Genomic DNA, 133,133 nt, shown 5'->3' with positions numbered 1-133,133 from the left:
CGTAGAACAGCTAAGACTTGACAACAATTATACCCTTGCAGTCTGCATAGCAGCCATGCTCTGGCACTACCAGAGCTGGCCAACAAGTAGGGGTTTCTACGTGAGTTCCAGCTGGATTTCTCTATGTCATGTGATCATAACATGTAGTATCTTCAGCAAGAGTCTTACCACTTAGCTCTCGAGGGCAACCAACAGCCATAGCAAAATCCTTCTCATTAGAAGGGGTGTGATTTGAATGAGAATGGGTCCCGTAGGCTCATATATTTCAATACTTGACACCCATCTGGAGGAACTGCATAGGAAGGATTAGGAAGTGGGGCCTCATTGGAGGAGGTGTATAATCACAAATAGGCTCTGAGGTTTCTAATGGCCATTTGCAGTCCGCTCATGCTTTTGGATCAAGATGTAAGCTCTCAGCTAATATGTCAGCACCATGCCTCTCTGCTGCCATGCTCCCTCCCATGATGGGCCACAGACTCTAACCCTCTGGAACTGTAATCCCCAAATTAAATGCTTTCTTTTATAAATTGCCTTGGTCATGGCATCTTATCACAACAATATAAATCCTAACTAAATAGCTTCCCTCTAACCAATTACTTGTAGGAAGGTAGCCTACCCTATTCCCTACAAATCCATTAGGGTTTTCACTTAACAGCCCATAATCTCTATAATTCTTAATGGCTAGTGCTAAAATTTTTGTTTTTATGGATGTCCTATAATTTATTGATTCTTCTGGTTTAATTTTTGTTGAACTTTTTTTGTTGTTGCCATTGTTTTGTTTTGAAACAAGATCTTACTATGGCCAGGTACTCACTGTGTAGTCAAGGCTCATCTCAAATTGGATATCTTATTGAACCATCCTCCCAAATGCAAAAATTTCAAAAGTATGCTACTGTACCAGCCGATGAATCTTTTGTTGATTAACATTTAAGTAATTTTCAATTTTTACAATAACTATTATGTGCATAGTGAATATAAAATTTACAATGTATTTTTTACATTTAGTGCATTATTATTTCCATGATAAACTGAATTTTTACAGGGCGTGCTAGAAGATGTGTATAATCTCAGTCATGGGCTAGGATGGTACACATTTGTAATCCTAGAACTCAGAAGACAGAGGCAGGAAGATTTGGAATTCTAGGCTGTCCTGGACTATACACCAAAACTCTGTTCTATAATACCAAAATAAAAATAAAAGGAAAGAAAAAAAGAGGATAAATAGGGGGAAGAGTGGGGTAAATAGAAATAGAAATGTTACTTCTGTATTAAATTAAAATATGTATTATTTCCAAACTATTATTAAAAATATCACAGGGCCAGTGAAATGATTCATCAGGTTAAGTTAAAGGCTCCTGTCACCAAGCCTTGAGCCTTGAGTTGGTTGAAGAAGAGAACCAATTCCCACTGGTTTTTGTCTGATCACCACGTAAGTGACTTGACACACATACAGCCATTGCACCCACTCATCAGCACACACTTCTGAAGTAAATAAATGTAATATAAAATTTAAAGACCATAGTCATTTTACTCTCAACCATTTCCTATGTAGTTAGTAACTGTATTTTAAAATTCTTTTACACTAAGTGAAAGATGATGTTTCAGTACTTTTAATTTCTAAAGGTTGATTACTAATAAAGCTTACCATATTTTTAAAATTAATTAATTAACTTTACATCCCAATCAGAGCTTCCCTTCCTCCTCACCTTCCAGCCCCTCCCCTCCCCTGTCCTCCTCCTATACCCACCTCCCTTTCTCCTCAGAGAAGGAGCGCCCTTCCCTGGATATCAATCCACCTTGGCATATCAATTAGTGGTAGGACTGGGCTCATCTTTTTCTATTGAGCTAGACATAGCGGCTCACAGAGACTGAACCACCAACTAGAGAGCATGCACGGGACAGGCCTAGGCCCCCTACACATATGTAACAGATGCACAGCTTGTTCCTCATGTGGAACCTCTAACAGCAAGAACAGGGGCCGTCTCTGACTCTGTTGCCTGCCTTTGGATCCCTTTCCCCCATGTCTTCATATTAAGATCCACCATGACTTTCTACCCTCAGGAATTAGCTATTTTCTTGTACGCTTCTGCTTTAGAGTGTATATTTTATTAGACTATAAGTGCTCCTTTTTAAAAAAATCCTATATTTTAGTCTAAGTATATTATGCTTTCACATTTTCATCAGATCTTTAAGTCTATGTAGATTTCTCCCTTAGCGTGTAAGTTAGAGCTTCGAGCGCACTCCCCCCTCTCCCCGACTTTGTAGTTATTATTGCCATGCCACTTAACACCCCACATTTTTTTCTACTATTAGACTTTATTATGCTCTTGCCTTTTTTTTCTTTTCTTTTTTTTAATCTCCTGCCTCATATCTTTTTTAGCCATGTGATTCTGGTGCTTTGTTTAAGTCTCATTACAATAATATTGCAAAACAAAACCTCCCTAGATTGAATCAGTTTCCAGCAGCAAACATTTATTCCTGTGTTTCCGGGTTCTGAGTCAGCTGAAAGACTACAGTTCTGGTGAAAAACTGAACTTCCCTTTCAGGTCAGTCTTAAGACTACTGCACCTCTTTCTCAGGCTGACCACCACTCCCAGCATGCTCTGAAGGATGTCAGAAAGGTGGAAGGAGAGCCCTATTAATCTCTGTACTTCCTTCCCCTCCCCTGTCTCTTCCCTCCCCTTCCTCTCCCCTCCCCTCCCTCCCTTTCCCCATTTCCGCTCCTTTCTCCCTCTTCTTTTGTTTTTGAGATATGGTCTCAGGTTGCAGCCCATGATAGTCAAGAACTCATGGCAATCTTCCTACTGCCCAAAGGCACCATACCCCAAGTACAAAGTATTTTCATCATACCCACCCCTCCCTTCCTCGCCATCCTCCAACTTGGTACACTTCTTAATCCTCAACTGAGACATACTCCTTGCTTTCCACATAATATTGGTCTGAGAAAACCATGTGAATGAGAATGGAAAATGCACACACAAACACACACACACAACATGTCAAGGAATTTGAACAGAGAACTAACCAAATAACCCTGTCTACCACACAGAGATTGTTATGTTTTCCAAACTTCACCATCTCTGTGTCAAAATGAGATGACTGTGGAATTTCAGCAATATAGACAGCAAATGTCAAACACATTGCACTGCAGTAATTCAAATTTTTCTTTTTTTCTAACAAAGCCGTATTACTATAGTTTTGCAAGATATTGCTACATGAAAAAGCAGATTCACTCTTGCCCAATTTCTGTGTAAAGAACTTTTCTAACTATTCTTTTCCATTTCCCTCCAGATGACTTTTCAATATGTAATATATCCAGTTTTGATTATATAACATGTATACACATCTTTATTAACTGATGAAAATATCTAGACGTATGTTTAAACTGACAGTTATCTTGGAGGAGGCTGAGCCGTGTCTCTAAGAAACCATAATAAATAGTCAATGTGTACTCTGTGAATTCACAACAGTTAAAGGCTACACTCTCAATTTTCAAATTGTGTAAACTTAGTAGGAGTGGTTAATGTCCTGGAAATAAACTAATATTCATATCAGGGTAACAATAACATGAAATGATGCTGGCCAGAGTAGAAGGTACATGAGAAGTTACCCAGTGAACAGTTCAGAGAGGCTTTACCTGCATTTTTGAGTTTACACGTTCAGTAGAAACTACCTTGAATTTTGAATTTTAATACTTTTTTTCTGACTATCAATATGAAGCATAATTGCTTCTTACAGTGTTGAGTGGTAGCCATGAGGTGCAGCTCCTGCTAGTCATGGGATCATGAAGAAAGAGGCCTGATATTCCACAGTGTGCTGTGTTGGTAAGCTGTGTCTAGTAGGCTAGATGCACTGATGTGTGTTCAGCTTACTATACTACCATCTCACAGTGGGTAAATGAAACATAACCTGTTGTGAGCTGAGGACCATCTGGGTGGGAATGCACAAGAATGTGGAGGCAAAAAGAACAAGCCAATGGCTTGAGGGATCATCAAAAATGACTTGAGACCTTGCCTGCCTTTCATCTCAGCACCCAGGAGGCAGAGGTGGACAGATCTCTGTGAGCTCAAGGCCAGCCAGGTATACAGAGCGAGTTCCAGGAGAGCCATGGCTACACAGAGAAACCCTGTGTTAAGAAAGAAGAAATAAGCCAGGTGATGGTGGTGCACGCCTTTAACCATGCACTCAGGAGGAGGCAGAGTTAGGAGGATCTCTGTTGTGAGTTCCAGGCCAGCCTGGTCTACAAAGTGAGTACAGCATAGCCAAAGCTACCCACAGAAACCCTGTCTCAAAAAGGAGGAGGAGAAAAGGAAGGAAAGAAACGAACGAAAGAAAGAAAGAAAGAAATAGGGCTGAAGAAATGGCTTAGTTAGCAGTTAAGGGTAATTCCCAGCAACTCCATGGTGGCTCACAACCATCTTACAATGTGATCTGATGCCCCCTTCTGGTGTGCAAGTGTACATGCAGATAGAGCACTCATACATAAAATAAATCTAAAACAAAACAAAACAAAACAAAAAACAACAAAAATGGCTTGAGGCCAATAGGCAGAGTGGCATGAGGCTGCATTCTCAATGCTAGAGATGACTGGAGAGGGATACAAACTCAAGTCCAGAAAAGCAGCGGGCAGGGGCACCTGTGGGTCTATCAAACAACCATCCATATTGTTTTTTTGTTGGTTGGTTGGTTTGGTTTGGTTTCTCTGTGTAGCCTTGGCTGTCCTGGAATTCCCTCTGTAGACCAAGCTGGCCTCAAACTCAGAAATCTGCCTGCATCTGCCTCCTGAGTACTGGAATTAAAGGAGTACACCACCACTCCCCAGCTCAGTATTCAGTCAATAGTATTCTTAAATAATTTTTATTATTGTATGAATAACCTTAAACAGGCAAGGGTAGTTTCTTATTTTTCATGTATTACATGTTCATTTGAAAATTATTTCTTGTTTATATTTTAAAGGATGGAAATTTTGGTGATAGTGCAAAGAAAAGAAAATTAACTAAAATATCTAACTTAGACCCCTGAAGCAAGTTAATCAAATTTGACATTCAATTTTAAAAGCTAAGGCATGTGGGGAGTGGGGGTTTAAGACATAATGTCTATTTTCAAAATATAACAACCTGTCAATGAAACTAACCAACTTGTACTGTTTGAATAGGAAAAAATGTTGTAATATGTTTTGTTTTTGTTAATTCAATCATCTGCCTCTGGTTCAGTGATATGTATGTATATGTGTGGCCGTTTCACCAAATTAACCTTTTCCACCTCTGTATAAGAAAGCAGAGCATGTGAAGGTTAGAAAGAGACCAAGTGATCCTGTCAAGAGTTTTAAGTGACTTTCCTAAGCCACACATCCTATTTGCCAGCCGCAACTTTCTCTCCTTTACTCATCTCTGCCTGAGTAAATGCCTTCGTGGCTTTAAAGACTTCCAGTAGATTCCACATTTGAATTTTTGGTGTTTTATTCTAACTACTAGCAATTCCATTATTACAAGGATATTATAGTTATTAAGCTTTCAGAAGTAAGAAGACTATTTCTGCTAAAAAAGACAAGCTAGAATACCCTTTTAATCCCAGTGATCAGGAGACTGAGGCGGGTGGATCTGAATTCAAGGCCAGGCTGGTCTACATAGCAAGTGCCAGGACAATGGCTACACAGAGAAACCCTATCTCAAAAACAAAAAACAAAAAACCTCAGATGCTTATGAACTAACAGATCCGCCCCCCCCTCTCTTGGGTTTTTCAAGATAGGGTTTCTCTGTGTAGCCTTGGCTGTCCTGACCTCCCTTTGTAGACCAGGCTCGCCACACACCTGACTCTCCCTCCCAAGCGCTGGGATTAAAGGTGTGTGCCACCATGCCCAGCTTAATATATCCATCTCCTAGTAGCATTTTGCCTTTTTGTCTAATTGCTTTATGTTGAAAATATAATTGAGTTAATATTTTTCATTATGGACATAAAAAGCCTAAGGAGATATTAATAAATGTATGTTCTGACTCCTCCGTGGCCCTTCCTCCACTTCCTCCCTTAGTGTCGGGGATCATACCAAGGGCCTCACGCATGCTCGGTGAGCACTCGGTCATTAAACTAGACAGTCAGTCTTTTTTTTTTTTTTCCAGACAGGGTTTCTCTGTGTAGCCTTGGCCATCCTGGACTCACTTTGTAGACCAGGCTGGCTTTGAACTCACAGAGATCCGCCTGCCTCTGCCTCCCGAGTGCTGGGATTAAAGGCGTGCGCCACCACGCCCGGCTGACAGTCTTATAACGCCCCATCATCATTTGTTCTTGAGTCAGAGTCTCACCATGTAGAGCCAATTGACCTGGAGTTCTCTATAGAAACCAGATGGCCTCAAACTTACAGAGACCCACCTGCCTCTGTCTGCTGATTGCTGGGATCAAAGGTGTGTGCCACCGCACCAGGCTGCATTGCTGAGATCAAAGGTGTGTGCCACCGCACCAGGCTGCATTGCTGAGATCAAAGGTGTGCGCCACCGCACCAGGCTGTATTGCTGAGATCAAAGGTGTGTGCCACCGCACCAGGCTGTATTGCTGAGATCATCAAAGGTGTGCGCCACCGCACCAGGCTGTATTGCTGAGATCATCAAAGGTGTGTGCCACCGCAGCAGGCTGCATTGCTGGGATCAAAGGTGTGCGCCACCGCACCAGGCTGCATTTCTTGTTTGTTATTTGCCTACTTCACAAAAGATATTTACTGCTGAGACTAAATATCATTCTTACGTTTAATTCAAGTATGAGAACTACAAATGGCATTGTTTACCTCTTTCCATGCTCTGCTTTCATATAAACTTGTTTACAAAACGCAACTTTAGTTATACCGTTTCTTGTCTGTATTTTATGTGAGAAATACCTTAAATTATGAAGAAGAAGAAATAATAATGTGTTAAGAGAAAATCACCTTCCAAACAAAGAAAGCTTTTACAGTGTTGCACAGGCTTAAACTACTTGTTCCTTGCAAACCTAGGTTTTCTCTGCACTGCAAACACTCTGAAGCACTAAGACAAGTCCACAGTGGTATCTCTGAAGCCCACTCTTAACAGGGGTCTTCCTTGAAGAGAGGTAGACTCCCTTCTTGTTAAGTATTGTATATGACCAAGTGAGGGGCTTCATTTAAGGCTGTTTCAGAACATATGAAAAAGGGGAGACCACCTGGTAGCTGGGGACTAGAGTCAGCTGTGGGAGGTTAAGTATGATTGAAGTATCTTTTAAATCTGCCTTTTAAGGATAGCAAAACAGCTCAGAGGGTGAGTGTGTACTGCCGAACTGAGGACCTGTGGAAGCCACATGGGGCAGAAGAGAACTGACCTCCACAGCGAATCCCCCGATAACCATACTTGTGCTCTGACTTGCATGCATGGGCATGTGTTTGTGCCCACCCCACATTAGATATTTAGTATCTATTTTAAAGACTATTTTAAGATGACTTCTAATTTTGTTCTGTTTTTGTTTGTTTGTTTGTGAGGTCACACTGGCTTCACTCCTCCACTGAGCTAAGTCTCCAACTCCCTTAAGCTGACTTCTAATGAAGACTGCAAAGAAAAGCCAGGGATCACTTATACCACAGAGCTGCTGCTACCCAGTCCTATGAGCTCAACAGAAGTACAATGAATCAGTTCATAAAGCCAATTGCTACGTTCTAAATGAAAAGTGTGATAGTAATACGGAATAAAACCTAATGGCAGCTCTAACTGTTCAAAATCAGAAATAGCCATTCATTTCCCCCACAGAGAAGTTTTGTGGGGATGGAGAAATGGTTCGGTGGTTATACGTCCTTCCTGACTGTCTGGGATCCTAACTCAGGTCCCACCACCCACATCAGGTGGCTCATAAATGACTCTAACTCATGATACTCTTTTCTGGTGTTCTCTGGCATCTGCTTTCCTCTCCCACCCTCCCCTTCCTAGCCTCTCTTCTACTCTCATCTCAGAGAGTTTCTCTGTGTAGCACTGGCTGTCCTAAAACTTGCTATGTAGACTAGGCTGGCCTCAAACTCGGAGATATGGCTGCTTCTGCCTCCTGAGTACTGGGACTAAAGGTGTGCGCTACCACACCAAACACTCTTTTTGAAACGTTGTTTTAAAATTCTCTCTCCCCCCCCCTCAACGTTGTTTTAAAATTCTCTCTCCCCCCCTTTCTCTTCCCCCCTCCTCTCTCCCCCTTCTGCTCTCTTTCACAAGCTGCACTTGTGACTGCAGCTAGGTACTGGAAAGGAACACAGATCCTCTGCAAGAGCAGTCAGGGTTCTTAACCACTGAGCTCTCCTCCAGACCAGTGGGTCTCAACCTTCCTAATGCTGCAACACTTTACTACAGTTCCTCATGTTCTGGTGACTCATAACAGTAGAATTCTTTTCTTTGCTATTTTATAACTAATTTTACTACTGTTATGAGTCACAAGGTAAATGTTTGTGATTTTCTGATAGTCTTAGGGAACCCAAGGGGTCACGCCCCACAGATGTTGGAGACCAGCAGCTTATGTCTCCTGGTAAAGAAAGACCTAAGCCCCAGGACAGCCTGTCGCCCATAAAAATAAAGATAAAATCTTTAACTTTTTTCAAAGCTTAGGCCTTAGCTGGATAGACTGTCAACTGGCTCATGTAGGTTAACTGGTCCAGCTTGCCTCATCCAACCACATGGCCAGCTATCCTCCTGGGCCCACAATCATGTCTGTCTCCCTCCGTGTCTCATGGCAAAAAGACCTTCCTCCTTCTCCTTCCCCCAATCTCCCTCTTCTCTCAGGAAGTCCCACCTTCCACTTCCCGTGCTAGCTCTGTCTTTTCTCCCTCCGTGTCATGGGTGCCCCCCAGCAAATTGACCAATCAGAGTTTTATTGACAGCTGCTACACCCATACAAAACACAAGACATCCTACTACACACAGGTTAAGAACCACTGCTCCAAACTAAACCATCTTTTAATTGAAAAAAAAAAAAAAAAAAAAAAAGAAAGAAAGGACATTTTGGAGTCTTAGAGAGATAGCTCAGTGGTTAAGAGCCCTGGCTGCTCTTACAGAGGACTGCGGTTTTGACAACCATCTGTCAACTCCAGTCCCAGGGAATCTACTGCCCTCTTCTGGTCTGTGTGAGCACAGACACACACGCAGGCAACACACACACGCAGGCAACACACACATGCACGCACGCACACACACACACACGCACACACACACACACACTACATATTTTAAAAAGATATTTTGTAATAAAACAGCTAGAACATAAACCAGATTTCACATATTTATGTATAAAAGGATTCCAAAGAAAATATTAGACAGATGAAACCTCAAAGAAGAAAAATACTGGAATCATGTGAGGAGCTCTTAAATATTTTAAAATTTATTTTTATGAATTTGATTGTTAAGGTGTGTGCATTCATGCATGTGTATGTGTTCATTCCTGGTGCTGGTAGAGGTCAGAAGACTCCAGATCCAATGGAACTGCAGATAGCGATGGTTGTGAGGTACCATACGGGAAAAGAACTGGGGTCCTCGGCAAGAGATCTTAACTCCTGAGTCATCTCTCTAGACCCAGGTTGGTTTGTATTTACTCACTCATCTTATTTTCTTTATTCTTTAAACTTAATTCCCTTTTTATTCTAAAAAAGAGTTATGCTTCTGTAGTCAGTAGAAAATAGAGGCATTGTTGCAGGCCAAGTAGTTAAACGTGTCAATATAAAAGAGTTTGAAAATTCTGACTTTGGTCTTTTTTTTTTTTTTTTTTTTTTTTTTTTTTTTTTTGGTTTTTCGTGACAGGGTTTCTCTGTGTAGCCATGAATGTCCTAGACTCACTCTGTAGACCAGGCTGTCCTCAAACTCACATCCACCCTGCATACCTCTGCCCCCAGAGTGCTGGGATTAAAGGCGTGGGCTACCATGCCAGGCTTTGACTTTGGTCTTACTAATCCTTTGGTACATAGCCCTCTTATTTTTTCATCTCTCACAACCTCCATGTTGCCAGGCTGCTATCATTATCAAGCACAACAAGGGAAGTGATGCTGTGCGAACTACAACTTTCAATGAAATGTAATTCAGTTTTCAACATTTGCTGCTTTAATCTGAGAGACAAGAGAAAACCTTGAAACAACTTCCCTTAAAATAAACTAATGTGGATTACTTAGCTCCCTTGGTAGTTATGTATAGGTTTTCCTCACTGTACAGATGGATGTGTACCTATCACACCATTGCCTAAGAACTAGTAGACATGACAGGGAGGAATTTGTCAGCTGTCCATTATAACTTGTTATGTAGACATGGAGAATTGTAACACAGTAAAAGGCCACTTGGACTTTTTAGAACACTTGAACTTCCAGAAATCATAGTGTTGTCCCAATAGGCATGGGTTGTCTCCATGAGATAAATACAGAATAAGTGTACCCTCATTTCTCACTCTCCCATTTGCCTTTCTAAAGTTGATGATTTGGAAAATAGTATACCTTTTTAAAAACTAAAAGAATAAAAGAATTCTATTTATTTTCATTTATCTGGATGGAGAACTGAGACTATGCAATCATTATCAATACTTGGTAGCAGTCCTTTGCTTCTGTAGGAGTTGCTCTCCCAGAAATCTGATGCCAGTGATTCAATTCTTGTGTTTGGTGAATGGGTTGTGGCACCATTTCTGGGCCTTGCTTCCACTAAAGATGCTTCCATAGAGCTTCAAAATTCAAGTTACATACCTCGAAGGCTGCATCTAGCACACCTGGTTATGGATGTACTAGCTTCCTGTAGTTAAACCATCACTTTCTTAAGCAGCAAAAGAGGAGACATATTTTGTGTTCTATCTGAGCCTTAGCCTACTTTTCTTTCTCTGGAGTATGATGGTCAAGTTTCTTGGTTTAGTGGACTTTCAGTAATACAATGAAAATGAGTTTCCCTCAAGATGAGATGTTCTTTAAAGACCATGGATTATTTTATGCATCACTTTTTACTGTGACCAACTCATGCCTACGTTCCAAGCTAGTATTGTAGATGTCTTTCATGATCTAATTTTAAGGTGGTGAGGACAGGTGTTTCTCCACCACAGGCCTTCTAATTATTTAAGGTGGGTCTTCATCTCTTTAAAATAGCTGTTATTCAAGTTTGAAAAGCAGCTACTGTGTAGGCAGCCTGACTTAAACTGACAAAAGCAAGGAATTTCTGGATCCATAATTCACCTTCCACCCCTTGACCTCACAAACCGCCATATTAGCGTGATCACACCAAAATACCAGCTTGTGTTTACAGTTGCAATCCTCCTGATGGCGGACGGGCGCGTGTACACGAGCACTCGCTCTGTGTGCACTCAATAGGATCACGATCCGGAGAGCTGAAAATGTAAACACAAGCTGGTATTATGGTGTGACTGGCGGTTTGTGGTTCTTTGTTTGAATACTTAAAAAATGGGCACCCTGGCAAGAACAAAAGAGGCAGAAAGCAGAACTGCTCTTAAATGGCTTCTCTCATCTTTGTCCCTTCTCAGGTAGACCCAAAACAACATAGTCATTTCACGGGGTCCTGGGAACCATGTGTTGTTGCCTAGTTGGCTACACTTCAACGCAACAGTTTTGTTTTCAAATGCAGGCCGTTAGTACTGTGCGTTTGGTGGCTTTAAGTGACGTTCTGAGTACTCTCCAGCACTGCACCTCTCTGATTATTATTTACATCAAAATCGTCCATGTTGTAAATTCATCCCGATGTCTGATGTTTAATCAAGAACTCAAACACCTTTGTTTTTTGTTTAACTACTTGCTAGTTAACAATGATTCTTTTGCCCCAAAACAGTGTTGATGCCAACATAACCACATATCTAGCCATTATAGTTCTTGCTTACTCTATGTCATGTAGAATCAGAAGTGCAGAAGTTGACCACAACAGAAATGCAAAGGATTAAAGACTAAATCATAAGTTTCATTTTACCGCAGTATCTAGCTGCACAGCTGGCCCATCTGTTTCCCATGTACTTTTTGTAATTTCTCCATCATAACACTAAGTAGGTTTCATCATTGGCCTCACCATGGTGAACTTTGATTCTGAAATTGATTTATGTTGACATGATAACTGAATCATTTCAGGGAAAAATTAAAACAAAGAAAGAAATTTGAAAAATTTATTTTCTGAAAAATGTCAACACAACATAATAGGTTTGACTTGCTGGTAAAAGACATTGTCATGCTTTTTTAAGAACAACAAAAAAAAATTCCCTTTGGAATTAAGTATACCATTGATTCCAAAAGTCAGTAACTAAAAGAACAGTGGGTAGTTTGGCAGATCTCTTTTCTTAAATAAGTTACAAATTGATTTTACACCTATTGAAACAACCATTCGCCACTGTAAACCTATTTCTGACAACTGTTTCTCTTAGAATTGAATAAGTAATTGAAAAAGAAAAGTGATTTTCTCAATACAGTTGAAAAGTAGTTAATGTAGAGACATAAATACAATCAAGTTGTGGTCATGGTCATAGACAGTTTTTATGTAGATTTAATAAAAGAATAAGAGAGATCTTAGCTGGAATATTTTAATGAAATGCCACTCAACCTGAAACAAGTGATTCAGAAGTGTTGTCAGTCACTTTAGACTGAAAAGAAATAGCTTTTAAGATACAAATAATTCTCACTAAAATGCTACACCACAGCACCTGACCTTTGAATAGGCTGACAATTTCCTTTGTTTATTTATGTGGTTTGCTTGATCACTTCACAAACCTGCACAAACTGACTGGCCTTGGCCATCTTGTATCTTGCTTCTCTCTTCGCATGTGAGATCTCTTGCCAAGACAGCTCACGAGCACTTCTCAAATTATAATAAAGGAACCACCTACATGCACATCAATACTGACAGATCAGATCTTCTCATTTTCACCTGAGATATGCTTGGGCACAGTTGAAAAGTAAATTAAAGAATGAATTGATCTTCTGAAAGAGTGAGTTTGGTCTTATTTTGCACGTATGTAATGAGAACAGACATATAAAAACTGTTTTAGAAACTCAATATCTATAGTAATACTGGCTAATCAAATAATGAATGTACAAAGAATTGACATTTTCCCCCATTTCTGCCTCGGTATCATCTGCACTCATCTTCCATGTTCTATTTCATGCTTTAGGAACAGCCTTGAGCTTGCAGGATTCATAGCTGTAGGCTCTGGCTTTTAGTTTTAGAAGGTGCTTTGGAATACCCATAGTCTACAGACTTCCTGCTCATGCTGAGGATTTTCCTCGGCTTACCTATTTTCATCACTTTTCTTAGCTAATTCTTCCTATGTTGTTGGCCGCAAATAAATATAAAGTTGGCCTTTTAAAACTCGAAAGCTTTTGTCATTTTTTCCTTGGAAAGCACCTAAGAAAAGTACATGGGAAGTATTATTTTTTATTGTATGTTATTTATTTTCTGAGACATGGTCATACTATGCTGTTTTAGCTGACCTGGGACTTGCTATATAGACCAGGATGACCTTGAACTCACCTGAGATCAGCCTCCCTCTGCCTCCTGAGTACTGGGACTGGAGAAGTGTGGAAGTGTCAAAGCTACAGCAATGGCCCAGTACTACAGCATGTACAGCCAACAGGAGAACCAAGTGTTCTTCCCAACTCACTGCAGCAAATGCTTAGGCATTACTTGCCTCTGGAATTCATTTGAGCACCAATTAATTATCAAAGGAAGTCACAAAAGACAACATTAAAGTTAGATGTGATCAGTTAGCTGTACTTCCCCACACCTACCCCCAGTTTGCATTTCTCTTCTTTCTCTAGTCAAGCACGTTTTTCTCCAGGTTGCAATTTTGTAAGTCCATACACACGAGCATGTCATTTATCTGGATGACTATTGGTAAAACTGGAAATGAAAAAGAAGTGAAAATGACACTGCCTTAAACACTAATGAGTTTTAAGTAGTTGAATTTTTAAAAGAAAACTCTAAGTCATACTTTGGGGCCTACTTTCCCACTTTTTAATAGCTTTCTAAAAAAACTCCAACCTTGAAATGCATGCAATTAGAAACATGCAACAGTGAGGCTAGGCTTAGTCACAGGCCTATTTCAATGCAAGCTGCTTCTATTTTTGGTGTCCTACAGAGAAATAGAATCAGAATGTTCTAACCCCTGCTCATTCTGTAGGTGAGAATATTAAGCTGACTGGAAAAACTGGGAAAGTCAGTTCTTTATCGTGTTTCAGTGACCAGGTGATTATCCTACTCTGATGTAGACATTGTCGAACAGTAGGATGTACAGCTAATTTTACACTCGTAATTGAACTCACATCTTCCTGCACAGAGTGCCATGGATGTGGCCCACCTGGAGCACCAGGGCATGGCTTGCTCACATTGCCATCTCAGCTTACTGTGGCCTATCTTCACCGAGTCGTAAGGCTCTCTATTATCTATTACAGCACTGTTAGGTAAAGTCAGGAAAGCTCAGAGCTTGAAGAGTTTTGAGTTTGCTGCTTCAAGCACCCACCTGATGCCTGAATTCCTTTAAGAACAAAAGTGTCACCAATCATTGTGATCGCTGCCAGGTCATATATAGTAAGGAATAAGAAAACTAATAAGCCAGGAATAACTTATGACTTTTTTTCTTATCTGTGAAAGACCTAAAAAGCTGGACATTAAATGAATTAGCCTATATGAACATGCCTAGCAGGGTACTAGACATATAAAGCGCACTCCTATTTGTTATATTTAAATCCATTTGCATCACACTCTTGTCGAAATATCTAGTCCTATTTTATGTCATATGAGCATTTTTGGTTCTCTATTGTCATTATGTTAAAGTTGGGGCTGCTGAAGTGTCATTGGGCTAATAGCATACAGAACGAGTTCACAATTTTTTAAATGAAGGGAAAATGGTGATACTTCTGTCACATGCTAGATTCCTATGGAGACAGGGCTCTGGCTATGCCAAAATGAACTTGCATAAGTATTTACCTGTTCACTTAATTACAGCTTATTCTGTCACGTAAAGCTCAGTCCTAGACTACAAACATAATGAGAGATTCTATAATCTTACCGTAGTTTCCACAAGTCACCTTTGCAAACCCAGGCTTCTCCTTCATTCATGCCTTTTGGCTGACTAGACACTGAGGAGTAGGAAAAACTACACATTGATATCTAAATTTTCTTACATGTCTATTTCACAATTTCATATAGAGGTAGGTAGGTAAACCTCCACTTTTCTCTGGTAAAGTTACATTCTACTAGATACTACAGTCGTTGGGGCTATGTTTTCAATAGTTCTTAAAGATTTCTAATTCCATGGTTATGATTATCATTGAAACAATCTGGCTATAAACCATTTTGTTGAAGACAAATTAATTCAGTTTATGAATATGTGACCTAAAAATTTTAAAAGTAATTAGCAGCTCTGGTTTACCTGAAAGATATAGTTATCAGGAGCGGGTAGCTTAATATTAGTACATTCCTAATATCAATGTTATTTAAAGCCATATATTAAGAGTCATAAGCATCTGTAGTGACAGAAGAGGCATGCAGCAAAGTACTGAAAACTGGAATAGAATTAATTGGTTTTGGTCTACCCACTTCAAATTAGAAATAGCAACAGAAAAAAAAATTAAACACTAAATGTATTCGTTAGGCAGGATCAGCAATCGTGCTGCCCACACATGATCTGCAAGTAATTTGTAAATAAGAAAATTCATCACCTGGAGAATAATAAACTCTAGTTTTATGGCCCCAAAGACTAGACAAGTAAAAACCACTAATGAATGCACTGCATAAACACTGGGGCAACAGTGTATGTTGCTGAGCAAGCGAAGATAGCAAAGAGGCTCTTTTTTGTTATTATTGAAGTAGACCAAAAGATGCACAGCACGCATCTGGAGAGTTTCCTGAAGTGTTAACACTGCTCAAAACAGGGTCACTTAAAAGGCATGAGAGAGTGTTACTACAAGAGGGCAAAAGTATAGAGGGTAAAAGTCAATGCTTTGAAAGAGTTAGCATTTTACCAAAGAGGATCAGTGGAAAAAGCTACCTACCTTGATTTTAATTAATTGTTCTAATTGCATATTAGAAGCCCTTACTAATAAGTTATAATCTGAAGCAGTTTTAGCTTATCATCCTCAGATAAGACTTGGTATATGAAGCTATTGCCCAACACATTATTTATGGAAAAAAATAAATATTAAATGGTATTTTAAGTATTGTTCTGCCTCGGAAGAATCTTTGATGTGGAACACTACATTTTCTCTAGTAAACTGGTTATGTAACACATGTTAATCCTAAATGCAAGCTAATGGGCTCTACTCTATTCAACTGAGGTTCTTTTTTAGTTCAAGCTAGGCATTCATGGGTAAAAGGTTAAATTTCATTACGCCGTGTATTTAAGATGCAGAGGTTCATCTGTCTGGTTTAAGAAAGGGAGATATATAGCCCATTAAGCTTTTATATTTGGTTGTGTGTATGGGGAAGGAGGCGAGTGTGCACTTGTGAGTGTAGGTGTCTGAGGAGTCCAGAAGGAAGCACTGGCTCTTCTGGAGCTAGGGCTACATGTAGTGACCTGCCAGGGTTCTGGAAACTAACTCCAGTCCTCTGAGAAACAGCATGCACTCTCAACCATTGGGCCATCTCACCAACCTTAATTCTTACTTTTAAGAGAAACTCTGACTGGGTGTGGTGGGGCATGCCTGTGACCTCAGCACTCAGGAAGGCAGAGGCAGGAGGATCTCTGTGAGTTTGTGGCCAGCCTGGTCTAAAGAGTGAGACCAGGACAGCCAAAGCTACACAAACAAATCCAGAGAGAGAGAGAGAGAGAGAGAGAGAGAGAGAGAGACAGAGAGCCGAGGAGAGAGAGAGAGAGAGAGGAGAGAGAGAGAGAGAGAGAGACAGAGAGACAGAGAGAGAGAGAGAGACAGAGAGAGAGAGGGAGAGAGAGAGAGAAGGGGGGAGGGGGGGAGGGAGGAGAGAGAAACTCCAGTTAGGTTTACCTTAAAGGAAGACAAGGATTTTCCCATATAGTTTAACTCAAGAATGGACTTGTTACTTAAACACAGGAATCATACACTGATATAAAACAACAGTTCCGGTACTTGTTTTGTCATCTAGACTAGGATGATAAGGAACTGGGTGAAATTCAAAGGTGCTGCTGGAAGCTTCAACTGCCCACAGACTAAACTGAAAAGAATAGGGAACAAGGAAGGTGACAGAGTAAGAAGTTGAAGGTGACAAAGGTACTGTCAACATAGTGATGATGGAAAATGAAAATTTCCAGTCCTGTTTTAAAAAAAAAAAAAACCCTAACTGGATGACTGTTACAAATATATTGTTTGTTATGTATAGATGTTTTTATGGGGACTGGTTTTCCCAGATTTTATTAATTTTCTTTGCATTTTATTAATATGAGTGAAATTCTCTGATGGGGTGAGTACATGAGGTGTGTGTGTGCGCGTGCGCGCGCGAACCAAGGCCTCATATATGCTAGGCAAGCACTCTACCACTGAGTGAGATTTCCAGCCTTTTTTTTTTTTTTCAGATAAAGTCTTTCACTGCAGCTTAGACTGACCTGAAGCTCAACAGATAACCCACACTGGCCTCAAAATTGTTAAGTGACCATGGCCTTGACCTTAAATTTCTGACCTGCTTCCATATTCCAAGTGTTAGTATTATCCTAGCTCATGAGACACTATATATCCAAAACTTAGTCCTTCATGAGGCAAAAATGATTTTTATGACTAGTTACAGTTAATCGAAAATATTTGTTAAGTATATGTTCCAGGAAATTAATGAGATTGAAAGAAAAAAAATCATCTTTATTTATGTTCTAAGAGATTTGTTAATACTTTATAAACAAATAACATTTAGTTATCAAGTAAGAAAGGTAAAGTTTATAGGAAAAATAATTAAAAAGTGGCCCTACTTAATGCTTAATCAAAACTCAAGAAAGGGTGTCCTTGCCTTTTATGGTGTTTTGTAACAGCTTACAAGAAAACAAACACCTTTAACACCCATAGAATACTCATCTATTTCTACATTGGCACATATTGATATAACTTTGAACACTGCTGACTCAAACATAAATATGTATTTTCTCAGAAGTTAAATGGGAATTCTTCTTGCATTAGCCATCATTGTGGATGAAGAGGCACTACACAAGTCTGGGGAGTAAGCAGATGGAGGTTGGAGGCAGGTGGGCAATTGGGCTGAAGCCTAGTTTTGACAACTTTTAGTTTTAAGAGTATATCTGCAACCTGGGGGCCTCAGCCTTGTGTACTATAAGGAACACATGATGCCAACTGTGTGAAACTGTACACAGTCTGCATGGCTGTGCTAGGTATTTGCTTATCTTTAGTTCCTTCATCTTTTTGCCCTTTTACCAGCTCAAATAAAAACAGGCTAGTCGGTAGTGAAGAAAAGGAAAAAAAAAAAAGAATCACCACTGAAAGCAAGTATGTTAGATGGGATATGATGAGACAACAGAGGATTTAAGATGTTCTGAGTAAGATCTAAAGGGGGAATGACAGATATAAAATGACAAAGAGAAAGCAAGGAGGCATCCCAGCTAGGAGCACAAGACTGAAATTAACATGCAATATTGATGTAGAAGCCAAGGTAGAGCGTAAGAAAAAAGTAACATGAGAATGACATTAAGGTTATATAAGAAATCATCTCTAAAATATGTATTTTATATGATAGTCAATGAAGAACCACAGAACTTTCTCAGACGAAACGTGAATACCCAAGAAAGCTGGTTTCCCACCTCATTTTGTCATTAAACTGATTCTGTAAATGCAGTGACATGAATCTTTCCAAGAAGAAAATAAAAGTTGAAGGCTTACATTTTTTGTGTCTGTGTATAACCAGAGGGCATGAGGGAAAATCTAAAGATTTCTTTTTTCTTCTTTCTAGACACACGGTTCAATATATGTTCATATTGTTCTCCTTTACTCCACTCATTCCTTCTAATTAAAAATTATATAAAAATGATGCACATCTTCAAATTCATTAGTCATTCTACATGAGCATGGCCCTAGACACAGAAAATGAGCAAAACAGAAGAGAAAAGCTTATTTTTGTATAAAGTTTTTGTGGGGGTAGTTCCTATCTTGTTTCATTCCTCACTGCCCACATCTCTTAACAAAGTCCCCATTAAATTGCCTTCTAACGGCATCCTCTGAATACAGTGTTTCCTGCTGGGATTTTAACGGATAAAAGTAAGGCATCTAGTCAGAGTTGTATGAAGGATTTTTATGAAAAAGGAAGCTATTCTAAACAAAAGATAATAGGTAGATTACTTATAGAAAATTGTATATGTTACATATTTTACTTTTCACAGCTCTGAAGTATCTGAAGCCCCTGTATTTAAAATGAAAATATTGGTTCTCATGGAGGACCTCTCCTTCTCTAGGGAGAAGGAGTAGGGAGAAAAGAGAAAAGAGAGAAGGGTTGTGGAGGTGGGGACTGGCATGAAAAGAGAGGGGAGGGGGCTGCTATGAGGATGTAATGTGAATAAACAAATAATTTTTTTAATGAAAATAAATTTATTTAGTTTTTTTTTCTTTGAGACAAGATTTCACTGTGTTGATTAAGATGGCCTCAAACTTCTGTAGTAAAATGATCATCTTGTATGAACTCCCTCAGAGCTGGCACTCTAGGCATGTCTATAACTATTTTTATTATAGTTTATTATAAAACTGTTATTCTGGTGATATGGTATTAAAATGAATAAAACTCTTCTTTTTGCCTCTACGTATAATGTAAAAATCATAAAAGTTTCTATTAAAGATATTGTTTATTGAATACAAAGCTGTGCTCGAAGAGGAACATGTGGACAATCTAGATATGCTAGAAGAAAAGAGGGATGACGCAGCCACAGCAGCGAGTCTGTAAGGTCAAAGCAGGGCTCCTCCAGAAGAGCTCTGGGCCCTAACCCCAGGAATCTGAATAAATTGCCTCTTAGTGCAAACACTGCTTTCCACATATGACTGAGTTTGGGTTCTTGAGGTAGTAATATTTTGGATTACATAAGAGGAAGGAGGCTGGCAAGACTACAACGTGACACAGAAGCACATGAGAGTAAAATAGCCACAGCTCAAAATGACTGGCCACCCCAGAGGCTAAAGGAATTAAGGAATGAATTGTTTCTTGGAGCATCCAGAGGGAATTAATCCTTCCAATACCTTGATTTAAGCCCAAAGAATTCATTTGGATATTAGCACTCTTAAAGAGAATACATGCTTGGGGCTTTTAGTCACTCTTTGTGGCAATTTATTAAAGCAGCAGTAAGAAACTAGTACAGGTGCCAAGGCAATAAAAGACAAGAACATAAACCAAGTAGGACAGGAAATAGAGTTCTAATTTGCTTATGGAAATAGAGACCTAAATCAAACTCCTCCAAAGACAGCAACAAGAACTGAAGCCATGACTTAAAACAAGGACTCTGAATTGCTACCCCTCCTGAACCATGCATAGTCATGCAGTATGAATTTACACAGGTAGAATGGAGTAGACACCAGGAAGAAAAGGAGCTAGCAGAAACGTAAGATCAGCTGGGCAGTAGTGGCATACACCTTTAATACCAGCAGAGATAGGCGGATCTGTATGAGTTTGAGGCCAGCCTGGTTTACAAAATGAGCTCCAGGACACAGAGAAACCCTGTCTCAAAGGGGAAAAAAAGGATGAAGGAAGAGAGAGAGAGAGAGAGAGAGAGAGAGAGAGAGAGAGAGAGAGAGAGAGAGAGAGAGAGGAAGAAGAGAGAATTATTAGGGGGCTGGAGAGATGACTCAATGGTTAAGAGCATGGCTGCTCCTCCAGGGGACCTGAATTTAGCTCCCATCATCTGCATGACAGTTTACAACTATTTGTAAGCACTCGGGAGGCAGAGGCAGGTGGATCTCTGTGAGTTCAAAGCCAACCCAGTCTACAAAGAGAGTCCAGGACAGCCAAGGCTACACAGAGAAACCCTGTTTCAAAAAACAAAAACAAACAAACATACAAAAAAACAAAAGTTAAAGGTTTTGGAGTTTGGCTAGAGCATCGTTTTGGGGCACTTGACACATTGTTATTTAACCCTCATGCTAGTAAGTAGATCAGGGCTGTCTTACAAAAGTTCTGAAGACTTTACTCTTCAGATAGGAACTAAATTTGTTTGAGGATTTTTGTGAAATTAAGAAAAGGACTTTTCTCTGGTGAAGGTGATAGCGCTCTCGCAAACAAACACACACACACACGCACACGCACATGCACACACACCAGTTTCTAATTGTGGAATGCCCTCTGTCTTTGATCCTAGAGCTTTCTGTTTACTGTAGGCAAGTAATTGTGATGTGGCACAGTCCCAGCACATAACTTTAATCCAAGAGCTTTCTGCAAACAGGATTAAATAAAGTCATTGGTGGCGGGGGGGGGGGGTGGGGGTGGCAAGCAACCAGATTGACAGGGTGATCATGGGAACAAGACATAGTGAGGGGCTGGAGAGATGGCTTAGTGGTTAAAAGCACTGGCTGCTCTCCTAGAGGACCCATGTTCAATTCCCAGCACCCAATAGCAGCTCACAACTGTCTGTAACTCAAGTTTCAATGGATCTGGCCCTCTCACACAGAAATTCATGTATACCAAATGTCAAATGTACATAAAAATAAAAAAATAAAAAATATTTTTAAAAAAGACATAGAGTGAGAGGAAGTTTGAAGGAGGGATAGAGAGATACACAGGAACTAGAAAGGGGGTACACTGAGTTGGAGGGTATTTAAGGCAGCATGGAGAAGGAGAAAGAGCTTTTTCCTTCCAGGACATGAGCTAAGTAGGAAGGTCTTTTTCCTTGCTGTGCTGGAAAGACTTTTTTCTTCTGGGACACTGGCTGAGTAGGAAGGTCAGCTAAGTGCTTTCTCTGTCTCTCTGAGCTAGTAGGTTTTCACCCCAGCATCTGGCTAGAGAGTGTTCATTGGTACGATCAAACATTTGGGATTTTGTATTTTAAAACAACATTTCCAAGATTAGATAGGATTGTTTTATTGCTTAAATTGTATTTTAGTAAAGAAAATGCAACTAAATTTTTCTCTAATTCTGTTTTTCTCATTTCTTTTCAAAAGAAAAGAAAAAAGAACATTTCTATTGCGAAAGGTAAGATTTATGTACGTAATTTTTTTTCATATTGAGACATAAAAGAAGGGAGACAAAAAAGGGAAATGGGGCTGAATAATAGCAAAGCATGCTATGCATGTGTATAAAAAGATCAAAACAAAACTTGTTACTTCATACCCTGTGGAAATTTTTTAAAATGAGAAGAGAAAAAAAATGGCAATATCATACTGTTTTGAATCCTGGAATTAAAACCAAGTCACAGGTATCGAGATAACTCAGTGGGTCTAATCTTCTGAATACACAGGTGGAGGGAAAGGGCCAGCTTTCAAAAGTTGTCCTCTGACTTCCACATTGATGCCATGGCATACACACACACACACACACACACACACACACACACACACACACACACCATGCAATAAATATTTAGTGTCTTGAATTTGGGGTTGCTAGGAGGAAATTTATGTTTTCTCACTATGTAGTCATGGTTGAGCTCACAGAGATCTACCTGTCTCTGCCACTAGAGTGTTGGGATTAAGGCGTGCACAGCTATATGCAGCATTTAACTTTTAAGTTTTTAATCACTTCTACCCATCACAGAATACATCATCTATCCACACTTTTTAAGCCAAATATGCTTACTTCTAACACCACTCTACCGAAAATGTTACAAACTGCTTTATTAATCTTCTATTAATGAATATGTATAATGTTCTACAGCTTAAGATAAAAGGCAAAGTGTCTGGGAACCTGAGTGCTCTGTACTAAGAAGCTGTGACTGGGATTTACTAAACTCATTTCCATCACTTGAAAAACCTTTGACTTTCAGATAATATTGAAGTTACTTTGCTATGTGGGCAACTTGTCTCCAGTTCACTCTGGACCTTGGTTTCCCTCTGAGGCCCAAGAATTCAGTAACTGGGGCTGGGGAAATGGCACAGCTGTGAAGAACCACTGGTCTTCACTCAGAGGACCTGAATTACATTCTAGGCATCTGCATGGGGCAGCTCACAACCACTTGTAAATCCATTTCTAGAAGATCTAATGCTTTCTTCTAGCCTCTGTGGGCACTGCACACACTCATTGACAGAAAGTATTTTTAAATTGTTAAAAATGTAATCATGATCAAAATGATACATTCCCTGACTTTCTGATCCTGTATTTAGTGAATGACAAAAGTTGGCATTTATTTACAGACATCAGCGTCATGCTAAATACTTCCTAAATGACTTTATTTAGTTACATATACCTATGTTGTTAATTTTTTCATTTCAATTTCAAACCTAAGGAAACACTTTCCCCTTCTGTGCTGGTTGAATGAGAATGACCTCCATAGGCTCATACGTTTGAATTCTTGATCTCCAGTTGGTGGAGCTTTTTAGGAAAGACCAAGTGGTGTGCTGCTGTGAGTGGGCCTTGAGGCTTCAAAAGTCCCACTCCTCTCCACCCCACCCCATCCCACCCCACCCACCCCACCCCACCCCTGTCATTTCCAGCATGCTCTCTGCCTTGTGCTTGTGAATCAGGATGTAAGTTCTCAGCTAGTCCTGCCGCTGTGCTTCTGCTTGGCCATCATGTTTTCTCCCATAATTAAACGTTTTCTTCTTTTTGGGGGGTGGGTGAGTTTGAGAAAGGGTTTTCTCTGTGTTAGCCTTGGCTGTTCTGGACTTGCTTTGTAGACCAGGCTGGCACTGAACTCACAGAGATCAACCTGCCTCTGTCTCCCAAATGAGGGGATTAAAGGCGTGTGCCACTGTGCCCCGCTAAATGTTTTCTTCTATAACTTACTTTGGTTATGGAATTTTGTCCCAGCAATAAAAAAATAACTAAAGCATGCCCTAAAAAGTAAGAGATAGAGTGGGAACTGATTCAGGAACTGTCCAGTACCCATAGTCTTGATAGTTTGAAGTCAGGTAATATAAATGTAGATTTTTGGTTGATTTAGATCTTTGTATTTCCATTTGACTCAGTTAGCAGGGAACTGATATCTTTGTACTGAGTCTAGTTCAAGTACTTGGAAACTAATCCACACAAGTCTTTCTTCTGAGTTTATTAAACAGGAATAGACTTGTGTTTAATCTAGTGCTAATTATTCCTTGCTCTTGAAGCCTATATCCTCCTTGGTGTTCTACCCACAGGAGTCTTCCCCACAGCTTACCCCCTGCAAACCTTTCTCAGGCTTCTTTCCCTTAGCCACTCCCATGCACTGTTGCTCATTTTTCTGGATATTTGAGGGATCTTGCTGCTCATCCTACATCCTTCTGCAAAGCTCTCTCTTTCCTCTAAAGTGCAGACAGAAATGATGTGTGCAAGTTCTAGATCATGCATTAATACCTCATCTTTCTCCTCTTTCCACATACTAAAGTGTTAGAAGATGAAAGAGTGATATTACCATGATCCTCACCGCCTTGAACTTTAGCCTTACGTATGTGGAAGATAGAAATGTTAGAATTTGTTTAATCCATTACCGTTTTGGTCTTTGCTAAAACAAAGGTCAGGTCGATAAAGCAACTTGTTGGCATAACATTCTTGTGGACTGTGTACAGTTACCCTTGTCCATTCAAATGCTGATCCTTCTACCCCACTGTCTGGTTTCAATCTGGAGATTGCATTGTGATGTTTTTTCTAAGTATCTCCTGTCCCCATTTTTTGTAAACATGTGACCATTTGTTCTCTGTCTTGCTAATAAAAGCCAACTATTTGATGCTGAACAACAGCAGAGAATACGGTGGAGCATCCTGCTCTGGTGAGCAGAGGAGAAAGGGAAGGAAGGCAGGATAGAGCCAAAAGGAGAAGACAGGGAGACATCAGGAGAAATTAACAAGGCCTAGGAGATGATGTAATGTGGGAAATCTGAATGGGAAGAAACTATACTAGCATAGAGGTTTAGGATGGAGTAATTATTGCACAGCATTATGCTATAGGCTAATTAAATAGATCTAGTTCCTCTCTGGTTATTTGGGTAGCTGGTTAAGGAATGACCACTGATTTCACTAAAATAATAATTCAATATTAAATACTAATAATCATTCAACAACAACTAATGTACAAACCAGTTCAGCCAAGCAAGTAACTTAGTCAAAGTCACATGAATTGGCAGTGATGAAGTAAACTTATGAAATCCAATCTGCCTGTACTCTAAGCCATTGTTCAGTATTTCCCCAAATTTTTTGGTTATGTATGTGTCATTACCATATTTTTAAACATTCACATACTGCTTATGTCATTGCTTACTTTAAAATTAGAAGCTTTTAAAATTATTTAAGCACCACCTTTGATAATGACCATGAAATCATAGGTCTGATATGTTATTTATATCATATATATATAATTTATATATTATATTAGAAACATATATACCCACCAGTATAAATTTGATACATCTATTAAAACATTATTTTTTATATTATATATTATTATTATAGTATAATACTACATATTTTAATCTATCAGTTTTATTAGTAGGTATATTCATGAGATCTTCTGGTCAGATATAACCAGATATAACTTAAAATGTTCACAGAAGTTTATAGTAGCAAGTGATAGAAAATTCCCAAATATTTATCAACTGAAAAATAGATAGTAATCCAGCCATAAAACAATAAAAATTCCTGGAGAATCTGTATACACAGACAAGAGAAAGTTTCATGTACATCGTAATTAAGACTCTGTTCCCCAAAGAAACTTTCCATTCTGGATTCCGTGGTGCACACCTGTAATCCCAGGGGGTGAGGAGGGTCAGAAGCAGTTGGATGTCTGAGTTCGAGGCCAGCCTGGTCTACTGAGCAAGTCCAGGACAGCCAAGCCTACACACACAGGAACCCTGTCTCAAAAACAAAACAAATCAACCAAACAAACAAACAGAAGGGAAGAAAGAAAAAACGGAAAGAATAGAAAAATAGAAAGGAAACTTTCCATAGAGCCCTATAGCATGAGAAGAGACAGGAAGCAATGACGACAGAGTAAAAAGGCCCACTAATGTCCTTTTTGGAAAAAACCAAAGGAAATAAAGGCCCAAAGAATGTTTGCTTTGATAATTACCTGGTGCCAGTTATCTAATATATTGTTTCATGTAGGGTAAGTGCTATTTATGTTCTATCCATAAGGTTTGTTTCATTAAAACCCTGTAAAATTGTTTTGTAATATAATCACCACTTTAAAAAAATAATCTTTGGACTGTCCCAGGTTCCTCCATGCACATATGAGTCAGTCGAGTTCCTCTATACTCTCTGCTTGCTCTTCTAGAGCACAAGAGATAGCGTTCCAGAGGCCCAGGCATTGCTCTTCTGGAGCACAAGGGATAGCGTTCCAGAGGCCCAGGCATTGCTCCTCTAGAGCACAAGGGATAGCGTTCCAGAGGCCCAGGCATTGCTCCTCTAGAGCACAAGGGATAGCGTTCCAGAGGCCCAGGCATTGCTCCTCTAGAGCACAAGGGATAGCGTTCCAGAGGCCCAGGCATTGCTCCTCTAGAGCACAAGAGATAGCGTTCCAGAGGCCCAGGCATTGCTCCTCTAGAGCACAAGGGATAGCGTTCCAGAGGCCCAGGTATGCAGAGACATTCCCACCCACCAGTAATGTGGATATATACTGTAGATTCAGAATTGCCCTCTTTTTTTCCTAGTATATATTAAGGCTAATTCTTCATTGAATTATTTGCTCAAACATTTGAGGAGAACTAAAAAGAAAATTACTTGGAAAGATTAAATTTAATTGACATCAAGAATACTTATACCACATCATCAAAAAAAAAAAATCACGGCAATATCAGTAAGTGCCTTTTAAATTAAATGACAAATTGGAAGTGTTTAACAACATATGGTCGCTTTTCCTTGACATATATGATTAAGAATATATCTTTTTATCAAAATGTAAAATACCATCTGGCAAAAGTAACAATTATTCTATTGGTTTTATACATTAAATTAATTCACTGTAGTTTAAAATGTAAATATTTTCCTATTTTTTCTTTTCCTTGTGCTGGATCTATATTTATTTATAATATAAACTGCATAGCTCAAAAACTATAATTAGGTATAACAATCAAAACCATTTTTGAATTTTGAACAGAAAGTATCCCTTAAATTAATACCAAACATTTCTCAACAATGTAAATGGCAACAGCTCTTTTTTAAACATTATAATGATAAAACTTGATTAATGAAAAACTTGCTGTTATAACTTATTGGGCACACCATCAGATCTGTATTTGAGAGTAGTTGTCTGCTGAGCATTTTAGAAATAGGAAGAGGTTTTTATTACAAAGGCAGTATGTTGGTGCATCTTAAGGCTTTAAACATAAATGCAGTAACGGTAATAACCCAGCCATGCACTCATTCAATGACACATGAAGTTCAGAGACTACCAAATGAACAGAAAATTCCGCTCTGACAAAACACAGAGTACACTACACATTTAGTGATGTGAACTTTTGGCAATGTAAGTTTTAGGAAGCATATTAAACGCAATTCATTGTGTTACATTGTTCTTAAAACCACATTGGGCCTAACCTAAAAGGTAAATGCGTTATCATTAGTGTGTAATGTTCCTATCCGATATGTAGCAATGCAAGTTTTATTGTTTGCTTTTAAAGAATTTACTATTTAAAAAGGAATTTTATCTTGGTTTTAAATATTTTCAATCTTTTAAAGTATTCTTTGTAGGTATGATAGAGTTGTTTGATAAATATACCTAGTATTTGATACTAAATTTTAGTATCTACTATGGCCAGGGTATCTTTTCTGCTTTTAATACTTAAAGTTTTGATGAAAGGCAGGTAAGTAAATGAAGGCTTATAAATGGGGCTATAGGATAAGATTATACAAATTGGTATTGACTGCTTACTCCCCAACCCAAAATGTAGGATCAGTGTGGGGGTAGAAATGAGAGGAAGAACAAGAGATGAAAGGAGCTATAGGTTTAAAAATCCTAAAGGCATTAAAAAAAAAACCTGATTTAAATAAACAACCCATTTTCAGTTTGCTGAACCCAAAGAGTCATGAATCTTGACAAGCTTCTACCACAATAAATATATAGAACACTGACAACAATTCAGAAAGTTCTGTTATGCGCCTATATAGAGAATTCTACACTGTGAAGCACCAACGCAACTGATCTTCTGTCCATAGAACACACAAGTACATGTATGTGTGCACACGTGGTTTGTTTTAGAGTTTAATGTAGTGTTTTATAGTATGTACTCATCACGCTGCTGTTTTAGAAATTTACCCATCTTGTTGCATATAATTTTCTTTTCATTGGCCTTGAACTCATAGTGTTCTGGCCTCTGCCTCCTGAGCACTGGGATTATAGGTATGCTTGCCACCCTGGGAAAATAATTTTTTTCTTTTTTACTAGATTTCTTTTTTATGTGAACATTTACATTATTATATTATATTATTACACATAAATAAGTTAACTACATATAGCAAGAAGAACCATGAAACAATCAGGAATTATATAAATGTTACATTGAGAGTGATTTGGCTATTTGTATTTGGCAAACTTGAAGAAAACATCTTTCCTATCTTGGTGATCTAAAATTCTGAATGACAATCAATATCTATCATATCTCATTTCTATCAGCTTTAATTTTTTAAGTTAATTTTTTTAATGCTAACACAAGGCAAATATGGTAGCATGCACCTATAATCTCAGTGCTCAGGAGCTGAATCAGGAAGATCGTAAGCTTGAAACCAGTCTGGACTACATCGGAAGTTCAAGGTCAGCCTAGACTACATGCTAAGACTCTTTTTATAGAAGAAAAAAAAAAGTCTAAAAGAATTGTTGTGTCTTTTAAATTGCTGTTTGCCTAACATAGTCTCTACCCTTTCTGTTCTTCAATATAAAATGTATTTCTTATGGATGGAATATATTTGGAACTTGTTTAAACATCCATTTTGACAATTCCTGCTTTATGACTGAGTCTTTCTTCCACCCACGTTTAATGGAGTTACTGATAAGGCACGATTTACCTTTGTTATTTGCTATCTCCCCTCCCTCCCTTCATCCTTTTCTTCTTTCCCATTTTTTAGCACTTATATTTTGCCAACAAGACACTTTAAAGAGAAAGATTTTTAAATTTTTAAAAAAATATTTAAGTTTTTATGTGTATAAGTGTTTTGCCTGCATATATACCTGGGCACTACATGTGTGCCTAGTGCCCAAGGAGGCTAGAAGAGGGCATCAGACTCCCTGGATCTGGGCTTACAGATGACTGTGAGCCATCATACCAGGTCCTCTGGAAGAGCAGCCGGTGTTCTTATTCACTGAGCATTAGAGAGAACGCTCTTTAAATATCTCCTTATGATTATGCCAGAAATCCAGTGAATGTTGGATTTTGAATCTATTGCAAAGGTCTCCCAGGTCAGGTGCTACTAAGAAGATGACCGTGAGCCAGGCAAATACGATCGGTCCTCATGAAGCATCCCCGTGCAAAGAAGGTAAGTGCCACGACAGCAGCAGCCCTGAGTGTGGGGCTTGGAAAGAGCACGGTAAGGAGAGGCCTCCTGCTGGGGTTTTCAGAGATTAGCTAAGGGAAAAGTTAGTGGGAAAAAGGAGGAAGCAGCAGAGTGCCATAGTCAAAGGAAGATGGTAAAGCTCTAAAACCACCACGGGAGTAGAATTAACAAAAAGAGCGGCTCAGAGAAAGGAATGACAAGCAGGGAGAGGAACTTGGGAGCTCCTGAACAGCACACATTCCATCCCCAGCATCTCAAGGGCAGCTACTTGGTTCCTGTTAGACCTCTGTTTCTGCATTTCTTCACTCCTGCCAGCTTTAGTGTTATCTCCCCCACCTCTGCTTCTCCTTGTCTGGTGTTGAAGAAATGTCTTATACTGTAGAAGTGGCTGATCTAGAACGTGCTATGTAGACTGGGTTGACGGCAGTCCTCCTGCCTCTGCCTCCACAGTGCTGGGATTTCAGGTATGTGCCACAGTGATGTTGTGAACTTGGCTATATTTAGAATCACCATAGAAACACACCTCTGGAAATATCTGTATCTATCTTATCTCATCTTTATCAACTTAAAACAGCTATCTAGACCTAAAACTTCTTAACCCCTAAATAACTAAGCTCAATTGTAAAACTAAACTGTTCTTCAATTCCATTCAAGACTTGAGAAGGAATAAAATTAATTACCGAGTAAACAGGAAGTGCAGGTTAGCAGCTTCCAAAGTGAAAAAAAAAAAAAATTACAAGAGACAGTTTGCTGCCTGCACAGTCACCCAAAACTCTCTATAACGTTGGAGCATCATCTTCAGCCTTCTGGTCCAGTATATCTGACAGACATATTTATGAGGAAGGAACTATTGAGGATTTGCTTACCCTTTCTTGGCAGAGTTTGGCCACTGACTCTGCCTGCATTCAAGCTTGTCCATTTTTAGGCGTAATTCTGTCAGTGACTGAAACGAGGACATTTTGCCCGGTGACTTTTTTGCCACATTTGAAGCCATCTCCATAAGGATGATCTTTGATACTCATCATCTTATTTGAGGTAGGCTGGGTGTTGCCAGGAGTTAACCTGTCTTATTGTCAATGTACTTTTAAAATAATAAAAACATCTTTAAATGCCATATTCTATAGGTCTCTGAAGTTTTTGAAGACCTTACCTATCTATAGAATCATATCTATCTGCTAAACCTAATATGTATATTCTTGTAATATAAATAGACTATTGTTCTGGAAAATATAATTTAATTTATGTAGTTTAGATAAATCTACTTAAGTTCAATACTTTATGAAAGTCTTGTGCTGTAATCTTTCCTCTTCTTTTGGTTGTCATCATACAAATTATATCTTTATATAAAATATTCCTATAAATTATGACATAATTGTTTTACTTAGTCCTTTAGATCAAGTAAGAAAATGAGTTACAAACATATATATGCATATATCTTGTCTTCTACATTTACTTATGTAATTAGCTTTACAAATATTCATTCTTTCATGTGGTTTTGAGTATCTGGTGCCTTTTTATTTGACACTGAAGGACTCTCTTTAGTATATCTTGTTGAGAAGATTTCCTATTGGCAAATCCTCCTTCTTTTCTTTAGTACATACCTTTCGGGCATGTGTTAATATCACCTTTGGTTTTGAAGTATAATTATCCTGTATGTAGAATTCTTTTAGTCTTTTTCATTTTTAATGTTTCATTGTGTTCCGCAGGTCTTTGAATATGTTCATATTATTCATTTTTTCTATATGTTTTTCAGATTGGATAATCTCAATGACCCATACTAAAATTGCTGATTTTTTTCCTCCACTGCTTAAACCTGCTCTTAACACTCACTATGTAAAAATTTCACCTTAATGTATTTTTAAATTCTAGAATTTATGTCTTTAAAATAATTGTTATTTTTAAAGGGTTTTTTTTTTGTTTGTTTTGTTTTTTGAGAAAGAGTATTACTATGTAGCCCTGGAGCTCACTGTTAACCAGGCTGGCTGGAACTAGCAGAAATCTGCCTCCTTCTTCTTTCCAAGGGCTTGGGTTAAAGGTGTGCACCATCATGCAAGTTATTTCTTATTAATTTTTGGTGTACATCTTTCTCTAACTTTCTTCTAGTTCTTCAGACATGGCTTACATTACCTTTTTGAACACATTAAATCTATTTTCTTAAAGACTAGAAAGGTGGCTCAGTGGTTAAGAGTATTTGCTGCTCTTCTAGAAGATGAGTTCTGTTCCTGACACCCCATGTCAGAAGGCTCACGACTGTCTGCAACTCTAGCCCCATGGGATTTATTCTCTTTTTCAGCCTCACAGAAGTGGCAATTATTTACACAGACATACTTACATACACATAAACAAAAATAATAAAAATATTTAAAAATTGTATCCTAGTACTATAGAAACTTGATAAAACATACAATATATATATATATATATATATATATATATATATATATATGTTTAATGAAGTTACCCTACAATGAGGGATAGTACCTCAACTAGATTCCACATTCTAATGAATAAAAACCTTAGTACCAGAAATGCGTTACCTCTTTTTGAGCTATTGGCCAGTGGAATCATATAGACCAACCCCCAAGTACTACAGGCTTTTGTCAATCCTTTGGTTATGCCTCAGAACTTGATGGTCTGATGCTAATTGCTGAAGACTCTACATACTGGAATCAAAGAACATCAAGAAACTAAGCTCATACTCACCTGGAAGCTCCATCCCTACTGGCTAACTTTCATGATGCTGGAAGATCCTACCAAGGAGAAAGATATAATTAATTATCAGTCTCACTCAGGCCTGAACTTTACAAACTATAAAAACAATTGACCTGACAAGATATGTTCACTGATGTAATACTGGCACAAATGTTATAAGGGTAACTGTAATGGAAGTTTTGGTTTCTTTGTAAACTTAGTTACATTATGTACATAGCGTTTTGTTTTAATCCCAAGTGTGGGATTTTAGTTTGGGCTTTAGTTTGTCCACAGAGGGTAATAGTCTTTTGTGGGCTGCGGTCTTTGCCAGCTGCTAATAGCTGGCCTCGTGTGGCAGGGAGAGGGGCATGGTCTAGGACTCTGAGAGAGATAAATATGAGAGCCTGGAGAGAGAGAAAGTATGGTGGTGGCATGTGATATGTAGCAGTTTGGAAAGACCAGAGGTTGACGGTGGGGCAGAAGGAGGGAAATGTTTCAACGTAGTGGCTCAGAGGAGATTGCTTGCTGTGTTTGCTGTTGATGGAGATTGGTATTGCCCCAAAAGAACCCAATTGACCCTAAACAGCTGGGAGAAGTAAAGGGGTCTGCACTCTCTCTCCCTGCTAAACTTCTTTTTCATACCCAGGGTCAAGGGGTTGGTGGAAGAGAGGTAGAGGCTTCAATACCCCAAATAATACAGAGTTTAAAAACAAGCATCAACAAGTAACACTTTTTGATCACATCTAATGTCTGCTCCATGAGATGGAACCGATACCTGGCACTGTTATTGGGGCCAAGAACTGTGGCTAGATAGGCCATTGAAGCCAATACTGTTATTCTGATAAGTGGACACAGCATTTAAATGACTCCTAATGACACTTCTATACCCATAGATCAGAGCATATCTAAACCTTCATCAGAGAAGCTTCTTTGTAGTAGATGCCAATTAAACACAAGGCATCTTAGTAGGTCAATGTGTAGAGAATTGGAGACTGTGGAGTGCTCAGCCCTAAACCATACATTCATATCTCATCCCTTCCTCCAAGGGTCAGGGATCTTTTCAGAAGAGTGGATGGAGAGATTGCAAGAACCAGAGGTGGTGGGTAACATCAAGGAAACAGTGTTTTTTGGCACAATAGGGCAGTTGCACATATGAACTCAGTGATGTGACAGCATGCACAAGGAGCTAAGCAAGCTCAAGCCAGACGAAAATCCCAGCATAGAGGTGGGAAGGTAGGTACTAAATCCCACCAGTAGCCAATGAGCTATTGACAGCTGTAGGGAGAGGAAACGTCAGTTTTCTTTAATCATAACCTACCCCCGTAGTAGGTCAATCACATTCCTAAGACTAGTTGGCCAACACAAACTGGACTAGATGGCTAGATGGGGAGCCATGATTCCAAGCTGTTTGGGGAGAGAGGGAAGGTTTGAGAAGGGGGGCTTATAGAACGAGTTGTGGCAGTGAATATGTTTAAAATGTTTATGTGGTTCTCAAAGAATTAATAAAAATAGTTTACAAATGTGTGTGTGTGTGTGTGTGTGTGTGTGCTCTTGGGAGAACAGAAAAGGTCACTGGGTCCTCTGGAGGTGGACTTACAAGCAATTGCATGTGAGCAGCCTATTGCAGATACTGGTACATGAACTAGGGTCCTCTGGAAAAGAAGCAAAAGCAAAAGCACTCAGCGGCTTAGCCACCTCTCCAAGCTGAGTCTTTTTTTTTTTTTTTTTTTTTTTTTTTTTTTTTATGGGTAGGACAGGCTCTAGCAAGCCCCTCTCTCTCTTTTATTCTTTTTTTTCAATTTTTTAAATTAATTTATTCATATTACATTTCGATTGTTATCCCTTCCCCTGTTTCCTCCCATTCTTCCCTCCCTCCCATTTCTCCCCTTCTCCCCTCCCCTATGTCTGTGACTGAGGGAGACCTCCTCCCCCTATATATGCTCTCAGAATATCAAGTCTCTTCTTGGTAACTAGCTATCCTTCCTCTGAAAGTGGGTCAGAGGAGAGGATATCCGATTGAGACTTTAGGCAAGAGTAGCATGGAAGAAAGAGGAAATAGTAGAACCCACAGGGTCCTGGAAACGTACAAGAAGAACTTTATGACAGGCAGATCTGGATCCTGGGGTCCTCCTCAAACTAAGGCACCAGCCAAGGAGAATATAGGCAGTAAGCTTCGAACCCCTACCAAGACCTAGCCTACGGACATGATATTCTCCACCGTTGAGTGGAGAGTGAGATCTGACTCTCACACGAACTCTGGTGCCCCTTTTCTGACCATGTCCCCCGGATGGGGAGACCTGGTGGCACTCCAGGCTGAGTCTTAACCATATTCCTGGCCTTTCTTTCTTGTGAGATTTTGCCTGAAGAGGCATTATTCTGTAATCTAGTCTCTTCCTCCTTTCACTAGCTCCATCGTGATTTTTGATTTAGGAATACCTTGTCTTTTTTTTTTTTTTTTTTTAGAAACGCTTTAAAGATGCATTTTAGCATAGATGAGAAACATGGCAAGGGAGCTAAAAGAAGTTTGTTACCTAGTCCCGTGGTGTGACAGAACTTGTTAATATTAATTTCTTGGGTAACTTTAATTTTTTGAAAATCTTAAGGTAAAAGGTCATTTATTAATAGTTATGTAAATACTGTTTCCATACTTACTGAAACAGCTGAAAATAAGAGGCAGGACTGGGAAAACGTCAACTTTCCTTGAGATCTATAGCCCTTTTTCGGCAGTGAAGGCAAGAAGGGGTGAATCTCTAATCATTCCCCGTACCTTTACATTTTTGCTTCTCGAATGACCAGAACAAGCTTAATTTAAGGTTTCACTTTTTAAGGAGGGCCACCTTCAAACTTTCCAAACCAGGTAGACATGCATGAAGTAGCCTCCGCGCCGTGAGAAAAACAGAAGGGCGGAGTCGCCTGTCTGACTTCCGCCTCCCGGGGCCCGGGGGCGGGCTGCGGCAGCGTCTTGCGCATGCGCCCTGCGGACTTCCCCCCCTACTCCCGCCCCCAGCGGACGCCAATTGGCCGTGGGGAGTAAAGGAAGCCGAAGGAGCGCTGGGAACCCGGAAGTACTTCTCCGCAGAGGCCTGGGCGACTCTTTTGAATGGAATCGGGCTGATTCATCGCGGGTTCTCGGAGCCAGGTCCTTGTTGAGTGTGAGGCGCTGCCCTCGCCGCCGCGTTGCCGTAAGGCCAGGTATGGAACCGACCGCGACTTCCGTCCCGGCGGCCTCTGCCGAGCCCCGAGGCGGACCTGGGGAGGTCCGGGAGCGAGCCTCGTTAGGCCGCCGTAAGCCCTGTACTTTCCTGAGTCACGTTGCCCAGCCAGGTTGCCGGTAGAGTCCCGGGCCTGATGGGGAGCGCTGGCCCCATGGTCCTCTCTTCCCTCACCTTCGGGTCTCTGGCAGGGTCAGGTCTGGTTGTCATCTCCCTGCAAATGTTTCAGTTTCTCCCCAGCTTGGGAACCTTTAACTAACTGGCAGAACCCTGTTTATGGCCTATTTGTGGTCGTCTTTAGTTCCTCCTGTGTTGAAGAACTTCCAGTCTTGGGAAGCAAAAGAGAAGGGATGGACAGAGTTTCAGGAGAGCGCGTGTTCTCTTAATCGTTTGTCTGTCCCATAACCTTTGAAACCCTCAGAGAGGCAATTGCTTTTAATCATGAATATTTTCAGAATAAAGTGGTTATCCCTGCTATGCCATTACTTGCTATATGGCTCCGTTTGAGTACTGGTCTGTGGATTTGGTTACATTTCCTTTTTTGAGTAAGGGAGAGAAATCAACTATCACTGCTGTGGGTTATTGGAATTAAGTTTTCTTGTGAATTGAGCTCAGTGTCAAAAGAATAATGACAGCATTTCAAAAGAGCCTTAAGAAAATTTCACTTATTAATATGGAGACTGTTTCACTCCGTATCTCTGGTTGGTCTAGGACCAATTATGTGCGCCAGGCTGGCTTTAAACTTCCAGTCCTGCCTCAATTTCCCAAGTGTCTCAATTACAGGCTTGTAATCCCACCTCAGCACAGACTGAAAAAAAAAAAAAAAACACCAAAATGAAATTCCACCTTGTGACTGTGGTAGTTTGAATGTAATTGGCCCCCATTGGCCCATAGGGAGTGGCACTATTAGGTATGGCCTTGTTGGAATGGGTGTGTCCTTGCCGGAGCAAGTGTGTCATTTTGGGGTGGGCTTTGAGGTCTCATAATGCTCAAGCTTTGCCAGTATGGCACACAGTCTCCTGCTGCCTGTGGATCAAGATTTAGGACCCCCCAGATCCTTTCCAGCACCGTGGCTGCCGGTATACTACCATGTCCCACCATGATGATGGTGGACTAAACCTCTGAAATTGTATGCTAGCCACAATTACATTTTTTGTGTTTTTTGTTTTTTTAAATAAGAGTTGCTGTGGTCATGATGTTTCTTCACAGCAATAGAAACCCTTAAGACAGTGACGAACCCTTTTAATCCCAGAACTCAGGAGGCAGAGGCAGGCTGATGTCATTGAGTTCCAGGCCAGACAGGACTACACGGTGAGACCCTGTCTCACAACAAAACCCAAAAAACCCAAACATTAATAAAGATTTAATGTAAAAGGCCTTAAAAATTAGCGAAGAAATATAGTTCTCATTCGACATCCCCAGCATAGGTGAGGAAAAAGTGGGGGTGGGGGGTGGGGGGTGAAATCTCTCTACAAGCTTGAAGCCAGCCTGGTCTGTGTAACTGATTAAACGCCAGGCAAGGACAAGTGGAAAGACCTTGTTCTCTAACTTTGAATAAAAATAGCTGTGGAATTTTTTTTGGGGGGGGGCAGTGGTTCTGCTTTTTCTATGTGTTTGTTTTTGAGATAGTGTCTCCCTGCAGAACGCAGGCTGCCCTCTAACTGACCGTCCTACCTTAACCTCCCGAGTGCTGGCATTGTAGGTATGTGCCTCAACACAGAGCCCCGAGGCTGGTTGTACTGCTGCAAACATAATGTAAGTAAAGCAGTGAGGCAAGTGCTTATGTTGAAATTGGAAACTGGACCGAGTGTCAGTAAGATAATTAATATAGTGGCAGCCTTCTTGCTATGTTAGCTCAATAAGTGCTTCATTTTTAATGTTTAAACTGTATAATTTAGGACCTAGGGAGAAAGCTCAGTGGTTAAGAGTATGTACTTTTCTTGCAGAGGACCCCTGTTCCCAGCACCCATATTCAGTGACTCCTAATGAATTGAGATTGTAATACTAGTTCCAGAAGTGTCTTCAGGCATAGACTCACTAATGTGCTAATATCTACGCCTCCCTTGTTAGAAATAATACAAATAAATCATGACTTAAGTTGTATAGGTTACATATGAATAGATATTAAGATACACATCGGCTGACCTAACTGTAGTTAAGGTATGCTTGGTGAAAAACTGAAAGTTGTCTTGAATTTGTCTAAAACAAAGTTAAATCTTGTCAAAAGAAGAAAAATTTGAAGTCATGCTCTTTTATTTTAGTCTCACCTCTTAGATAAAAAGCTGGATTTTAATAACCTCAATGACTGGATTCATCTTTTTACACTTGCCATATAAACCTTATACCTAGTATTTAGATTCAGAATCATTTGCTTGAAAACCACTAACAAGAAGCAATTGTGCCTTTTTTGGATTTCAGTGTTACCAGCAGTGTTTGCTTAATGATTCAGGGTCTGCCTCTGAGAGCCTTACCTGGGTACCACAGCATGTCTGCTTGTGATGAACTTAATCATGGTCATGCTGCACTTACTGGGAATTCATACTTTGCTTTTTGGTAGTTTAGTACTCTCAGCTGTCATGGAAGCATTAGGTTGAGTGATGTTTATCAGTTTGAGGAGAGCTGTAACAATAGTGGCAGTGGCAGTATTTATTGAGTGCCAAGGATGGTCCTTCCAGGCTCTGTTTTAGACATTTTGGATGTATTGGGATAACAGACTTGGCAAGCTTATGTATTTTGCAGATGAAGTTTAGCATCTACCTCTAGAAGAAAATAGCTTGTTCTACATAATACAGTGAATGGTTGGTGAAGTCTAGATTCAATCTAAGTTGATTAGTTCTAGAGTTCTAGAGAAAGTAGTACTGTCTTTCTGTATTGGATACTTAAAATTTGAGTGCACAAGGTAGTACTTAGCAAATATTTTGCTTAGATATTATAATTAGTGACAATGCAGTAGATAGACATATTTCTTCTAAGACTAAATTTTTAGTCAAAATGGGGTTGGCGTAGAATCTTTTTTTTTTCCTAATTTTTAAAATATTGGGTCAGTGACTGTGTGTGTGTGTGTGTGTGTGTGTGTGTGTGTGTGTGTGTGTGTGTAAGAGAGACAGACAGACAGACAGGGTTGGGGGAGGGAAGAAGAGTCTGGACAGTCTGCAAGAGTTATTTTACCAATTCCACCATGTGGATTCTAGGACTGAAAATAAGACATGAGGCTAAGCAGCAGGCCCTTTACCTGCTGAGCTGCCTTGCTGGTGACTTCCAACCTTGCTTTTAAAGATGTGTAATTCTAGTGCTCAAGAAGCACAGAGGTGGTTGGATTGCTGCCGATGTGAGGCCTGTATAGTCACAAGGTCCTGCCCAGCCAGGGATATGTAGTGAGACCCTATCTCACAAAGCCAAAAGGTAGAAAAAAATCTGATTTAAAGAATTACATTTAATATTAACTTTAGTTTTGATCATACTGGAAAAAGTTGAGGAAGAAATTCCTACCTTCCACAAATCAGAGAATAGAGGAATTGAAGATGTAGAAATGTAGTGAGACCACAAATATGGAGTAGTTTGAAAGGATTTGCAAGTAGTTTGAGAATATTAATATCTACATCGAGGAAGGGGGAGTAAGCCAGTAAAGTAGGAGACACAGTGATAAGCCTGAATGACTACTTCATGATTTTATATGACGTTTATGCACTTTTTGATATGTTAGTATTGCAGAGAAAGTTTGAAAGGTTGAAAAATCCAGACTAATACAATTTTGAAGGATCTGCCTTTTAGGTAGCCAGTGTTCCATTGTAGTGCCTGTAAATATTTGAGAACTGATTTAAAGCTTACATGAACACGATCTAAAAATTTTGTTGTTGTTGTTTTTGTTTTGTTGTGACAGGGTCTTCTTTGTAACAGTCCTGGCTGTCCTAGAACTTACTTATGTAGACCAGGCTGACCTTCAACTCCCTGATGTGCTCCTGCTTCTTCCTCCCAAGTGTTGGGATTAAAGGTGGCGCCACCACAGTTAGATACTGCCCTGAAAGATTAAGTGGCATGTCATCAACCTTCAAGTAGATGCTTATTTTATACATTTTGCTAATAATGGTTCTGAATATTTCTGCATATGTAATGCTATACTGGGTATGTAAAACACTTCATATTGTGGTAATAAATGGGTTAAATGAAGTTATCATATCAGGAGTAGAGAGAGAGGGCCTGAGTGCTTAACAGCACTTGTTCTTAGAGAGGTCTCAGCTTCAGCTCCCAGCACCCACATGGCAGCTCACAACCATTTGTAGATCCTGTTCCAGAGGATCTGACACGCTCGTGTGGACCTTAAGGGGCACCAGGCATTCATGTGGTGCACATACATGCATGCAGGCAAGGCATTCATACACATGAAAATAAATAAAATTTCAAAGTGAATCTGTTATGAGTGGGCTCATAAGTCCTCAGTTCTTTGATAGGTATAAATGTAGTTTAGATTTACATGTCTTTTACTTATTATTATGTATACAAGTGCTCTACTGATTGCACACCGGCATGCCAGAAGAGGGCATCAGACCGTATTATAGATGGTTGTAAAGGCACCATGTGGTCGCTGGGAATCGAACTCGGGACCTCTGTAAGAGCAGCAACCTCTCTTAACCGCTGAGCCATCTCTCTAGCCCCTACATGTCTTTTACGTTGCTTCTAATTTCTGAGAATTGAAGGCCAGGTGGTTGTGGCGCATGCCTTTGGGAGGCAGAAGTGGGCAGATCTTTCTGAGGTTGAGGCTTAGACTGGCCTACAGAGTTCCAGGACAGCCAAGGCTACACAGAGAAACCATGTTTGAAAAAAAAATTTTTTTTATGCTACTGTGCACAGTTTAACTTGTGAACCTCTTTGCTAAATTCTGAAAAAATGTATATCTCTGTCTCCATTATGATGAATTTATTTCTGTGACTATACTTGGTGTTCTGAGGCCCTAGTGGCTTCAAAGTGAGAGAAATGGGTAGCTGTTCTAGGATGGTGCGAGCTGATGACAGAGGTAGCATTCATTGCTTGCTTGTTTGTGTTTACGATTGTTGTGTTAAATGTTTTTCTATACACATTGACTTCTTTATTCTTCTAAACAGTGACATGAAACAGATGGTCTCTTTATTCTCATTTGTGGATGAGAACATTGAGGCGGGGAGGTAACTGTCTGAAGAATACACTACTGATGGTATTAGAACCAGTGCTGTCTTCCTGACTCTGTGGCTGCTGGGTGACAGACAGCACTTATCCCATATGCTAAGAAAAGTAGTCGTCACCACTATCCCAGTGGGCTGTTCTTATATCTTATTCTTTTAGATCATCTTAAGTTTAAAGATAAGAAAATGAAGAGATTGTGAGATTATATTTGAGATGTTAATAAGTGTATAACAAATATAAGTGTTTATTTTGGACTTTTCTGACTTTGAGAGTGTAGGTAACTCAGATGGGCAGCACACTGAGTGTGATTAACTGCTCACTATTTTCTGTGATGAACCTGGAATATATGTATGTCTCTTGTGAAGATGAGTTCTCTATAGCAACTGGAGGTATAGTTCAGTAATAGAATTCTTGCCCAGCATGGAAGAAATTCTAGGTTCAATTTTCTCAAGGCTGCCAAAAATTTCTGAAAGTGAGGAAATATAGGTTCATTTTTAGTAGTGTGTGTGTGTGTGTGTGTGTGTGTGTGCGTGTGCGCGTGTGCGTGTGCGTGTGTGTGTGTGCGTGTGCGCGCGTGTGCGCATGTGCGTGTGCGTGTGTGTGTGTGCGCGCGTGTGCGCATGTGCGTGTGCGTGTGTGTGTGTGTGTGTGCGCGCGTGTGTGCGCATGTGCGTGCGTGTGCGTGTGTGTGTGCGCATGTGCGTGTGTGCGTGCGTGTGTGTGTTGGTGTGTAGTTCTGTACTGTTTAGTATATTTGCTTGGTTGAATCGTCGTATTATTACTAACCATTTCCAGAGATTTTTATCTTCCCACTTGTAATACTTTTTTAAAAACATTGACAGCTCATGATTTTGTTGAATGAAGGAGAGCCTTCATATTTGCTTCAATTGTAAAACATTTGTTTTTAGATTTATAAGTACCAATTAGGATTGACAAATGGGATTACATGAAATAAAAAAGCTTCTGAATAGTAAAAATCTTATCAACAGAGTGAACAGCCTGCAGGATGGGAGAAACAGCTTTGCCAGCTATACTTCAGACAGGGTTCATGTCTACAATATATAAAGAACCACAAAAAGTAAATTCCAAAAAACCAAAACAACACAACACACACACACACACACACAGTGTACACACACAGATAAAAAAAAAAAATAAATGTTTGTTAATAAAAAAGCTGCCAGTCAACAAATGGGCTCATGAGTTGAATTGAGTGTTTCTCAAAAGAAGAAACACAAATGGTCAATAGACATTTTTAAAAGTTTTCAGCACTTTAGCCACCAGAGAAACAACAAAGTAATCTTTAAAGTTCCGTATCACCCAGGCTGAATGACTAATAATGACTACAAACACTCATGAGAATGTTGGGGGAGAGAAACTTACTCACTATTTGTGAAGTGAAAACTGGTCCAACTATTAGGGAAATCTATGTGTTTGTTTGCTTTGTTGTGTTATTTTGTTCTAGAAAAATAAAAACAAAATTACCACAAGACCCATCTCTACCACTCGTGCGTGTACAGCCAAAGGATCCTGGGTCCTACCACAGGAACACTTCATATTTGTATTTATTGCTGCTCTGCTGACAACAGCAAGGAAATGGAACTAGTTTCACTGTCCACCAGCAAATGAATAAATGGACAGTGGAAATGTGCACCATATAGTGGAATTTTACTAAATTTTAAAGAAAAGTACAATTGTGAAATTTGCAAGAAAATGGATGGAACTGGAAAATAGTACATTAAATGAGGTCACCCAGGCTCATAAAGACAGTTATTACATGTTCTCATATACAGATCTTAGCTTCTAATTTTTATAAATGTGTATTTATGTGAGAGTGAATGTAGATAGAGATCAGGAAAGTAGAAAAGCCTATTAGATGGGGGCAATGGAGTGTTAAGAAAGGAGGAGTAGAGCCAGGCGTGGTGGCGCATGCCTTTAATCCCAGCACTCGGGAGGCAGAGGCAGGCGGATTGCTGTGAGTTCGAGGCCAGCCTGGCGTACAAAGTGAGTCCAGGATAGCCAAGGCTACACAGAGAAACCCTGTCTTGAAAAACCAAAAAAAAAAAAAAAAAAAAAAAAAAAAAAAAAAAAAGAAGGAGTGGGGAGGTTAGTAGAACAAGTATAACATGAAAATGGAAAGGGAACCCTGGGAGTAGTTGGAGAGGAGACGTGGAGATGGGGGAAAGGAATGATGGGACAGGGTTGGGGAGCCTACCAGAGTCAAATATGTGTGGAAATGCTGTGCGGTTCAGTTGTCTACATTCCATCTGATAGACTTATTGTGTACTTCATTTAAATAGAATCACATGTCTCTGTTGCTGTGATGAAGACACACCGACAAAATTGACTTAGGGGAAAAATTAATTATTTTTATCTTAGAAATCCACACTACACTCATCATCATTTTGGAGAAGTTGGGGTAGGAATTTGAAGCAGGTAATCCCTTCATATCAACAGGTAGTAACAGAAGGGAATGAGTGTATGCCTAGCCTTTTCTATTCTTACACAGTCTGTGGCCCCAAACCAGCTTCTGGTTGTTACCCTTCTATATAAATTAAGGCAATCAAGACAGTCAAGACTTCCTGCACAGGCCAACCTGATCTACACAATCTCTTATTAAGACCCTTTTCAACTTAAGTGGTTCTAGGTAATGTCAACTTGGAAGGTAAAACCATTACATGTGACCTGTCACCTCTTAGGCCTGGCTCACTACTCCCTCCCTCCCTTCCTTCTTTTTCTTTCTTCTTTTTTTTTTAATTAATTTATTCATATTACATCTCGATTGTTAGCCCTTCCCCTGTTTCCTCCCATTCTTCCCTCCCTCCCATTTCTCCCCTTCTCGCCTCCCCTATGTCCGTGACCGAGGGAGACCTCCTCCCCCTATATATGCTCTCAGAATATCAAGTCTCTTCTTGGTAACTAGCTATCTTTCCTCTTTCTTCTTGTGCTAGGGATTGAACTCAGAGCCTTTTACATACAAAGGCAAGCAAGCACTCTGGCTGGGCTACATTTTTAGCCTTTACATAATGTTTTCAGGTTCAGCCACATTGTAACTTGTATCATAACTTTGGTCTTTTTTTTTTTTTTTTTTTTACTTTGGTCCTTTTTATAGCCATATAATATACATGTATTCTATTGTATGTGTATATGATAAAATTTGTTTATTCATCATGTGATTTGTTTAATCATCCTGTGGATGATTCCACATTTTTATTATTATGAATCATAATGCAATACACATGCATGTACATGTCTTATTTTAAAGACCTATTTTAAATTTTTTCTTTGTTTTTGTTTTTTGATTTTTGTTTCTTTGAGAGAGGGTTTCTCTGTGTAGCCTTGGCTATCCTGGAACTCACTCTTAGATCAAGCTGGCCTCTGCTTCCCTGAGTGCCGAGATGAAAGTTGTGCACCACTACACCTGGCCTGTTTTAAATTATTTGTAGCATATTGCAAGCAATAGAATTGGTGGGCTTCATGGTAATTCTGTGTTTAAATTTTTGAACAACTGCCAAATTGTTTCCAGAACATCTTGGTTCTTAAGTATGAAAAAGTTTACTTAGGCTAGTGTCATCTCAAGATTCATAGTCTCAGATTTTGTTTATGGAAATGCTTCTCAATTCAGAGTGATTTTGCCGTTACAAGGGACATTTATCAATGTTTGGAGACATTTTTTTACTGTCGCAAGTTAGTTATTTCTGCTAACATATAGTGTATAGTGGTCAAAGATACTGCTAAACACTATGTAATACATGGGACAGCCCCACAGCAAAACCAGGGTTCTAAATGGCAGTAGTACCAAACTTAATATTCTGATCTGTGGCCTGACTGTCACTATCATTACCAGGGATGAGAGTGCCTGCTACTCTGCATTCACTTGTGATCTGTAGAAAGAATGAAACTTTTTCCCTCAGTGTTTATTTCTTTGCAATTACAGGTGGGAAAATGTAAACTTCTAAGTTCTAAAATGTATTCAGAGAGGGAAGGAGAGAAGTATAGAGAAACATAATAGTATTTCTAGCCCATTGTTTTGTTGTGATTTTTGACAGAGCCTTATTGTGTAGTTTAGAGTGACTTTAAACTGAGGATCTGCTGCATCTTTTTTGAAAGATAATCCAATGCTTTGGGCAATGCAGTATGAATTAAAGGATGATAGTCTCGCTATAATTTATTCCCTCCTTGCATTTTATATAGTTCTTAGCACTTTACATTTTCTTACTATTTTCATCATAGTTGTGAATAATTAAATGATGAACTAATTGCAGAGACCTATGGTGGCCAAATTATCAAGATAAAAGAAAAATAACACTGGTAGTGTCCTGGATGGACAAGTATAGAAATTTGTATCTAACCTATATTGATAATACAATAAAGTGAATCTTTTAAAAAATATAAGTAAATATTATTATTTGAGAGACCTCAAGGATTATTGAAAGCTACAAAAGGCCAGTCCTCAAAGTCAATGGAAAAAGTGCAGTACAAAACTACAATGTAACAGAGTAATCTCTATGCTCAGTGTCTGCCTGGGTGGTAAGTAAGTCCATGTTTTGAAGAGGTTAAGTACTAAAACTAGGCTTTAGAGCTGGTGATGTGAGGGTGTCTGTCTAGCATGGGTGATGCCTTGGGGCCAGTCTCCAGCACTGAGGGAAGGTTGACCTGCTTCATTTGCAGAATTTTGCTTCTTTGTTCTGGGGGTGGGAGGGAGCAGGTGTGAAATGTTCTCAATTTTCAAAATAATTAAGTTCCTTTCTTTTTTAGGAGAGAGAGAGAGAAAACAAAAACAAAAACAAACAAACAAGCAAGCAAACAAACAAACAAACAAAAACTACTTCTGAAAACTTATCCCTGCCAGAATTAACAAGAATTGAAGTTACTAAGAAATTTGTGAGATTCAACAAATTGAAGCTTAACACCTTAAGAATTTTATTTACTGAACAGGTAAGGTTTATGAATGTATTTCAGGATATAATAGATGCTATGTAAATGTATTATTTTTTAACAGGCATCAGATTATGAATATGTGTGATAACCAGATTTTAGGAGTTGTGTGATTTAGAATATTTATCAATATATTTCATTTCCAAATGTTAGTATTTTTATAAAATGTGTTCATCTTAAGTGTTTTAATTTGTTAAATATCTTTTCCTGTTTGCTGAGACATCTAATTTTGTGAAAAACACAAATTTGACCTGCCAGATTTTCTTTCCCTCTGCTCCCCACATCGCTCATGTATATTCACAGCATCTGGAGTCTGTGTAATGTCATCAGAAACAGCACAGGGAAAGTAGATAAACTAACACAGCTGGGAGTCGACTTTGGCCTAGAGTGAATATATGTATATGTATTCCGAAGTGTATGTTGCCACCTCCATTGATTCTGTAGTTTTGTGAACTTGAAATGGTCCAAAAGAATTTTTCTTCTTTAGAAATACATTTTAGAGAAAATATCTTTGATATTTTAAAATACACAGGACTATTTAAAAGAAATTGTTCTAAATGACTATTTCAGTTGAGGAACTTGATGAGATGTTATTTGTAATTGTAATTAGGCAGCTAAGTATGGTAGTGAAGATTAGATTTGTCTGAAATACCAAATTTTTTTTGCCTTATCATTTGTACAGATGAAGTCATCTGTTGTGAATCTTACAAACATGTTGTGTGAAAGACAGTTGGACCAAAAAAAAAAAAAAAATCTATGATTTTTTTGTTGAAAGCAACAGAGCTATTCTGTACTGTTAGAAGCCAGAATCTTACCTGTCTGGAGTGGTAGAGACTGGAAGAGGCATTTCATGTGGCTTCTTGCTAGAGGCGATGGTTATATCAACCAGTGTGCTCACTTTGTGAAGTGTCCATGGCTTACCATTTGTGTGCCTTTCTGCATGCAGACTTAAATAAAGTTTGTGATTTATGATTGTCGTTGTTACCAGTTGATTCAGGAAACATAATAGGGCAGAATTGTAATGATTTAAGTACATTATTGATGTTCAGTTTGTAGCAGTTTTAATCAGTAAAGCATGGACAAAATTTCCTAATCTCTTAGCGTTTAGTTTAGAGTATAATTTGTGATGATCTAAAGGATACACTGAAGAAGAAGACAAATTTTAAGGCACAGAAGAAGTTTTAAAATTAAACAAAATAAAACAAAAAACTTTGTTTTCATTTTTATGTGCTTAGTTATGCTGCTATTCATTTGAATAATTTGATTCCTTGTTCAGTATCTGAGGCCATGTAAGTACAACTGCCATTTCTTCCTTTATCTCTTTTGTGAGCTTCTCATGAGTATCTTCTTTAGTTATCCAGACACTGAAGATAAACTGACATCTCAAAGTTGGAACAATTAACTTTGAAATTGTGGTTGAGAATAGCAGCTGTGAAGGGATGTGCAGCACTACAAAATCTGAAATAAGTGTATCTATATAGGCTCTAGGACACTATCTTAATGCATTTTATCTTTTTAGTATTTTCTTTTAATATAATGAGTTCATCTTTAAAAAGCCTTTAATGCTAATTCAGAGATTCGTAATCTACTTACAATGTCTTTCACATGTAGTTTTGATGATAACTGACAAGCTGTAAGTTAATTAGCACAGCACTTACTAATGAGGATGTTAAAATTTAATTTAAAAGTGTAGATTTTTATTTGTACACTCTAAACAAATTGAAGGAAATTCAATCATACATATGATAAACATTCTAGGCACTTTCCCCCCCATCCAGGTGCTTTATTAGATAACAATAAGAAAATATAATTAACTTACGGATAGCAAAGTTTTGAAAGTATGCTAAGATTGCTTGTCTTTAAAACTGGGGATAACCCAAAACCAAAGCAGTAAAATAAGGTCTGTTAATTAGCATGGAAGACAGCTTCTTGAATTAATATGTGGTGTTAATTAACAGGAAGTCTGATGTTGTGTTGTAATTACCACCAATATTTTTGACATACTGAGTGACTGAAGGTGAATTATATAGATAGCAATTGAGTAGACACTTTTGTGCTCAGGAATGTTTTCCTTTGTTTCTGTTTTCTAGAAATATGGACAGACTTCTTAGACTTGGAGGAGGTATGCCTGGACTGGGCCAGGTTAGTATGCACAAGGTTTCTTAGTGTGTAAGCAACAAGCTTTTATGTAATTATCTAAAGAGAAGGAACCAACAGATCACTTCATGGTAAGGGGCATACTGTATTGGTGGTTGCTGAATCACAACATGAAGTAACATTGGAAACAGTGTTATCCTTTTCTCCCAGAAGTAAGAATTTTTTGATGTTTGGTTTAAAACTTTGAGAAATGTGAGCTTATAAAGTTGCCTTTTCAAAAACAAGAGAGAAAAGGGGGGGGCGCAGAACTTAAGGCATGATATTGTTGAGTTTATATTACACATGTAAAGTATAACTCAACACACTTTAATAGATCCAGAAAGCCAGTTCATTGACTCTTTATACAGTCTTAACTCTGTGCATTTCTGCTAGTAATTGTGGTACTTAGATGAATTAATTGATAATAGCTATTTTTCCTTTAAGTTTGATGTTTTATGGTTTCTTTTATACTGTTAATTGCAATTAAGTGATCTCTCAATTGTTTTGCTATTATTATTTATTTTGGTCACTACTACTAGGTAGTTGATTTCTAGGTAGATCAGTCAGAAAGTCAGCTGTTTGTCTTCAGCTAAGGACTTTCTCTTGTTTTGAACCAAAGCTAGGCCTTACACTTGCTAAGCAAGGGCTCTAGCACTGTTCACTAGGCCCAGTGCTTTGCCTTTTTAAGTTTTGACTATATTTCTTGTAATCTGTTTCCTTAATTAATGATTGAGGTTATTAGGCATCATTTTCTTCTGCAAATTTAATCTCTTGGTTACCAGTTTTCCCTCATTCCTATATTAGTATAAAGATTTTTGTCATCTTTCATTCAAATTAAGCTGTATTTAGAGGGAAAACATTACGTTTTGAGACTCAAAAAGTGTCTTTTTGTGTGTTTTAAAAGCATACCTGTAAGAATCTTGATTGGGCCTGTCATGGTTTTCACTGATAATACCTTTTAGCAAGGTGTCATGTTTTTGTGATTTTTCTGTTGTCTCCTGCAAAAGCCTTATTTTTTATTTTGTTAGTTTTGTACCTTTTTCATGCTTCTTTATTGTTAGCCAATTTCATCATAATACTTCATTTTCTTTGTGTACATAATTCATTCCCTGTCATGGAGATACTACAAATTTATGTGCGAATTATTAAGGCATATCCTTAGCAGAATTCTTAACTGAAATTGAATCATATCTGAATACCAAAGTAACTTTCCTTAGGTATTAGGTATGTTATTTATTCACCTTGCAAATCTGCTCTGAAAAATTACTGTACATGAAATAGTGGCTGCAGTTTGAGATATATTGTTTCACAGTCATCTCTGCACATCTTTGTAGAATGTGGAAAACTCAATGTTTGCCCAGTAATCTTTGTTTCTGATTTTATTAGCTAGCCTCAAGGTCCTCAGTTTATGTATTCGTTAGAACTTTAATATGTGTTACTTAAGAATCTACTATTTTGTATATTTCCTTTCTCTAGTTAGATGGCAAGCTCTCAGAGGAGTGATTTGTAGAGTTCTTATCTTTATGATATCTCTTTTTTCAAATACTAGGTGATGAATTCTTTTACTTTTGCAAGTCACTGTGTTCACCAGCTAGGAAGCTCCACGGGCTTCAGTGGGCCCTAAGTATCAAGGGTATTTGTTGAAATCTCATTACCTAGGCTGGTTGGTAATGCCATTGATCAAAACTTAGCCCAGTCTTCAGCCTCTTTCTCTTCCTCAGAATGGTTCAACCTCAAAATTCCCATATTTAAGTCATATAGTTGATCTTGTTTGGTCTTTGAGTGACTAACTGATGCCATCTAAGAGTCATTAAATAATAATTTACTATTATAGCAAACACTGTCTTTAGGAAAGTCCAAAGATTTTTGAGGCTTTGTGCTTAGAAGTCAGAAGAGCACATTATATAACCAGGATTTGTTTTCAGTCTTAGCCTGGTTACTTGTATGGAAATAATTCAGGTTTTCATTTGAATGTTTCTTGTGCTCTTATTTAGTGCTAGTATTTTGTTTTATTGTGGTGTTGGGGATTGAACATAGGGCCTCTGTCATGACAGACATGCTACCACTAAGTTACACCCCCAGTTGTGATACTGATGGTTTTCTTATTTGCTGCCAAGAAAAATGATCCAGTATTAGGCCTATGGACAGAGGACATATGGTCTTTGCTCTGTGTTTATAGTTGTCTATATTTTTCTGTTTTAAATGGAAGAGTTAACAGAAATAATACAGGAATTTCAGTCACAATAGTGATATTTCATTGTATTTTAAATTACTTGGCCTTGATTGTTTGAGTTTGACATGGATATGTAAGTTTTCGTGCATTCTAGTTGCTTGACTTTGTATGGATACTATTACTTTTGTATAGATACTTGACTTGTATGATTACTTTTTCTTTTTCAAGGCTAATCTTTACATCTTCTCAGCAGATCCTACCTCTTGAAAGCTTACTTATCTCCACTGACCCATTTCTCTGCCTATAAAGTTGTATATGTGTATATTGCACTTTTGTAATGTGTGTACTATATGCATGTGTGTGGACGCACACTCTTGAGGTCAATAATGAGTATTTTTGTTGCTCTATGTTACTTACATGTATGTCTGTGTGAGGGTATTAGGTCTTGGAATTACGGACAGTTGTGAGCTGTCATGTGGGTTCTAGATTCTGTGAATTGAACCCAGGTCCCCTGGAAGAGCATTCAGTATTCTTACCCACTGAGCCATCCCTCCAGCCCTACAACTCTTAAATTCTCTGTATCCTGTCTTCTACCATGTTTTCTGATCCTTAGGTGGGCTGGTATAGATATCCTGCCATGATATCACTTACAGTTCATTGCAAAAGAAGCTTATCTCGGGTAGCCTTGTTTGGATCCTGTGGTGTAGATTGGGAGCCTGGTAGAAAGAGTTGGGGCCCAACCTTGTTTTGTTTTGTTTTAAAGATGCATTTCTATTTGTGTTGTGTCTGTGTGGATTGGTTTGCCTGCAGGAATGTCTATGGCTCATGTTGTGTAGTGCTTTTGGAGGCCGCAAGAGGTCAAATGCTGTTTAGGTGCTGGGAATCAAACCAACTTCTGCAGTGCTGAGTCATCTCTAGCTCCCACTCCCCATCAGTATTTGAGGTCTCTCACTGAGCCTGTTAGCTAATCGATTGGCTCTTAGATCAACTGGCTTGCAAGCCCTGGATCCTCTTGCTTCTCTACCCAGTTCTGCGGTTAGCAGCATGTGCTTCCATCTCTGGCAATTTTTGTATGTGTTGGAGAACTGAACTCAAAGTACTTACTGTTAGTACACCAAGCACTTTACCTATCAAGCCATTTTCTCAGTCTCAGGTACTGTATTTTAAAAACAAACCCCAGGCATCTTGCCATTACATTTCCCTTATTTGTTTCTAGATTTTCTAAAATAATAACTCAGGCTCCTACATTCTATTTCATTAACTCCATTCAGTCTCATGATACTGTATTCTGATTACTGAGCTGAATTGTTCAGGCTGCTGAGTCTGTTGGCCTACCCATAGTGCCCTTCCCCAAGTGAACCAAGACAAGTATTCTACCCCGCTTTTTTAATTTGATTTTTTTGTGTACATTATATTTTGATTGTATTTTCTCTCCCAGTTCCTCCCAGATTCTCTCCACCTCCTTATCTACCTAACTTTATGCTCTTTTTCTCTCTTTAAAGAATAAAAAACAGAAATCACATAACTGAAAACCCACAAAACCAAAAATTAAAACAAATGCAAAAAAGACAAAACAGCAAAATGAAACACTAAGTTTATGATAATACCACTGGGTTGTTTGGTTTGGTTTTTAGATACTACTCCTGCATGTGGGGCATACCCTTGAGTGTGGTTGATATACCCAGTGAGACTCCATTGGAGAAAGCAGATTTCCTTTTTGCTAGTGGGTATCAACTGCAGATAACTTCTTGGGACCCAGTGTCCACTTGCCCTTCTTAGTGCCTGGACCTTGTTTGGCTGGATCCCGTGTAGGTATTATGGGTGCTGGCATAGTCTCTGAGCTCATGTGTGCATCAGTCCTGTTGTGTCTGGAAGACACTGTGTTCTTTTGGGTCTGGATTATCTCTCTCAGGATGATTGCTTCTAGCTCTATCTATTCACCTGCAACTTTCATAATTTCATTTTTCTTAAGAGCTAAATTATATTCCATTGTATACATTTATAATATTTTCATTATCCATTTACCAGTTGCTAAGCATCTAGGCTGTTTCCAATTTTGGCTATTATGAACAGAGCAGCAGTGAACATGGATGAGCAAGTGTTTCTGTAATAGGATGTACAGCCCTTTGGGTCTATGACCAAGAATGTTCTAGCTCAGGAACCACCACACTGATTTCTGTAGTAGCTATACAAATTTTTACTTTCACCAGCAATGAATAAGTGTTCCCTTTTTTTTTTTATTCATCATGTGCTGTCATTTATTTTATTGATCTTGACCATTCTGACTTGGGTTAGATGAAATTTCAAAGTAGTTTTATTTGGATTTCCCTGATGGCTAAGAATGCTGAACATCTAAAAAGGGTTTCTCAGCCATTTATGTTTTATTGTTTGAGAGTTAGTTCTGTACCCCATTTTTAATTGAGTTATTTGTTTTCTTGATGTTTATTTTTCTTAATATATTCCAGATCCTTCTTTCAGAAATACAGTTAATAAGTATCTTTTCCCATTCTATAGGCTGCTGCTTTACCTGAATTACAGTGTTTGTTTGCTGTAAAGAAGCTTTTCAGCTTCATGAGGTCCTGTTTATTAACTGTTGCTCTTAGTGTCTGTGCTGGTGGTTTCCTTTTTTCTCATTATGCTATTGGCAGTGAGTTCAAGACTGTTCCCTACTTTCTTTTCTTTACAAAACAAAATCCGTTTCAGGGCAACTAAATGTTGCAGTCCTTCCTTTGATCCATTTGGAGTTCAGTTTTGTGCAGGGTGATATGGGTCTATTTTCATTCAATTGCCTTCACCCATCCAGTTTGACCAGCACCATTTGCTGAAGGTGCTGTCCAGAGTTAGACTATGTATATTTGGGAACTTGGTTTATAATGTAGGTGGCATTACTGGTGAAGTAGAAATAAAGCCAGTAAATGCCATTGAATTAAGGGGCTTTCAGTATGGGAAAATGGAAATTAGATTCCTTTCTTAAGTATGTACAAAGTATGTACCAGGTGGGTTGAACTGTCTACATAGGAAATCAAACTTTATAGTTTTGGACAATATTGGATGGCTATTATCAGTTCAAACTAAAGTAGACATTGTTAGGAATGGGGAATTGGAGCGTTTGTACTTTGTCAGAGATCACAAAATGGTGTAGCTGTTATGGAAAACAGTATGGTTGGTCCTCAAAAGATTAAAGATAGAATTTCTATACGGTTCTGCAGTCCTGCTTCTTGGTATAGGACCAAAGAATTGACAGCAAGACTGCATCATATTTGAAATTATTATTTAAAAGCAATAGTTATATAACAGCCAAAAGATGAAAACAGTCTGAATGTCCTCTGGCAGTTGAGTGGGTAAATGGGATGTAACGTATATTTGTACCATGGAATGTTGAATAATTCAGCCTGAAAGGAATGAACTTCCAGGATATGCTATAGAACTGGCCTGAACTTGCGGTGTAGACCAGGTGGACCTCAGGGTTACATAAACCCACCTGTGTGTGTTGCCATGACCGCTAAACACATAACTTAAATGAAACAAGGCCAGATCTAAAAACCCCTTTGTTTTTTGTTTTGTTTTGGTTTTTTGAGACAAGATTTCTCTGTGTAGTCTTGACTGTCCTGGACTGGCTTTTGTAGACCAGGCTGGCCTCAAACTCACAGCGATCTGCCTGCCTCTGCCCTTTTGTTTTTAAAAGAAACTTTTTATGTCCTTACACCCTTAGGATAGGGCAGCACAACCTACAAATTACAAGTTGTCTAGCTCAGGATAGTATCATTAATTTTTTTTTTAAAGATACCCTCTCTCAATGTAGCCCTGGCTGCCCTAGAACTCTCTATGTAAACCATGCTGACCTCAAACTCACAGGGATTCACCTGCCTCTGCTTCCTGTGTGCTGTGATTAAAAGTGTGTGCCACTATGCCTGGCTAGCTGTATTACTAATTTTTTCCCAAAAGACAGAATTAAAGACTAGCAATAGAGGAAAAAGAAAAAATTACTGCACATTTCAGCAGAACTGCAAATCATTAAGATGAGAGAGAGAGAGAGAGAGAGAGAGAGAGAGAGAGAGAGAGAGGCAGAGACAGAGACAGAGACAGAGACAGAGAGAGACAGAGACAGAGAGAGAGAGAAAAGAGCACATTGAGTATTTGTAGTTTAAGAATGGCCAACATGAATATGAAAAGATACTTAGCATCACTAAGTCAGAGAAATGACAACCACCATTAGTTTTGTGGTTTTCTTAAGTGAAACAGGTGCCTCAGATTGGAACTCACTATCTTCCTGCTTCTGTGTTTTTTGTCCTAAGACTTCAGTCGTGTGTCATCATCTGTGGCAGTTTGAATGGGGATGGCTCCCACAGGCTCACGTCTGAATGCTTGGTCTCTATTTAGTGGAACTGTTTGGGGAAGGTTAGGAGGTGTGGCCTTGCTGGAGGAGATTTGTTTCTGAGGGTGGGCTTTGAGGTTTCAAAAGCCCATGTCACTCTCTCTCTCTCTGTGCCTCCTAGTGATTGTCTTACCATCTAAGCTCTCAGTTACTGCTCCAGTGCCATGCATGCCAGCCTCCTGCCGTGCTTCTTGTTATGATGGTCAAGGACTCTACCCCTTTGGAGACATGAGCTTCCAAATTAAATGTTTTCTTTTGTAAATTGCTTTGGTTGTGGTGTTTTGTCACAGCAATAGAAAAGTAATCCCTAGCAGTTTTGATTTTTAAAAAAATGCCTGTAGCATTGTATGCTAATGAAAATTTAAGGGAAAAGAATTCTCATAAAATCTGTTTTGTTTTGTTTTGTTTTAATTGGGGGAAGGATGGTGTATGGAATAGGAAAGTTAGTTAAGGGTTGTGACTCAGTGCTTAGAACATCAATTAGCAAATACCTGTTAAGTGAATGCACTGTGTATGGACTAAAAATGATTAAAGTCACTTTGCGAAGCAGTTGACATAGCTAGTAAAGCTGAAAATGCCCAAACTTAGGTGATTCAGCAATTACTATTTTTTCCTTCACTTTAGAGATTCTTATAACATGTATATCAAGAAAAACTTGGGATGATGACAAACTGACAAATGTCTATCTGGGGCAAATGTATGAAGCAGTATTATGCAGCAGTGAAAAATGAACTAGATTCTGTATATCAATAGAGACAGTAGCATTTACACACATAGTACAAGACAAATTAAGGCTGTTTAAAAACAGTAAGTGTAAATGGAATTATTATTTCCTCAGAAGAGGGGATGGGATGAGATGAGAGCTTTTATAAATATATGGCTTGGGCTGAACCCAGAGCATTTCTTTCTCCGTTCTTCTACTATCTCTAGGCCTAGGCCTGGAAGCTTCTAGCCTCCATTCAATTTAATTTTCTGCAAGCCTAGACCTTAATGGCTTCAGCTTCCAGCGTCTGTCTGCTAACCTAGGCCTAGAACGTTTTTAGCCTCTGAGACTTACTGCTGAATAAGCTCACTCTTTTTAGTTCTTTTTGAAGTGTGGTTGGCTGCTTCAGCTCAGCTGTTCTGACTCAAAACTCTTTTCTAAGCTGACTGATCCAAACTGGCTTCTCTCTGCTTCGCACTGAATTGTTATGCTTGGAATAACTGCCTCTGAACTCTGAACTCCGTGAACTGAACTACACAAACTCAAATGCCACTCAACTGAATACTCCCAAACTCTACTGTCTCCATGAATGAACTTTCCTGTTCTCTCTGTTCTCATGAGAGTTGAGTGTATCCTATTTCTGACTGATTCTGTCAAATCTTTCTCTGAGTCTCACTTTGCCTGTCCTCAATTAGATATCATTGTTTGAGATTAAAGGTATGCACTAAAAGCATGTCTCTATTCTAGCCAGAGGGATTAAAAGCATATACTAAGGTCTGTATATCAGCCAGATGACCAGACGTAGGTCTTTGGATGTGATCCCTGGACAGAGTAGCCAGATTGCTGGATTACGATTTCTCTACAAATAAATAACACTTTTCAAGAGGACAGAACTGAATAAAGTACTATTGTTTCTGTGTAAACACTTGGCTTTACAACATTCTGCAGTCATGATAATATTTTGTATATCTGCATTGTCAGTTAAGCACTTGAAATGTGATGGGAGCAGCCTAAATGTTATATACTCTTTGAGACCATGGTATATGTAGTATGACTGAAGAACTGCATTGAAATGTGCTATGCTAGTGACTATAGTATCGTATGTTACAGCCTAGATATTCTACATGAGTCACGAGAAGGTAGACAAAAGGTACTTCAGGTTTATATATAATGTTGCTTTCTTAAAAAAATATACAAACAAAGCTGGCCACAGTATTGTACACCTTTATTCTTGGTATTTGCTGTCAGCACTGGTGTGGCATCATGAGATGGACAGACCACTGAATAGGATTTTTATGAGGTGTCTTTGTTTATATTGTTTCTACTGATAGTTTTTAATCCAGATAGGTGCTACTGTTTTTACCTCTTGTTGGAAACTTTTTGTACTATGTGATCTGATTCCCCCTATACTTACAAAGGGTTAGGTAATCAGATTAGGCATGTTCAGAATTTTGTAGACTAAAAAACTTTACTACACATTGCTAGATTAATTTGGTATTTTTCTTCCTGGTAAATAGAGAAAATTAAGGCTACTTTAATATATTTTTATTTATTTTTTGCTTTACTACAATAATAGATTTTACTATAGAGACAAAGCAAAAATACATGTCTGCTAGTTTCGAAACTATAGTTTCTGTAGTTTTTAATCATTCTGTTCATGTGCTTGACCTGATATAGGATTCAGGGAGAAGAAAGGTCAGGTCAAAAGTAAACTATTAAGAACATTGTCTTTCTAGTCATTGTATCTGAATAGATACCAAACTAGTAAAACGTGATGCTCTTGAGGGGTCTCAAAAATAAGTAGAAGCAATTCCTGTTGGAGGCATTGTAGTTAATATGTACCATTTTACATGAACATTCTGGATGTGAAGGCTTTTGAAAGGAAGCTTGTGGATACTAAATTTCAGTTTTGACACAAAGTTATCACAGTTTGAGTTCTTTGGAACATAAGAGAAATGATGATATATTTTTACTTATTCTGAAACTGTTCTCAAGTATACCAGGTTTTGATGAGGTACAGTCATAATTGCGAGGAGGAGTGAAATGATGAATCTATATATCTAGTTTTTTTAAAAAAATGAGATCAAAGACAAAAAGAAGATGCCTATGTTTAATACAGGAATAGTCTTAATTACTGGGGTTGCTTAATTATTTAATATACTGGGGTGTTATGATCTTAAAATTTCAATTTGTGTTTTCTTCCTTCTCTTCCACATTGTTCTACGCATTTTTGTTTTATGTTTGAGGTAGGGTCTCATTGTGTGACCTAGGCCGGTTCACAGTTCTCTTTCTGAGTACACTGATTAGAGGAGTGTGCTACCCTGTTTTGCTACCTGTTTTCCTGTTGAACAGCTTACTGGCACATACTGGGCTTTTCATCTTAAATTTGCATATTGAGTTTATAAGTGTTCAGTTCATGCTATCATTAACACAGTTCTGTTTTCATCAGACCCATTCAAAACCTGGTTATGCAGGACTGGAGTTGTTCTTACCACACACCTTCCTTGTTCTCTGTGAGATATTGCTATGTTAAGTGCTCTAGAAGCATGCCACAGAGTAGTGCAGTGGTCTCCGTCAGGCTGTCTTGCTGTTTACATTTTAAACTGATACCATGGATTCCACAAGCTTATTCCTCTACAAGAGAGAATGCTTGTGAAAATAGTGAGGGTAGCACTGAAGGCCAATGGAGAGTAAATTAATGGTTATGATAACCTTACTTTTCTCTTATTCTTGTCCTTATATTTACTCTCTTTTTATTGCAGTACGTTCTTGCCCAGGGTGGCTCCCTGTTAATTAGTTCTTTCTCTTTGTATTTTAAACACTAGAGCTTGAATAGTTGGAAAGAAAATGCTTATTTTAAAAAATCTGCTAAGGGGCTGGGGAGAATGTTTGATTCTAAGAGTTCTTTCTGCTTCCAGTTTTACTAGCACTCGTACCAGGTATGAGTGACTCTAGTCCAAGGGATACAGTGCCCTCTCCTAGCCTCCGTGTACACTGGAGCACACATCACATAGACGTACACACACTCAAATATGAATAAAACATTTCTTAAAAATAGCCAGGCTTGGTGGCACATGCCTTTAATCCCACTTAAGAGGCTGAGGCAGGCAGATCTCTGTGAAGTTTGAGGCCAGTCTGATCTACAGAGTGAGTTCCAAGACGGTCAGGGATGTTACACAGAGAAACCCTTGTCTCAAGAAAACAAGACAACAATAATAAACTTAAACAAACAAATGTATATGGTAGAGTTGGGGTGTAGTTCAGTGATGGAGCACTTACCAGACAGCACTCCCTGGGTTTAATCACCAGCACTGCCAAAAAAGACTAGATAGTAAAATAACAAAATGCAGCTGTTGATAAGTGCCTCACTCTTATTTTGCAGGAAAGCAAATTTTTTACACCTTTGAGAAACTACTTAGAATGTATTTCTGTTACCGTTATATAACTGTCACTCTTGATTTTACTTTAGTTTGCTCCTTGTTCCCTGTTTCTGACCACCATTGCTTTCCCTTTTGCGGATTCTGCATACTGTCCACATCTCCTATTTCCTACTTCATAGATTAAAGGGGGCCCTTGAATATTTTATCTGTTTGCAGCAGTGCTCTAACTTGGAGGCTTTCAGTTTGATCTACTATAAAAACTGTAGTCACATAGGGAGACAATCAGGTACTCGGAATATGAGTTATTGCTTGTGGAATTTAGAGCAAGTATATGGGTCCTGAAAGAGAATCTACTTAAATGTCAAAGAGTTCTATCTTGTACTTAACAGAAGTGGGTGAGGTGAGCACAGGGCTAGAAGAACATTAGGTGTTTTCACGTTAGGCTTTTGTGTTCAGTCTTTTCACTCATTCTTTATAACAGTCTTGCGAAGGTAGGGACAATTATTCCCATACTGTGCTATTAGAAAGCGTAGCTAGAGGTCTTTGAGATGCTAAAGCCTAGCTATATTGATAGTTAGTGTTTCCTCAGGTAGATAAACTCTGTTCTTATTACCTATATGTCTCAAAGGTTAATAAAACTGAAGCACTCATAATTTATATTGCAAAATGTACATGAAGAGTAATATACTTTTTAAAAAGCTTTTAGAAAATGTAAAGTGTTAGAAAGGGTTATTCTTGGGATTAGTGATTAAGAGCATTTACTGCTCTTTCAGCTGAGTTTAGTTCCCCACACCCACATCAGCTTACTTGTAACCACCTGTAACTCCAGTTCAGGGGGTTCTGTTGCTTCTGGCCTCTGTGGGAACCTGAATTCACACCCACATACTCTCACACATACACATAACTAAAATAATGAACATACTTCCTAAAAATAGAAAAGAGAAGGCTGTTCTTTATTTTGGCATGGAATATTTGATCCATGTGTTAGGAATATTTAAACAATGAGAATATTTTTAAAAATTTTATTTCCTGTTGATAATGTGTATCTGGGCTTGTTGATATAGGTTAAGGTTACATATAGTACAACTTTTAAAAGATTTGCACTATGAATCCTAAAATACCACATTTTTCTCACTATTCACAAATGGATTATTGCTCTAAACTAATTGCCAAAATATGTTGTTTTAGTAAAAAAATTATTTGGGGAAAGAAGCTTCTCACGTTAGATAATATAATGACCGTTAGGTTGTACCTTGACTCGTACAGTGAAAAGAGGCACAGGGAGCTGGTTTATTTGAATAATAGACTTGCCAATTAGCCATCAAGTGCTTCCATCTGTGAAATTGTTGATCAGATGGGTTAGCTGGGATGTTTCCAGACTAGGGCATCATAAATGGCACTTGAAAACTGTCACTTTGATGATGAGGTTTCAAGTATTACACTGCTTGGTGCTGTGGAACCTTTTTTTCCTTTTGCAGCACCATGTTTTTTTAGAACATGCTGATCCCACTTATGAATTCTGTGGCATCCAGAGAACTTGGGAGACCTGCCACTGATGTAAAGTTCTGCTTAATCTGCTGCTCTGGCCTGTGCTGCTTTTAAACCACAGTGGTAACAGCTTCTTTCATGGCCTTCACAGTCATGTTGGTTGGTGATCTGACTGGCGCAGGCAGGCATGTGCATTGCCTGTTGGCCATGGAGCTGGCATACTGGCAAGTTTCTTTGTACTTTCCCATCAATAAAAGCTCATTTTCAAATGTCTCCTTTATAGAAGTGTATAGTAGCCTAAGGCCACATAAGTGTTGAGATTTCTCATGTAGCACTGTGTGAAATGACTTTGGCATCTGTTCTTTCCATTTTGTAAGAATTTAAATCACTATTGGTAACTTATATTTTAAAATTTATTCAGTAACTTAGGAATATAAATTTCTATAAATAAAAAAATCCTTTCTCACTGTTCTGTATCTTTATGTTATATGTTATAGGAAGCTTTCCTTAGGTTGATTCCTTAAATGCCTGTGGATGTGTTTAGATACCAGAGTCTGAGCGACAGTCCTGTGTGTAGGCTATAGCCAGGCTTTTCTTCTTTATGCATGAGGCCAGATTCCTGAATTGTGAAGAAGCTTCCTGCTCTCCAGTTTGTGTAGGAAAAAAATCCGAGACTGACCCCTCTGTTTGTCCTGGCCCAGATTGCCAGAGTCACTGGTAGGAGTGTCTTTATTTGAGGAGTGGTTGGCAGCCAGTGCTCTGGAGTTAGCAAGATCTAAACAAGGACTGAGGTCCATGGCAGAGGCAAGAGAGTGAGAATGGAGAGTAAGTTTGTAGGTGACTTGGGCTTAATTTTTATTCTCCCAAAGTAGATTTTTTATATATTGGCATCATCCCCAGACCTGTAACTCCCACTTATACACAGTCTTAGTGAGAGAAAATTATGAACGTCTGTAGTTTGCAATCTTGGGTTGCATTTTCCTTTTTTATTTTGGAAAGTTTGGGTGGTTGTACTCCTCTGTTTAAAAAAAAAAAAAAAATGCCCAGGACCACATAGATAAATAACATTAACTAACCAGTAGATTTCCCTTCGTAGGTGAGGAATTCAGCCATTGTAACAAATAACTTTAGTATAACTTTGAAAAAACACAACATTTGAAAAAAAATGACTTTATAGCATAACTGACTGTGTTGCTTTTAAGTGTACCTCTGTACTGATTATACAGAAGTATAAAAAAGGAGAGAAATAGCCATGACAGTGTGACCTATTATTTTCTTTGAAAAATGATAGGACATTCCCTTGTACCTTGGAACACTGTTACTCTCTGTTTCTTCTGATGTGGTTTTTGTTTAATTCCTCAGAAGTAGGAACTGTGTGGTAATTTTCATCACATCCCAAGTAGTGTTTTGAGTAGATGAGTGCTTAATGAAATGTAGGTAATGGACGGCAGTATTTCTAGGGAGTACCATGAAGATGGTTTTATTCCTTAATCTACTATGTCTGAGAACTTCTCAGCCTTTTGTGCTTCTAATTAGCATAAGTCAGACTTTTGTTGTATGAGAAACAAAGAAGGTATTTTATATGAGTAAGTAATTACTTTTAAATATACCTATGTTAAATATGTGTATGATTTGTTCCCTAATTTTGGAAACAACTGTTAGCTGTTTTCTTTTGGCCTTTCAAAGATACAGCCTATCAGACGTGTCCGATGGGACCTTCATCAGGTGGATGAAATGGAAAGGAAGGTGGGAATAAATAGAAATAAGGTGTTGTAGTCTTTAGCCAGATATGGCTTTGAAGTATAACTGAAAATGACTGAAAACTAAATGTGTATTTAGCTTCAAATAATTTGTTTAGTTAACTTGTTAAGGCGGTGGCTACTGTACTGGACAGTGTATGACTCATACTGTAGTGTGTTTTAGGGAACAGTCCATCCCATGTCCGTATGCATGTCCTCTCTGAGTGCTGGCTGTAAAGTCCAAGGCTTTGTGAGTACCAGGCCAAGCGCTCTACCATGGACCTAGATCTTCAGCCCTAAAGCTTGTTTTTCTTGGCGTATACCTTGCTTTATTTTTAGTTTTTGATTTGCTTTGTTTTTTTTGTTTGTTTGTTTGTTTTTTGTTTTGTTTTAATTTTTGGAGTACCCCTGATCTCTTTAGCCAGTCCTCTATTGGCAAACATTTGTTTTCTGTCACACTTCACGTCCTTGCTGTCCTTTGGCTTACAGTCAAATTTGTAATGAGTCCCTCTCCAAGGTATACATACCTACCTTAAGAAGCTAAAATTTCTGGAATGAATGGCCATGTTTAATCAAAATAGGTGTATCTTGGTGTGGTAGAAATATCACAGGCTTTGGCTCTGAATGTAAGTTTTACCATGTTCTTGAACACTCTGGTCAACTTTTTGAGCCCAAGAATCTTCATTTATAACACATACCATTAATTGCTTTTCGGTTGCTGTGATAAAACACTATGGGCAAGGCAGTTTATAAAAGGAAGGGTTTGTTTGGGTTTATTGGTCCTAAGGGAAAATAAGCTTGGTAGCCACTAGTGCAGCAGACATGGTGGCTGGAGCAGAGCATTTCAGACCACAAGCAAAGAGAACAGACTTTGGCTAGTGCCAGGCTTTGAAACCTTAAAGCCTACCCCTAGTGACATACATCCTGCAACATAGCCACACCTCCCAAGCTCCCCAAATTCTACCACCAACTTGGGACCAAGTATGTAAATGCCTGTCACTGTGGAGGACATCTCATTTAAATCACCATAGATGTAAGAGTGTCTATTTTGCAGTTACTAATGCAATCTCTCAAATGGTGCTAGAGGTTCAAGTGAGAGGTCGTGATGATAGCATTACTCTTACTTATTTTATTGATAATGGAAACATAAAACAAGCCCAAAACTGAATGTCATTGAACCTTTGGAATAGCTTTGAGTAACTCACCAGATTTGTAAATATGACCAGTCACTCCAACTTTTACTTCCTTGAGCTCCTTGAATTGTGTGTGGTCGTTGTAAACTATTCATGTTAATTAACTAAAGTGTGTGTATCAACTGGCAAAACTGTACATTTCAAGTTGTTAGTAATGCTTTGCTTGTCAGTCAGTAGTTAAATTTAGGCAGAGTCATGTTCTTAATACAGAATTGAGTGTATTTGAATAGTGTATAGCTTATCAGTAGAACATAGAAAATGGAAAAGTCATGATATTTAGAATAAGCAGTTTTAGGTCCTGAAATTTTTATGAGTTTGGATATAGTTTGTCTCTTTGATATTTTTCAATGATTTTGCTCATTTCAAACAAAACTAGAACCATTGAGATGTAATATGAATAAATTAATAAAAAAAAACCAAACAAACAAAACTAGAATTGTATTTGAAAGTTAAATGTATAGCTTGGCCCCTTGGCCATAGGTGAGCTCATATTAAAAGGTACTGTCAACACTTAGCACTGTCTTTTGAATGTTTAACTTTAGAAGCGACTTGTTCAGGGTGGCGAGATGACTCATCAGGTAAAGGCTTTTGCTGCCAAGGCTGTTGTCCTGAGTTTGGTCGCCGGGACTCATAGAAGGAGGGAACTTATTCCCACATGTTGTTTTCTGACCTCTACATGTATGCCAAGGCATGTTCACATAAGCAAAAAGAAACAAAGTGATATAACATATTCAAATTATATTTTTAATGAGGTGTTTGTTTGAAATCAGTAACTTAAAGTTTTCCAAGTATCCACATTAAGAATCAGTTGCAGACATGCTCTGTATTTGTAAGGGGGAAAGGGAAATGTGTGTGATTTGTTTTCCTTTCTTTTTTAAGCTCTACCTAAAAAGCATATTTGTATATTAAACTCAGTTCAGGGGAAAACAAAGCATTGAACTATTTTATCTGAATTTAGTACATATTTCTTAAGAGTACATGTTATATTGGAACTAGATCTGCTGTTTTTTGGTAGACGCCAGTAATCTTAAGTATTAAAGGTTTATTGTTAGAAGTAGTAGGAGGAATAGCAGTTATGTTCCAGGCTGTATACCAAATGTATTCCATATGTTATCTCATTTAATCCTTACATTAACCAGTACCATGTGGTATGATTAGCACCATTCACAAAAAAAGTGAGTTTTAGTTTTAAGCAATAAAGATGCAACCTCAGATGTAGGCTTTCTGATTCCAGAATACTCACATGTCACTGATATCCTAATTGCTGTCTTAATTTGGGAATGGATTAGCCAGATTGCTGCCAGGCATTGTCATCTTATATACTATACTTGAGGGTTAGGTGGAGTTAAGGTTGGCAGGGTAAATGGCCATTCATAGCTGCTACCTCAGTTGACTTGAACCATAGCAATGTGTTGTTCGGAGTGTATAAATAAGGTACATTTGCTGGGCGTCTTGGTGCACACATTTAGACCCAGCACTTGGGAAGCAGAGACAGGCAGATCTCTGTAAATTTGAGGCTAACCTGGTCTACATAGTAAATGCTAGGCCAGCCAGGATTACACAATGAGGCCTTGTCTTAAAAAAAGGGGGGAGGGGTGAGAGTACATTTGAAGTAACTGTGGCAGAAAGAATATTGGACCAGGAATATTTCCAGTTTTGAATGTATCTCTAGACTTGTAGCTAGTACAAGTTATTCATTTTCTATATTTTCTCATATTTGCACTTGATCTAGTTAAAAGGCCAAGAAATAATGTTCCCTGTGTTCAAAACAAAACTATGGCTAATTATACTCTTCAGGGACATGTTGGGTCTTTAAAGAATAGGTTGTCTTATGAGATTGGATTAGTTAACCACTAAACTGAGTTGTTTTAAAGTTAGCCTAGTACCTCCTCTGAGTGTCTTAATGCACATCTTCTCCCATGTGAGCCTGTCGGCTGCCCTTTGAAACACTGCCATCATGTAAATGCCCTTAACTATAAGTCTTCATGCAAAGCAGAGCATATTTATTGGACCTCTATAGCTTAAGCCATACATCAGTTTCCTTTGTAAACCTCCTAACTTCAGGTATCTTGTTACAGCAAGGGGTGGGGAGCGTCCAGTGAATGAACAATTTAAAAAAGTGTGTTACATGTACATATTGTAGTATCCAACAGTAGGAAAAAAGAAACAACATGGTAGGCCTAGAGAACATTATTATGTGAAATAAGCCAGGCACAGGGACATTAATAACACATGCAGAAGACAAAATGACCTCATAAAAGTAGAGAATAGCAGTTCCCAGAATCTGGGAAGGAAGCAGAGTGACCAGTAGGTGAAATGTTACAGTGGAAGGATAAGTTTTGATGTTCCGTTGACTACAGTCGATAATGTACTATATGATGCAAGATACCTAGAAAAGAAGGTGTATACACGCGTGTGCGCGCGCACACACACACACACATACACAAGCACACATTGCTATATATTACCCTCATTACACATCACACACCTATATATCAAAGTATGATATTATATCTCATAAGTATGTATAATTATTATTTTGATAAAAAAAGAAAAAGATAAATGCATTTAATGCCCTAGTCTGCCAAGCATCTTGGGTTAGTAATGTTCACTGTTTTCCCTCCCAATTATACTCATGATGAGGGGGCTGGCTGGGAACTTTAGCTCACTCTGACCAGCATCTAAAGACTGTTACCCTAGCTAACCTAGGAAAACCAAAATTCAAAATATATTGCAAACATATACATGTAGTTTGAGTCGGCTGAGTATCAGTGGGACCACTCTAAGTTGAGGACTCTCGTTAAAATAATAAAAGCCAAATAAAGGGTATGTGCAATATGATTACATTGCTAACATCATACAAAATGAAAACTAAGGTGTAATGACAGCACAGCAAAAGTTATCTGTCAGTACAAGGATCACAGCAAGTAGATTACCAAGGAGCATGAGCACATTGAAAGGTGATGTTCAGCATCTTAATTGTAGTGATGCTTTTGCAAGTGTGTACAGTTGTTCCTAGGTATCCATGGGAGACAAGATTAGAATCCCCTACAGGTAAAATCCCCTACAGATGCACAAGTTCCTTATGAAAGGTCACAGTATTTTTATTAGTATTTAGGTCATCTCTAGATGACGTAGGCTATCTTCTAATAGTCATCAGACTGTCTTGTCCAGGGAGGAAAAGGTCAATACAGATGCAGCTTCCCTAGCCAATGGCTCTAGCTTGCATCCAGTTGAGTAAAACTAGGCAGCACAGTCAGATTGCTTTACAAGTATCACCACAGTGCATCTCTGGAACTTTATCTTCTTAAATTATAGCTCTGAACCCATTGAACAAGAATTGCCTCTTCCTCTGCAGTAGTTATTTTATTGGGGGAAAAGTGCCTGAGCAGAAACAACTTGGGAAAGGATTTACTTTAATTCACAGTTTCTTGCTTGGGAAAGTAGATAGTGTTGGTGGCTCCTGCCTTGGTGGCAGAGCTTTGTTATATCTAGTCTGGTCTGGAAACTGCATCTTCAGGCCAAAACACAGGCTACCTATCATCCTCTAGCCCTGCCATCCGGCCCTTTGCTTGCCAGCTTGGCCCCATGTCCAGAGGGATCTACAGCTTTCCAAACAGAAGGACTAGCTGGGGACCAAGTATTCACACCCACATGTGAGATACATTACAGTTACATTTTATATAAAACACTCTGCCCTGCTCACAGTCATTTCCCATTCTTCTTTCTGTTATTTACTATATGACTAAGTCCTTTTGTGACTGAGGCATATTTCATATGTGTGTCGTAAATTTCAGAATTTTTATTCCTTTTTACGGATGAATACTTTTTCATCATATGTTGTCACTGCTGTAGAGGTAGTGGGACCCGGGAGAATTGAGCCAATAAATGTGGCAGACTCAGGAGCTTTGTTCAAAGCCTCAGACAATTTATACTTCAAGGCTTAAGAAAGGTCACATGAGTAAAGTTCTCATGAATTAAGTTATATACAATCACAAGGACAAGCCACTTGTGGCAAAAGCATGTTTTCCATAGAGGCATATAAAGGATAGTTTAAATATTTAATTGAATAACAACAGCAAACAATGATGAGTAATCTGAAGTAAACTCACTCCATCCCCTACACCTGAGAGCAGGAAAAACATCACAAAGCAATGCCGTATTTTGAAGAAACTGAGGTTACAAGACTTTTTGTTGGTTTGTCTCTTGAGTTTGGCTTATTTAGTTTAGTTTTTCCAAGACAGGGTTTCTCTGTGTAGCCTTGGCTGTCCTGGAACTCCCTTTGTAGATCAGTCTGGCCTCAAACTCAGAGATCTGCCTGCCTCTGCCTCCCAAATGCTGCGATTAAAGGCGTGCACCACCACTACCTGATCAAACTCTTGTTTTGTTTTCTTGGAGTGTCTTCGCAGTCACTCGGAGTTTCTCATGCATGGGAAATTCCTGGACTTTATTCTGACAATATGTATGTACTACCTTCTGTTTATCTAGTCATCACTATGAATAGTTGGGCTATTTCCCCCTTTTGGCTAGTGTGACTAGTGCTGTTATGAACATCGAAGAAATACCTGATAGAGTCTGTATATTCAGGTTTTTTCTTCGAAAATTAATCAAACGTGAGTTGCTCATATTTAGAAAAACTTCTATGCTGTTTTTCTCAGTAGTGCATTACTTTATGAAAAGATTTAAGGAAGGAAAAAAAATCTGGCTATGTAGTTATCAGTTCCAGTTGCTCTTTCCTTTGTGAAGAGTCCTATTTCTCTTTAGCATCATTTTCTTTCTGCCTAAAGGAAATAACATTTTGTGATGCACATATGTTGCCCATCTTAACAATTAGCCAGTTCTCCCACCCTTTCTAACAGCTAAGGTTTTGTTTTTACTTCTTGAAAATCTTTTTTAAAAAAGATTTTTGAAAATAAAACTGTTGAGTTTAGGGGTCTTTTTTGTAGACACAACCACCTTATATAACTTCAAGTATTTTCTCCCAATCTGTGACTCCTCAGTAAACCCCCTACCATCAGAAACCCAGAACCCTTTAAAATAGCCTGTAGCTGATAACTTCACTCTTGTGTTAAATGTTAGTTATGTTTACACATTATGTTGCCTTCACTGTTGGATAAAAGTTATACCACTCTGGCCCAGATGTAGTGATTTCTCAAGGAGAGAGCATCTTTCCTCAGGGAGTGTCCCCAGAGTCCTGATGAATGCTGGAGAACCACTGGGAAGCCGGCTGTCTTCGCAGTTAAGCAGGCGTGCTAGGATAGAGTAGAAGGGGCTGTTTATTCACTCAAGGTATTTCTTCTACAGCTTGAGTTCCTGTTGCAGGTGCCCTGTATCTTAACATAGCCATTTCATCCTACACTATTTTAATTACTTAGTGTTCCATGCTATTTTGGTCATCTCTTATAGGACTCTAAGATATTCTTTCTAAGTTCTTCTTTGGCTTTCCTTCATTATTTAATATTTTCTATTTACTTTCTTTCTAGTCTTTTTAAATGGCCTCTTTTCTCTTCCCCTAGAAGTTACTCAGTGTGTCAGGTCATGATTTAGAAACATCAAAATCTTAATGGCTTAGCATGACAAAGTTTTCTTTTCGGTCATACTGTATGTGGTTGTTCTCTGTTCTATGATACCATCAAGATTCAGGGATGCCAGATAACTGCATAATCACTATTTGAAAGTTTTCATTGGGCACAATACAAGGCAGGTTCATCCCTGCATCTCTTTCAGTTGGTTAACGCCAGTTAGCTGTTCACACCTAACTACAAGAGACCAGGGAGTCCAACCCTTTTATGTGCTCAAGAAAACATAGTGAGAATTGCCATATGTAATGTCTCTACACCTAACTAAATTCAACCTACTTTGTAATTCTCTGATATTTTGTAAGTTATGCCACTGTAATAAAGTTATAATAAACTATAATGTATAGAATTTGATGTGCTTCAAAATTAGCTCAGAACCTCTGAAATGTCAAGCCAGCTACTTGGGCAAACTTGCCTCACTCCTTTTATTAACTTGACAGTAGTGTAGTCCTTCGCTTTATAAATTTAGGTAATGTTAAAAGGTAATTAAAGTCAAACATTACATTATTTCACTATGTAAATACAAAGAGATTAAAACACCATCTATACAAAAAAAAATTTAGGTAAGTGACCATTTACCAGGAATCACTGGGGGGTCTCAAAAACAAAACAACAACAACAAAAGCAACAAAAACCTTGCTGTGTATGGTGTGGTGGTACAACCCAGCACTCAAATTCAATCTCAGCGCTTGAAAACTGCAGCAGATGTATCTCTGAGTTCTAGGTTGGTCTCATCTACTTAGTGAGTTACAGGCCAGCCAGGGCTACACTGTGGGACTCTGTCTCGGAAAAAGAACGGAGGAAAGTGCCAGAGCCTGACCCCAGAGCAGTCAAATCAGAATCTCAGGCTGGGCTGAGGCATTAGAATTACTTTAAGTGACACACAATTTTGAAATCTACACAGGGCTAAGAACCACTGCCATGGTCATTGCTTGTTTTCTGGAGAGGCTCTTTGAGCATTGGGCCTTGCTTTGTTTTTATTATTCCTAAAGTTTATCGTTTTCTGTTATTTTGGCCCCAAACCTGTGTTATATATTCATTTTTATATTTGTGTATAAATATAATATGCAGTTTTGGAGACACTACATTTTAAGAATTAGCACTACATCTAATTAGTTCATCATGTACATATCTAGTGCTTGTCATACTGTCTGTCACACAGGTTTTCTAAGTCTCTATATTTTCTGATATCGATGCCCACATATACTGTTTTGTACATGTTGTTCTTTTGTCTTTTTCTTTCATTAGATCAGATAATAAATTTGGATAAGAAAGAAACGTGAGGATAACATTTTAAAAATACAAAGCAAAAACCCCACACAGACAGACAAGGTTATCAGTATTCCTTTAAAACCCCAGGTGCCTGGCTCTCATGGCTGCTGTTTCTAACAGCTGATCACAGTAGCATCCACTTAACCTTCAGCTCCTTGATTCAGTGGTGCAACTAGTCCAGTCTTGAACTCTGCTGCCTTCCAGTGGTGCCCATTGCTTGGATGTCTGATCATCATTATCTTATGGTAAATGTTGAAAGATTGTTGCATGCTGAGACTAGCTTGTTAAAGAAAAGACACATTCCATAAACAAGAGGGATATTTTAATTCCACAATAATGAAATCCTATTGTATTCTTAGACAGTTTTTGTGTGGGAAAACATGGTATCTTATCCTTTGCATAAGAAACCCTATTTCCTTCAAATATGTCAACCAATTTACATTTTAAAAAAAATTTATATTAAAAGGTAAATTCTTTTCATAAATGCAAAGTACAAGTAAGTTTACCTTACTATCTATCTTTTTACTTATTTGCATGTGTGTGTTCGCATGCATGCATTACCTATACCATGGCACATTATGAAGCTCAAAGAACAATTTACAGGAGTCAGTTCTTTTTCCTTTATGTGGATTCTAGGGTCTAAGCTTAGGGACTTCCTGAACCATCTTTGCAGCCCAAAATGTGCATGTGTGCGTGCATGCGTGCGTACATTGTGCATACAAGAGTGGGGGCAAGAAGATAACATTTGGTGTCTTTCTCAAGAAATGACCTGGATCTTACCTATTGGGCTAGCAAGTGAGTCCCAGGGATCATCCTTTCTCTGCCTCCTTGGTGCTGGTATTAGAAGCACTCTCCATTGTATCCTTACGATGCTGAGCTTTTTCCATGGGTGCTAGGAATCAAATTTAGACTCTTGTGTTCACAGAGCAAGCATTGAACTAACTGATTGAGCCACAAAGTGTCTCCTCTTTTAAAAAGTCCTTTAGAAAAAGCATTCATTCAAATTGAAGCAGCATTAAATTGTTTGACATCTGTGTTTCTGCAGTTTAGTCTTACTCTTGTTTGGAGATCTCTGAACAGCAATGCATAGGACAGTTGCTGCCGTGTCGTCTCTGCGCCTGTTAGTGTGTTGTCTCTTTTGCTTTGCTCCCTTCTGTTCTTTCCCCACCTGGGAAAGCCTTGTATATTCTTCAGTTCTTAACACAAATTGGTTATTATGACTTATATGCCCCCCCTTTTTTTCCTATGTTGCAGTTTTTATTCTTTTGTTTCTTGGGTGCCTTCCCTTAGTTAATTTTCGCTTTTCGTTTGTTTGTTTGTTTTGTTTTTTGTTTTTTGAGACGTAGTTTCCTTGGGTAGCCGTGGCTGTCCTGGACTCGTACTCAGGGTGTTCCACCTGCCTTTGCCTCCCTGAGTGCTGGAATTAAAGGCTTGTGCCACCACGCCCAGCTTCTTTGTAAACTTTTCAAAGGAGAATTGTCTACCTTTCTGTAGCCACACATGATAGTAGACCTCCTACACTTGTGATTATTGAGTGAATAAATAAAAGCTGTATTTTATATATCCCTTTGTATATGTACATATGAGTTGTAAGTTTGCATAGAATAATTCAGGGGCTGAAGTAATGAGTTATAAAGTGATCACTTCATTTGTAATTTTGGGTTTATATTTTGTATTTAAACATTGAAAATAAACAGTACTAGTTGAACAGTAGTTTTTAAATGGGGCCTGGCCAGCAAAATGGCTCAGCTGGTAAAAGTGCTTGACAGTGTGACTTTGATCCCCAGATAGAACTGACTGCTAAAAGTTATCCCCTGACTTCTGTATGTGCAGGCTCATTCATACATGCACACATGCAAAAAAGTATATAAGAAAAATGCAAATGTGTCTATGGAGACCTCTGCTAACTAGTTGTAATGTTTTGTTATGGAACAGTTGTGATGCCTCAGTATTCTGTGGTAGGGAATTCAAGATTCTGCCTTTTCTGACCCCCATTTCAGTTATAAAAGACAACATAATTCACTGCTCTCAGAAGTTTATAGTTATTTTTAGGTTCTAAAGTTTGAACTCCTTTTAGAAAGCAGTCAACCATTGTACTTGGTTCTTTCCTATTTTGTGGACGATAGTAGTAGTCACACAGAATGGAGAGCATTTCGTTGTTGTGCTATCATAGAATTTATACATGTCTAATGTGACTGATACGACATTTTACACAAAATACGCATACATTTTTAAGTAGGTGAAAATTTTTTCAAAGTGACTGTCAAAGATTGGTCTTAAAGGGAAAGAAATGTTAGAGTTGTGCATCAGACACTGGGCCACCAGTTTTGATCAAATCTCTTTATAAGTAGATAATGGTGTTATCTCTCCTGCTAGCATATCACTTTCACCCCACTGCCTGTTGCCCAGTGAAAATTTTATATTTTTAAAATATTGGCCCCAAGGCAGCCACTTTGTTGTATTGGAGAAGCTCAGTAGGCTTAGAATGGGAAAGTTTCAAAAAGGAACTGAGTTTATCAAATAGAGAACTTGACAGGAGGTAAGGAGGGCCAAAGGATAAAAGGAATATTGTATAGGAATCTGCTATAATCCCTAGATTTTACATTCTTGACCCATTGCATTTTCCATTATTTTAAGCTTTATAATTGGGGGGGGGGGATTATAGTTACTCAGGAGCCCAGAGATATTTCAGCAATGAGTAAAATTATGTCTCCATTATCATATTAGTAATTATTTACCAATTTATCACAAATATTTGGGGTCAGGTATAAGGTATACGTTTTCAGGCGTTTACTTCTCAGTCTAATGTTTTCATGAAAGTCATTGCTTTCAAGATTATTTATATTTTAGATACAGTATATGCACATTAATCTTTATAATATTTAGCATCTTGTCTATATAATTTTTGTGTTAAATTCTTTAAAATATAGGGAATATTAGTATTTATAAATGTGGCATTTGAAAAGCAGTGCATCATTATTTTGACATTTCCATTCTTATTTTCTTCCCTTTTTTGTCTCTCTCTCTCTCTCTCTCTCTCTCTCTCTCTCTTTTTTTTTAAAGAATTAATGTGCCATCTGGAAACCTGAGATCATGCCATAAAAGGAATTTTGGCTTTTTTTGGCAACCAGTCATCAGGATATGCTGTGACTGCACCTTATCAGAATAATGAAACATAATTAGAAAGGTGTATTAACTCCTATGCTTCAAAGCATTTTTATATGGACACTAAAAATTAAAAAAAAAAAAATTACTAGCAGTATACCTCAGTGTTAAAGTGATTAATTGTATAGTTGTTGGATTCTCAAGCCCGAATGTAAATGAAATTTCTTATGACTAAAATGGTTCTGAGCTATTTCTAAACACTGTTAGATTTTTGTTCTGGGGTTAAAATAAGCAAATACAATTAGTTTATACGTTTATCTGAGGAGAGAGTTGCAGTATTACATTGCAATTAACTTGGTGTGTTCTCTTCTGAGTAATACAGTCACTGGAACTGTCAGCCAAAGGACTCCTCCCTCCTCTTTTGGAACAATTTTAACTCTAAAAAGTAACAAGTTTTTAAAATAGTAATTGTGAGATTTCAGCAGAAATCATGTAGTGAAAGGGTTAAGTCCACATGAAAGAATTCATTTCCACTTTAATGACCTAGCCTTGCTGGGTTAGGACGGTGGGGAACATGCTTCTGACTTGCTCTCCTATTGCCAATTAACACCTCCTGGAACAGGTTGCTTCAGCTAGTCATTGAAGCTCAGGCAGTAGAAATAGTTTACATGCAGCTTGTTTTTCACACTAGTTGTTTAATACTCAAAAATTAAAGAGGTTTTTTTCTTACCTGGCTGGGTAAGAGATAAACAGTACAGTGGTAGTTATTTGTATATGTTTGGACTCATTTATTATTTTATGTTTAGTTTTGGTTTTTAATTGAAGAAACTGAAGGTGATAGTTTTACTAAATGTATGAATTTTGTAATAGAATTGAAGCCTATATTAGATACTATAAAATTTAAAAATATTTTCTCTCAACTGTTTAGAATACTGTATAGTTAGCTTTTGTTTTGTATTAAAATATAATTACCTTCGTTTGTTAATAAAGTCTCTTTTCTCTTTGTTAAAAATCAACATTTTAACAGACTTTTAAAGATAATCCTAAAAATTCAAGACCAAGAATATATCTTAAATAGTTATAATAAAAAATAAGTCTGAGTAACATTTTAATTACAACAATTTATTTTGAAATGTTTTGTATCCTTTTCCAGAGTAAATTTAAATTCTTACATATCTGGGGAAGGTTGCAATTCACAGATACTATTTATTTTACATTTCTTTTATATGACACTTTGGTTCTTGATTAATCAGCAGGTATTTTAATAACATAATAAAATTGGCTAAATAATTGATACTAGTTCACACTAAGAGAAAGGTGGAGTAATATAACTAATAGTGTTAACAAATTTGTTAAAAGGCCTGAGCAGGTAACACTTTCAGGCGATGGTTTTATGCTGTTATAATGGCGAATGCCTTTTTTTTTCTTTCTTTCTTTTTTTTTTAGCACTTAGTCAACAAGGGCTGCCCAAGTAAAAGTCACAGCTTTTTTATGCTAGATCAGATTTTTAACCTTCTAAATGAGGAGAAAACAAAACAGAAAATTGATGTTTCATATATTTTAGCCATATTTAGTGTTTGTAGACATGTGTGGTAATATGTGTTTAATCATTGTACAAAGGTAAGCTTTGTGCTATTGTAGAGTGCATTGTTTTACATCAGTAATGGGTAGGTGTTCATATCTGAATAAAGGCTGGTTATAGTGCCTGTGAATCAGTTATTTACACTTGTCTAGGTAGCAGACTCATATATGTCTTCAGTTTACAGATGTAGATCCCCTGCCCTGACTTTCAAATGGCCAGTAGGAATTGAGTACTGCAGATTTAATAACAAAAGCATTTCCATTTCTGATCTTTTGTGTGGGTTACAAACATTTAATTAATTCATGGATTTACAGAATTATCTGACTATTAATCATGCTCCAATTTATTTTTTGTTTGTTTGTTTGGAGACAGGGTGGGACTTGCTATGTCCTCAAATGTGCATTGGTCCTCCTGCCTCAGCTTTGTGAGTTCTGGGATTCCAGGTGTGTGCTGTCGTGCCTGGCAGGTGCTGATTTTCCAATGGGAGCATTCCTTTTAAGCTTTTACATTTAGCCTTAGAGAACATTCAGGCGCTCCTTACTTTATGGTCCTGATGGATATGTTTCTGCTTATTTTGGGTGGCACTGTATGAAATACAGACTGGCTTTCTTTAGCTCTGGGTTTTTTTCTTGCTTAGATAGCTCTTTAGTAAATTCTAGTGCTTTCAGTTCTTACAGAAGTTGTTGCTAAAGAACCTTGAAGTTTAACCTATATCATATTCGCTTACTAAAATGTGCTTTATGTTCTTAATATGCTTATAAAATAGTTGTTGTAAGGTCTTTAGAGTTCACATGAATAGTTGGCACAATGTAGAAGCTGATAATTGTATAGATACCTTTTCCCTATTACTGTATGTTTTAGTAGAGTGTAGATTTATCTTAACAATAGTTAAGGTTGGCTTGGAAAAAAAACCAGTTTGTATTAGTACATACTTAATTTTTTTCTCTCTCTCTCATTAAAGTCTTAGGATGGGAAAACTGAAGCACAAGGGCAGGAAAAGCTAGTGTGTCAGGAAGTCTCTGTGTAAGGGATAAAAACTATCTGTTACTGTCTGTTCCTCTAGGTACACCTTCCAGTTTCGAGACTCTCCTGACACATCATTACCTGACCATTTCCGGTTTTGTATTTTCCCTCACTGAATCTGTCTGCATTTGCCTCTCTTCTTTTTATACCCACTTCCTATCTTCCACCCTTCCCTTTATTGAATTAGGGTCTCGCTATATCTCTATCCTCCTGCCTCTTCTCCAGAGTGTAGGGATTCTTTTTTTTTTTTTTTTTTTTTAAATTCAGATTACAACTCAGTTGTTATCCCACCACTTGTATCCTGCTGTTCCTCCCTCCCTCCCACTTTCACCCTATTCTCCTCCCCTAGGTCTGTGACCGAGGGGGACCTCCTCCCCCACTATATGGTCATAGGCTACAAAGTCTCATCTTGGTAGCCTGCTCATTCTTTCTTTGAGTGCCATCAGGCCTCCCCACCAAGGGGAGGTGGTCAAATATGGGCCACTAGAGTTCATGTCAGAGTCAGTCCCTGCTCTCCACACAACTGTGGAGAATGTCCTGTCCATTGGGTAGATCAGAGTAGGGATCTGATGTTTACTACTTGTATTGTCCTTGGTTAGTGCAATATTTTGAGCAGACCCCCCCGCCAGGCCCCCATCCATCAGTCAAGAATGTAGGGATTCTTGACTTAATTGTGTAATACACACATTTAAATTATTTGATAAATGTAGCATACACATTTAAGTTACTTAATATTTGAAATAGAGCTATCTGTCAATATTTTAATTTGCCTGGTGAATAAGCCATAAAGTATCTTTTTTTAAAAGACAGGGTGTCTCTAGTCCTGGTTGTCCTGGAACTCACTCTGTAGACCAGGCTGGCTTCAAACTCAGAGATCCACCACTCTCTTCACGAGTGCTGTCATTTGAAGGTGTGTGCCACCACACCAGGCTGCCATAAAGGATCTTGATGTTTGAGACCTGCAATAAATTAATATCGTGGCTTAAATTTATTGTTTTAAAGTATGAATACAATGGTTTTCAAGTTGTGGATCACAACCTCTAGTGGGCCACAGCCTCTAGTGAGTCACAACCTCTGGCAGTCCGACAATTCTTTCACTGGGGCCACGTACCCGATATTCTACATATCAGGTATTTATATTACAATTCTTATAAAAAGTAGCAAAATTATAGTTATGAAGTAACAACAAAAATAATTTTATGACTGGGGGTCACTACAAGATGAGGAACTGTATAAAAAAGGTCACAGCATTAGGAGGGTTGCATCGGAAAGTTGGTGTTGTATTTGAAAGCAAGGGGGCCAGTGGATTTGAGTTCTTGTCTCATGAGTTTGAAGAATGCAATTCAATGACCACAGAGGGTGATTATTATAGATTCATAGATTGTAGCGCCAGAGGGAGAAAGAGCAAGAGTTCCAGTGGTAGCAGATCTCCAGAATAGAGGTGCTAGTAATCGGCTTATTGAAGGACTTAGAGCAGAAATCTGGAGGAGAAATGGCAAGTAAAGGACTATTCTTTCCTATTTACTTGTATGCTATGATTTTTTAAATGCCTTAAATTTCTTTGTTAGAGTTAAATTCCTCGGGGTAGAATTTAATAAGGTTTGTTGTGCTTTTCCTATTAAACGCCACCCCCACCACCCACATCTAGTGTTGCAAGTATATCCAGTACTGAATTTGCTCTGCATAGCTCAGTACACCAACCCAAATTTCAGAAAATACAGAGGCACTGGTGTTCCTCCTCTCTGGCATCTTAACTGCTTTTGAGTAAAAAGGGAACCCACATTTCTTTTTTCTTTTCCTTAGTAGAAATGATTTCAGATTCTAAAACTGTAAAGTATGGAAAGCTCAGCTGTCAGAAGAAAAGTTGATTTGATTATCTGATGGTGTGCTGTAGTGGAACCTGCATATTACTATCCATCAGAAATTACACTTTAGTTCTAGTTGGTGCTAAGTTTTAGCTTTGAGTTTATGCCTGTCTCACAAGGTTCTTGATGCTTTTTTCCTCACACACTTAATGATTTGTAATTGGGCACACATTTGTTTTTAATCCCCCTATATCCTGAAACAGAAACTTAAGATTTTCTTCATGAGATTTTGTGGTCTTTGTATGATTTGGAAAACTAGGTAAAGATTCCTCTTCTTCCTCCCCCTCTTCCCCCGGATAAATGTTTACAGTAATACAATATAAACATGGGAATTCAGGTTCAGTTCATATTGGGTATAAGAACCAAATTGAGTCAGCAGAAATTTTATTTAGATATCAATCCTATTTAAGAGTCAAGACATTAATTAAAATTAGTTGAATAGATGGATTTATAGAGAATGTGTTAAGTTTGGTGTTTGAAGACACTGAGTTTGGAATGGCGTCCTTGGGGAATAGGGTGATGACGGAGTTAGATGTGTTGTTTGATCTGAACAGCCATACTTGATTAAGTCTCATTAGAAGGGATCCATTTTAACTTTCTGTGTATTAGGCTAGTACAGGATTTTTCTCATAGTGAACCCCCGTCTACTAGCTTGGATAATCTTCCCTTTGGCTTATAGTTTGCATACGGTGTAGTCTGAAGTCAATGGTTTTCAAGTTTCATCAGCATTTAGAGCCTCTTTAGAACCCTGATGTATTGTGATCCAGTAAGAATGTATATTGCTGACAAGTTTCCAAGTGATGTAATGGGACTAGTTCAGAGTTTGAACTTCGAGAAGTATTGGTCTCACTGTTGTAGTCTGTCAGGGTGTTTTGTCTCTGCCCCCCCCCCCCCGCCAGGTATTTAAAGAGCTGTATCATGATTTGGATATTTTCCAAACATCCTTACAGTTTTCTTAATATTCTATGTGTGTTGTGATTTTTGTCATGTTCCTGTCCTTGTAGCTCTAGTTTTTGAGAGTAATGGATTCCTTAAAGTGGAATCTCTTGCTTAAAAGTCAAGAACTGGCCAAAAATCTGTCTTTGACTGCTTTAAAGTACTTTGCACTAGCAAACACTTAAGCCTCCCTGTTTGTTTTATGGATTGATGACTAGTTAAGTTCCGCTTCCATCAAAGCCATGGAGACTCTGCCTTCATGCTAGTGTATTTGGTGGCCACACTCCTCTTATAGCTTTCATTTTTGTTACCTCAACTTTATTGAGCTATAGTTGACAAAATTGTATGGTCTTAAGATATACCTATGTGTGACGACTTGATATGCATGTGTATTGCGGAATGATTCTCACAGCATGGTAGTTTATTACCCCATTTCCTTGTGACCTCCCTCTCTCCTCCCTCCTTTCTCCCTCCCTTTTACTTTAAGGGAGGCTTCTTTCAACATTCTAAATTAAAATATCCCCTATAGCTGGGTTTGTTTGCACATTTCTTTTTTTGTTTGTTTGTTTTGTTTTGTTTTCAAGACAGGGTTTCTCTGTGTAGCCGTTGGCTGTCGTTGACTTGCCTTGTAGACCAGGCTGGCTTCCAACTCACAGAGATCTGTCTGCTTTTGGCCTCCTGAGTGCTGGATTTACAGGCGTGCATCATGGCGCTTGTCTGATGGTACACTCCTTTAAGCTCCAGCACTCGGGAGCAGAGACAGTTGCATCTCTCTGAGTTTGAGGTCAGTCTGGTCTACTAGTGAGTTCCAAGACTGGTCAAGCTACGTAGAGAAACCCTGTCTTTATAGCAACAGGTTAAGATGTGTGGCTTTAAGTGCATAGTTATTGCTGTTTAAGATGACTAAAGCCATGGAGGATGGGGCTTTCAGTGATCTTTAATTGTAGGTTAAGTTTTTGGGTTTATTTGCATTATTTAATGACAGATATGAACATTCTGATTCCTGCAAACATCTTTGTTTATTTACTCAATTTCTAGGAGTGAAAAAATAGGTCACAAAGTTTATGCAACCCTATGCTTTTGCTACTCATTGTTCAGCTGCCTTTGGCGGATTCTACCAGTTCATATCGCCACCAGTGCTGCTCAGGGTCTGCTTTATCACCCTTTCCAAAAGTGGACACTGTAGAACTTGTCTTATTAGGGAAAAAAGTCCTGATGTGTTAATTGGTATTTCTTTAATTAAAGAAGGTCAACTAGGGGGCTTGAACACTTTCATGTTTATATCATATTGTATTTCTTATATAATTAGCTTATATATTCTTTGCTTGTGTTTCTGCTAAGGGCTTAGTAATTTTTAAAATTTATTTGTGTAATGACTTTTTGACATAAATGAGGCAACTACTTTTTCATAGTATTTTGCTTTTTAACTTTTTAATATTTGGAAAATTTATACTGTTTTTAATTATATATTCTTTTATTGATTCAGTTTGTTTTGTACCTGTCCTATGTATTCCTGCACCCTGATCACATACACATTTATTATTTTAATGCAACTCTTTAATCCATCTGGTTAATACTACAGCATGATATAGAGGAGCAAATTTAGTTTTAAGTGTTCCTACTTTTAAGCTAGATAAGAAGAAACAGAGAAGATAGAATATATTCATTCTACAGTGACAACTTGGAAAGCTAATGAAGGAGAATGTCTGCAATAGTATAGAAGTCTGGTTAGGCTCAGATAGAGATAGTCAGACTGATTTATAAATGCACTGATTGAGAAAGTTTCAGTAGTTAGTGCCAGCATTGTAGTCAAATGTTTTAATAGTGAACTCTTGGAAATTTAAATGCGAGGCAACATTAATGTATATACACAACAACATAGAAATGAGTTATTTTATATACTCTCCAAAATAACATCTAATAAGTTTAATAGAAAAGACTGGACAAATGTCACTCTGATCTGAAAAACAAACTGTAAATACAAACTACTTAGCTGATTTCAGAAGTACAAAGATGATCTAATATTGTGTAGTATTACTCTGTTGCAGCAAAGGAGCACAAGCCAAGTGAACCATGGTAGCCACTGTGGCTTTTCTAGAGACATTCAGGCCAAAATTGTGCATCCCAGATGCACATCCCAATATTCATAATGTTTTGAGGTCAAAATGGTAAAGCATTAAAAAACATCATAATGCTGGCAGTTTGGAATTTTGGATTGTGGTGCTTAACTGGTTTAGACTGCAGATGTTCTGAAATTGAAACACATCTGGTGCTAATCATTCAGCTAAGTCAGTCTTTTTGTTGACTAACTTTCTTAGTGTTTGCCTTATTAATTTTAAGCAACATATACATGAATTTCTACTTAAATCTACTTGGAGGTACATGTGCCTTTTAACAAAGGACTTTGTTCATCATTGTATTTGTTCATAGTTTATTTCATCTCTTCCCATGCAGCCTTCAGCAAATCTGGAGTGCACCTCTGCACCTGGGTTGTTCCGTTGCTTTACAGTCAGTCTTGGGGTTACTTCCTCTCCCCCTTCCCCCCACCCCATTTTTTCCCCCAGTGATTTGGTAAAATATACATTGTGGTTTAATTTTTAAGCAGTTACATTAAAGTTCAAACATCTTTCAAATCTGTATTTCTGGAGCAGTACCCAGTGAATAGTATCCCTCTCCCTTTGTAAGAGAGAATATTGTATTCTGTGTCATTCTATTGAACCTACAATAATGTTATTTTGTCCTTTTTTTGTTGTTGTTGTGTAGCTTTAATTCTTTTTAAATCTTCTCTCTAGTGCTATATTACAAAGAGAATCATATTCTACTTACAGAAAAATTTCTAAGATATTGTTTGTTATTCCAATTTTTAGATGACTTTGAATTTTCAATTATGAAGCAGTATGTTGGTCCACAGAACTATTTACCAGAAGAGACTAGTTGTAGGTTGTTTATAACTCCTCATTTCCCCTCTTGAGGGTTAAGAAGGTCATCTTTGTTGTTAAGCTCTTCAAGTTTTTACATTTCTCTCTGAACTCAGTTTCCAGGGTCTTTAATAAGGTCTTTTCTTTATTGCCTCATTGAGTTTCATTCAGAACAGGTAAGTGTGTAAACATTCTGTAGCATAGATACATGCTCACTGCCCTCGGGGTCTTCATATGTGTCCCAGCTTCTCCTTCTGTCTCTGTACACTTAACTTCTGCCAACCCCTCTTTACTTCTTGCCAGTACCCTCTTTCCCCAGGAATTTTTCTGACTAACAGGATAAAGAGATAAAATATGTGGGTTACTGTTGAATAATCAGGAAGCTGAAGGCTTTGAAACCAACTTGGACCTTGAAGGAAGGGAGAGAAGAGGGATACGGAGGGCGGGTAGAGTCAGGGAGAGAGAGGAGAGAGCAAAGCAGCAAACATCACTGGCTGCTGTCCTACAGACAGGACTTACACCAAAAGGGAGTGAGAGCATGGTTTTCCTAACACAGGGCTTTCTGTAGTAATATTCTGAACCCTAAGAAAATAGACTAAGAGAAGCTAAGATCTCTCTCCGTTTGCATGTGCTTGTGTCCTCATAAATAACTTGGGAATTTTCCTTTTCAGTTCTATTAGCTTTCAGTACTATCTTGAATCATTCGTTTTTCAGCAAATATTATTGAGTTCTTGCTATGTGCCAGATACTTTGCTAAGTACTGATTATATATAACACCCAACAACAGTTCTTTCTTTCATGCACGACAGAGTTTCTGGATTTCGTCAGTGACACATTTAAATAAAAATGTGGCCTCTTTTACTTTTCTTATAAATATTTTCTGGCAAATTGAAAAAGGCTATATTTTAATATTTACAGATGACATTCACAATTTTTACAGTTGTTTGATATCCAAGAAATAATCTGAATATTGTGTTTATCATCTTAAGGCTAAGGTATAGCTTCTAAACATGTATCATCACATATAACTTGATATAGTCTTCAATTTTTTCTTAGCCTTTTAAAAAATTCTATTAAAGAGTTTAAAATTTTATTTTATATATAGAGGTGTCTTGTTTGCATGTATGTCTGTACACCATGTGTGTGCAGTAGTACCTTTGGAGACCATAAGTACATATGATATCCTCCAGAAACTTGAGCTTCAAACAGTTGCGAGCTGTCATGTGTGTGCTGGAACTTGAACCTAGGTCCTCTGAAAGAGCAGCCGGTGCTCTTAACCATGGAGCCATCTCTCTACCCTCATTGTGTTGTTGTTGTTTGTGGTGGTTGTTTTTTGTTTTTGTTTTTGCAGTCAAGCATTTTATTTAGTCTTTTAATTTTTCCATTCTCATCTTTTTAACAATTTTTATTATAATTTGTTCATATCACATCCTGATTGTTATCCTCTCACTCTTCCCATTCCCTTCCTCTTCCACCCTGTTCCCCATACGTAGACCTCTGACAGTGGGCCCTCCTCCCCCACCCACTGTCTGATCACAGCCTATCAGGTCTCATCTGGATAGCTTGCATCCTCCTTCCTCTGTGTGCCTGAAGGGTCTCCACACCAAGGGAAGTGATCATTTCATGGGCACCAGAGTTCGTGTCAGAGGCACTCCCTGCTCCTCCCAGCCCCCACCTGTACACACATGGGAAATGAGCTGTCCATCGGCTACATCTGAACAAGGGTCTAGGTTCTCTGTTGGCAATGTCCTTGGTTGGTGCATAAGTTTGTGAAGGCCTCCCTGGGTTCAGATCTGCCAGGCTTGATGGAGTCCTGTGGAGCTCCTAACCCATCCGGTTCCTTCATTCCCCAACTCTTCCATACAACTCTCAGCGCTCCACTCAAAATCCTGTTGCAAATAGTAGTATCTGTCCTGATCCTCCACTGGATGGAGTCTCTCAGAGGCCATCTATGTTGGGCTAATATCCATTTGTAAGTATGTACCATGCATATCTTTCTGGGTCTGGGTTACCTGACTCAAGATGATCGTTTCTAGTTCCATCCATTTCCTTGCAAATTTCAAGATTTCCTTGTTTTTAATGGCTGAATAGCATTCCATTGTGTAAATGTACCACAATTTCTTCATCCATTCTTCGGTTGAGGGACATTTAAGTTGTTTTCAGATTCTGGCTATTACAAATAAAGCTGCTATGAACGTAGTTGAGCAATCCTTGTTGTATGGTGGAGCGTCCTTCAAGTATATGCCCAGGAATGGTATAGCTGGGTTTTGAGGTAGCACTATTCACAATTTTCCGACAAAGCACCGTATTGATTCCTGAAGTGGTTGTCCAAGTTTGCACTCCCACCAGCAATGGAAGAGTGCTCCTCTCTCTCCACATCCTCACCAGCAGATGCTGTCACTTGAATTTTTGATCTTAGCCATTCTGAGAGGTATAAGATGGAATCTCAGTCATTCTGATTTGCATCAGCTTCTTTTTTAATCTGTCATAAGTTTCTTAGCTAGGTGAACAATTTAGATTATTAAAACTTCTATAACTTCATCAAAAAGTACTTCAGCTTACCACTAAGTTTTCATTTTGAAAGTCTATTTGAAAGAAACAATAAAACTGCATTCATTGATAATAAGTGGAGACTTTGCGCTTGGGAACTGCTTATGCTTTTTTGGCTTTTTCAGACAGGGTTTCTCTGTGTGACCTTGGCTGTCCTTGCCTCGCTTTGTCGACCAGGCTGGTTTCATACTCACAGAGATCTGCCTACCTCTGCCTCCCTCGTTCTGGGATTACAGGCATGCGCTGCCGCTCCTGGCTGGGAAACGGCTGTGCTTAATGCTTCTGTTGAATATTGTTAGGTTTTTAAATGCCCCAATAGGTGACAGTTTTACTGTACATTTAGAAATACATGTAGATTATTGATGAAATATGAGTAAAACAGCTATTTAATTTCAACAAGTAAAAGCATGAAAGCAAGAGAATGTGAATGGTTAGCATATTTCACATAATAGAGAGAAGTAAAACTTGTCATAGCAGTTAGAAGCATTAGGCGAAGCTCAGGAATGCTGAGGAAGAACGTTAGGAAGGATTGTAGGAAACAGAAGGGTCAAGGACACTGCAAGAACATGGCCTACAGAATCAACTAAGCAGGACTTATAGGGGCTCACGGAGACTGAAGTGACAATCATGGAGCCTGCACGGGTCTGCTTACCTAGGTCCTCGGCATATATATTATGGTTATGTAGCTTGGTGTTCTTGTGGGACTCCTAATAGTGGGAGCAGGCTGTCTCTGACTCCTTTGCCTGCTGTTGGAATCCTTTTCCTTCACTTGATATGAGGGTATGTGCCTAGTCTTAATGTAACTTGTCATGCCATATTTGGTTGATATCCCTGGGAGGCCTGCTCTTTCCTGAAGGGAAATAGAGGGGTAGTGGACCTAGGTTAGGTGAGGGACTGGAAGGAGAGCAGGAGGGCAAACTGCATTTGGGATGTAATATATGAGAGAAGAATAAATAAAAGATAAAAAAGAAACTATGTTCTAGACTGCCCAGTGTTAAAGAAAGAAACGTAAATGATGTATACTGCTTGGCATGGAATTGTATTTACTGGCCGCTGGGTGAAGGTACCTTGAAGGTGAAAACCACAAATTGCTCTGTGCAGCTTACTGTGACAACCAATAGAGATTTGTTTCTCTTTGTGAATAAATAGGATCTTTTCGGAGAAACTTAGCCAGTTCATTAGCCTGTAATAGTATTAAAGGCAGTGGTCAGTTATTGGATCTTTTCGTGCCACCTACTCAACCATATCAAGTTGTTCGCATCTGAGGTGGTTGTGCTAAATTTGTTGTGTGTTGGGAAGGGAACAGCTTCATTAGGCAAGTGAAGAGAGTATGTTGCTCACAGCTCTCTCACCTAGGGATTTGAAGTCTTCTTCCACCTTCCCTCCCACTGTTATCTGTGAGTCTGCAGTGTGTTCCCATATCTCTAATCTGCATCTGTCTGTAGCCACCGCTGAAGAAGCTCAAAGAGTTTGCTGTTTTCTGTGATCCTTCAGTTTGTCAAACTAGTCAAACAGAGTTTGATATTCAGATTCTATTATATGGAATATCGTGGTAACAACAGATGTTAGAGTAATTGACAATAATCATTTTATAGCTAAGGTAGATGAGTAAACTTTATGCCCATTGAAAAGTTGTCAGTTTTAACTGTTGCTTTCATGCTTGATATTTGTAAATGTTTCCCTGATTATTTATTTGTATTGTAATTGGATAAAAAGGTATTTGATGCCTTTTCTTGAGGCTTTTAAAATAATTAGGTCTGTTTCATATGTAACTTTAATTCTAACTCCTATATTCTGTATATTATTGTAATTGATGGACTTGTTTCTAGGGTCCACCTACAGATGCTCCTGCCGTGGACACAGCAGAACAAGTGTATATCTCTTCTTTAGCATTGCTGAAGGTAAGTAAGGAATGGAGCTACTTGCTTAAGAGCCTCCTTTGCATTCCTTCTTTTACTTTGATATATTTATCACATTAATTCCCTCATACTTAAGTATCATGTAAGTATTATTTAGGGCACATATATAAAATAGGCTTTTATTTCCACAGAAGTAAAATAGGTTGGCAGTGTGGTGTGTGTGTCAAGATGTCAAATAAATGTGCTTTGTGCCCACATATCTTCCTCTTTACAGATGTTAAAACATGGCCGTGCTGGAGTTCCTATGGAAGTTATGGGTCTGATGCTTGGCGAATTTGTTGATGATTACACCGTCAGAGTGATTGATGTGTTCGCTATGCCGCAGTCAGGAACTGTGAGTAGTACTGTGTTAGCTGCTTCTTGTCTTTTTTATTATTATTATTCAAAATAACTTTCATCTCTTTATGTTTTTTCTTTGTAATAGGAAGCAGCAATCATAAGATTCGTAATACACATTTTATCTTGTATTGAATTAAACCATTAGTCTTTTAACTGTACCATGAACCCTTACAAACCAAATGAAAGTAGTACTAAGTTTTGTATTCTTTCCTTTAGTGAGCCAAACAAACTAGATTTAAAAATTAGTTGCTCTAATTACTCTGAACTTTTGATCGAAGTTTTTAGAAACTGTATAAAACTTAAGTACACATAAATGAAATGAGTCCTCCTGTAACCTCGTATTGTTTTGAAGTCTATGCTTTTTTTAAAATTATGCTATATATAGTAGTGAAATGACTTTCGGTTGTTAAGTAGTAAAATGTAGATTTTGAAAGCAATCTACTATCCTGTTTAAAATGTCTTCTTTCTAGTGGTAATGTTACTTTGTCTTTTATTTGCAGCAGTATATTTTTATAGGAAGTACTGCATGTAGAGTTTTCTGTTTGGGTACTTCTTTGTGGTTGTTGTTATTTTGGGTGTTCATTTGTTAGGGACAAGGGTCTTTCCATATAGCCCTTAGTGGACTGGAATACTGTATGTAGAGTAGGCTGCTCTCACACTAACAGAGATCTTCTGGCCTCTGCATTGGATTGCTGGGGTAAACGTGTGCTCCCATGCCCTACTGAATTTAAACACAATGTAAAGCCAATGCAATGGCTTATGCCTTGAATCCCAGCACTTGAGAGGTGGAGGAAGGAAATGAAGAACTCAAAGTCATCCTTGTCTTGAATAGTCATTTTAAAGCCATTTGGCCCCACATTGAAACATTGGCTCAAAACAAAAAATGTCAGCATTAATTCTACCTACTTTTCAGAACATCATGTGTACCATTCTCACTTGTGTATTCTCTGTGTTTCTTTCATGGTTATAAGGTGAAGGTGATTGCCCTGTTTGAGGGCCCTTACTATGAGCTTGCTTTGATAAGGTACATACTAAGAAATAAATTATACACACTTAAGTGATGCCATGTGTATATACACACACTTATGAATTAAGTGTTTTCTATAGAGTAGTTGCTATTGTATGCTACATATTTGCAGATAATACAAAACATTATGAAAATCTACAATGCTTCTAGATGAAGTGGGGTTTTTTGGAATTGGTTTGTTTTTCTGGATATCTGTTATACTTTTTGTTAATATGGTTATAGAAATACTATATGAATCACAAATTTATATTTAGATTTAAATCTTGGTATGCTGTTTCATTTTCTTTTTCTATCAGAATATATAAAATACATAAAAAGTAACTTTTGTTATAGGTAGTCCCTATGTAATCAGGAGAATAAATGATTCTTATGCATTATTATGCGTCCATGTAAATGCTTGTTTGACAGGGTAAGATAGGGCATTTTGATCCTTATGTTCACTGTGTAGTAGAATCAAAAAGCATTTCTTTTGGCTGTAGAGACAGCCGACTTCTGTACAGAATATGTCTGCAAATTCACCCCCTTGTACCTTCTCCTTGTCCTCCTAGTCCCTGGATCCCACCCTTTCTCTACTCCTCCTCATCCCCTCCCTTCACCTTCTCTTTAAAATAATGAAAACGAAACCTTAGTCTAGTAACAGTGCATATTCTTACTTTCCAAGGATTCCCTCTTTATTGGAATTCATATGCTCTTTGCTTTCGTGGGAAGGAAGGAAGTGTTTATATTAAACTGGCTTGCTTACCTAGATTAAACTTGTTAGATTTCTGATGTTGGAAGAAAGCCTTATAGGAGCTGTAGTGACACTGACCTGTAAAAGGTCATCCTTTTTGTTAATATTTTATTAAGATATTATTGTTAACACAAATCCCTTTTATTCTGTCTGCTAAAATTATGGTTTTGATTAAATTAGCAAAATAATGTCATATTTTAAGAAAATTGATTATGTGGTCTCTGTCCAGTAGGGAGTTTTTGTGATTGCTTTTTTATGATTATTCTTTAAATTATTTACATTATTGAAAAAAAAATAGTGTTCTTTAATACCTGAACAGTTGATGTAGATCTCATCTTGTTAGAGAATGGTATTAGAAGGCTTGGGCGCCATAAGCAGGCGTAACGTAAAAATCACAGTTTGTCAGTTATTTGGTACTTCTGATAAGTACATAGCAACAGCCATAAACTTTCAATGCTCTGAATGTTGTCTCAATAATTAGGTAATAGAAGTTTGGTACTTGGAAGTTTTAGAAATTTTGTTAATATAAGACTTAGAGTTCAGGGGGCTGGAGAGATGGCTCAGTCATTGGGAGCACTGACTGCTCTTCCACAGGACCCAGGTTCAATTCCCAGCACCCACATGGCATCTTACAACTGTCTGTAACTCCAAGATCTGACACGCACACAGACATATATGCAGGCAAAAGAGTAATGCGCGCGCACACACACACACACACACACACACAAAGGCTTAGAGTTCAGTCATTTGAATAGCTATCAAATGCATGTATCAAAACTTATACAATTATAATACAAAATTAGGGGTAGGGTTTTGTTGTTCCTTTACAGTGTGTTTCTATTTTTCCAGTGTTACCCAGAATTTTTTTTGTTTGTTTTTCTGTAATATAGGGTGTCAGTGTAGAAGCTGTTGATCCAGTATTCCAAGCCAAAATGTTGGATATGCTGAAACAAACAGGAAGGTAGGTGTTTCACACCACTAGCATTTTAACAGGTTTGGAAATATTCCTTAAATTATGAACATCATTTCTAGGGGAGGAATCAGTGTAATTGGTTTGCTTGGGTGATGCCTCTTGGCATCCTGATTGAAAGTCTACCATTCAGAAAATTGCCTTGTATTAAGAATCTCAAGCCAGGCATGGTGGCACACGCCTTTAATCCTAGCACTCCAGAGGCAGAGGCAAGCGGATCTCTGAGTTTGAGGCCAGCCTGGTCTACATAGTGAGTCCAGGACAGCCAGGGCTGTTACATAGAGAAACCATGTCTCGAAAAACCAAAACAAACAAACAAAATGATTCTCAGCTGTTTTGTCATAGGCTTGGGTGGTAATGTTCCTCTGTTTAGTGTCTACAGTTACTTTCTCTTCACTGTAGCTGACTGTTCTGTGTATTTGAGAATTGTAGCTGAATGCAGTTCTGAATAAATGTTTGTAGACATGAGTTTTAAAGACAGTTTCCCCCTCAAACTAAGTCTCCCAATACTTGTCATTCTCCTGCTCAGATTCTTCTACTGTGGAAAAAAAAGCCTCAAAATTAATGTTAGCAAAAGGCTCAGCAGCTGAGCAGAACAGTGCAAATTGGTTTTTGACTGAGTTCCTAGTTCTACTGCTGGTTTAATTGATATTTAATCCTTTCACAACAGTGGATCCTGGTGTCCATTGTTAAAAAATGTACTCTGTGCCTGGAAAACCCAGCTCCCAGAGCTAAGGAGTTAAAGAGTAGATATTTACTTGAATGCTGAAAGGGTAAAAACTGGCTCTGAGAAAGTGTGGTAACAAGGTGAAAAACTGAAAGGCTTATCTACCACTGCTAATGTGCATCTCTTAATGATAGCACTCCTTTGTCACACTTATTCATTTCCATGTTTTCTTGGTAATATGGTGTCCGATTTCAGAGTTTCTAATGGTGCTTTTTCACACCTGTGTGTTTTTCATCTTTTCTTAATTTATCCCCTGTTAGTGTGTTGTTTCTTTCCTCTCATCATGCATTGCTGTGTTCTGAGTCTGAGTGCCCTTTGTTTCAGGCCTGAGATGGTTGTTGGTTGGTATCACAGTCACCCTGGCTTTGGCTGTTGGCTTTCTGGTGTGGATATCAACACTCAGCAGAGCTTTGAAGCCTTGTCGGAGAGAGCTGTGGCAGTGGTTGTGGATCCCATTCAGAGTGTAAAAGGAAAGGTAGAGTCAGATCTAACTTCATTACTGTCTACTGGCACTTTGTATACACATACTTATAATAAAAATCCCTTTTATTTGAAAGTGTTCTTAACTAAACACACACATACACAAATGCTTTTTATTGAAATTATGCAAATTCATAAATGTGTGTCATGGTATTAGCAATTTAAGAAATTATGTAGGTATTTTATTTTTAGTTTGCTATTGTCATGAATGAATGTTTATCCTTAATTTAAAAAATTTAATAAATTTAAATGTTAAGCCACACTACAAGTCTGCTTTATACATTCTACTAATATTTTAATAAATATCAGCACATCTTAAAAATGTTCTAAAGGGCTTTGTTTTTCAGACATTGTGCAGGATACAGTCTGGATTTATATATTCCCAATATTTTAGACAATGAAAACTTGTCCCAAAGACTTGGTAATCAACAATTCGTGTATTTGGGGAGAGGACCCAGATGAATGATTAAATATAAATATGCTGACTGATTCTGAAAAGAGGTTAGCTTCCAGAGCACATTGGCTTTATATTGTTCTTTGTTGAAATCTCTTTTGTTCTTATTTAGTTCCCTCTATTCCCTCTCTCTCTCTCTCGCTCTCTCTCTCTTGCTCTCTCTCTCTCTCTCCTGTTCGTTCTTTCATTCTTTCTTTCCTCCTTCTTTTATTTCTTTCTTTCTAGCCCCATATGCCATTTTCCTATTTCCTGCCTCATGACAGCAGGGTGCAGCTCTATTATCACCTTCACAGAGCTGTCTGCAAATGTGAGAGGCAATTCGATTTTGCTCAACCACAGGGAGAGTGGATTAGAAAAACTACAGAACATACAGAAATTGGCTAGGTGGTTACTGCTTTAAAATACTGCTGAGGTGTCTTGTTTGAGCATGTACTTCCATTGTAGTGCAGAATAATTGTTAGGGTAAAATCACAGAACACTCATGGAATCCTTTTTATGCAGGTTTTACGAATAATTTTTAAAGCACTTAGAAATAAATATTAGCCTGTTATCTACCAGACCTCGAGTTTGATAGTGGTGTGGATTACATTTACATCTGCTCAGCAGCTGAAACAAACTGCATGTGATGCTAAAACACAGATGCTTTTTACTACAAATTTGAAATTGAATGTTTTGTGATACTATTTTATTATGATGCATAAAAATTGGGGTCTTCTTTAAAGATTGATCTTATGAGCTGTAATGCAGCTTTTCAAAGGCAGAAACTGTGCTCCAAAACAATAATAATACCAACTGATATACTAAGCAATTTAAGGTAACTTTGAATGCTTGCGTATAGTATCCCCCTGCATTTCAGTTTATTTGTCCTTTTACTAATAAGTTGTTGCTTAATACTGATGAGTGAGTTGAAAATCCTTATTGCATACTAGCTTTATGATGTAAAGTACAGTATAATTCTCTGTTGTTTATGGTGCTTTTTCTGTATTATGTGTAACGTAATTCAAATGTATTTATTATTCTAGAAATACAGAATTAAAACTTTTGAAACTCCCACCATAGTAATTTACAAGAAGTAATTAGTGCATATCTCTGAAGCTTAATTCTAAATAGCAGGTTTAACTTCAAAACTTATATTCAAGTATTGTGTAATTTTGAATTCCCCTTAGTTCTAGTTGTATTGTAATTTATATTAAAAATTAAAGTAACATTTAAAACTATATAGTGTAGGACTTGACAGTGTTGTTTAATTTTTAAAGGTATGTAAAATTATGAAATCATATGTATACACACCTAGGTTTATTAAGTCATAAAATATTCTTGCATTTAGAAAATATAGTTATATACCATTAGTGATCCTTAATGCCTGTTATACTCAAATTCATACCATTATATTACCTGAAATGACCAGGTCTTTGAAGGATATAGCTCATATGTATGGCATCTAAGTTTGGTTGTAACTTATTAATCTTTAACTGTAAGAGCTTTTGGCATTTTAAATCAAACTAAATGGCAGTAAATTTATGATGAGATAATTTAGTTAAACATGAAACTTAATATCAATGTATAAAAATGAGAAATAGTATTGTACTTTCCCAGTATGTGAGTTACCAAAACTGTCAAATATTTAGTAAAACAGTAGATCAGGAGTTAAAATGACAGTCTTTATGTAAATAACTAAAGTTGGAACTGTGTACATTTTAAAACCTTTCCTATATATTTTTACTTTTACAAATTCCAATATTAACTATGCTTTTGAGCAATTTAGATTAATATCAATTCTTTATTATCTTAATTCATTCCCAGTAAGCTTAGCTTTCATTTAGGGTGACCTGAGTATATTATAATTTATTGAATGATATCCAGGTATTAAAGTAATAATCATTTGGAGTTATTCCTAGATAGATACCACTACTGGTACTGTTGGTATCATTGTTACTGGTAAAAGTAAACATAGAAATCCAAGTCTTTAATTAGATAGGACTGAAGCTTTTTTATTTGCTTTTGAATAATAAATTGTATAGGCCCAGTTACTCTGGTTATAAAGAGTAACTCAGGAATGAAAGTGAGCACCAGAGGTCACTGTGCAGCCTTTTAGGGTAGTGTGGCAGGTATCACTGTCTGCAGCTTCCTGTATCCCAAGTCGGGCGAAGGAACCTCAGTTTTCTCTCATTCTAAACAGTAGTGTGTATTATTTATAGTAAATACTATGTGGATCCCGCCCCCCCCCCCCATGTGGTAGGTGTTCTATTAATTTTTTGTTAGATAGGTTTATTCCCTCGGACTTTGGTGACATCCCTAGGACCAAACAGTAAGACTACCATAAATAATAAAATATACTGTGTGATAAAGAATACATGCCACTTGGTGCATTATACAGCACAGATAGTTTTAAATGATACAAGAGAAAAATCTTAGTTCTTTGAATTTATAAGTGGAGAGTAAATGCAGAAATTACCAGTGAGCTTTTGATTTCAACTGTTTAATAAACACAATTTCAAGATTCTTCTTGAGTTTTCAATTTATTTGTAAAGTAACAAACACACCAAGATACTTCATGTTCAGCTTCAGGAGGCACAGTGCTGACCTCTGGCCTGATTTGCTGCGTGGCCAGCCTGCAGCAAGACTGGATTCAGCACAGTAGCTTTCGAAGCTGATTCACCCTGTAACACCACGACACTTCTTTTATGTGGGGTTACTTTGAGCAACATCTGAAAACTACTGTACAGCTTGGTTATACACTTGTATGTTATTTCTTTTAAAAGTATTATGATTTAGAGAATTAGCTTTCCCTGCGTAGGCTGCTGTTAGTGAATAGATGGCTGCTGCCTACTCACTCCAGCAGTCATAGAGCCTGTCTTCTGTTGAAAGCGTCAGAGAAACCATGACCATTAAACTAAAGAGTGGCTGGGTTTTCTTGAAACATGCTTATTTAACCAGATAAGAAATACTCAACAAGTTTTTGTAAATGGAATGTTTATCTAATTACAGATCAGAATCCCATATTTGTCAATATATAGTAAAGTATACTTTGATAGTGTACATGGTAAATACAGAGTAAATTAGCAAACGATGTGCACTGAGAAAAGCACTTTTAACTGTGGCTAAGCGTCGAACAAAACATCACTCAGAAAAACACTCTGCATATGGGACGAGTGTAAAAGGAATACTGTACTAGATGGTTTTGGTCTGGAATCATTCTTTCACAGATAGTAGAATTCAAAGCAAGATCTTTTACAAAACATGGAACACTGGAGAATAAAAACAAATACAGAAAAAATGAATTAGAAAAATGAATATTCTAAGGGCTTATCTTTTCCCCCACATATTTAGGAGTTGGGAAAATGTAATTTTCACAGCATTTAATGTTAATTTTAAGATGTTTTAAATTACTTAAATAAATAACAGTTCTACTTTTATTTCTTATTAAAAAACATGTATGTCTGTAAATCCAACACTTGAGGAGGCAGAGGCAGGTGGATCTCTGTAAGTTTGAGGCCAGCCTGGTCTACAAAGTGAATCTGGTACAGCCAAGGCCGTCTCAAAAACAAAACGAAAAAAACAAAAACCAAACAAAAGTATATAGAGACAGACGATAAAATGGTGGAGAGCAGGGGCTTTGCTCAGTCATGTCTAAAAATCCCATCGCAATATGCCCTTAAACAAGTTACAGGGACTTCCTGTATCCAATTTGTAGTAATACGGATATTTAGGGGTGATAGTGTGTGTATCATATATGTAGTGGTATTGGTGTACATGTCTTTTAGTTGCCATGTGATAAATGGTACATTATTAGTGTGAAAAGTAAGAACTACCTTTTAAAAAATTAACATTATTGGAAATTTTATAAAAATAAGTCTGAGTTAACCCCTAATTTTTTCAGACTTAGGAAGATGATGGTAACAGGTGCCAAAAAAGAGACCCTCCTTATTTCAAAATTTAGTTTCAGCTCATTTTCTTTTAGTAAGCGTTTTCATGAATATTTTTCCGGGTGGGTTAATGAAGAGGCAGGGAATGTATTTGACTGAGACTCTGACCTGTGGACTTGGTCAGTTTGACGTTCCATGGTGCTTAGATGTCATGAGGATACCTACCAGAGTACTACAGGTGCTGACACACTTCTACTGTTTGTAATCATTTAAAAGTCATTTATTTAGATGACGTAACTATAAATTTTTAATTAGGACTTTAATGGCAATTTTAGACTTAAAACAACTGAGGGATTAATGTTACACAGAGGCGGCATTTATTTCCATAAAAAGCTTCTGTGTTAACATACACTGAGCTGCTTGATACTGCCTTAGTGCTTGCTGTTCATTTTCAGTGGTGCGATTATATTTATAATTAATTTAAATGCAGCACCTATATTGGCTTAGGAAAGTAGAGTTTAAGATAGTGTCCCATTACCTTTAAGAATAGTATCGAGTTTCGGCTTACTGAATGCTTTTACTTCCCTAATCATCTAATTATCTGCAGTCATTCACACGTGCTGACCACTCTGTACCAGGTATGCTCTGGAGATACAGAAAAGAGTAAGCTCGACCTCTTACTTTTAGTATTAGTTTTTGTGGGTAAATAGTGGCTTTAATTAAGAAATCTTTGCTGCAGTATCACATGTTGATTTTTAAAATCATATTGATTTGACATTAGCTCTTTTCTGAACCTAGGCCTTACATTTGAGAGGTTAATGTGTTACTATAATTTCCTAAAAAGAGTGGAATTGATTATAGTGCTAAATTTCTTCGAAGACGTCAGGTATTGGTAGACTATTGGTTAGCAATAGCTAACTGTTAGTATTAGAGTAGCAGATGTTTACTGCCATGTTTTACATTCCAGTTGGGCTTACGGTGTAGTTTTTATTCTAAATGAAACAATGTACTATGAGACTTTCAGTTTGCTCTGCCTCTAGGAAGTGCTGCATGTATTAAAACTAAGCAGTGGTAAAGAAGCAGTATATATTGCCAAACCTAGGGTTTTTAAAATAGATAATAGATAGCTTTTTTTAAATACATAAAGTAGAACACAAAGAATTATTTTCTTGGAGTTTCGCATTTTGTTATGTATTTATTTTATGCCATTTTGGTGGACTTTATTGTTATCATATAACTGTTGTCATGCGTAGATATCCAGTACTAAATGAGCCTTCAACCCTGCTTTTGTGTAAGTGAAATTTAGGCTTGTCTAGCTTTTGTGTTAGTGTTGTTAGCATGTCACATAGCTTGCTAATGACTAGTGTACTGCTGGCTTCATCGTCCGTATAGGTGCAAGTCATAGTCCTATCACATACATTGCAGCAATCTCATTCAGTTTACTGGAGTTGTATAAATCTAGTCTCCTCGTTGATGAACTGATGCAATTTTGCTTATAATCAGTTACAGTTTACTTCTTGAAAAGTGAAATGGCTTGGAAGGAAATTTCTACCTATTAATAATCAAATTTTAAAATGGTTAAGTTATATATAGGAATTTAGTTGATGTTTTACATGCTAAATACATTTGCCTTTTGAGTAATTACTGTCAAATGACAGTTTGAAGGGCATAATTCGATTTTCTTTAAAGCCCATTTCTTTACCTGCCCGTTGCCATGCTACCACCTAGTCTTTAGTATTTAGGGGAATTTTTCATCTTTTATTTATGTGGACCCTTCATAGGAGCATCAGTTTTATCATCGCAGTTTGATACTAGAGCAAGATCTGCAATCACTTGTTCATTTTGTGTAGGCTGACTGTGGCTACCAGAGACAGTTGGCACTCTGAATTGGTATCAGACCAGCAACCTATAGGTGATGGGCTCTTGAAGCTCATTAGAAGTCCCCTAAGGAGCTCAAGATTAACTGTGCTATTTGTTGCCTGTAAGTTGAGAAGCACCCATCATGCACGAGTAAAGATTCTAGACATTTGTCGTCATACGTGTGTGTGTGTGTGTGTGTGTGTGTGTGTGTGTGTAAAACAATTTAAAAGGCCATGAGTATTTAAGAGAGCAAAGGTCAGTGGTGTGCATGGGAGAGTTTGGTGGGAGGAAAGGGAAGAGGAGATGATATATTATATTATAATCACAAAACTATTTTTAAAAGAATACCATTGTTTTAGCCACATTCTTTTGTTTTATTTTTAAAGACTTTTCTAAGAAGAAATATATCAAAATGTATCTTCTTAATATCCTCATTTTTCCCCATGTACTTGGTGTCTCAGGATAGCAAATTTATAATTATGATTTGGTTCTTAGGGTAACTGTTTACATTGTTTACTTTATAACAATGTTTCTAAACACTGTTCTTTGTTAACTGTGTCAGGTTGGGTGCTACAGGGATCATATATCAAAATGTGATTAGACATGTGACAGATTTATTTGGAGAAAACACCAGTCATGGAGAAAGGCCTGAGGAAGGTGACACTGGGTAGTGAAGGTCGTAGGCTGATGGAGAGTGGTTGAGTCATAGTTACTTCTCAAAGGTGTCTTTATTTTGGCAGAGACGGCTAAATTCTTGTGGCATGGTTGTGTTTAGTCACTGACTGGGAGCCCCTCGGGATATTTTGCCTGGTATGACTGCCCGGGGGATTAAAAGGTGCAGCAGCTGGACTTTAGAAGTCAGCTGTGCAGTCCACAGGAGGTTCTATTAAAAGAGAGAGAGAGATCTGAAGGGAGCAGCTCTGTGACCACCGCAGTTCACAAGAACTGTAACGACAAGCACACATATATTATTTAATTTTATTACCAGCTCCGTGAAGTATTCATGTGCAAACAAAGAGATTAAGACATTAAGTAACTTGTCTTCAGTCACTTGGCTATAGGTGATCTAGAATTTTAGCTTTAAGAGGAGACTGACTCAAACTCCTGTACTATACTGACTTCCATGGATATGCTAAAAAGTTCTGCTGGTTTTGCTTTCATAACAAGTAAATTCTTTTCACAATGTTTCGTGAATCTAGAAATGTTTAATTACTTTTGCCATACAAGTTTCTAAAAATCGATTTGTTTTCATTAAGGCATATATGTTCAAACCTGTGGGTTTACTTTTGCATTCTGATGCACGTCTTCACTTGTCAGAAAAGCACATTATGCTGCTTCTGCACTAGCCCTCTTCTCCCTAGTATATTGAAATTGTACTACAGATCTGTAGCACAGTAAGCAATTCTCTGAGGATGAAGAAAGAAACTGTACATTCACAGAGGAATTTCTTTTCCAGAGCTAAAATTGACATTTTATAAATAATTTCCGTGTTTCAAACTTGAGACCAGGAAATCACAGCATTTCAGTGATATGCATTTGGCATGAGTCAGTTTTAGTTCTTAGTGCTTTTCATTGGAAATGGCATAAAAAGTAAGATATCTCTGAATTTTTTATGCTGTGGGCTTACAAGAGAGAGAAAATGTTTTTATCTTATAGACTCGTGACAGTGCATAGCAGCAGAAGTAACGAAATGGTCACAACCCCCCACAGTATTTCCCAGGTCACATTCATTCTTAATTTTTAAAGAATCTAGAAACAAACTAACAGTTGATAAGCAGCCATTTCCAGACAGCAGTATTTGGTATGGTGCAGCTTTTCTTCCCATGTTCTCATTTTCACAGTGATTTAGAGGTGGGTCTGTATGTCACTGGGGTTATTACATGCTTTTAAGTATGTAGCTTAGCTGATAACTATGTTTTCTTTTCTCCTTTATCATTTTTTTCTTTCTTTTATTTTTTTTTTTTTAAGTAACTAGCATTGCTCTTGGCCTTAATTCTTTAAATTTATTTATTTCTAACTATAGGTCTTAGGCTGACCTATATTGTTATATTAGAGTCTGATTATTTACATCCTCCTACCCCTTTGAGCTCAAGAAAACGATTACATCATAAATGTTTGAATATCAGTTCTTTCTTTGTTGTATGTTTTTGGAAACACTTCTCTTGATCGTTAATTTTGGTGTAAGTATAGTGCAGATACCACTGAAAGCTATTATGAGAGGAAGAGGCAAAGAATAACAGTAACCTCTGTTGAAGTATATACGCAGTAAAATACCTGTTCATTAAATTACATTGAGCGTTGCTTTTACAACAACAACAAACCAAAACTTTCTTTGAATACAAAACCAGGATTGGAATGCGATGCTTTAGAAATTTAGTCTGCTCTTTTATTGACCTAGAGAAACACAGGTTAAAAAATTGCATATTGAACGAACTGTGGTATACTCATAAAAGAAGTAAAAAAAATATGGATTAAACTAAATTTGAAAATAATTACAGCTTAAATCCTAAGCTAGATTCATCATTAAAATGAAATGATAGGTCCTTGACCCTTGGGTGTGCTTGGAATAAACACAGAGCTCAGTATTGTTTTCAAAACTATTTTGATTTTGTAAGCTAAGACAGATGTACAAGAAAGATGCAGTTTTTATTTTGTATTGGCAGCTTCCAAATATTTAGTATCTATTTCCAAGAGTTGCAATTAGTAAAGCAACCATGGTACTGAAGTCTGCACATCCCACAGCTAATTATATTTGCAAGGTCAGAGTGAATACATATTTTCAGAAAAATAAAGGGTTATATAAATATGTGTCTTCTACTTGGCTGTTATATCACAGTTTGTTGATCTGGAGTATAATGTGTACAATTCACAAATTTGTCTGATAACAGAAAGTGGTGTGTGATTGTGTTTATTTTACTAACCAGTATATTCACAGCAATCACTTCCAAATATCTCTCCAGTAAAGATGTGTTAATTACAAAACAGACAAGGTCTTCTATTATATTAAAGCTACTAACAAGAAGACAGCAGGAATCACACATGTAAATAGCATCATCAACCCCTATTTTAGTCCTCTGTTTTGATCTGTGAGTTGCGCATAGACCAAAGGTGCTATTAAAGACTGAGTGTATGAAATAGGCAGCATTATATGAACAAAATTTATTCAACAAGAAAACAGACCTTTAACATGAATTTAACAAGCCTGAGAAATTATAAACTATCATATGCTGCAGATTCATGCAGTGATAATAAACAAAAAAAGGAAAGTAAGAGGTTTCCCTAAGCTAGCCAAACTGCTAATGGTTTTGTTATAAGCTGTCTACTGTTGCGCTGACCTCTGAAAAGTCTCAAGGCACTTGTACCAGAGAAAATTAACTGGTCAGGCTGGAAATAGAGAGCCAGCAGCTCCTAGGGCTTCGACATGGACAGGGATGTGTTAGTTTCTTCCTTCAGTGTGGAGGTTGTTGTTGCTGTAAGGAGGTGATTTTGATGCAGCCAGCCTGCCTGCCTGCCTGCCTTCCTTCCTTCCTTCCTTCCTTCCTTCCTTCCTTCCTTCCTTGCGGTTAAATTTTGTGGTGCATAAGACAAACTGGTTTCATGTATATACACTTCAAAGTGAGCCATTAAAAACAAGCAGAATGCTTTAAAAATGCACTATTCTCCTCCATTCAGTGCCTTAATTCTTGGGGTCTCTTTGTTTAATATGTTGCGTTTTGATTTATTTTCCTAACTATGAGTGACCACTTGCTGTCCTTCTGTTGCATCATTCTGTAAATACACAAACATGGAGAAACGCCCTGAACTTAAACACACCTCCAAGTTCTCACTAGGGCTTTTTCTTGAATCTTACTGTGGCATAATTAACACCTTCTTCACCCATTGCTCATTAGTGTACTGGACAGTAATGAGTCTATTTTGATAGGTTGCTCTAAAGCAGAAATCTACTTATTCTCACAGCAGAGAAGGCAATTATAAAATTGTACAGAAACTAAAATGTAGAATATATTGCCATATTTATTTTTTATTGGTCTGCAGGATTTTGAACATGTTAGTTTCCTTAAGACAGTTGCTATAGTGATGGCAGAAAATTCCTTTAATCTTAGTGTAATCATTTCTATTGCTGTTTAGGAACTATCAATCTCAACATGTCTTTCATATGGGTCATAAGTTACTAGTTGAACAACATATTAAATTCTTTAAGCTTTGTTGTTATGTACGTCATTTTTTTTTTTTTTTTTTAATTTCAGGGTTTAAAAAATAGGTCAAGGTATCCACCTAACTGACCTAAGTGGCATTTTCATTTTCTTTTATGATATTTCGCACCTGCTTACAATATTCCATAGACATGACAGATTTTTGCATGAAAATTGGTGTCTAATGTTTTAGTTTGAAAGCAGTTGGCATAAAAATGTATGTAAGCATTTCATTGGTATATTACATGAATTTTTTTTTCTAGAATGATTTTTACTGAACCCTAAGAATAGAATCATAAAGCATTGAAAAATGCCTGATTTGCTGTTTTATATTTACAAGTATTAGTTAAAAGCTATTGCTTAGGGTTCTTATTAAATACTTGGCTGTGGAATTTTGGAGAAAGTTCAGACTACAAGAATTAAAATTAGATCAAAACATTATTGTTGTTGTTATTGCTGCTGCTGCTGCTGCTGCCACCGCCACCACCATCACCACCACCTCCACAACCACCATCACCACCACCTCCACAACCACCATCACCACCACCTCCACAACCACCATCACCACCACCTCCACAACCACCATCACCACCACCTCCACCACCACCATCACCACCGTTATCATTAGGACAACAGGAGCATACAGAGACCTTAGACTTACTTGTAATGTTTTGGTCTAATTTTATGTTTGCTCTAACTATAATCTTTAGACTCTTCATTGAATGTAAATAACACTTCTTTGAGACAGGGTCTCACCAAATAACTCTGTCTGGCCTCAAATTCATAGAGATCTGTCTGTTTCTGCTTCCTCAGGATTCTGGGATTAAAGGTGTGAATGCTGGGATTAAATGCATATACCACCAGGCTGGGCTAAAAAGCCCTTATGATAGATTTTTAGGCTTGATTATAGTACAGTTGGCTTAACTTGAAAATAATAGTTTTTAATATTTCAGTGTATTAAAACAAAAGTTGTATAACTGAAAATGAGTCCAGATAACAGTAGACTTTTTAAACACTCTTGATCTCAGTTGTTTAATACGTGAATAAAGAAGTACTAAATTGTCTTGTTTCAAGATTGTCCTGTAAAGAGGCAGTCTGTCTTAGTATCACATGGTTTTACCTAAAACTTCACATTTTAAACAGCTTTAAGTCCTTTCAGATTCGAAGGATGATTATAAAATGTCAGCAATAAGATAGTGGGAAATAGCTGATTCTTACTAATCTCTTTATGTATAAGAGCTAAATAACACAATGCTGGGTTATGGAGGACTTTGAATCTTTAGTAGACAAAAAGATTTATATATTTTTTTTCTATGAACTTGTAGCCATATCATATTGTTTCTGGCTGAAAGCATGGGTGACCTTGGTTTTCTTATATTGTGCTTCCTAGGGCTTGGCAGTGGCTTGGATGTTTAAAGCCATCAGACAGGGTATAAAGTATTTCAGAGTCACAAGAAGTAAAGGGTATCTGACTAGTAGAGAACACATGGGCAAATGACGCGCTGGCTGCAATTTTGTTGTCATTTCAAGTACTGTGATGGCGTAATTGATGTGACAGGGCTGGGTCTTAGATGTAGTCCCTTAGCTTGTGCTCACTTTCAGTTTTAGTTTCCCTGTCATTCATTTTGACTAGGAAAACTTTAGGTAACAAATAAGCACAACAATGAAGGTTATTTGATATATGCTTAGTAATGATGTATTTTTAATAATAAAGATGCTAAGTTAATATTTTGCTGCTTCATGAAAATCACAATAATTGGTGTCACCTTACATTACAAGATAGAGGGTGGTATACTGATGGCACTATCAGCAGGAGGTTCTTTTTATTAATATTATAATTAAATGATTTTCTGGAAATAAGCCAGAAACAGATGCAGGTTGATCTTGCCTTGTCCACTGTTGCTTGGCACCATCACTTGTTTTTTTATTTTTTTAAAGCGCTGACTTGACACCTTGTTTTACAGGTTGTTATTGATGCCTTCAGACTGATCAATGCTAATATGATGGTCTTAGGACATGAACCGAGACAAACGACTTCAAATCTGGGCCACTTAAACAAGCCATCTATCCAGGTAATGATTATATTTGATAATGTGTTAAAACTGTTTTATATTATTTAAATGTGCTGTAATTATTTTAAGGTCTAATTTTTAATTTTTTATAAGCTGTCTCAGTTACTTTTGAGGTTACAGGTTTGAGCCTAGCCTGTGCAACATAACAAAACCTACATATTTTTCCAAAAGTTAGATTTGCCTCATATTTCAATTTTTAGTAAAGGTTTAAATTTTTCTATCATGGGCGTATAGGAGAACCTCTCTATTGATCATATCTTCTATCTAGTTAGCATCTAAGAAGAGGACCAATAAAAGTTTCAAGTGGGAGCAGTTAGCTTAGCCTCTATTGGTTTCTAAACAGCCTTCAAAGCAATAAAAAGTAAGGGAGAAACAAGCAGTATATTTTATTTAAGAGGCCCCAAGAAACAGTTCTTAGGTAGTATTTAAGTCTTTCTTCTTTTTTTTTGTTTTATCTCCACCTTTGATTACAATCCTGTGAAACACATGTAAACATTACTTTTGATAAGTTTATATTTTGTTTGTCTAGTGATATCAACTACCACTGTTGTTAGGTAATCAAACACTTAATATACCTTTAAGTGACAAGTGTTTTCTTTGTTCATTCAGCTGTCTCATTGTTTGAATACAAGTCTTTATTATCTGTAAGAAATTATGTTAAATGTGTTTTTAAATGTACAGTGTGTGTGTCTGTGTAGGTAATTATTTCTCTAAAGATTAATTAATAGGGCAAAAATACCATTTTGATTAAATAGGACACTCAGGACAAAGACATTATAGTAGCTACTGCTATTCCCCTTCTGAACCCTTGTTTTGCCCTCAGGTTGTCTTTGGGGAGTTGTGGCATTAACAGTTCACCATGGTCCAGCCGTGGTTATACTTGATAACTTTGTATTTTTACACAGCTTGGCTGTTGTCATTCATTCTAGCTCTTGACCCTAGTGAATGTTTTGTCTCAACAAACTCAGGTATGTTGCTTTTGGGAGAAAAATTTTTTTAACAAGTTAAGGGGAAACTACAGAGAGTAATGAGTATGAAATAAGCTGCTAGTGATTTTGATTGGGCACAGACAAGCCTGTACTTGCATGTTCCAAGAGAATATATTACTGGGCCTGTTTAGCCCATGGTAATGACCTTTCTCATACACCCCCATAGCATCATCCTGCTTCATTATTTTCTACAAAAGGTTAAAAAGCATCTCACGATTTAGAATCATTGTGATTACTACATGGTATATTTCTGCCAGAAGTTTTTTACTAATTGCAAGTCAGCAGCCACCTGTTGCATATTTCCTTTTTTAAATTAAAATACTGCCTTTTAGCTTTAAAGACAAAATCGATATTGAAATCTGTTTCTTCTGTACTAATCCACTTGGTAGTGTTTAATCCTACCTTCCAGCTTTAATTAAAAATTGCCCTTTTGAAACAGCTTTCCAGCTTAAGTTCAATGAGTTTTGTACAAAAGCTAAAGTGGCATTGTTTTCCATATCCTTTTAAATTTGTCTTGCCTCCCAATTAGAATTTGTAAATATATTTATTTCACAGTAGTGCCCAAAAGAGTGATATCAATCTGGGTGATTTACAATTTTAAGACAATTCAATATTAAAACACACAAATAGGATCAAGCCAAAAAGGGACACACCTTAAAATACTTTAATTTTATAAGACAGTCCATAATAGAATTTGAATGTACATATGTCAAAATTTTAAGTCAGTGATTAGAATCCTTTCAGAAACACCATGCCTTTTATTATGAAAGAAAGTTAGTTAAGAGGGAACTTGTTCCTAAGACAACTTAGAAGTAAGTGATAGAAGTCTGACAAGAGAGAATAGTGTACATTCTGGAAGTCACTGGTAATTTTCTAGCATTGGTTTCTGTTATACTTAAAGACATAAGAGAATATTGTGATCGCATTGTAACTAACAGTCACAGGAAAGTTTAAATGGGTTAGACAGGTTCTCCATTTAATAAGTACATGTTGGATTTGATTATCTCTCAGTAGTAGAAAAATGGGGACTGCCCCCCCCCCATGTTGTTCCTTATCCATATTGGTGTATGCACTTAATCTTAGCATTCAGGAGGCAGAGGGAGGCAGGTCTCTGAGTTCGAGGTCAGCCTAGTCTACAAATTGAGACCCGGACAGCTAAGGCTACACAAAGAAACCCTGTCTGGAAAAACATACAAAACAAACAAAGAAAAAAAACCAAAACCAACCAAAAAGCCCACAAACACCAAAAACCCATCTTTTTGAAGAAAAACCAGAATCTTTACAAAGTGATATTTTCTGTGTGTTTTGCCTGCATGTATGTATGTGTCCCACTACATGCTTGGTACTATGGAAGTTGGAAGAAGGCATCAGATCCCTTGGAACTAGAGTTTGGATGGTTGGAAGCCCCCGTGTGAGTGCTAGGAATTGAACCAGGTTCTGTGCAAAAGCAGCAAGCGTTTTTAACCTCTGGCTAATCTCTCCAGCCCAAGAAAATACTATTTTTAAGTGCTCATGGCAATATTAAAGTAGTTAACAGTAAATTTATTTTGGCTCTTAGAAAAGCCACTGTTCTAAGTATAATTCCTAAAACAGTGCTACTGGCTTCTAGATTAATACAAGAAAAACAAAACAAAACAAAAACAAAAAACAAAAAACCCTTGACTATCTGTTTAGAGGTGGCAGTATTTTTTTTAAGTGATTAAATATTTTTTTTAAGCTCCTTAAATGTCATGCTAAAATTTGAAGTTGTTACCCATATGGACATTTTATACACATTGGTGCTCAATGCATGCACTAGGCTTTGAATCTCCAAGTGTAGCCCTGAACATGCTTGCATTTGATACACATTGGTGCTCAATGCATGCACTGGGCTTTGAATCTCCAAGTGTAGCTCTGAACATGCTTGCATTGTGCAATAGAGTTAAAATATTTGAAAGACATAATTTTCAATAACTATAAAATACAGAGTTGTAAAACTACAGTAGTGAAACTACTATAAACATTTTCTAGATGAGCTGTTTGAGTTACTGTTAATTTATGCAAGAACTGGTAGATATTTTCATTCTTTTATATTATAGTTGGAAATATAATTAACTACATTTGGCATAATTCATATGTTGCCTCTGCCATTCCTTGTTTCGTTTTGAGACAGAGTTTCACTTTGTATCCAGTCTGACCTGGCTCCATGTTGCCAAGGCTGGCCCCAAACCCAGAATTCTGCTTTAACCTCTTGAGTTTTGGGGTTACAAGTATGTGCTGTAATTCCCAGCACAGTGATTATAAAACACCTGCTGTGCCCACAGCAGGTAATGTATGGAGGGTTAGCCACAGTTATACTGATTCTATACCAGTGGCTTTCAATCTCGGGGTCACAACACCTTTGGAAGTCGAACAACCATTTCATAGAGGTTTCCTATCAGAAAAAAAAAAAAACAACAGACATTTACATTACAATTCAAAACAGTAGCAATATTACATTAATGCGTAGCAACAAAAATAATTTTATGGTTGAGGTGACCAGAATATGAGGAACAGTGTTGAAGCATCGCAGCATCAGGAAGGTTGGGAACCAATGATCTATACAGTCCTCCTGTGTTAGGTCAAAAAGCTTCTGGCTAGTTTGTCTATGATCTGGGATGAACACACCGGGTAGGATATGCAGTAGATGAGTAAGTAAAGCTGCAAGACTGTTGACTGTATTTGTTTTATCATGAACTTGCTAATCTTTTATAGTGCTTCTGTTGTTTTTATTATATTTATCTGAATAATATAATTGAAAACCAGATAGTGCCACCAAACACTAGGTTGCATATTTCATTGGCACTTTAAAATGTAGGCCTGCTGTGGATTCAGTGGCTGGGCTCTGGGCTTATTAGTTAGAATCACTGTTAGCTTTGTCCACCTTGTAGATTGTTTGGTGCAGTTATTGTATTGCACAAAGGTTACCAAGTTTCACTCTCCAGTCAGGCTGTGTCTACTTAGAGAAATGTTCAGGCTTACTAAATCTCTACCCAGAACATAAGCCTGATGTGCTCATGCTTAGGGAATCCCTGAGTAGTTCCAACTTCTGATTGGTAGAATGCAGCATTTTTATTCAGTGAAAGGTGATCTGCTACTTCTGGTAATTTTTGAAATAGATAGGGATTTAATAGATTTTCTTAGTGACTAAATTTCATATACCAGCCATTGAAATCAACTGTTGCTTCCTATTGGCTTTATAGGTTAGTTTTATAGAAGTTATTAGTAATGTGGAAACTGATTATCCCAGGAAGTAACAAGTGTTTTGATATTTAACTTTCATATTTGATATTTAAAATTTAGTTTTGATTGGGTGTTCTCTCTTTTTGCCAGAAAATCTCTCAAATAAGATTCTTCTTAAAAATATGTAGACTTGGTGAGGTGGTGGCGGCACATCCTTTAATCCTAGCACTTGGGAGGCAGACACAAGTAGGTCTTAGTGAGTAAGAGGCCAGCTTGTTCTACAGAGTGAGTTCCAGGACACCAGAGCTACACAGAGAAACTCTGTCTCAAAAGACAAACAAGCAGACGCAATGACTTAATCTCACCATTGAATTGTAGTGTGAACATGGGTTATGGAGTCAGTGGGTTCAGATCCTCATTACTACTTTTTATTAACTATTAATTAGGATAAATTAAGAGTGATGTCCTTAAAAAAAGACGTATCTGTCATGTACACACAGAACAAGCCTACTAGATTATTGCATTAGAATGTGTGGGGTTTACAGCACATTCTAGGCGGTCATTAGATAGTCACTTCCCCACCTTCTCTTCTCTGTCTTTGCACTTTTAAGACTTAGACTGTAAAAACCCTAATTAGAAAGTGGTAGTTACTTGTTTAGCTGTGTCTTTATTTCCCAAAAGTTAACCCCAAACCCTTTTTTTTTTTTTTTTAATAATTGTTTAAAAAAAAATTACAATTCTATGCTTTTTTGTCTTATAAGGCTAATAATGGTGGGGAGATTTTACACACACACATATATATATATATATAACCACAGATGAACTTAGGTTGCTAGAGTTAGATATTTAAGCAGTATATAACATAGTTACTTTTTTTTTACTTTTTTAAAATTGAAAATAATTCTTTTTCCCTGCAGTATATTCTGATCACTGTTTCTCCTCCTCCATCTGCTTTCCTATCATTCCTACCTCCCCATTTACCCAACACCAAGCCCTCATTAGAAAACGGGCAAAAAATAAAAAAATGAGAAAGTAGAAAAGAAAAAGCACAAGAAACACATACACACAAACAGGACACATAATTGGAAATCATAATATACAAGTGAAATACCAGAAAGAATAAAAAATAAAAATGTCTAAACAAAGCAATTTCAGACAAAAACAATCTACAAAAATACCATTGAGTTTGTTTTGTGTTGGCTATCTGCTGCTGAGCATGGGGCCTGCCTTTATGTATATGTGCTTTGTACAAATGCCCAGTGAGCCTCCATTGGAGAAAACTACTTTTTTCAAGTGGTTGTCAATTGTAGATAGCTTCTTGGTTATGGATGGAAGCTTGTAGACACTTCCCCTCTCAGCCGTGGGACCCTGTCTATCTTGGACCTGTGTGTGCTGCCACGGTCTCTGAGTACATATGTGTACTGTTGTGTCTAGAAGACATTGCCTCCTTGGTGTCATCCATCCCCTTCGCCTCTTAGAATCTTTCTGCCTCCTCTTATGCAATCATTCCCTGAGCCCTGAGGAGTGGAGTTTGGAAGTGGAAGACCTCTCATTTAGGACTGAGTTCTCAAAAGTCTCTCTCTGCACATTGTTCAGTTGTGGGTCTCTGTGTTAGTTCACATCTATTGAGAAAGGAAGCCTCTGATGAGAGCTGAGAGGTACACTCATATATGCTTATAGCGGAATGTTGTTAGGAACCATTTTAATGTGCATTCCTTTAGCAGAACAATAGTATTTAGTTCCCCATATAGTTACTTAAAAAAAAAAACAGCTTAAGTTTTTGTTTTTGTTTTGTGTGTGTGTGTGTGTGTGTGTGTGTGTGTGTGTGTGTGTGTGTGTGATATTAGCTTATTTATCTTGGAGACTGAGTACAATGAATATAAATTCTGATAAGTGGAATTTTGATTTCTTGTCACTGGATTAAGAGTATGAGTGAGGGGCTAGTGAGGTGGCTCAGAGGGTAAGAGCACTAGCTTCTCTTCCAAAGGTCCTGAGTTCAATTCCCAGCAACCACATGGTGGCTCACAACCATCTATAATGAGATCTGGTGTCCTCTTCTGGTGTGCAGGTACACATGCAGGTACAACACAGTATACATAATAAATAAATACTTGGGAAAAGTGTGAGTGAGATGGACATGGTAAAGAACAAGCTTCTGGGTCTGGGCAGGGGCTTCAGTTGGTGAGTGTATGCTGCACAGGCATGAAGTCAATTGAAAAGCCAGGCATCTGTTACCCCAGCACTGGGGTAAGGCAGACATGCAGATCCCAGAAGCTCGGTGATCAGCCAGCATAGCTGAATCAATAAGCTCCAAGTTCTGTGTCTTAAAAATTAAGGTGGAGAAAAATTGAAGAAAATTCTTGAAGTCTCTACATACAAGGACAAACAAATGAAATGATCATACATGTGAATTATTACTTACACACACACACACACACACACACACACACACACACACACACACACAACACCCTACATTCCTCATTTGGAGACTTGCCTGGATGCAAGTCTTTGAATTAGTGAAAATTGAATTAAACAAAAGGAAACCCCAGATTAATGTGGATGAAGAAACGTGTATTACTACAGAGTTTTAAAGCTTTCTTCTGAAATAGCAAGTTGCCTCCTAAATATCATAAAATCAGACAATAAAATATGAGTAGTAACAGGCCATGATGAGCTCAGACTGTGTTGCTATGGCCTCTGTGCAAGGAGGTATAAACTTTTATTTGTGAAGTACCTATAATGCTTTGAAGAGTTTGTCATTAGCCCTTTAAACTTTATCCTTAAACTTGCAGCTGAGAAAAATGTTTTAATTTACTCTTCATTTATAAACCATCTCTTTTAATTTTATTTAAAAATTTATTACATTTTATTTATTTTATGTTATGGGGAGTGGACTTACAGGAGTCAGTTCTATCCTTCTACCATGTGGGTCCAAGGGATTGAACTTAGGTCTCAGGCTTGGTAGCTGGTCTCAAAATGTTCTTTTTTGTTCGGTTGGTTTTGTTTTGTTTATTGAGACAGGGTCTCTCTGTGTAGCCTGGGCTGTCCTGGACTCACTTTGTAGACGAGGCTGGGATTAAAGGCGTGCACCACCACGCCCAGCTTCAAAATGTTCTTGAGGATGATGGCAGAAAAGCTGGGCATGATGGACATGCAGACCCTTAACTCAGGACTCCGAGGCAGAGGCACGTGGATCTCTATGAGTTCAAGGCCAGCCTAGTGTACATAGTGAGTTTTACACCAGACAGAGTTACATAGTGAGACTTTGACAAATAAATAAATAAGAAAAAGGTGGAAGTATCATGCATAAGGTATATCAATCAACAGTTTCAAACATTTGTATCTGATTAGATTTATCATTTTAAAATTGTTTTTTAAGGCATTAATTCATGGATTAAACAGACATTACTACTCCATCACTATTAATTATCGGAAAAATGAACTGGAACAGAAGGTAAGTCTATGAAAAATCTTTTATTTTCTGTCTGACTGTTTTGCCTACATGCATATCTATATGCTACTTGCATGCCTGCTGCCCTCGGGGGTCAGAAGAGGCCGTTGGATCCCAGAATTGCAGTCACACTGTGGTTCTAGTGGCTCAGCTGTGTCAAGCAATCTGCTTTTGTGGGGCTTATTTTCTTTTTACATTTCATGATATATTCAATTATCAAAAGTTCAGTCATAGTACTTAATTAAAGGCAAATTCTAGAGTATGAATTTTAATAAAAATTATCTTAAAATTATAAACTTGCGGCAGGAGAGACAGCTCATTGGTAGGGCTGTTAGAAGACCTGATTTGGTTCTCAGCAGCCATATCAGGCTGTTCACACCTGTTTATAACTCTAGTTCCAGGGGATTTGATGCCCTCTTCTGGCGTCTCCAGGCACATGTCCATACTTAACACATAAGTAATTTTTAAAAATTAAGTCTTATGAAAACGTATCCAAGGGCAACAAAACACAAGCTCAAGCAAGTGAGGTATAGCTGCTTCTTTCCAAGAATGATGAGCAGAGTTCAACACCTGGGGCCCATGTGGAAGAGGGATAGGACTGGCTCCTTTAGTATTTCTCTGACCTTCACATGCATGCTGTGGCATGTGTGCTCACACATAAATAAATAGATAAATTTAGTAAGAGAAAATTGTAAATTTGTAAGGGAGGTGAGGTGTTTAGCCTTTTCAGAGGCAGAATCAAATCAGGAAGCCTGTGAGTTTGAGGCCAGACTAGGCTATACAGTAGGACCTGCCCCTGGCCCCCACCCCTCTCCAGAAAGTACACACGTGTACACATTGGCATGACCACAGACCCCTTCTTTAAGTTTTTGAATTTTTAAAAAAATCATTCTTTGTACTTGAGTCCCATTTGGGAAACAATGGACTAAGTTGTTTATATTCTTAACTGGTAGTCCAGTCTCAGCTGATTGGAGTGTTTAAAACCCAGGCATGTCTGTGATGTTTTCCTGTTTTGTTTTGTTTTTTTAATTCAGTCGATAAACATATTAAGTTTTTATAACAAACCTGTGTGTAATATAAGAAGTAATTGCATCTTTTGATTCGTTTTTTTTTTTAAGCTGCTGTGCTTAGGTATTTTAGGATCTAGCTAGACCCTGTTGATCTTAAATATAACTGGATAAATAAAGAAAAACGTGTTCACAGATGCTATAAAATTAGCGTAGTGTTACAAGGGAAGAAAGAGCTTTGTTAAAACAATGAGAGTTGGTCATTTTTAGTCAGAATAGTTAGGAAGGGCATCTGTCTCTAATAAGAGAGGATTAATGAATGTACGTCATTCAGAGATGAGAAGAGCTGAGGTGGGTACCAGAGGGAAAGCACATGGATTTGGAGCACCAGGGCATATTAATATACATGTAGGATATTTCCAGTTGATACTTTGGTTGGTGGGTTTGGTTTGGTTTTTCTAGACAGGGTTTCTCTGTGTAGTCTTGGTTGCCCAGGACTCTCTTTGTAGACCAGGCTGGCCTCAAACTCACATCTTTCTGCCTGCCTCTGCTTCCCAGAGTGCTGGGATTAAAGGTATGAACCACCACGCCTTGCCTAATTGATACTTATTTGAATGAATAAAATTACATTTAAATTCATTAGTTTTTGTGAAGGTTCCCTGCTGGGGCGTGGAGGGGGGCTTTCAAGACAGGGTTTGTCTATGTAGGCTTGGGTATCTTGAACTCACTTCATAGACCAGGTTGGCCTCGAACTCAGAGATCCACCTGCTTCTGCCTCCCAAGTGCTGAGATTAAAGACATGCACTAACCCACACCTACCCCACCCACTCCTGGGCTGAAAGGAACCATCTTTAGGGCAGCAAAATAATTTCTTTTTTGCTATATTTTTAGATGCTGTTAAATTTGCATAAGAAGAGTTGGATGGAAGGATTGACACTTCAGGACTACAGTGAACATTGCAAACACAATGAGTCGGTGGTAAAAGAAATGTTGGAACTAGCCAAGAATTATAATAAGGTAAAAGTCATTTGTTTCTTCATAGTTGTTGAAAATGCGTATAATTAGGTACTGTGTACTTATATAAAATAAATAAATAAAAATAGAGAGGCATGTTTTGTAGGTTAGATTACAAATAGTTGATGTATAGACAATCTAGTCTCTTACTAAAACCTATCACCATTATACAAATACAGCCATAGAAAATATATACACAAAGGCAACTGGGTTCTTTTAAAATAGACAGCAGAGGAGCTAGAGAGATGTCTTCGTAGTTAAGAGCACTTGCTCCTTTTAGAGACAGCTTAAGTGGTCCTAGCACCCATCTTAGGCAGCTGACAACTGCCTGTAACTCCAGCTTCCACAGCAAACACTTGCAAGTACACATACATACACATAAAAAATTAAAAATAATTCTTAAACTGGGCATGGTGGCACATTTAATCTCAGAGCATAGGCAGAGGCAGGCAGGTCTGAGTTTCCATAGTAAGACCCTTTTGCAAACATTTAAAAGGACAAACCAATTCGAAGGAGTGGAGTGGGGCAGCTGGTCAGATTTGGCCCATGGACTGTAAGTTGGTCAAGCCCTTTTGTAGACTGAAATATAGTTTGTTTTTAGGGAACTTTTCTTAGATAGGAATAAAAGTAAAGTGATATAGATTGCAAAACCAACATTTAAGATTTGCTATATATAATTTATTTAATGAGGTTTACATTTCTTTTTATTTAATCAGTACTTAAGGAAAACCTATTATATGCCAGGCACTGGGGACATGCTGAGAAGTAAAGTATAAAAGTTCCTATTGTCCAGAGAGCTTACTTTCTATAAAAGAACATAAAGAGAAACAACACAGTAAATTATAGTTAGTGCTATGGAAAACGAGCAGTGACTAGAGAGGAACTGTCTTTGTATGGGGCTGTTAAAAATGTGTTGATAAAAAATCATTATGCACAATTCCCTAAAAATATTTATATGCTAAAATATATGTGGTTTTTGGGCTGGGGAGCTATGGCTCAGTCTGTAAAGTCCTGAGTTGCACCCTCATCCTAGGTGAGGCAGCTTGGTGTGGTGCCAGTGCTGCAGAGAGAGTAGGGAGAGACAGGCTTGCTAACCAGTACTCACAGTTGCCAAGACACAGAATCAAATAATGTCCAGCACAAATGAACGCATAAGCTCTCCTGCTCTCTCCTCCCCTCCCCTCCTCTCTCTGAGTGAGTGAGTGAGTGTGTGTGTGTGTGTGTTCACAATGCAATATTGTTCATCTTCAAAAAGAAAGAAATCCTGTCATTTCAACATTATGAAGACATAGTTTAGTGGAATAAGCTAAACACATAGAAACAAATTCTCATATGTATGTGAAGTCTAAAAAGCCCAAATTCAGAAGTTGAAAGTATAAAATCATAGCTTTCAGAATCTTGAGTGGTAGGAAAGGCTGGGAAAGAAGAAAAGGCGTGGGATATGGTTAGGAGAAGGCATGAGCATGTACGACTAGAGGTAGGAGAGAGTTAGAGAAGTGTTTTTGATCTGAGGCATGATAGGCCTAGATCCTGACTTTAGAAACAGTGATAGATGGATATTTGAAAAGGAGTTACACTAAGTGGCTGTGTCCTGTAGTGACAATGTAATGAATCATTCACAGTAAATGAAGCATGTCACCGATAGGATTATATGAATTTATCCAGCTTATGTGACTAGAAGTATGTTGTGATTAGTAACTCTTTCAATATAGATAGATAAAGAAGGAATGAAGAAAGGTTTCTTTCTTCTTTTTTTTTTTAAAGCTGACATTCAAAATAAGTTTCCTTGTGGTATTTTCATACATACTTTGTTGTTGTTGTTGTTGTTTGTTTGTTTTAATACATTAAGTTTGTCTATTTTTAATTTATTTACTTTATATCCCCTCTCTTGTCTCCTCCAGGTCCCATCCTCCCTCCCTCCCTCATACCCCTCCTCTCCCTTCACCTAGTCCTCAGAAAGGGGAGTCCTCCTCCCTCATACCCCTTCTCTCCCTTCACCTAGTCCTCAGAAAGGGGGAGTCCTCCTCCCTCATACCCCTTCTCTCCCTTCACCTAGTCCTCAGAAAGGGGGAGTCCTCCTCCCTCATACCCCTTCTCTCCCTTCACCTAGTCCTCAGAAAGGGGGAGTCTTCCTCCCTCATACCCCTTCTCTCCCTTCACCTAGTCCTCAGAGAGGGGGAGTCCTCCTCCCTCATACCCCTTCTCTCTCTTCACCTAGTCCTCAGAAAGGGGGAGTCCTCCTCCCTCATACCCCTTCTCTCCCTTCACCTAGTCCTCAGAGAGGGGGAGTCCTCCTCCCTCATACCCCTTCTCTCCCTTCACCTAGTCCTCAGAAAGGGGGAGTCCTCCTCTCTTGCCATCTAATCAGGACGGCCTGCATCTTCTTCTCCATGGCTGGCATGGCCACCCTATCAGCGTTGGTTCTGCCCACTCTTCTGTGCCCACCCCTGCTTGTGCCCTACCACTTGTACTATTTCCTCTTTCCACTTTCATGTGACATATGTTCTGTTGCCCCTCACTGCCTTACTTACTATTGCTCTCCCTTTTATTTCTGTGACCCAAACTGCTCTTACAAAGATACATACATACATGCATACATACACATATATACATATTTTAAAGCCACATCTTCTAAACAGTTTGAAATATGAGATTGAGAATTAATAGTAGAGTCTAGAATTCAAAATCTCGGAGTCATAGTTAAGACTGATTACTGTTACACCAGAAACTAATATTTCCGTTTTTAAATTAGGTACTGTATCACATAAAAAATATTATACAAAAGATTTTATAAGATTTTTGTACAAAAGATTGTATAAGATTTATCAAATGTTAACAGCAAATCATTTGAAAGAACTGAGCTTTGAAATAAATGTAACAGGTGTTCAAAACTAAGTGCCAGTAGAGGTAGGTCAGGTTTTGACAAGCATATCTTAAAATGTATTATTTCTAGAGCCAGAACTCGCTCCTGATAGTAGACTAAAGGTAATTTTTTTTCTTTCTAGTGTTGCTTTCATGCTGTAGAGATGAAATACAGAGAAAGAAGTAGCTTATCATTTAAAATAGTTAACCCTTTATTGTTTAAAAAATTATAACAAGTTGTTATTCAGCCGACTGTAGGAATGGTTTTTATTTCTCTGTAACATCACATTTAGTAAATTCATAGTTCCTTCTGCCAGGAAATAACCTATTTCTGGTTACTGCTGCCCATCCATGAAAGTTTTTTTTTTTTTTTTTTTCCTGTATTACAGTTTTTAAAATCTCTGTAGTACTAAAAATCTTGTAAGGTTTGGTTAAAAAAATGAAAACAGTGTGTAAGCTGTGATATGAGGAGTCCAAATTTGGGAATGTAATTCCCTCTATGATTGAAAGAAATACAGTGAAGTTTTTATAGTAACACTTAAAATATACAAGGAAAGGCCCGTACTACCACAGTTCTTCATGGTATTCTTTTTAATTGGTTGGTTTTTTAAACTGAGGTAATTATTGTTAGATGCCAGTCAGGTTCTAAAGTAAAAGGAGTTTGAGGATAATTAAATTCTTATGTTCCAAGTTTTCAGTTTCAAGTCTGTGAATTCTGCACAGGAGTACTACTAGATTATTACTAACTCTCTTCATTCTTCCTTTCTTTCTTTTTCTTTTTCTTTCTTTTTTTAATTACTGAGCTGAAACACCTGCAGCACAGTGTTCCAAACCCCATCTATGCTGCCAAAATGCTGGTGATGGCTTTTAAAACTGCTACTGTTTCATTGCATATTTGTAAATGAATGTATAGGGGGGAAATGGATTGCAAAAGATCATTTTAAGAATAACATGGAAATAAAATTTTGCCTTTTAAAGCATATAGCTCTCTAAATTCTGAGACTTGACAGCTTTTCAGATGACATGCTGACCAATAATAACCTGGAAGATGACATTTTTATATTATTTCATATAAACTATAAATAAATTTTGTTTGCTACATTAAGTAGAAAAGTTTTGTGCTCATGTAATTAGATAAGAAAAACAAAAGAAGATATAAATACTGAGGAAAATGGGCCAGATCATCATTCTTTGAATAAAATGTGATAGATTATTTGCAGTCACACAGAAATCCAAGAGAATAAAGAGATAACTTTCATAACTGTTACGTTTAGAATTATGTAGGTGCTTAAAATGCTTTAAAAACAAATAGATAAAAGCATGTCCAAGTGCCTGGCATATAGTAGGTTTTACATAAGTACTGCTTAAGTTTTTAAAAGTGTAAAATTCATTAAATAAATTATGTTTAGAAAATATCAAATGTTGGTTTTGCAATCTATATCGCTTTACTTTTATTCCCATCTAAGAAAAGTTCTCTAAAAATGAACTATATTTCACAATCTACTAAAGGGCTTGGCAAACTTACTAAAGGAAAAAAACCTAACAAGTAGACAACATTTTCAATATTAAAAATTTATGAAACAAACCACCCGTGGTACAATAATCTGTAATATTACATGTGCAAGTATATAATGTATGTGCTGCATGTGCATTACATGTGTGTATGATTATCATGTGCACATCTATTGTCCAGGGGAGGCCAGAACAGGACGTTAGATTCTCTGGAACTGTAGTTACAGAAAGTTGTGAACTGCCATTTTCGTGCTAGGAACTGAATGAGTCCTCTGGAAAAACACAAGGGCTTTTAACAGCCGAGCCAATCATTCAAGTCTCTTGAAAGTGATCTTTATTTTAAATATATGTTATATGTCAACATTGTTTTAGTAACATTGTCATCTTTAAGATAGAAGATAGGAAATTCTACACTTTAAGCCCAGTTTGAAACTTCAGAGTAATATTCTGATTTTGTCTATCTTTCTGCTCTACTTTCATTATATTGACATCTATCTTTCAAGTCATCTTAAGATACAGGGCAGTGGCTAAACCTTAGCCATCCCATAATATGATTGTGTATGTGTGTGTGTGTATGTGTGTGTATGTCTCTGTGTGTGTGTGTGTCTATGTGTGTGTGTAATTGGAAGAAAAGGAAAAATCAAAGGGATGCATCCTTTCTTGAAGCCTTTGTATATTGTCCAGTTTACAAATCTTGCTTCACAGCAAGAAAGTCTATATAATGTAGCCTCTAGCTGGAAGCATTGATACCTTTAGGATAATCAGAGTTATAAAAGAGGAAGATGGATATTGGCAACTAGCAGATACTTACCAGAAACTTTTCCTTCCTTCTTTCCTTCCTTTCTTTTTGAGACAGAATCTACAATAGCCCTGGGTGTCCTGGAACTCACTATGCAGACCAAACTGGCCTCAAACTGTTAGAGATCCTCATGCCTTTGCCTTCCTAGTGCTGGGATTAAAGTTGTGCACCACCACACTGATTTACCAAAATCCTTTTTATTTTTCTAAAAGCTGAATTACAAATTGCTGTTATTATCTACACATGCAAGTGTTTACACATTCAGATGATGTTTATATTTATCCATTATTTAATCTTATTATGCTTTAAAGTTGGATTTCCTCTTAAGATTTTTACCAAGGATCTCTGTTGTTCAAGTTGTCTGGTAAATCAACCAGATTTGGCTTTATTACTTATTTAGTATGCATCATGTAAAAGTAATGTGTTTCCCTAGTTACAGATATTGTTATGAGCCTGGGTGTGGTAGCCTTTAGTCCCAGCACTTAGGAAGCAGAGGCAGGCAGATTTCTCTTATTCAGGGACAGCCAAGGACACACCACACAGAGAAACACGGTTTTGTTTTGTTTTAAATCCAACAAACAAATAAAACCAATTGTTGCTATGAGGCCTAGATAGGACTGTGCTGAAGTCATATTTTCATTAACTATCTCCTATGTGACTAGAAAACAAGTCAGTCTCTGAAAGAGTTCCTTGTCTCTAAATGAGGTTGTCTTAAGCTCTGTGAATGGCATGTAAAATACATATCTGGGACATACATCTCTGAAATAATGGGCACAACTACTTTTGCTGTTCTTAATGTTATTCTTCTTTAAAAGTTAAATTACATTAGTTTATAGGTTGGTTAGGAATGCCTGTGTGCTGTGCCACAAGTGTGGTCAGAAGACACCATGTAGGAGCTGGGTCTCTCCTACAGCATGGGTCCTGGGCACTGAGCTTAGGCTGTCAGGCTGGGCACTCAGTGCCTTACCTGCTGAGCCCTCTTCCTGGCCCTTTAATACCATTTGTTTCTTTCTTTCTTTCTTTTTTGTAAGATTTATATATATATGGGTGTTTTGTTGTTGTTTTGTTTTGTCTTTTGTGTGCATATTTGTGTACTGTGTTCAGACTTAGTACCCATGGAGTACAGAAGAGGGAGTCAGATCCCCTGGAACTCAAGTGTCAGAAAGCTTAGGAGCAGTGTTGTTGATGCTAGGAATTGATCCTGGTTCCTCTGTAAGAGCCACAAATGCTCTTATCCACCGAGCTGAGCCTTCTTCCCAGCCCCATTAATACGTTTCTTGACTTTTTTTAATATTTAGCTAATCAACAATCCATTCAATTAACCAAATTAATTCTTGAGTTACTGTGTTTTTTTACTTTTCCACTACCACTGCCTTATCTCCCAATTAGTCTTCATGTTTTTTAGTTCCTCCCACTTAGATCTAGTTCTCAAAGAGCCAAATGGTCTTTTCATAATGAAACTTGGTTGTGTAACCAGAGAAAGGCAGGAAGAGAACAACATGGTCAATGCTGTTTGATCTCAACTAAGTCCAAAAGAAGTGATCAGTCTGCAGAATGGATAAACACAAAGTGTATGTGCTCAGACCAATTTCTATCAATTCAATAATAACACAAGCCAGTTCAAAAGTGGGCAATGATTTGAATAGTCATTCCTCCAAATGGCAAAAAGCATAGCAACATCAACATCAGTCATTAAAGAAATGCACATCGAAATGATAGTGAGAAGCCAGGGACGATTTGCCTGGTTTGTAGTTTCGGCTCCTACAAGGCAGGGCCAAGACAACTATTACAACACATAAACATGTAGGTCTGGCCTACACAGAGCAAGTGCTAGGCTATCCAGTCGATGGACAGATCAAAAACACCGACATCATTTTCCTCAATCAAGATAATAGAAAGTGAATATGTTTCTGAGGATGTGAAAGAATTGGAACCTGATTACTACTAAGACTGCAAATTAGAGCAACTGCCATAGAGAACAGTTCACTGATCCTCATAAAGTTAAAATATATATTTAACCTCATAGCCCAGTAGTAATTCTGCTCCCAAAATATGCTCAAGAGAAGCAAAAACATACAATCAAACAGAACTTGTACACAACTTACCATGAGGCACTAGTCACAGTAATAAAAGGTGGAGATTATCCAAGTGTCTTACCAGCAGATGACTAGTTAAATACATTGTGACATATTAATGGACTATTACTTGCCTTGTCAAAAATATTGATTTATGCTACAATGTAAATGAACCTCTAAGGCATGGTAAATGAAAAAGCCAAGCACTAAGGGTTGTGCTATGTGGTGCTATTTGTTTAAATATTCTGTGCCACAGACAGCCACATTAGACCCACCCAGTACTCAGGGTGGGAGGAGCGTGCAGAAAGTGACAGTCTAAGTAGGTTTCCCTGTGGGGTAGTGAAATGCTTTAGGGTAGGAGTAATAATTATAAATGGTTTTTACTTTTGTAAGTAAATTTTGTGCTGAATAAGTTGGTTCGTGTCACTTCCTTATTTTGGGGTGGTGGGGTAATGTGTTTTGCCAGCGTGTTTGTGAACCTTGTGTGTACCTAGAGCCCATAGAGGCAGAAGAAGGCATCAAACTCTCTGGTTGTAAGCTACCATGTGGGTGCTGGGAACTGAGCTCACATCCTCTGGAAGAACAACCTGTATCCCTAACAGCTGAGCCATCGCTCTAGCTTCCACTTCTTTGCCTTTAAAAGCTTTTGAAGATCGAAATCTGTCTTCTTCTGACCTGAGCTGGCTCTTGCTTGCCTCTCCATAGTACTATCGCTTCCTGTGATTTTGTCTTGATACTGGATGGTTGGCTATTCTTCAGACTTACCCTGTCCTTTCTTACCTTTTTTTTTTTTTTTTTTTTTTTTTTTTTTGGCCACCTGAAACACACCTTTCCAGCAAACTTTCTTTTACTATTAAGAGTCTTCACCCTTCAATCTAACTACCTAGCCCCACACTGGCCTTGAACCCTGGCTAGCCTCCTGTTTCCCCTCCTTTTCCTCTCAGTGTCAGGATTATAGATATGTTCTTATTTTCAGTCTTTTTAAATAGTTAGTAAGCTCTCTAAATTGTTTTATTTTCTAGCCCAATTACTGAATATTCACTAAACATTTATTGAATGGTTAGGATAGACTGTTTTTTCTACCATAATTATTCTTTTATTAAACAACAAATTATCAGAAGTAACTCTCATTAACTAATATTATGAACTGCCACTAAAAATTTTAAAACCCCCATGCCTTCTAAGGGCACCTTCCCTGCTGCTCAGCGTCACCTGCTGTCTAGAGTAGCAGACTCGCAGCTGTGTCTTCCTTAGGTCTGACTGCCTCAAATGCAATCTCCTCATCATTAGCCTTTCCTTAGTCTGCTTCTTCAGAAGGAAGTTAGTTGCCTTTCCTTACCACTGTGTCGTTCCTTTTTGATACCTTTTGTTTTGTGCTTTGAGATTTAAATGTAAGTAAAGCCCAAATGTGAGCTCCTTGAGAGTTGAGACAAGCTTGAAAATTCCTTGGTAAAGATGATGAACCTCAAGGAAACACGCCAAGTGGCTCATGGCCACTTTATATGCAGAACGCTGATGTTTGGCCAGGACATTTTAAGAATTCAATGAAGTAATATTTGTAAAAACATATGCTGCTCAACGTGGTGGCACATGCCTTTAATCTCAGCACCTGAAAAGGTGAGGCAGGTGGATCCCTGTCAACTCAGGCTAGCCTGGTACACAGTGAGTTTCAGCATATCAGGATAGCTTGACATGTGTAGTAAGACATTCTCTCAAAAATAAACATTCATATGCTGCCATTTAGTGGTGGTGGTAGTCAAAAGTTGGTTGTCCTTTGTAGTCAAGTCTCTTCTATCTTAGAAAGTTTTACAGATTGCTTCATATTTATTTGTTTTGCTTTCCAAAATATATTTTGTAAAAAACTATTTAGACTTTCTGCCTTTATAGCCAGTAGTGTTGGTTTAGTTCTATTCACTATAAAAAATAAATTTTAAAATCACAAAAGAAGTAAACACTTAGCAGTTACACTGGTGGAAAAAAAGTGTATGCGTTGTAGCAGCTTTTTTGTCCTTTGTTACATTAAAAATAAATGTTCTATTAGTGGTGTTTGAAAACATGTACTTAAATCGAATTGTAGTACATTGTAGAATGAACAAAGAACTCAGTATAGAACCAAAAGCAGCCGAAGGGCTATTCAGAGGTACTTATGGAATAGGATATTGCTAAAAGCAGGTAAGGGATGGGAGAGAAAACAGGTGTTGGAATAATTAATTGTACAGGTGTTCAGAAAACTGGAGGTGCTCTGTGGATATCTGTCAACAAATGCTAGTGACGTGCCAAGGTCCAGTCTATATTAAAAAGATAGTAATGATGAAATTGAGACGTTGTTCATTTGAAAATTTTGATCATTAGTAAAAAAATAAAAAGAGAGAGAGAGAGAGAGAATGGTGGTAATATGTTTAGTAAAAGTCTCTTTAAAATAGAGGGTACATTTGAGGGGATTACGATCACATAACAGACCAAATTCCAAGAATTTCTTAGAACTGTGCAGACCGTGCATGACGGGATAGCCATCTGGGGGTCTTTGTTGATAAACTGTTAAAAACGTTTCTAGTGTGAATAGCCACAAACATTTTCAGTGCTTTTTTGTTGGTTGAGTAAACCGAAGAGCACGAATGCAAAAGCAAATTTTGAAGCCAAATCACAGAAGTTGCCATAAACACAGAAGTTCCCTAGTGAGGACACTGCCTGTGCCTGAATTTCATTTGTTTCTGCTGCTATCATTTCTTAATTTTTCCTGGGGACTAGCCAGATTAGAACTATGAGTGAAGGCAGACTGGTCCTCCCCAAATGGGAGATGAGATACAGGTAACTGAGGTGTAGGAGAAAGTACTGAAGACTTTGATGCCGTGACCGGGTCCTTCTTACACTGGAAGGATGTGCTTACGTCTTCTGTCGTGGGGGTTTGCAACCTTAGTATATGCCTAAATCTACAGCTGCTCCTCATCTCCCAGATGGCATCCATGGCTGGGAGTACTTTTTACCATCTGCACTTCTCAAAGAGTTTGTGAACCCTCTTTTAATTATTGGGAATAGAAAAACTAATTGGTAAAGTGGTTAAATGTTGTACAAGAATTTTAAATTTTATCAGTGCTTTTTATATCCTATTTTTTCTTTCAAATAATATTAAAAAGCTTTAAATGCTTTTGACTTTCATTTTTGTTTATTTGCCCTCTCTGATACGTGCATTAATCCAAAATACTCTCTAATGGTTATTTATATGTGGATTGGTGTTTTGAGCCAAATTCCAAAACTCTTGCATCCTCTGAGTACTGTAGTAAGTGCTGTTGTTGCCATGTGTGTAGAACAGCTAACACTGAATGGGTATGGAGTACACACTTAGGAGAATTGTTCCATTCATCTAACATGTTTTCAAGTCAGCTAAGTAGAGTGTCACAGTTGTAAAAATAATGTAGAAAGATAAACTATATTGTCTTTCAGTGCTTGTGTTTTTATAAGACATTGAAAAGCAGAAAAAGCCATTTCCTAGTTAGAAAATACTTTCATAACTAGCAGACTAATAGAATGACATCTGACTTCAAAAAGAAGCATACTCTCTATCTGCTGAGTTCTAGTTGGAGTATTTGTGACTTTTATTTTTCCTGTGTTCAGGCTTGATTGTAATTCCTAATATGTTATAAATAAGCACTCTCCAGTAATCAGCAGACACAAAAGATACCCACCATCTTTTCTCTTTAGGCAGGATCTACTGGCGAAAATTCTCTAGATAGTTTGTCCATTTATAAAATTAGACACTTGCCATCTTTGCTCATTTTCAAGTTCTCTGTTTACAAAACTATTAAGAAGGTGTGAAATACAGCCAAACTTCCCAGTTTATGGGAAATGTCTGATGATTGCATTTCCTACATGTTCATTGTTCACACATGAAGAAATTTGGCAGCTGTGAGATTATTAAGTTTAAGAGTGTCCAAATCTAATCCTCACTGGGATTTGGTTTTCTGCTTTCTGACACTACATGTTGCCCCTGTTTATAGCCACCTTTGTAGTAAACACTGTGGTAACATTTCTGGAGGTTCATGATCATTAAGGTTTCTTCATCTTCTGTTTATCAGATCCCATGAATAGATTTTAGACCACGAGTTCACCAAACGCAGGTTCTGTCTTGCAGCTGTAACATGCCCATACTGCTCATGGACTTCTCAGGTTAGGATGCTCTGTGAGAGGGCAGTCCAGAGTTCTGGCCGAAGTGTCGTCATTATTATGAGGGTTTACGAGAAAGCTTACAATTAGACCAAAAGAATTTGTAGATAACTCTAAAGTATAATTTTCATGTGCTTTTAATATGCTTTTTAATTTATGTAATAAATTTGATGCTAAAAACTTGAAATTATGACTTTGTGGAATTGTGATTTTTTTCTAAATGCATATTGTAGAGATTTAAAGATGTGTAGAGATTAACTTATAATATGCATGTTAGATCAAAACTCAGCAGCTTTTTGATCCTTAATGATATTAAGTAAGTGCTAGATACACACAGGCTAGATACCTACTAGGTACACACAGGCTAGAGACGTACTAAGTACACACAGGCTAGAGACATACTAGATACACACAGGCTAGATTGGTGAAAGAAATGAAGGAGAAGTAGGAACTTGGGGGAGGAGGCTAGTGAGAGTGGGGAAGGGAGAAAGGGAGATTAAGTGGCAGCAAAGAAGGCTGCCTCAGACTTCCATCTCCCGATCTCTCAGTGCCATTCAGTGAGTCTGTGTGATATTCTCTGGTGTTGTTTATATATTTTTAAATGATGCTGATAGTAGTTTTCATTACCCTAAGATTGCTCTGGATTAACAAAATTGCTTTTTTCAACAAATTGTTTGAATAAAAGGTGTTCTGAATGAAAATTATGATTATCTTTGTTTTGGTGATTATTCTCCAGTGGGAAAAGTAAATACAGAATTTGAAACTCTGCCCTTTGTGTTCATTCCCAGGCTGTAGAAGAAGAAGATAAGATGACACCTGAACAGCTGGCAATAAAGAACGTTGGCAAGCAGGTGAGGAGACTAATAGGTGGCGCAGCCGCGTGCCGACATGCTCTCATCGTGGTAAAACTGTTGTAGGGACCATAATTTTTTCCTTGTTTGTTTATACTACATTTTTCTTCTGTCATTTAAACATACTAAATTTTAAAGGCCACTATATTTATTTGATTTCCAATTCTCTTTGTCATTTGTAGAGAATTCATCATAAATCTCTACTCTATGGCATACTGTCCTTAGTGAAAATATTCTACTAAAAATGAATTAAAGGACCCTGAATAATTTTACTATAGATGAGGTAAAATAATAAGGATGGTGGATTTAGTTAGTTAATAACCATTTCTATAACGATACATTTTATCAGTAGGTAGGTAGTATTCCTACAGATTTACTTCATGTGTAACCATTCTTAAAGGTAGATTTTGTTTACTGTATAGCTGATATCCAGAGAAAGTTTAGGATTCTATTGACTGCACTGTGAGAAAAGGTTTAAATAATGATTCTTTTGCTTTCTAAGATGAAATATATATTTAAGTCTGGTTATCAGTGGATGGGGGAACATACCCAGCAATTAAAAGAATCTACAGATTAATTAGACTGTTTTTCTAAAGAATGTTGATTACATTTCTCCTTATTTCATGGAACATGGTTATCATATTGCTGATGTTGGCAGAATCTTGATATTTCAGATGCAAGACACTAAGCTGTCTTTGCTTTCAGCCATCCTACCATATGCTCTGATCCCATCACATCTCACAAGCTATGTAGGTTTGGGCCAGGACCATTCTTGGATGGAAAATCTCTAAGAATCACCCAGCTGCCACAAGAAGTAATGTAGATAACTGATAAATGAGTTACTGATTCACTGTAAAACCAATTAATCCAACAGAGTAGTAGGGCAAAGGTCGGACTCAATCATATATTATAAAGAGGGAGCTTAAATATGAGCACATTCGGAATACCACAGTTTGAAAATGAGAACCATTACCTAAAACAAAATAGAGTTCATCTTATTTTCCAGTCTGTGTGATATCAGCCTTCTCTCTATTTTCTGCTACATCTAATAGGTTAGATCACCAGTTTGGAGCCTTACCCTTTCTAGAACTCACTAAATATATTGCTTTCTGATGCTGTGATTTCTTACATATTTTCTTTAACAGCCCACAGGAAAATGAAAGGACTAAGTTAAAAATTGAAACTGGAAAATTATAACTGATGTGGTTTAGAAACTATCAAAACTTGTGGGCAGTGTAGCTTATGCCTTTAAATCCTACACTCAGGAGGCAGAGGCAGGCGGATCTCTGTGAGTTCGAGGCTAGCCTGGGCTACTTAGTGAGTTCCAGGATAGCCAGGGTTACACAGAGAAACCCTGTCTATCTCAAAAAGCAAACAAACAAAAAAGAAATTATCATAATCGTGGTGGGGTTTTTTTGTTGTTGTTGTTTTGATTTTGTGTTTTTGAGACAGGGTCTTATTGTGTATTCCTGGCTGTCCTAGAACTTGTTGGGTAGATCAGGCTGGCCTTGAACTCATAGAGTTTTGTTTTGTTAAATTTAGTTGTTTTTTTTTTAAGGGGGGCGGGGGACACTCTGGTTCCCAGGTGCTGAAATTCCAGGCATGACCACTGCTCATTTTTTAAATGTGGTAAATAGGTCAGTGGGCTGTTTTGGGTTTGGTTTTTTTGTTTTTTTGTTTTTTTTTGTTTTTGGGTTTTTTTTTGGTTGTTTTTGTTGTTGTTTGTTTTGTTTTGTTTCTAATGCTGGTCTCTCCCTTCACCTGGAATGTGTTAAGCTTTAATTCCTAAATAATAGTACTGTAGACTAGTCATTGGAATTATTCGTAGTGTATATTGTGTCAGGTGTAAGAACTTGGTATATTGCAGTTATGAATATGAAAAGCAGAGCCAGGACATCATCCAGGGAAGAAGATGTACAAGTTATAACTCTTAGTTATTTTAAACATATATGAGAAATAATGCTTTAAAATATTGTGGGCTGGAGAGATGGCTCAAGAGGTTAGGAGCACCATCTGCTCTTCTGAAGGTCCTGAGTTCAATTCCCAGCAACCACATGGTGGCTCACACCCACCTGTAATGAGATCTGGTGTCTTCTTGTGGTAGGCAGGCACACATGTGGGCAGAATACTGTATAAATAATAAATAAATCTTTTAAAAAATATTGTATTTATCTTCTTTTGAACTGTCAAACTTAGCTGAAATAACATTTTAAAAAATATAAGTAAACATTTTAATTTTTTTTATTATACTTCAAACTGACCTATTTTAAAATGGGTCTGCTCACGTTTTAAGAGTTGTGCCTGTGTAAGTTTCAATGAGACAGTTTTCCAGAATAGCTGGATGAAGCATCCTTAACATTTTAGAATTAGTCCTAATTATACTTAAAATATTCAATTACAGTGCCTTTTGATCCAAGAATATTTCTTGAACCATTTTCTTGAAATATTAAGATTATACAGAATCCATATTTTTACAAAGGCAAAAACAAGAATTTACATTCTACTGTTATCCATGCCTTAAATAACACATCATTAGACATTAAAATATATTGACCGAATGTACATACAATTTGGGCATATACATGTGTGTAAGTGCACATTTTTAAAATCAGGCGAATGTGAGTTTTACTTGTTACCTTTTATGAAAATTTGTGGGACAGATCTGTAACTATCATTGATTGCACAAATCAGATTTTTCATTGAGTAGCTTTTTTAGCTTCTTAACAAATTCAGAAGCCACAAGAATGTAACAATATGTGTAAATTTAGGCTTCATTACCAATTTAATCTGTTCTTGAAAAAAATAGTTTACTAGGCTTCATTACCAATTTAATCTGTTCTTGAAAAAAATAGTTTACTGGTAATACAACTGTCTTGTCTTTTCTTTTTTAACTTTTCTTTTCTTTTCTTTCTTTCTTTCTTTCTTTCTTTCTTTCTTTTTTTTTTTTTTACATTTTTTTCTCTTTTAGGATCCCAAACGTCATTTGGAAGAACATGTGGATGTGCTTATGACTTCAAATATTGTCCAGTGTTTGGCAGCAATGTTGGATACCGTTGTATTTAAATAAAGCAGCGAAGAGAGCTGTCAGTGACACTGTGTATATGCCTTTGCTGTTCCTAGTGCTCACAGTGAAGGGAACTCTGAAGGTGATCTGGTGACGTGTAAGACACCTGTGCCACCTCCATCTCAGCTGTGCAGTTGCTTCTGTTTATTTAGTTAGGGTTTTGCAGATTCCAAAGTTGTTTAGGAATACATCTAAATGGACAAATTTTGTTAAGATCCCATTTACTATTTGAAAAAATCAGTAGCACAAATATATTTTGATTGTTGCTTACAAAATAAAATACATTTACAATCCATGTCTCCCGAGGTCTTTTTGGCACTGGGTGGAAGTGACAGAATAACATTTGACAGTGCTTTGGAAATCTCACACAAAGCTATGTTTCTCTTTGCATTTTGAAATCCAATAACACATAAAACATCACTGTGATAAGAAAACTTTACAAATTAATGATTGCCATTAGTGAGTGATTTCCTCATTAGTGGGTAACCCAGATAAAATGCTGAGGGTGGTTTTTTTGTTTTTTGTTTTTTTGGTAAGCCTTTCTCTCAAGCCAACATTATGGATTCGTATCTTAACATGGTACACTTTCAGGATTTCAGAAAAGTACATCTAAAAGGCAGGCAATTTTATTTTAAACTTTCACAATTTGAAGAGTATATATTCTACGAACAATTTTGAAACTGTCTAGAAGTTGACTGTTGGAAAAAACCACTGCATTTTCATGTAACCTAGTCATGGAAAGCATGTTTTCTTCAAAGCTTAAATGGGAGTGGGCAGTGTAAATTGAATATCATGAGTTTATAAACAATAAGTTTGGTTTTTTTTTCCTGAATTAACTTTGACATATTCAGTGTTTGATACAGTAGTATTGATTATTGGCAATCCTCAGCTCATCTAACAGATAACCTGACCCTCCTTGTTAATAACAGCTCACTGAGTACCCCATAGAGTATCTAACAGTATGGAGAATAAGATTCAATTCTAGGTTGTACCTGTGTGAAAATAGGGTCAATTACATCTAAGTCTTCCTTAAAGGAAGGTTATCCTGGGTAACTTAGACTTCACCTACTAGGTGTACCATTAATATACCCAAACACTATCCTGATTTAGCAGTTCTATCTATGCACTTTCTGTCTTGACGAAATTACCAGAAATTGAAGGTAGAATTGTGTTAAATTTCCAATATGGCTCAGTGTCTCCCCACCTTCCCCAGGTGGAGTGAGATGTTCTGGGTACTTCTTGCTCATCCTGCACTTTCTTCTAGATGTAGTGATAGTATGTTGTTAACTGCAACATTAAGTTGTTGGGATTGCATCTGATCATTTAAAAGTTAAATAAATGGAGCATAGAATTTTTCTTTTTTACTAATTCACATTTTATGGGCATATTTTTTTTTTGTATAGGGTTCTCATCCTTTATAATTAATGACTATTTTCACAGATGTTATTGGAGAATTAGTTAAGATTGTGTTTGTGTTTTAAATTGAGTATGCACTAAAAAAAAAGTATTTCTAGGGCTGGACCCAATACTCACTCAGGCTGAGTTTCCTGAAAATACCCTGAGTTAGCTGCTGAGACTGGCAAGGTTTATGTTGCACCTGTCTTGCTCTTCCTTGACCTGGTGGACTTTCTTGATTTCCCATAGCCGGGTAACACTTCTTTCTGCCTGCTTCAGGTGGGAAACAACATCAGTTTCAGAACCTTGGCACAATCCCTCATATCAAAAATGATGTAATTTAAAATTTTTAAGTTTATCAAAATCAGGTTGTTCTAATAGACGGTGAACACATTGACCTAGTAATGCATAACCATTTTATCAGCAGCCTGAAACCTGAGGCCTAGCTAGGCAGTGACCCATCTTGAGAGTTAAACACAAGCTGAGTCGTCCCAACAGCACACACACACAGGCAATGAGAAGTGAAAGCTGGTCTAGTAACAAAACCCCGCATTAGTGCAGAGATGTAACTACGCACTGTTCAAATTTGATCTGCCTGGGCCACTGTTAAAGCAGCTTGTATGCACAGTCCAAGTCCTACCCTAAACCTAAGGTAACAAGATTTTGGTTGAGGTCCTCATTTTTCTTGTGAATATACACAAATTTCAAGGCTAAGCCTATATTTGAGGAACCACTGAATTTTGGGCTGATTGTTGAAATTGGGTCACAGTGCTTGTTCACCTCAAATTGAGTTCCTTTAAAAACTAGGGAATGTGATTACTTTTCTATCCTCTCACACTCAGATGGTCACTTTGGCATTCCTTACATTTTTAAGAAACCAGTTCCCAGGTCCAGGGTGGTAAAAAGCTTCCAACACTCAGGTGATAGTGCACCTTCCTACTTACTGAAGGCCATGTATGCTTCCTGCTCTTGTACCTAGGGCAAAGTGAGGTGAGAAACAGGAGAGGGGAGGCATTTGTTGACAAAAGCTAATGATGCAAACAGAAGAGGACACACAAGCAGGTAAAATGGTGCAAAAGTAACAGCAAAGATTAAGTGAGGAAAACACATCAAATACCATCACAGCTGTTCACCCCACCACCACCATCACCACCTCGGAGCCCCAATGCCTGAACAACTAAAATCCTGCCTGTTTATAAAGCTTCCTGGTCAGGAGCTGGGGTTTGCTTTCAAAGGGAGTCTGGCGTTAATTTCCTCCCAGAAAATTGCTTCTACTTGATTTCTGTGACTTCTGATCATCAACCTGTCCAGCCTGTGGCCAGCAGTGTCAGATCTTGCTCCTGTGCCCTGTTGGAGGCTACGGCTGGTGCCCTCTGCAGCCACAGCCTCTGAGTGAGGTGGTGCCTTCTGTCTGTGCTCAGCACTGGCAGCTGAACACCAAACTCCACCAACATCTTGAATCTGTTAACTCTTCTCTCTCCATATCCAAGTGCTACCCCAGGCTCCCAGCGTTGAACTCAGCTGCTCTGGCCCAGGGGACTCCTGCTGCCGGTTTGAAGGCAGAGGCCCCACCTGGCTGGTGAGCCTCTGGGGTCTGAACCAGACAGGTTTCCTGGCACTCTGAGTCTTCCAGAGCTACCATCTCTCGACCACCTTGCCTGCCCAAGCTGAGCTAAGCCCAGCTCTGCATTCCTGCGCCTCTTGACTTCAGAGAGGAAAGCTACAAAGCAGGTTGGCCTTGGCTGGACACACAGCAGTTTTGGGTTTGTAGATCTCAGGTACTCTTGGCTTCCTGTGTGGAGCAGACACTGGGAGATCATTTCTCCCCACCTTGGAGTTGCTTGGGGCCTCGTGTTATTTACGCCAAAATCTCCTTCAATCGATTCTTTTCTCTAGTCCTCTTTTTAAAATTATTGGCATGGATTCTTTTTCTCTCCCTCTGGATTATGTAAACATCACACACACACACACACACACACACACACACACACACACACACACACACACACACACACACACACACACACACCAGTTCAGTAAGATCACCGCGTCGACACCACTTCCCTCTCTCTCCTCAGATCAACGCTTCTAGCGAACCCATTTGCACTGGGGACTCAGCCCTCTTTTTCCTGGCTAGGCTTATGAACCTGTCACCAAGCCAGTGCCTCTGAAAGGAGGAAGTGCTGTGGGACTCAAAGGATACATGGCGCCCGCCCCCAGCTAGCTGCTCTTCAGATGATCTGCAACCAAGTTGGCTGATAAAATATTTAGTAACGACCCAGTAAACATGACTGCAGATACATTAAAGCACTTCAGCGCGGTGGCTTATGATTATTTCAAAACTTAAAAAGATCATAGATTGTCACTGTTTTTGTACCCTAGCCGGAAATCGAACCTTCCCAAGGTGGGTTGATGGGTGGGAGAGCTGCATCTCCTTCACTTCTCTCTTAGCTCCGAGGCAGCGCTTTGTTTATTTATTTAGTCCTGTAGTTTAAAGGTGGGGGAAGGGGCGTCAAGGACACTCAGTACCTATTCAACAAAGCACAGGCTCAAGTATGTGTGCTTCTGTATATTAACTGGAAAAGACAGAATCTGGAAGTTTTACAGGGCGAGAAGAGGCCACCGGCTCGCGCTTTGTATACTTTGCACTTGAAATCGTTACATTCAACTGAATATTTGGCTCATTCAGATCCGAAAAGTCTCCTAGCATCATCGAATTCCCTCCTCCGCCCCTCCTCTCCAAAGGGGGGGGGAGGTAGGAAATGTTTAGTAAATTGCACATCTTTGAATCTTCCTAAAGCAGTGGTCACAAAGCTTAAAGGTGACATAACAGAGCTCACGTAAACTAACACACGTTCCCCACCCCCCCAAGCCAACAATAAAATCATCCCCTTCAATTTGCCATGATCGTCGCGACCAGGAGCCAGGTGATTATCCTAATTAATGTCTATCTAATTAAATTACTGTCAGCAGCTAACCAATGGCAGGAGCCGTTTCATCGGCTGCATAAGCAGCAAGATCAAAAGTGAGCCTTTTCTGATTGCTGCATAGTGTCAATTGGCCAATCTCTTCTCCCAGGGAAAAAAAAAAAGTAAACCAAACCTTTGAGAAGCATTTGCTGGTTGAAGTGCTTTCTGTCTAGTGAGGGGTCTGTGGATTCCTAGTTTATGATAAACAGGACTTTAAAACCCAGGGACGGGAGGGCGAGCGATCAGGTTCTAGAGCTATGCAGCTGGAGCATTGCCTCTCTCCTTCTATCATGCTCTCCAAGAAATTTCTCAATGTGAGCAGCGGCTACCCACATTCGGGCGGATCTGAGCTTGTCTTGCACGATCATCCCATTATCTCGACCACTGACAACCTGGAGAGAAGTTCACCTTTGAAAAAAATTACCAGGGGGATGACGAATCAGTCAGATACAGACAATTTTCCTGACTCCAAGGACTCACCAGGGGACGTCCAGAGAAGTAAACTCTCTCCTGTCTTGGACGGGGTCTCTGAGCTTCGTCACAGTTTCGATGGCTCTGCTGCAGATCGTTACCTCCTCTCTCAGTCCAGCCAGCCACAGTCTGCGGCCACCGCTCCCAGTGCCATGTTCCCGTACCCTGGCCAGCACGGACCGGCGCATCCCGCCTTCTCCATCGGCAGCCCCAGTCGCTACATGGCCCACCACCCGGTCATCGCCAACGGAGCTTACAACAGCCTGCTGTCCAACTCGTCGCCGCAGGGCTACCCCACCGCCGGCTACCCCTACCCACAACAGTACGGCCACTCCTACCAAGGAGCCCCGTTCTACCAGTTCTCCTCCACCCAACCGGGCTTGGTACCCGGCAAGGCACAGGTATACCTGTGCAACAGGCCACTTTGGCTGAAATTTCATCGTCATCAAACGGAGATGATCATCACTAAACAGGGAAGGTAATGCTACTTTCTTGGCTGCCGCTGTTCCAGGCGTGACCCTGGGCGAGCGCACCCAAGTTGTGACCTCCGGGCAGCAACAATGTGGGGTCGGGGAGCAGAGTGGAAAGGCGCTCGGGTGCACCCTGGAGTTGGCTGGTTTTGGAAAAGGGGAAAGTGGAAGGGATGATAACCGCCTGCCATGGTGATGTTGGTGGCGGGGAGCCTGTTGTACCAATGCGGTCGGAGAGCCAGTCAGTGGCTGTAGCAAGAGGAAGAGCCGCGGCCGCCGCCAGGCTTTCAGAGCAACTCCTCAAGGCTGGCCTGTGCCCACAGGTGGAGAAGCAGGCCTCCAACCGGCCTCTCCACCCGAATACCTGCGGGGGTCCCCCAACTCCGGAGCGGCTCGCTGCTCTCCCGGACTTCCCCTCTCCCACTATTCCTTTCCTAGATCAGCAAGCATTCGTTCAGATACGCTGCGAGGACAAGTTTTGCTTGGCTATCTGGCGCCCCGCTTCTTGCATTTATTCTTTAACATTTATTTTCTTTTTTTTTTCCCCTTGTTTTCTCTCTCTCTCCTTAATTTAAACAGGCGCATGTTTCCCTTTTTGAGTTTTAACATTTCTGGTCTCGATCCCACCGCTCATTACAATATTTTTGTGGATGTGATTTTGGCGGATCCCAATCACTGGAGATTTCAAGGAGGCAAATGGGTTCCTTGTGGCAA

At 38.1% G+C, this 133,133-nt stretch overlaps 2 protein-coding genes across 2 annotated transcripts in view; both read left to right on the top strand.

The window, feature by feature from the left end:
* Nucleotides 1–45,337: 45,337 nt before the first annotated feature.
* Psmd14 (proteasome 26S subunit, non-ATPase 14) lies at nucleotides 45,338–127,407 on the top strand. The gene is made up of 11 exons (XM_051167081.1): nucleotides 45,338–45,471; nucleotides 47,562–47,613; nucleotides 85,318–85,389; nucleotides 85,622–85,741; nucleotides 88,394–88,464; nucleotides 89,525–89,675; nucleotides 102,018–102,125; nucleotides 109,698–109,772; nucleotides 111,668–111,793; nucleotides 123,988–124,050; nucleotides 127,019–127,407. Exons 2-11 carry the CDS (start codon nucleotides 47,566–47,568, stop codon nucleotides 127,115–127,117), a joined length of 933 nt encoding a protein of 310 aa, XP_051023038.1. The 5' UTR covers nucleotides 45,338–45,471; nucleotides 47,562–47,565; the 3' UTR covers nucleotides 127,118–127,407.
* A 3,884-nt stretch (nucleotides 127,408–131,291) lies between these two features.
* Tbr1 (T-box brain transcription factor 1) overlaps nucleotides 131,292–133,133 on the top strand; it is an 8,345-nt gene continuing 6,503 nt past the window's right edge. The window contains exons 1-2 of the mRNA XM_051166673.1: nucleotides 131,292–132,427; nucleotides 132,999–133,133. The exon at nucleotides 132,999–133,133 is cut by the window's right edge and continues 20 nt beyond it. Of these exons, the coding sequence (XP_051022630.1) occupies nucleotides 131,736–132,427; nucleotides 132,999–133,133 (827 nt within the window). The 5' untranslated portion in view covers nucleotides 131,292–131,735. The remainder of the gene's footprint in view (nucleotides 132,428–132,998) is intronic.

Source organism: Acomys russatus, chromosome 24, assembly GCF_903995435.1.
Source record: "Acomys russatus chromosome 24, mAcoRus1.1, whole genome shotgun sequence".
NCBI classification, from domain to species: Eukaryota; Metazoa; Chordata; class Mammalia; order Rodentia; family Muridae; genus Acomys; species Acomys russatus.
The sequence above is the reverse complement of the archived record's forward strand: the minus strand, read 5'-3'. Positions and strand labels throughout refer to the sequence as shown.

Excerpts from the sequence above, each read along its gene's own strand:
- Psmd14 (XM_051167081.1), top strand. The coding sequence starts at position 47,566 with ATGGACAGACTTCTTAGACTTGGAGGAGGTATGCCTGGACTGGGCCAG. Across the intron at positions 88,465-89,524 it reads ATGCTGAAACAAACAGGAAG|GCCTGAGATGGTTGTTGGTT; the intron begins GTAGGTGTTTCA and ends CCTTTGTTTCAG. Across the intron at positions 109,773-111,667 it reads AAAATGAACTGGAACAGAAG|ATGCTGTTAAATTTGCATAA; the intron begins GTAAGTCTATGA and ends CTATATTTTTAG.